The sequence below is a fragment of the Scyliorhinus canicula genome, chromosome 19 (genome assembly GCF_902713615.1).
Source record: "Scyliorhinus canicula chromosome 19, sScyCan1.1, whole genome shotgun sequence".
NCBI classification, from domain to species: domain Eukaryota; kingdom Metazoa; phylum Chordata; class Chondrichthyes; order Carcharhiniformes; family Scyliorhinidae; genus Scyliorhinus; species Scyliorhinus canicula.
In genome coordinates, this window is record NC_052164.1 from 84,544,422 (window position 1) to 84,688,600 (window position 144,179).

Here is a 144,179-nt window from a genome sequence, read left to right on the forward strand (position 1 = left end):
GCCACATTGAAGCACAGGTGCAGCTGTGTGCCAGCAACCTCCCAGCCACTGATGAACGAGTTATACAAATACGCGAAGAAACTGCCAAAGATCCCCTACTGCAGCGCATGATGAAGCACCTCGCCCATGGCTGGCAAAAGGGGCAGTGCCCCCAGTTCTTCAACGTTAAGGACGAGCTGACGGTTGTTGAGGGGATCCTTCTTAAACTAGATAGAATCGTCATTCCCCAAAGCATGCAAACCATGGTGCTCAGACAGATCCATGAGGGTCACCTTGGGGTCGAGAAATGTTGATGCAGAGCTCGGCTGGCAGTTTAATGGCCTAGCAACTGCCAGGACATTGCCAACACAGTCCTCAACTGCACAACATGCCAGAAGTTTCAACCAGCTCAGCCCAAGGAAACGCTGCAACAGCACGAGATCGTGACCTCTCCGTGGTCCAAGGTGGGGATAGACCTCTTTCGTGCCAATGGGCGTGATTACGTGCTCCTGGTCGACTACTTCTCCAGCTACCCAGAAGTGGTGAAACTGTCGGACCTCATGTCCAAGTCCATCATCAAAGCCTGCAAAGAGATGTTTGCCAGGCATGGGATACCACTCACGGTAATGAGTGACAATGGTCCATGTTTCTACAGCCAAGAGTGGTCCAACTTTGCACGATCCTACCACTTTAATCACATCACATCCAGTCCCCATTACCCGCAATCAAACGGGAAGGCCAAGAAAGTGGTCCGTATTGTCAAGCGGTTGCTGTGCAAGGCTGCAGACTCAGCCTCGGATTTCAACCTGGTGCTATTGGCACACAGGGCAAACCCTCTGTCGACTGGTTTGTCATAGAAGCCAAGCATTCATACTGGTTACAGCTGTCCCAATAAAATCTTCAAGCTACATTGCCTGAACTTGACACAAAAGAACGGTGTTCCAGTTCCATTTCGAGGCAGGGAGCTTGTTAATCAAGAGGGAGCTGCAACTGCTGAGATTTCTTTTAGTTTTCAAAAGGAGGATTTTTTTTTAACAAGAACTGTCAATCGATTTAAATCATAGCACAAAACAGGACAGCAGATGCTGAGAGGATGATTTTCCATTGTTAAATGCATTACTGCACTTGTTGTGATGAAAATGTACCACACTGTAATCCAACACTTACAAAATGGTGGTCAATGTAAAAGTCAACTTACATTTGCAGAACTGATTGCAAAGGTGAATCACTGCCTTAAAAACACAACTGACTATTATACAGTATCTAATGGTGACATCTGAAGCTGTAAAAACATGTTAAATGTACCTTTCAGGATGTTCTGGACTTCTCAGCTTTCCCCAGTGGACACAAACTTTCCTTGGAGTTGTATTTCCTCCGATGAATGATAAAGATAGAACATAGAACATACAGTGCAGAAGGAGGCCATTCGGCCCATCGAGTCTGCACCAACCCACTTAAGCCCTCACCCACCCTATCCCGGTAACCCACTAACCCCTCCTACACTTTTTTGGTCACTAAGGGCAATTTATCATGGCCAATCCACCTGATCTGCACAGTCTTTGGACTGAGAGGAAACCGGAGCACCCGGAGGAAACCCACACAGACACGGGGAGAACGTGCAGACTCTGCACAGACAGTGACCCAGCGGGGAAGAGAATCTGGGTCCCTGGCGCTGTGAAGCCACAGTGCTTATCACTTGTGCTACCATGCTGCCCAAATCAGCACACAAAAATAAATGTTCATGAGGATGGACAAATGTCCCTGTGGTCCTCACAAATGGGCCCCCGAACTCGAAAAATGTACGTCTGCGTTTTACACCTCAGGCCTTCCCGACCCGACAGAAGTCTACATGAGAATGGTTTGGGATCAGGCAGCGGAAAGTTGTTTTTCCAAAGCTCGGTGTTCAGCCACCTGATTCATGCCTCCTTTGAGAGGCAGAAATACAGTCCCTCGGAAAGTTTTTAAAGAGGATCTCAAAGGTGGAGAGAGAGGTAGAGGTTGGGGATGTTTCGTAAGGAAATTCCACAGCTTCGGGGCCCCAGGAGCTGCCAATGGGAGTGCGATGTCAATTAAGGATGGGTAAGAGGCCTGAAGGGAGAGGCGTAGAGGTCCAGTGGGATTGTGGAGCAGGAGTGGGTTACAGAGAAAGGGATGGGTGAGACTGTTAAGAGAGTGGAAATAAGTGTGCGAATTTTAAAGCTGAGATGTTGCCAGAACAGGAACCGGTGTAGGTCAGTGAGCACATGGGTGATGGGGGTGAACAGGAATTGGGACACGTTGCTCGGCTTGTTGACACAATCAGTTTATAAAAATAACACTCTTTTTATCCATCATGAAGGATGAAAAGGGAGGGAGGATCTAAGCAGATGGCAGCCATAATGCCCATCTGTGCTATTCAAAAACTGGCAAATGTGGCAGGTCTCAGATCTGGGAGGTAGGAAGGTTGGGACAATATCCTTTCTAAATGTGTTGATAAAGAGCAGCATTTACAAACTTGTGCTATCAGTGAATATATCCACTTTATGACAGTGGTTTGTGTGTGGAGCACAGGTCCAGAACATCTGATTATATGTTATTTTTTGTTTAAATAGACCAGTAAAAGAGGCCACAATTCTGAATTCTGAGTGCAATACTGGTCACTCTACTTTCTACAGGTGGTCAGAGAAGAGTAATGAGCACAATTTCAGAACTTTTCATTATGAGAAAGGACCCATGGAACTGAACTTGTTTTGATGAGAGGCAGAGGTGATGTCAGAAAAAGCAGCCGGTTCTGATTGCCTGAAATTAAATTGCTAGATTAAAACCAAAGGCCATGTGTTCAACATAATAAAAGGTATTAGAAAATAAGACCTACTAGAATGGCCAAAGTACAGAGTGAACTGCCAGATAGAACAGTAGAGCCAAAAATATCTGGATTGATTGATTGATATTTATTGTCACATGTACCGAAGTACAGTGAAAAGTATTTTTCTGCGGCCAAGGGATTGCACACAGTACATACATAGCAGACAAAAGAATAATCAATAGAGTACATTGACAATGGTACATCAACAAATAGAGATTGGTTACAGTGCAGAACAAGGGCCAAACAAGAGCAGGATAGGGCGCTGTGAATAGTGTTCTTACAGGGAACAGATCAGTCCAAGGGAGAGTTGTTGAGGACTTTGGTAGCTGTGGGGAAGAAGCTGTTCCTATGTCTGGATGTGCGGGTCTTCAAACTTCTGTATCTTCTGCTTGATGGAAGGGTATGGAAGATGGCAAAGCCTGGGTGTGAGAGGTCTCTGGCAATGCTGTCTGTCTTTCTGAAGCAGTGGGAGGTGTATACGGAATCCATGGGAGGGTGGCAAGCTTGTGTGATGCGTTGGCCTGAGTTCACCACACTTCAGTTTCTTGCAATCTTGGGCTGAGCAGTTGCCATACCAAGCTGTAATGCGGCCGGATAGGATACTCCCTATGGCACATCTGTAGAAGTTTATGAGAGTACATGCAGATATCCCAAATTTCTTTAGCTTCTGTCGGAAATAGAGACATTGTTGAGCTAAAAGACTCTCCTGTTTCTCATGGTTTTAACGCAATAAAAGCATAAAGAAGCTATAAACCTCCCAACTGGATTGTCAACAGTTTTGCGGGGGGGAAGTGAAAGCCTGGCTGATTAGATGGAATTCTCCCTTGCCCCTGCAGCAGATTCAATGGCAGCTGGGAGGAGAGAACTTGGCAGGAGGCCCAGAAATTGGTTTCAAGGCGGAATGAATTTCCTGTGGGAACTTCCGCTGGTGGCCCTCCCTCCCCCATAGCAGGTTGGGAAACCCGCTGGGGTCTGGCATGAATCGGATTTGTATCCTACTAATGGGATGCAGAATAAGGCCTGACCAGAATCTTAACCCCCATGCCTGATTCTCTGTGATGCTAACGAGAAAACACTTAAGTGCAAAACACATCTAGAACAACGTGGCATTCTGACGTCAGGGCTCACCTCAAGAATGCCTCCAGCATCCAAAATGGAGGCCGCCAGCTATCCTGGACCTCCGAACACCACAGCACTGGGTGAGGAGAAGCAGCTACAGGCAGAACTTCCAGCTTGGGTGTCATCAAGAAGGTCTATCTTCCAACCTCAGAATGTCTATCTTCATTTTCAGGAGGTTCGTCTTCTTTCTTCAATCGTGTGTCAGTGACGTTGTGTGCTTTTCAATATGGCAACCGGTCACAGTGGTGGACTGCGCACCATCAGACCTGCTCCGCCACGGAATATGGTGCACAACACCTGGTTGCATGAGCAATGAGGTTGGGTTTGAAGGATGTAGCATGTTTCCCGTCGGCCTCCTCGGGGGGGGGGGGGGGGGGGGGGGGGCTCCCACCCCTTAGAATCTTTGATAGGAGAATTCCACCTATTGTGACTGGTTAATTGATCTTTCCAAAGTTCTTCCTCCATTTACCCCCACTGCCCTGAAAAATTCTGTCAAGGCAAAGTGCAATTTATCTCCTCCCCGGGCCCCATGTCCAATGTTGGATAGACACTTACAGACAATTGGTGATATTTTCAGAATTATGTACTTACTCTGCTGTCTGTTAGGATTGAGACAACAGCACACCTTGAATGTTCTTCGAATAAATTGCCCGCGTGACCCATTCATGATTTGTTATTTCCACATAATACAAATTAGAAGAACATCAAAATCATGCTTGCAAAATGCTTTTTAATTTAAGTCACAGTTCAGATGCAATTGATCTGACACTAAAATGGTTTGCGGGAACAAGATTTTAAACAGACGATAATAAGGCCTTAACAAAATGTAAATTGAAATGGAACTAATCAGCATAGTTTCCTTTCGATTTTTGGTTAATGCTGCTCTTTATCTTGGAATGTTAGGCAAACAAATGAAGTAAATTAAAGAAAGGCACAGGGGACTCTTGAATTTATTGAAAAACAAGATATTTTCATTGAAGGTAGATCAAGCTTGACTTCTGTCAATAATACAGTGACAGGAAGCTCCACTCCAAAACCTCCACTTCTGAGTTCTTGTTAAGGATAGAATCACACCATCTGAAAATGTTGGAGTTGTTGGACCTCATTTAAAAGTAATTTGAACCACAAGTTACATGGTTTTCAGCAAACCAATTGATTGTATCATGTTCACATAAAAGCAAGTTTAGCATCTAGTTTAAAAAGTGATCTCCGGAAAGCTTCCTGGCATTGTGGTACAAGGAATTGATTTTTTTTCGCACATGCCTGCCCAGTGGTGCTTTCGTATCTGAGCAGAAAACATTTCATCTTTCAAAGAGCTGGTAGAATTAATTTGTTCCTCGGTGAATATGCACCCGCAACCAAATGTGTCAATGCCAATGAACGCCAAGGTGAACAAAAAGCTGGTGCAACCATCAGTGGTAACCCTAAATTAAATGTAGCCTCAAAGAAAATTGGTTACCCTAGGAAATTCCCCACAAACCTTGGTACAGAAATGTGATTCTCGATGGTAGGCATGAAGTCAGTGTATTAGCCCTTAACGTACAATATGACATCCAACTTCATTGAGAAGATTACCTCTGGGGTGTTATCCAATCAGATGCTGATGTGGGAGAATGATTCCTTGGAAAGACAATGTCAAAACAATGCCAAGATCATTTTCTCATTAAAACCAAGCAAAATTTGCTCAAAAGAATACTCTCCGTCTCTCTTATGTTACTCTTTTTCCATCACGGGCTTAGCAGATGTGTTGTTGGAACTATCATTGCTGTTTTTCTTGATGCCATCAGCAACAACAGGGTGGGTCAAGGCCTCATCCGATTACCAAGTAGTGACCAAATTATTCCAGGCAGATACAGCATAAACTGCACAAGCTGGTAAATCAAATATTATGTTCAGCTTTGAGAAAACCAGATGAATAAATCTGTCGAGAAAAAAAACAGGCAGAAGAAGAATCGCATGAATGATCAGTTTTGCCAGTTTCCATGAATAAAACACTCTGCAGATTTTGTATCTGCCCAGCAATGGAGCCTCGTAGGATGTTTTGTAGTGGCGCGAGAAAAAGAATGCCATCTTTATAATAAGATTTTGTGCAGGTTGATGCATGTCGACCAAAATATATCATGAGACCTGTCTGATTCATGCCAGATAGTGCATCTTCTTATAACATCAGAAACAGTTGATCACACTTCTGGTTCTCAACAAGACAGTGGCTGTTGCAGCATCAGAAGAGTTGTTGACATTTAAGACAGACTTTCTGTGTTTACTTAAGAAACATAGAATTAACTGTACCTATGCCTGAACCTTAATATCCTGATGTCAGTCAAAAGGATCGTCAGCACATACCAACAAGAAAGATGTACAAACCATTTCTCGTGTTTGTGGAACTCTCTTCTGGACAGTACAGTTATCTGGAGTTCAATCCTTTCATGCAGGAATTGAAATACAGAAGTAGCTATTATTTATTTAGTTAGCTTTGTTGCAGCATGTCGCATGTAGAAATCTGCAAGCAATTCTGTCCCCTCAACAACCACATGGGTCAAATTCAGAATATGCTGCGAATTTTCTTATGCCATATATTCACATTCACCTTCCCACCCCATCACACACACACACTCATACTTCTCAGATAATAGAATGGGTTGCTTTCTAAACTCTTCCCCATTATGGCTTTTAAAGCAATCCACAGCACAGCAAGCAAATGACTTCATGTCATATGCTTGCTTGAGTTTACAATGAAATCCTCTCAGTGTCACCACATGTTAGTGCCGCTTGCTGCTTCTCTGATGGTAGAGTGTGCGCTCTACGAATGGGTGAACTAAGATTCAATCAGTTTTTTTAATCCTCATAGCATCTTAGAATCCCTACAGTGCAGAAGGAGGACATTTGGCATATCGAGTCTGCACCAACCCACTGAAAAAGCACCCTCCCTCGACCCCCACCCTATCCCCACAATACAGTAACCCCACCTAACCTTTTGAAAACTATGGGGGAAATTTAGCATATCCAATCAACCTAACCTGCACATCTTTGGACTGTGGGAGGAAACCGGAGCACCCGGAGGAAACCACGCAGACACAGGGAGAACGGACAACCTCCACATAGACAGTGACCCAAGGTTGGAATTGAACCCAGGTCCCTGCACTGTGGGGCAGCAGTGCTGACCACTGTGCCACCGAGCCACCCGACGATAAGATGGAAGGAAAGTTGTATGAACCAGAGCGTATAATTCTCATACCTTCCAAAGTGCCGTTAGTTGCCCCAGTGTATAGGGGCAGAATTTCTACTTTGAGCATGTAATCAAAGAATCACGGAATGATTCCGGCACTGAAGGCAGGGCCGGCTCAAGGCACCGGCAACTCGGGCAGTCGCCCGGGGCGCCATGTGCTAGGGGGCGCCAGACTCGGGTCCCGCGCATGCGCAGTTGGGCCGGTGCCAACCAGCGCATGCGCGGTGGCCGCCCTCCCCCAGGGCGGGCCCCCCGCCCCCTCGGGTCCGCCCCCCCCTCGGGTCCGCCCCCCCCCACCCCCGCTCGGTCCGCCCCCCCCCCCGCCCCCCCCACCCCGCCCCGCCCCCCGCCCCCCGCCCCCCGCCCCCGCTCGGTCCGCCCCCCCCCGCTCGGTCCGCCCCTCCCCTCGGGTCCGCCCCCCCGGGTCCGCCCCCCTCTCGCCCCCCCCTCTTGGCCCCCCCCCCCCTCTCGGCCCCCCCCCCCCCAAGGGCGCCGAACTTCAGCTTGCCCGGGGCGCCAGCAACCCTAGGGCCGGCGCTGACTGAAGGAGCAATTCATCAACAGCCACTCCTCATTTTGCCCTGCAATCCTGCACATTCTTCTTTATCCGACAATGATTCCCTCTTGGATGCCTCAGTTAAATCTGCCTTCCCTGTCAGGCAGTACATTCTAGCCATTAGCTGTGTGAAAACGGATTTTCCTCATGTCGCCATTAATTCTTTTGCCATTACCCATAATTCTGTGCTCTTTGGTTCACAAATCCTCGAGCCCAAAGCGGTTCCAATTTTGAGAATGGCTGATTTGCATAAATCTGAATCTCATAAAATTGGACATTTTACAGTGTATTTTTAGAAGTTGTGCTTCAAAGGATATTCCTTTAAAACCTGTGCAATTTGATTAATGGAGCTGAAAATGGACTTCTCACAATTAATAATAATTTTTCATCACAGTACAACCTGTGAGTCCAAACTTAAATGGCTGGAAATGAACCCTGAGGAAACTCTCTTCCAACAGGAAACAATTCCTTAATGCATGGGTGCAAATTCCATTTACATGAAAGCTAAACTTAATACAGTATTCAATTTGGAAAAGCTTCAGGAGATGCCGATAGGCTTATGGGGATGGATTTTGTGAGGCTTTGTTCCCATCATGGAACATTGCTGAACGAGGGAATCAGAGATAAGGATATTTAATTCCCAATACTCCTGATCTCCGATGATTAAATTGAAGCTGCACGTTGCTCAAGCAGAGCCACACAATTCATTCTGCAGGCCATAATGACCAGGGAATCACAACTTGCTGGACAGGCCTACCATGAACTTGTCTTGGGGGTGGTAGTGGCTGGAACATCGGCCAAAGACTATTTTGAATTTTACCAATAGCAACATCTCACAAAATCAAAAATGACCCTTAAACCACCTGTCAAATCCATCATCTGTTCTTCCCAATTAAGTTTTTCTTTTAACTTTTGCCTTGGTTTAGTTTAGGAAATCAGGAAGAGAAATCACTATTTTGATGTATGTTTAGTAATATTAATTGAAGAAAGTTAGATTTTCAATCATAGAGTGCCTAATTTAGCACAAGATGCATCAATGTGCAGACTGGGCATCCTTTATCCATATCCTTCATTGTGGATTATATTACAGATTTCAGATCATTTTTGATTTTTGGAGGTTATACAGGTTGAAAATCCCTTTTCCGAAATACTTGAGGCTGAGTGTGTATCAGATTTTGGAATTTTTCAGATTTTGGAATATACTGAACATCTGAGGTGCATGCTGGGAACTGCACATGTACTGTGTGCATTCGGAACTTCACACGTGTGGTGCATGTTGGCAACTACGCATGTGGGGTGTGCATTGGGAACTGCACATGTGCGTGCATGTTGGGACCTGCACATGTGCGTGCATGTTGGGACCTGCACATGTGCTGTGTGCATTGGGAACTGCACACGTGCGGTGTGCATTGGGGACTGCACACGTGCGGTGCGCATTGGGGACTGCACATGCACAGTTCCCATTCGGAACTGCACATGTGCCATGCATGTTGGCAACTGCACATGCGCTGTGCATGTTGGGAACTGCACATGTGTGGTGCTTATTGAGAACTGCACATGTGCGGTGCGCATTTGGAACTGCACATGTGCCGTGCATGTTGGGAACTGTGCATGTGCAATGCGCATTGGGAACGGCACATGTGTGGTGCATTTTGGGAACTGCGCATGTGCTCTGCACATTGTTAACTGCACATGTGCAGTGTGTGTTGGGAACTGCGCATGTGCAGTGCGAGTTGGGAACTGCACATTGGGAACTGCACATGTGTGGTGCACATTGGGAACTGCACATGTGCAGTGCTTGCTGGGAACTGCACAAGTGTGACACATGTTGGGAACTGTGCATGTGCGGTGCACGTTGGGAACTGCACGTGCAGTGCGCATTGAGAATTGCACATATGCGATGCGCATTGGGAACTACGCATGTGCAGTGCGTGCTGGGAACTGCACAAGTGTGGCATGTATTGGGAACTGAGAATGTGCGGTGCGCATTGGGAACTGCGCATCGCCTGGGAACCTTGTGGGATTTCCCATAGAGTAACGTCACATTGACGCTTGAAAAAAAGTGCGGACTTTGCAATTTTTCAATTTTCGGAATTCCGGTTAAGGGATGCTCCAGCTGTATATAAATCTACGACACAATAGCCCAAGCCGAGTCTAAAGTCAATAAAATGGCTGGAAAGGTAAAATGCATGACTGAATAAGCAATACAAGGCACCTTTAATAGGTTTATTTTTGACACATACACCACAAAAATCACAAGATTAACAGTGCAGACGATCAACCAGAATTCTCGCAATAAAGGTTGATGAGGTTCAAAAGAAATTGCAGTTTTTGGATGTGTTCAGATGTTGGATTTACAGACGAAGGAGAGTCAACCTCCATTTCATTTATATGTTCCATTAAGTTTTAAAATATTTAATAGCACATATATCCAAAATAGCAACTAGCTCACTTGAAATATTTAGAATGGCACCTTTTAAGTTTTTCAATCAGAAATGTTGGTCCACCCAAATCACCTTTAAATATCAACCATCATGGAGTTTAAAAAGCAAAAGTTGTTTTATTTTTATGTTAAATAAAATCATTGCGTAATAAAAACATTAAAGTAGTTTGAATAGATTGCTATGCAAACAATTTCAAGTTATTTTGAACTGTTTGTCACTTTATTATCCTCATAACACTGATTTGCAAAACAACACCTTAGGCAGCAGGGTTTACTCATTGCACACTTACTAACACTCTGTAATTTTCCAATGTGGTTTAATGCACCGTAACACTGATTAGGATTAGAGAATAAAATCCCCAATTCAGGCCATTATTTGGGTAGATTACTTTAGGTTTAGTAGATAATTATGTTGCTAAGTGTATTTTATAGGCCATGAAGTAACAAGGTGATAGGGGAGCAGGTTTGCAAAGCACTTAGCTGGGAGATGCAGGAACTATTGACTTGCAGCAATGGGACAGTTTATTTGCCCAATACTGGGCTGGAATTTGTGGTTTGGATCAAGCCTTGCTGTGCAGGTCAAATACAAATCCCGTCCCCCACACTGTGCCAGGAACAATCACCCGACATGGATTTTGCCTTGATTGGCCAATTAGTGGCTGCCCAATAGTGCGCAGGTCGTCATAACTGGAAGGCAAATAGGAGGAGCTGCAGCACCGAAGGAACTGCAGGCCTGATGTTTGAGTGACGGAGAGAGAGAAAGAGTGCCTCCATCTTTGAGGAACCCTTTCAGCAATTTTAAAAGGTTTGACCAAAACTGAAATAGCCACAGCTGCTGGAAGACAATTGCAAATCCCTCCACAAGGTGTGGCTGCAACTGTGATCAGATAGGTGTTGCGATGGCCTCAAAGGCATCTTGGAGAACTGGCCCACTGGTCTGCCACAGGATGGCCACCTCAATGTAGCTGCTGTCTTACTGATGCTGAGGAGGGCCACAAGCTGACTAGAAAATCCCAGTTAGCTTCAGATCATTGGTTTAATTGTCCTGTTAATTAGTTACTTTCTAATGCTGAGTGGGGAGTGTGGTGTTCTTTGTGTTGCTTATTTAGGATGGTTGGCATAGTGTTCCACAAAGACCACAGTATAGCTTTTCCTGAAACAAAGCTATGATTTCATTTACACTACTAAACTGGGTTTCAATACTTAGTCCTTTTAGACTACAGAATTGATCAATAGCATCTAACTACACTCATCATGGCCTATAAAATACAGCAAATCTCACTAACTGGTATAAACTATAATCTAACCTTCTCACACTAACTGTTCTTATAACCTTTGCTAGCTGTCTCCTGTATACAGTCTTCCCCTCAGCATCACTGCTTCATAGAGTAGTATCTGCAGCTCCCTCTAGTGGCTATTTATGGTACTACATTAACCCGTGTAATGCTGATAGTTATGAAAATACCGCGATAGGGGGTGATGAGTGGGTTGGGATGGGATGGGGTGGGGTGGGGTGGGGAGGGGGTGGGGAGGGGGGGGAGGGGGGGTGGGGAGGGGGGTGTGGAGGGGGGGTGGGGAGGGGGGGGGTGGGGAGGGGGGGGTGGGGAGGGGGGTGGGGAGGGGGGAGGGGGGTGGAGGGGTTGACAGGGTAGGCTTTTCATCCCAAATCCGGCCTTCCGAAAATGGCTCGGAGGAGCTGGTGTCAGTAAATGGGCCCTCCTGCCCCCATTACCATAGACCCACAGTCTCCCACATCCGTCCACAAAAATTCTGCCCATTGAGTGAAGCAGTGAATGCGTTAAGGGCATGGTAGAGGAGCAATTTCTGCAGTGTGTTCAGAATAATTTTCTTTATCAATACGGCGCCTGCCCAAAGAGAAAAGAGGCATTGCTGAATCTAGTCCTGGGGAATGAAATGGGATCAATTGGAGACTGTCACAGTGAAGCATCACCTCCGGAACAGCGACCGTAATAATACTGTCGAGATTGGATTTGTGGAGAAAGGCACGGAGGAATATAAAATAAAAGACTTAATCGGAGGAGGCTAAATTCAGTGAATCGAGGATGGATCTGGTGAGGGTATGTTAGAGCTAAAACCTGAGAGGCAGAGTTATAATGGAGCATTGGCCAGCCTTTGAAGAAGCGATGGTTTGGACACAATCCAGATATATTCCCACGGAAGAAAAAGAGAGGGATGATCAAGGAGTTAGTGAGTCAGATGAAGCAGAAAAAGAGGGAATGTCATAGATGCAGCTTGATAATACAGGTGAGAATATAGCATGTACAGAGAAATTACATCAGCAAAGAGACCATTTGAGAATAGATTGGCAACTAACATCAAAAGGAATCTAAAACTGCTCTATAAACATAATTGTAGTAAAAGGGTTGCCAGAGGAGTGGTGGTGTCAATTATGGTTTAAAATGCAGATCTATTGGTGAAGGCAGGAGGCAAGGCTAAAGTATTAAATGAACACTTTGCATTGGTGCTTAGCAAGGATGATGACTTTGTCAAGGCTACGATAAAGGAGGAGGTTGTCTCGATACTGAATGGGATAAAAATAGAAAAAGAGGAGGTATTGTAAGGCTGGCAGTCACCCTGTCTGAATACAATGCAGCTTAGGTTGCAGATCTGAGTAAGGGTAAACATTTTCCACTTAAAATTAGTGGTTACACTAATTCCAAGTCATACACAATAAATGTTATTTTCTGTACATACGTTCCTGCATGTGTTGAACCATTAGCATGAAACCTGCTGACTGATTTCAGGCTGCAGATAAACTAATGGTGTGAATGTTATGAAACTGATCCATAAGACTGTAAACCTCCAATTTATCTTTTTATTTTATTTACAGCAAGTGTCTGTAGATCAAGACAGAGAGAGCTGCTCTGTGGGATACCAACATTTTTCTAACAGTGTAATGGTGTGCAGTAATTCCAAAACCGAACTACAGTTTAGCTCAGACTTAGAGGGCTGGATTCTCCGATTCTGCGGCTATGTCCGCAGGATCCATCCGATCCTTCGGTCAGTGGGGGGCTAGCAGCCGTGCCGTGTAAAGCCCCCGGAAAGGCTGGGTCTATGACCGTGCATGCGCATGCCGGCAGTCTGCGGTGGCCGTGCCGTACAGCGTGGCCCTGGCCACACTCGGACCCGGCCTACCAAACATCCCTATAACCCACCTCGCCACCCCCAGAACACTCCCCACTCCAGACCACTCCCCCCCCCCCCCCCCCCCAGCCCCGCCGAAGCCCCTCCTGCTAGCGGAATGGCTCATCCCCACTGTGGCAGCACTGGACATAGTCCACAGCCGACACGTGAGGTCCCTGAAAGTTGTGAGGACACATGCCCCATGCTGTCAGGGACTCGGCCCATCGGGGGCGGAGCATTAGGGGAGGGCCTCAGGTGACGTCCCGGCGGCATGCGGCGTACTTCCCAAGTATGCCGGTTTTTTTGGGGGGGGGGGGGCGGAGCATTGGAAAAACGGCACTGCCCCCGATTCCAGTGTAAAAGTGGATTCTCCGGCCGATCGCCGAATGTAATTTCAACATCGGCGATCGGAGAATCCAGTTGAGGGTCTTTGCTGCTGATATGAATAATACAGAAGCATCAAACATTGTGACTATTGGTTCTTGCTCACTGTAAACATTGGTAAAGTATAACAGTTTAGGAGTAATGTGTGTTACCTACAAGTAAGGTTCAGGGGGGCGGGGGGGTTGTTGGGTTACGGGTATAGGGTGGATACGTGGGTTTGAGTAGGGTGATCATTGCTCGGCACAACATCAAGGGCCGAAGGGCCTGTTCTGTGCTGTACTGTTCTATGTTCTATGTTCTATGTCTGTCCAAATTACAAATTGGACGTTTGGGAATATACGGCCGACAATTGTCGAACCATTATTTACAGATGTGTAATTATCTCCGACATTTTAACCACTTATCAGAAACTAAGGGCTTATAGGGAAGAATTTGTGCAGGCCAGTAACTGTTTATCTACAATCTGCTCAATGTTCCTGTACTCCGGCATCAAATTGAGGAACATGTAGTCCTACTGCCCACTTCAATACAAGTTACTTTCGAAAGTTTCTTTCCTTTCTTGACTCTAATAGCTTGGGTCTTTAGGTAACCCACTGTTCTGTCATAAAAGTGCATGTTTTAGCTGAATGGGTTTCTTCAGCAGAATATATAATTACATCCTTCAGAATGATTGCATCATAACTTGGAGTGGATTACTCTTTTCTGTCTTTTGCTGCCACAATGGAATAAGTCTTGCTTAGCTGCGCAGCTTAACCGGCTCAGTTCCAGTTGTAGGAACTGGAAGTTGAATAATTTTAACCACCTTTCCAGTTGGGGTTTTAAATACCATCAGCAGTAAATTAATATTCAGTGGTTGAGAAAAGTGGTGATTATTTGACACTAACTGGACTGGGTTAACTACTGTTTAAAGGCCAAGGCAAAAAACAATGATCCTTGATTAAGTGAATTTGTTTAAAATGTTGCCTTCACGTTAAGGACACCAATGTTACACCACTGCATCTTCCATAATCATGTCAATGTCAGGCACTTCTTAAACAGAAATAGTAGTGGATGAGTACATGGTAAAGCATCCTCTATATTTCCCTAACAATATGTGTTAATCCCAACTTTAATGACATGAGCCGGGATTCTCCCCTACCCGGCGGGGCGGGGGGGTACCGGCGTGTCGGAGTGGCATGAACCATTCCGGTATCGGGCCGCCCCCAAAGGTGCAGAATTCTCCGCGCCTTTAGGGGCCAAGCCCTCACATTGAGGGGCTAGGCCTGCGCCGGAGTGGTTCCCACTCCGCCGGCTGGAGTGAACGGTCTTTGGCGCCACGCCAGCCGGGGCCGAAAGGATTTCGTCGGCCGGCATAAGTCTGTGCATGCGCCAGAGCGTCAGCGGCTGCTGACGTCATACCGCCACATGCGCAGGGGAGGGGATCTCTTCCGCCTCCGCCATGGTAAAGACCATGGCGAAGGCGGAAGAAAAAGAGTGCCCCCACGGCAAAGGCCCGCCCGCCGATCGATGGGCCCCGATCCCGGGCCAGATTACCGTGGGGGCATCCCCTGGGGTCAGATCGCCCCGCGCCCCACCCAGGACCCCGGAGCCCACCCGCGCCATCAATCCCGCTGGTCAGGTAGGTGGTTTAAACCATGCCGGCGGGAGAGGCCTGTCAGTGGTGGAACTTTGGCCCATCGGGGGCCAGAGAATCGCCGCGGGGGGGCCTACCGATCGACGTGGGGGGCGCGCCGACCGGCGCAATTCCTGCCCCCGCCGAATCTCAGGGGGTGGAGAATTCACGACATGGCAGGGGTGGGACTGATGCCGGCCCCGGGCGATTGGTGGACCGGTGTCGGGGCGGTGTCGCGCGATTTTCCGGCCCGGCGTGGGCTGAGAGAATCCCACCCCAGGTGTCCTGGAGGGGACCCACTCTCCAGCCTCAGAATGTCCCAGGAGATCCATCTTCATTCTCTTGGTGTCACGTCTGCCCACCATTAAATACAGCGTGGAACATCTGGATGCATAATTAATGAGGCCAGCACTAGAAGATTTGGTGTGCTTTCCCACCGGCTGCTGTAATGGGAAGCAGTCCACGTTCCTGCTCCTGCCATGACACTTCGTCCCAAATTGGCAGTACTCAGCCAAAAGTTTAAGGTCATGTGTGGGTTGTGAATAAAGTGTATTACATTTTTCTGGATGGCGATTACCTTCCTGTGTGTTGCTAGGGCTACACTCAAACTGAGTATTCCATCATTTAGCTCCGATTTCCAGCATCTGCAGTATTTTGTTTTTTATTACTATATTCCATCTCACACTAGTCTTGTGCCTTGTAGATAGTGAAAAGACTTTGGGCTGTCATTAGGTAAGTTACTAGCCATGGAATGTCAATCGTCTGATCTGTCTTTGTAAACACAGGATTGATATCGCTGCTCCAAATAAGTCTCTAATCAGTGGTGAGCACCAGGAGATTGGTGATGAGGGACTCGGCAATGATGATGCCATTGAATGTCAAGGGGAAATAGTTAACTTCTTTCTTATTGGAGTTGGTCATTACCCAACATTTGTGTGGTGCAAATGTTACTTTCCATTTAAGGGCCCAAGCCTGAATGTTGTCTAGATATTCTTGCATGCAGACGTGAGCTGCTTTGTTATCTGAGGAGTTGCAAATGGAACTGAACACTTGCAATCATCAGTGAACTTTTCACTTTATAATGGAAGGAAGAACATTGATGAAGATGATTGGGTCATGACGATTCCCTGATGAACCCCTGCAGTAATGTTCTGGGGCCTCAAAAGTGAGTTTCCTCCAACAAGGGCAGCACGGTGGCATAGTGGTTAGCACAATTGCTTCCCAGCTCCAGGGTCCCAGATTCGATTCCCGGCTTCGGTCACTGTCTGTACGGAGTCTGCACGTCCTCCCGTGTGTGCGTGGGTTTCCTCCGGGTGCTCTGCTTCCCTCCCACGGTCCAAAGATGTGCAGGTTCGGTGGATTGGTCATGCTACAGTGCCCTTAGTGTCCAAAATTGCCCTTAGTGTTGGGTGGGGTTACTGGGTTATGGGGCTAAGGTGGCGGTGTGGACTTGGGTAGGGTGCTCTTTCCAAAAGCTGGTGCAGACTCGATGGGCCGAATGGCCTCCTTCTACACTGTAAATTCTATGAACCACAACCCTCTTATTTTATGCTAGGCATGATGCTAACCATTCTTTGGTTAAAATATTTTCTTCTTAAGTCCCCACTGGATTTCATGGTGACTATCTTATATCCATGGCCTCTAGTTATGCTCTTCCCTGTCACCCTGAATTCTCTCTGCATTCACACAATATGTGACTGTGAGAGGGTTCAAACCTAGGTGGCTGAATTTGATAGGGGCTGTCCTGCCCACCAGCATACCGAGAAGAAATGCCAGTCCCGAACAGACCAAGGCCACCCTACAGACACAATGCATTCTGGGACGTCATTAGGCAGCAAGGGAGGGACTTTGACCCCTCAGATTGGCCAGCTGCTCTGGCAGTCCCTGCAGTGCCAGAACTCAGGAGTGGGGCACTACTGGGACTGCAAAAAGATCCCAGGACAAAGACAACATAAATTCTAGACGATAAGTTTGGGCTATGATGCACGATCAATTGCACAAAGACTGGAGTTGGATACAACTGAGGCTTTATTGCTCTAAGATGTGTGGCCTCCCACAGCAGCTGGCGAAATGGCTGCAGCATGGAGGACACACATATTTATACTCCGCCTACTGGGCAGAGCCAGCAGGCAGGGACTACCAACGTACCTGTAGTACAGGTCCTACCATACATCCTCTAATAGAGGTGCAACAGTGGTTTACCACAGGCTATTAGTAGTAGTGAGATTGGGGAATTTAGAGAACGGAATGAGGAAGGAAATGAGGGACAGACCTTGGTGGCCAGGTTGATAGTGACAAGTGGGTGCATGTTACAGCTTGGTGGTGTGCCCCAATGTGCATATGGAGCGACCCAAAGGATGTACCTCCTTCCTTCCTGCCTTTTAACCAATTGGTTAATTGCCCGCTTGGCCATGCTAGCCATGATGTGAGCAGTGTAATATTCAGATGAATTGGCTTGTTAACATGTTCAAATACCCATTAACTATTACATTTAACATGGCGGGCCAGCTGCTGATTTAATTGCCTGCCTGCCTAACATTTTGGAATAATAGAATCCCAACAGTGCAGAAAGAGGCCACTTGGCCCATTGAGTCTGCGTCGACCCTCTGAAAGAGCACCCGACCTAGGCCCCATCCCCGCACTATCCCCAAAACCCTACCTAACGTTTGGACACTAAGGGGCAATTTTAGCGTGGCCAGTCCACCTCACCTTCACATCTTTGGATTGTGGGAGGAAATAGGAGCACCCGGAGGAAACCCACGCAGACAGTGGGAGAAAGCGCAAACTCCACACAGACAGTCACCCGAGGCTGGAATTGAACCCGTGTCCCTGGCACTGTGAGGTAGCAGTGCTAAACACTGTGCCACTGTGCTGCCTTTTATGGGGAACTGGTTGGGTGAGCGGGAAGCTGGTGGGCGAGCTACCTATCATATTTTACATGCCTCCCCTGCCAAAAACATGCATGGTGCCTAGAGGTCTATAAAATCCACCCCACAATTTTCTGATCCAAAGTGAAATGCCTTGTTCAGTAGGCCATGCAGTCAACTAAATCCATTTGCGGACTTCTTAGGAACTCACTTGCAATATTTGTTACGCCCTTAACCAATAACGGGTTCACTTAAATGTTCGAGCCATTCACCATGGAGGATTTTGGATCGAACACCTGAAGGTAAATAGCCCCAGTAATACGCACAGGCTGACAGCTGTCAGTACAGTTTTGGTGATAATGTAGAACAAAGTGTTGTTGTCTGCTGAGTGCCTGAGGGGTAAATAACAGGCTAACATGAATTCAAAGAAGTTGGAATAATGGCAAAAAAAATTCCCATTTCCATATTGAGAATTCTTAGCATGGAACATACACTTTCCTCACCTTTCAAATGAAGTTTGCGATTGTTACAGGATAGAATTGTTCGAGGCTACACATTGCGTTTTCACAGGGTCTAACTAAGCAGATTGATGGGAAAATGAAATTCACAAAAACATTCAAATAAAAATATCGAGGGGGTTCTCCATTGGCCGACGCTGGAATCGGGAAACCCGATTGGGCGGAGAATTCGGCGTCAGCCAAAAATCGAGGTTGCCACCGGATGCCGAGAGAATGCCATGCTCTGGTCCCTCGACAGTGGCGTGAATGTGTTCTAAGCCGTACGCAGACGTGGGCATGTAAATTGTGCAGTAAAGGTTGTTGGCATAATCATTAACGGTCCTTCCTCGGTGCTCCACCTCTGCCAGGAGGAATTACCAACGGCGAAATTCACTTGCGGTATATCAAATCGGGACACAGGCTGCCGAGGGTGAGGGAGGGGGTACAAACAGAATCCAACATCGCTATAGTGTGCTGACAGTTGTGCCGCTGTCTGGGGGGGTGTCTGCCAGGATCAGGCGGAGTAGTGGGGGCAGCTAGGAAGTGGGCCATGGGTTGTGGTGGCTGGGCGCAGACCACTATTGCTGCAGCCTGTAAGGCAGCTATGCGGCTGCACACACTGCTAACTGCCCACTGGGAACTTATGGGTCGTACAATCCATCAACGGGATGGGCATGCTCCAGCACAACCAGTGTCACCATCTTGACTGCATGAGGATCAGCATTTATTGGAATTTTACATGTTCTACGTGGTGCTAGCCCATTCATGGAACCTGGGACTGACACCGCTTTCGTCCATGTAGCACACTCACGGTTCAGTCCTGGCGTCAGCACTCCTATCTCTCAAATGGAGAATTCGCCCCATGGAACGTCATTGTTCATGTTGAGCAGCTGAGTGGAAGCCCGATGTGTGGAAAGTATGGTGAGAGTGATCTCTTCTCCTCATGAATTTCACTGGACAATGGAGGGCAGTAAAAGACAGAGGGAAAATAGGAAATTCATTCCAACTCTTACTTCACTGTTATTCATTGCATTTATGTATACATTTTGAAGAAATTAGCATTCAAACTAAGTTAATCCTCTGATTTAGAAGTCCACTGATGTTATAGTGAATGGATTTTAAATGAGACGCAGGCAAATTCCCCCAGAGTTATTTTGACCTGTGTCGGGAAGATGTTTCCTATTAATTTCTTTATTAAATTACATTTTTGAAAAATGCACGTTATTTTACACATAACCATGATTTACATTCACTTCCAATGATAGTGTCTCTCGTGCTTGATCCATAAATGTTTTATCTCTTAATAAAAGGCTAGCAATATGTTAAAAAAAAAGGAGAATAAAATGGTGAGCTATCTTAAACATTATTACATTTTTCTCTGCTGTGTAACAAAATGTTATGACTTCCGACAAACACTTGATTTATGTGCATAGTATGTGCGTCTGCGGGAATATTAAAGGGCAAACACCTAGTGTTCACTTGTTCATGCCTGTGTCCTTTCACAATTAATGAAAAGTTCATTTTGAGAGTGCCTGACCATCTGCCAGACAGCGGGTCTGTGAGAAGAAGCTCTATGTCACTGAGAGGAGGATTAATTAAAGTGAGACCTTAAGGTCATGAAGGCCAATAGAACTGTGGGAGCATGGCCCCTTTCGGGGAAGCCCTCGGGGTCCACATGCCTGGCTCATGGCCTATCGAGCGGGAGTGCGCAAGCCCTGACCAATGGGGAAAAAGTACGGGACTCTGGGAGCGGGGTCCCAGGCAGAGTGGACCCTGGAGCCAGAGAGTGAAGTTCTGTTTAGTGATTCTGTTCCCATATATAATTTATCTTTACTTGCTATGAATAAATCTTTGTTCTACTGGTCGTCTCCTTAGTATTGCCTCAAGCCACTACAGGAATTTAATAAAGTGACACGGGCAAATGTTACAAGTGATAAAGAACCCCGCAACTATCTGTGCCTAAATTCACCCATCCCTCTGCTGTATCTTTATAACTTCCTACATTGCGAGCACTCCCACTATATCTAGATGTATTCCTAGGATGCAGATCAGAGGTAGAGAAGGCCTGCTGCCTATCAACCCAGTTGCCGGAGATGCCTTTGGCAGGCGTCCCCCATGACCTGGGGCAAGGACCCAGAGAGTCCGAGCTTATTTTCAGGTGGCACTGATGTTGCCCCATCTCCCTGTTTTGCCTGCTGCCCTGAGTTGCGCCAGTATCAGGAAGAAAGGTTTCAGACGGGCTGGTCACTCCCAGGGCCACGTGATGTCCCTCCACCCTCCAAGTGCTCATGGGCTCCTGGGTTACTCCATGGGACGGAGGGTCAGTTGGAGTGAGCTCCAGAAGGCTCAACATCATCTGACATGGTCCTCAGAGATTGAGCCACGCTTCGCAGTTCTGTCATGGACCTGACTCCTTTCCTCAGGCTGTCCACTGCCGATGTCAGCCATACAGTTTTGGCAAGGATGCCACACATTTCCGGCAACATCTACAGCGACAGAAGGCTTTGGGTCTCTTCCATTCAGCCTTGCAGTCACAGGAATGTCGCTGACAACCCTTACTGGTATCCCTTTGCCTTTGCATTTCCAGCAGCTGATGAAATATGTCCAGAGGTTCGGCACATGACCAGGGCATAGCTGAGTCCTGGGTTCCAACAGACCTCTGACTGTCCGATCCCTGTGATGCTCCTGCCTCTACCTGGTGTGCATCAGAAGCTGTGCGGTGTTCACCAGAAAGTGATCCAGAAGCCTGCCTGCTAAGTTAGCACACTGAGGTTGTGCCTCTGCAAGGGTGGATGATGCAGGTGGTAGCTGTAAACCTTCATCCGTGTCCTCCATCGAGGTCCCTTCACGATGGTTTCAAGTGTGGATGATGTGGGTGGGTGGACACTGCTGGTACATGATACAGGATCTTGGGTTGCTGTTCCTGCAAGACAAGGGAAATGGTTTTCGTACATGGTCTCGTCAATGATCTGGACTGCAAATAACTCACTTGAGACTGGTCATTTGGATGAAGGTGCATTGGTTTCTCACTTTTCTGTTGCAGACTAACCTCGCTCTCAGCGGAGGCCTGCTCCTGCTCCTCCTCTGCGTGCTTCACGGCCCTCTCCTCATACAGTGTAAGATCTTCAGCTCGGGCTCCCACTGCCCGTTTTCTCTCGCCCGCAGTGGTTGTGGGTGATCTTCTGCAGGAACGCTAATGGGGATTATGTGAGCTGGATGCCTGTCATGTGTGGACACTGAATTTAAGCAGGAAAGAATCTGAAGATGCTGGTTGGAGGTCAAGTGCTGGGGCTTTGCGAGGTGGCGGCATGTGGGACCCAGCTGACTTTCCAGCGGGTGATGAGAGGGTGGAGTACCAAGAAAGACCAGGACCACTTGTTCTTACTGATCATGGAGGTCATTCATCTTTTTCCTACATTGCACACCTGTCCCCTTGGTCGGACTGCTGGTACTGACCAGTGCTGCTAACTTGTCCCAGGCGAGATTCATCACCTTGCAGACGGCTTTCTGACAGACCAAGAGTATATTGAGGACCACCTCTCCTCTCCAGCATCCAGCAAGTGGCTGAGGGTCCCCTCTGTAAATTGAGGAGCTGCTTTCCTGGCTGCCATCCCCCTGGCTTGAATGGGAGCAAGTGCTGTGGAGCCATTTCAATGAATCAAAATGGTCAGGTGAACCCAGGGCTGGTGAATCAGACGCTTCACGCCTCAAGTGTGGCATTTTTCACATGATGTCATAGATGTTTACAGCATGGAAACAGGCCCTTCGGCCCAGCTTCTCCATGAGGAAAATAATTATTTCCAAGTGCCTGACAACTGGGATCTGGATTGCGCCGCCAGGGCCGACGAACCACACAAATTTTCTCGTTGAAAATGACACCGCCCAATGTTTTGTCGATATATTACCTTATTCAAGTGCGATTAAGTTCCTGGCAGCATGGGGAAGATAATGACTTGATTGTATAAATGCCATGAACAGAATAAATGTTCTGAATTGGAGGCCATAAATTCGCCGACATTAGAGGTGAGTTGTTTTCAGTGTGGCGCCCATCTCCAAAATGGATCTTGTATTTTTATGTTCTTTAGAACAACTAATGGCCAAGTATTAAAACTGGGAAGTAGAGCTTAGCTAAGCGAGGGGATTCCGCCGGGTTTCTTAAAAGTTGTTCCGTTCAGCAAACACCAGTGCCTCACCAGGTCCTCTCTCCTTTCTGCTCAGCCCCACACTGGCTGAACTTTTCTATCCGTGCTAATAAGCTACCTCGCCCATTGTGGGAGAGCTTGTAGCACCCATGAGCACTTCCCCAGCTGGATGTGTCCCATGCAAGTTACAACATCTGCATCCCCCCCCACCCCCACCACCAAAGTTCGAAGACCCTCGAAAAGGAAAACAACAAAAGGAAGAAGGTTGAAGAAACAGAAGGGGGCAAACCAGCAGTGGCTGGACGACAAAATTAAAAAGAACACAACTTTTCAGTTCCAACAAGACGCTACCGAATGCGGGAGCAGGACAGGCCAGCGAACAGGCCATCAAATCATTATGTCTGGGCCGACCCCACCCCACTAGTCACACAGGGGGCAAAGTCGCCAGCAGCTGAACCCGGGGGCAGCACGCAACACAGCGTCTGGCCAATCAGCCCAAGGCCTAACTGACACGGTAGTTCTTCCGGCCACAGAGGAACCTGGTGGGAGGGAGGCAACAGACAGCATCGAGCTCTGCAGCCCATGGCAGCCGAACATCCTGCATCACGCCAGTGCGGGAAAAGAGGACCTGCAGCGCTTTCCAAAACTCCAGGGGAGCTGTTGACCCGAAGTTTGACCTGTACATGCCAGACAGATACATAAATCCACCAGATGAAACAAAACAGCAGGGTCCCTCATGTGCCACCACAGGACAAGCATTCCCATGCGGAACTCCCAGCCAACAGAATTCGTCAACATGTGCAGCCTCACACCACCCCCTGCATCTGCAGCGCACAACCCGCCAGTGTCACTCATCATCAACTATCAGCCGTAAGCAGTCAGCTCTCAGGTAGAATCACTGCAGTACCACCCTCCAACCAACCGGTCACGGAACAGTGCAGGCAACGCAACGGCGCCCACAAAACCCAAACAAAGTTTCAACAGGGCGGCTCAAACTTGAGAATGGACTCACCGGTGGACCATTTTGCAGTAGCAAATCACATTGCAAAATTACGTGAGATGGAAATGGACAGAAACGTTGGGCAACCTCCAGCGGAAGTCGGTCAGACGATCAGGCCCCGGACAAGCGCATGACAAAACGATCAATTTTAAATTTTGCTGTCCTGTTGCATGGTTGCAGCTGACAAAATGGAGGAATCACAATCGCGCCCAGAGCACATCACATCAGCGTTTGAGGCATGTGATGTGCTCTCTGCCATTGCTTCAGACAGGAAGGCTCCATTGAATTTTTAAAAATTCTTCTACTGTGTCAGCGGGCTGACCTTAGGAGGAGGCACTGTTTCTTGCTGGACTCTGGGCATGTGCCCTGATGAGCGGGCACGTATGCGCTGCGAGTCCGCATTCTGAAAGCCGATTGCAGTTGTTAGTTTTAAAGCCTTCCGCAGCCTGTATTTTTAATAGCCGGCTGCTGCAGCCATGTGCATTAATTCCGGCGATCGGGAACGCCGCGATGGATGGCTCCGCAACCCTCCCGACACACGCCCGCGACCCACCTGCAGGTCGTGACCCCGACTTTGAAAATGACTGCCATTGATATTAGCCAGGCCTTCTTTTTTGATTTGGGAGTATCCTCTTTCCGCATCTGTTAGGATTCTTAGTACACACCCAATGGGTCCCTCAGACCCATTGTATGGGATAGCTGAGCCCTTATCCTATATGTAAGTACTGAAGTGCCAGGTTTTAAAAAAAGTTTTTGAGTACCAAATAAATTTTTTCCAATGAAGGGGTAATTTAGCATGACCTATCCACCTACCCTGCATATCTTTGGGTTGTGGGTCGAAACCCACACAAACATGGGGAGAATGTGCAAACTCCACATGGAAAGTGACCCAGAGCCGGGTCGAACCTGGGTCCTGTGGTGAATGTATTATGGCAGCCATTCACCACTATATTGCACTATACTATGTTGTTGCCCTTGTGGGCTCCACCTATGGACCATTGTATTGTATTACACCGCATTGTATCATGCTGGTACCCTTGTGGGCTCCGCCCCCTTGAGTGGAGGTATATAGAGCTGCTGCCCTGCAGGCGGCTCTCAGTACAGAGCAGTCGCAGGCAGGCACTGTTCTAGTTGATTAAAGCCACGGTTCACTTCAACTCTCCGCCTCGTGTAACTTGATGGTCGCATCAGGTCCTCAGCGCCATGAGACAGCAATGCTAACCACTGCACCACCGTGCTGCCGAGAAGTGCCAGCTTAACTTGGCTCAAAGCTTCTTCCCATGCTGTTCTCCAAAACCACCTCTGGTGCTTTCATACTCCCTGAAGGGGGTCCAGCGATGAGATCTCTTAAAACTGAACAGCTAGGGTGCCACTAGAGTAGTTTTACATAAATTAGTTTATTAAGAATTGAGATTAGTTATAGAAAGTATACCCAGTAAGCATTATTAACCATTAAACCTGTATTTTAGGACATTGCAGTAATAATCATGCAAACTCCAGTTACAAGTAGTGGCCACAATGCATGATGGGATTTATGCTAGCTAACTTGCCCATGGCTTTGAGATACAGGAGATGTGGTCAGCAGATTACATAGTGGACGTAAACAAGTTTTATCTCTGGTCCCAATTGCCTCTGAAACAATCCATGAAGTGAAGAGGAAGCCACTTCTGATATCCTGTCCCTCTGAAACAAACCATGGGTTAAAAAGAATGCCAGTTCTGCCATCCTGTCCTTAGCTGGACAATGGGTGAACAGGATGTTAGGGTGGGGAAAACAATTTAAAATGGACATAAAACTTTGGGAAACAACAGATGACAGGATGAGGTTAAATCATGGGTTGATCGCAAATTTATTGGATAGTTTAAACATGACAGCTTCAGGGATTGGATCGAGTCCGACTGGTGTGGGCTACTGATTTTTAGAATTTGTATAATGGATGTGTTTTTATCAGTGCTCAGCAGATCGATCTTGGCATTATCCAGGTCCATCTCTGATGTACACGAAACCAAGCTTGGGATAACGGCGACGCTGGTCCGACGCCCTCCCGCTATTCTCCCCCCCCCCCCCCCCCCCCACGCCCGCCCCCCTACAAGAATCGCTGCTCGCCGTTTTTTTACGGCGAGCAGCAATTCTCCCCTGGCCGATGGGCCGATTTCCAAGGCCTTTACGGGTGTTTTCACGAATTTGAATACACCTGCTATACAAGTTCGTGAAAACGGCGCCAAAGTGCCGTTCTGCACAACCATGCCACCGATTGGCACGGCCGCACCACGGCCGTGCCAAGGGTGGCATGGGCCCGCGATCGGTGCCCACCGATCGCGGGTAGTGTGTACTTACTCCGCGCACTCTTTCTCCCTCCGCCGCCCCGCAGGATCAGTCCGCGGGGCGGCTGAGGGGCATTACGGACCGCGCATGTGTGGGTCTGACGCAAATGCGCGATGATGTCATCCACGCATGCGTGGGTTGAAGCCGTCCAACCCGCGCATGTGCGGCTGACGTCATCGTGCGCGTCAGCCGCCGTGAGTCTTGGCGGCCGGGTTTAGCGAACGTTCACTAAGCCCGCGCTGCCGTTCTTCCCGGGGCTGCGATGCTAGCCCCGACCGGGGGGGTGAATCGGGTCCCGGGAACGTGCGTTAAGGCTGCCGTGAAACACGGCCGGTTTCACGGCAGTCTTTACGACTCTCCGCATTTGCGGAGAATCGCGCCTCAGAATTGGGAAATGCCGACGTGTTGAAAATAGGGGGGCTGGAGAAGGCGATGCAGATCGGATGGGGTAAGGGCAGGGAGGGATTCGAATAATAAGATGAGAACTTTAAAATTGAGGCATTGCCAGTTACCTATTAATTCAAAGATGTGAATGGATTTCAGCAGTTATTTGATGACATGCATTCTGAAAACTTAGCTGATCCAGCAAAAGTGAGATGTCTTCAGGCGAAGGAATAATACATAAAAAATGGCAAGAATATCATTACTCTGTGCTTTCCAATTTGAGAGACAATTCTTCACAGTTCTACAGAAACCCAAGTAGATAGTGCAATATCAGACATTCCCTGATTTACCTACTATTCAACGTGGAAGGTCTGTCACTCAAGTGGGAGATACTCCAGAGGACGCAACCTTCAAACCTACTAATATTGGAAATGACAATGAAAGCCTTGCATTTAAAGAGCAGTTTGCAAAACCGCTGGCTATCTCAAAGTATTTTTCAGAGGACATTTGCGAGGTGCAGTCACTGTTGTAACGTGGAAAATACAACAACCAGTTTTGCACACAGTTATTTCCCACAACAGCAATGTGGTAATGACCCAACCTGTTTTTGTGATATTGACTGAGGGGTAAATATTAACCAGGACACTGGGGATAACTCCCACTCGCTGCTCTTCTTGGAAATAGTGCAATGAGACATTTCTAGGTCCACCCAAGCAGGCAGGTGGGGGTCTCACACCAATAGGACAGCACCTGCAACTGTGCAGCACAACCTCATCGCTGCAAGATGGGAGTGTGGACCTTGACCGTCTTTTCTCCAGTCATGAGCTTAAAAGCTTGGGGTTGAACAGCAAGAGTGCTACTACCAACTGCATCACTGCTGACACACTGAGCGGGCTTACTTCCCATGGTAATCTGAACATGGACACCCCCACTGATGGTCAGGGTTGTATAAAACTGTTGCTGATTAAGAATGCAACAATCCTATCTGAGTCGCTCAACTACTTTAAATTTCAGCTGGTCCTCTCTTGACCCATTACTCTCAGTTATGAACTTTGACCGCAATGCCAAGTCAATACCAGATATGAAAGGTAGGGACTGGTGTAGAATCCTCCAAAGTAGCACACATGACCCAGCAGGTAGAAAACAATAACAAGGTTTATTCGATATACAATAAGTTTCCATTCCCTGAAGGGTCTCCCTCGTCGACCCGCACCCCGGCTGGAGTTTAAATACAAGTGACGAGTGAATCAGGTGACGCCGCACCCCCATTTACCCGGGAAGTTCATATTCCGTCGAGGTCCCGAGAATCAGATTGTGCTTATACTGTGACCTCCGTGAGGTAAAAACTAGGGTAATGACATTTGTTTGTTGCTGAAGACTATGATGGCCATTTGCGGTTTGCTGATTGATTGCAACCAGCAGTTTGACTGATCCAATGAGCATCAGTGATCACAGAGTTTTAAATAAGGACGAGGAGTCCAAAAAAGCAAAATATGAGAAAACAATGTTTATTTGGAACAATTGTATACAGGAGCACCAGTAGAACCTCACCAGGTAATCTCTCTAGTCAGTTGGATCCAGACTACCCAACCTTTTATACAAGTCCTCCTCAAGACGCACAGGGAAAACAAACATCCCCACACCATCAGCAGGATTCTCCGACCCCCCGCCGGGTCGGAGAATCCACAGTGGGGAGGCTTGAATCCCGCCCGGACACCGGCTGCCGTATTCTCCGGCACCAGTTTTCGGGCCGGGGCGGGGTTCACTCCATGCCGGTCGGGGGCCGTTGGTAGCGCCCCCCCCCCCCACCCCGGCAATTCTCCGGGCCCCAGAGGGGCCATGCGGCTGTCAGTTTTTGGCCAGTCCTGCTGCCGTGGATTAGACATGGTCCCACACGGCGGGACCTGGCAGGTAAGTCGGCTGATGCGGTCTTCAGGGGTGCGCAGGGGGATCCGTCCCCGGGGGTCCCCACGGTGGCCTGGCCCGCAATCGGGGCCCACCGATCTGTGGGCGGGCCTGTGCTGTGGGGGCACTCCTTCCTCCTGCGCCGGCCTCTGTAGGGTTCCACCATGACCGGCACGGAGAAGACAACTCCCTGCGCATGCACCAGAATATGCCAATGGTTCCGCACATGCGCGGAACCACGTCGGCCCTGCAGCGCATGCCCGAACTCGCGCAGTCCCTTCGGTGCCGGTTGGAGTGCCGGCAACCCCTCCCGCATCCACCTAGCCCCTGGAAGTGCGGAGAATTCTGCATTTCGGGGGCTGTTGATGCCGGAGTGGTTCGCGTCTGTTTTCCTGCCCACGTGGGAACATAGGAGAATCCCTCCCACCACTTATGTCCCATGCAGGTCATTACAGAGATCTTCAAGATATTAAGAGGGAAAGATATAGTAGATGAAGATAAACTATTTCCACTGGTTGGAGATTCTAAAACTAGGGGTATAGTCTAAAAATTAGGGCCTATTCAAGAGAGCTGTTAGGAAACATTTCAACACATCTTTACGCAAAGGTTGGTTGAGATTTGAAACTCTCTCCCACAAACACCAGTTGAAGCTCAAACAGCTGTTAAATTTAAACCTGAGGTATATTTAAGTTGAGCAAAAATATTAAGGGACATGGGCTAAAGTGATATGGAGTTAAACCACAGGTCAACCATGATCTCATTGAATGGTGGGACAAGCTCGATGGGCTGAATGGCCTACCCCTGCTCGTATGTTCTTATGTTCCTACATGCAAGTGCTTCCGTAATTACATTGGCATAATGTGGGCAAAATGACTGCTCCATTGCTGAGCTGATGTAATTAATGCAATTATTCCGGGAGTGTGGTTGTAGCTGTGATGTTTTGACAGGGGCTGATTATTTTCATCATGCGGTATCAGAGCGCTCCACGAGGGCGTGTCTGATACATCTCGAGTATCCTCCAACTGCCAAAGAGGATAAGTACACTGAAATGGTTGTTTGTGAGCTCATCATTGTTCCGCTGTTCATTTGTCAGGAATGAGGTTCAGATTCCGAAGTGTTTCTCAACTGATTTTAGTGTTCTAACTGACATTCCTATTTTCTAATTAAGGTTCCACAATTTGTAGAGTAACAAAATTGAATGGAAATTACTTATCTTTTCAAAGTACTGCAAGATCCTGCGCAGGATAGATCCTCAGCCACTGTAATTATGATGAATGACACCTTCTGAACAGATATTTTTAAATCATTGTACCAATCATACGGAATATAAATGGAATTTATCCCAATTAGGTTCAGAGGAGTTTCAGGAGTCATGGACCACGTGATTCTGTCCCTCATGCTGCCACCCAGTTAATAAAGATTCATCGAATTACTGCCAGCCTACACGCCGTCATTTCTTTTCCAAATCCCTAATCGCTAAACACCACATCACTGTTCTCAGCTCACTGATGTTAACAGGTGGAGTAAATCCATTGTAACAGACACACATTAGGGCATATAGTCACAAAACACTCAGAAAGAAAGGTGAAACAAATAGAAATACACGCCTCTTAAGGCATTACATCCTCCCATGAATGTGCTAAATTATTTGGGAGAGAAGACAATTGTACTGAATAGCTCATATAGGTCATGCCTCTTAAGTCTTCGGTCTCTTTTAATTTAGATCTATGACTCGACATGCGCTGTGCCCTGGCAACCAGATGAAGGTGATAAATGCACGTTGCTCTATTAGAGCTGGGTGCAGTCATGAATATTCATGAACGGTCGTTTGAAAGACTGAAGTGACTTCTGTACCCCCGTTGGGAATTGCCGCTGATGTTGGTTCTTTAAAGTTTATTTTTCTCGCCCAAGTGTTAGAGTTCGCTTACTACATGTGTTGTGCAATTTGACTTCTCAGACAAATATTCTAGTCTATGGTCAGATTTTCCCTCTCTCAAAGCTGGGTCAAAATCCTGGAACTCCCTTCCTAACAGCACAGTGGGTCCACCTACACCTCTCGGACTGTAGCGGTTCAATAAGGCAACTCACCACCACCTTCTGAAGGGCAACTAGGGATGGGCAATAAATGCTGGCCTGACCAGCAAAGCCCACATCCCGCAAATTAATTCTAAAAAAGAAAAACTTACGCTTTAATGGGAGAAGGTGCCCAACAAAATGGGGGTATTGAAGACCTAGGGCGGGATTCTCCACAAACCGGTGGCGCGGGCCACTCTGGCACCAAGGAGTGGCGTGTACCACTCCGGTGTCGGGCCGCCCCGAAGGTGCGGAATCCTCCGCACCTTCAGGGGCTACGCCGGCGCCGGAGTGTTTGGCGCCGCGCCAGGCGCCGTGGAAGGTCTTGGCGCCATGCCAACCGGCGCCACAGGGCCTCTGCCGGCTGCCGTGAGTTGGCACGTGTGCGGGAGCCAGCGTGTGGTAGCGTCACCCCAGCGCATGCGCAGGGGGGTTCTTCTCCGCACCGGCCATCGCGGAGATTGACAGCAGCCGGTGCGGAGGGAAAGAGTGCCCCAAAGGCACAGGGCCGCCCACGGATTGGTGGGCCCCAATCATAGGCCAGGCCACCGTGGGGACTCACCCCCCTGGAGCCAGATCCCCCCCCCCCCCCCACCCCACCGAGGACTCTGCAGGCCGCCCGTGGAGCCAGGTCCCGCCGGTAAGGACCTGTTGTGATTTACGCCGGCGGGATCCGCCAAATACGGGCGCCCACTCGGCCCATTGCGGGCCGGAGAATTGCTGGTGGGGCGCTGCCAGCAGCCGCCGACCGGCGCGCCGCAATTCCCGCCCCCGCCAAAACCCTAGTGCCGGAGAATTCGGCGGCCGGCGGGGTGGGATTCACACCGCCCCCCGGCGATTGTCCGACCCGGCGGGGGGTCGGAGAATCCTGCCCAGATGTCTATTCTTGCTGACAGCATGCCAGTCACTATCTTATCGTGATTTGTATTCATTTAAAGGATGTGGGTGCCGCTGTCTGGAGCATTTATTGCCCATCCCGAATTCCCCTTGAGAAGGTGGTGGTGAGCTGCCATCTTGAACCGCTGCAGTGCATGAGTGTCGGTACACGCACAGTGCGGTCAGGGAGGGGATTCGAGGATTTTGACCCAGCGATGGTAAAGGAACGGCGATATCTTTCCAAGTCAGGATGGTGAGTGACTTGGAGGGGAACCTCCAGGTGGTGGTGTTCCCAGCTATCTGCTGCTCTTTTCCTTCTAGATGGGAGCGATCGTGGATTTGAAATGTGCTGCTAAGGAGCCATGGTGAGTTCCTCTCATAGATGGTATACACTGCTACCAATTTTTGTCGGTGGTGGAGGAATTCAATGTTTGTGGAAGGGGTACTAATTTAAGTGGATTGCTTTGTCCTGGATTGTGTTGAGCATCTTGAGTGTTGGAGGTGCACTCGTCCAGGAAAGGGGTAAGTATTCCATCACACTCCTGACTTGTGCCTTGTAGCTAGGCTTAGCGGTTAGAGTATCAACAACATTACGGAGGTAGGTCCTTTCAATATATAAATTATGGGTCCTATGATGTACATAGGACTCCGATTGTCACATGAGCACAGTATATGGTAAAGCTTGCACTGGGTACTGTCTTCATCCAGTATCAAATGATGATCCAGCCAACAAAACCCACAAGATAAATTTATTTCTGTGTGACCAGGAAGGGCAGGATTCTTCCTCTGGTCTCCTCAAAGTTAGTTTGTGCTGCTGTTGCAGCGAGCCGATCACCTCTTTGGCCAAGAACAAACCCCATCTTGCCAGGGGTTTCACTCTCCACCAGCCCAAAGCTGGGAACTGTTTCTTTAATGCTCATTCCCTGCCAATAGCGTAACTGTCCATTTTGCTCATCAATGCCGGACTCACAATTGGCTGGTCCTCTTATTGGGGCTATGGGATAGCTGAGGAACAGGTGAATGCTACATACGGAGGTATATTTATCCCATTTTCTGGGATATGTTTTCACTGTTGTATTTTGTTTCTTTCCCATGATAATATTTCCAGGAGACTGGACCATTAAACATACACAATGGGCGGGATTGCCCAGTCCCCCAGCCGCATGTTTGTTGGCGGTGCGCCGTTCGCTGGCGGTGGGAGTCTCTCTCCTTGCCGCTTGTCAATGGGATTTCACATTGAAGCCACCCCACACCTTCGAGTGGGGTGCGTGCCAGTGGGAAAAGAGAATCCCAACGGCCGGGGAATTCCAGGCAATGTTTCACATACTGAACAAAGTTGATTGCCTTTGCTGAGCAGCTCAGTCTCAGTAAGAACTTGTGGTCCATCACTGTAGCAAATGTACCAGAATGGATGTTGCTTTTATGTTTCAGTTGACAGATATTTCAATCTGCAACCTACGCTCATAATAAGAATTGACAGTTCTTGGAGGGCTACTAATGCAAAGATTCACTCCCAACAATAAGAACACTTCCTTTCTACTGAATGCAGAGCAGTGTCGTACATTTAAGTTATGGGGACAATTCTGGCTTATGGAGCTGAAAGAAGAATCATTTGGAATAAACTCTAATGTAAGGGAGGAATGTGAGCAAATAAAAACTAATGCAAATGTACAATTGATTTAGATGCCGCGAGACAGAATGCATCATTTAGAATGATCAAAGATAATGGGCGGGATTCGCCGTTAACCGACGCCAGAATCAGGAAAGGCGATTGGGCGGAGAATTGCGCACGAAGCTAAAATCGTGGCCGGCACCAGGCTCCTGACAGAATGCCATGTTCTGGTACCTCTACAGTGGCATCAGTTTTACTCCGCATGTACAGTAAACACTGTCCGCACATCATTAGCGGGCCCGACACAGCTGCTTTTGGTGATGCTCCGTTTCCGCTAGGAGGAATTACCAATGGCAAGTTTCACTTGTGGTTTTTAAAAATCGGGAAACAGGCGGCGTGGCTGCTGAGGGAGAGAGAGGGGGTGCGAAAAGTGTCCAACATCACTATAGTGTGCCAATAATTGTGCCACTAGCCAGGGGGTTTCTGCCAGGGCGAGTGGGAACAGCAGAGGGGGTGGCTGGGAGGGGAGCCATGGAATCGAGGTGGACGGGCACGGAACACTATTGCCACAGCCTGTAAGGCAGCCATGCAGCTGCGCATGCCGCTGACTGCACACTGTGAACTTAGTGCCACGGGTCGTATGGGTGTCCTCCCAGGCCACCGCCCCTAGGTATCCTCTGGCCCCAGCCAACCCATCAATTGGATGGGTACACTCCAGCACAACTGTGCCATCTTGTTGGCTGGGATGAGTGTGTGTGTGTGGGGAGTGAAGTGCTGCAGCTTGTCAGTCTCTCAAGTGCCAATCCCGACCCCAGCGAATCAGACACCATTTTTCATTGGAATCGCTTGTGTTCCATATGACACCAGTGCAATCGCATTAACGGTTCCGTAATTGCTCAGGGAACGATGCCAATTTTGCTGTGGTAGAAATCCATTAATTCTGTTCCGGTGCCAGCACACAGGGTGGGATTCACCGGACATAGCCGATTTTGTAATTTGTGATCAGACAGAGAATCCATTTTTACGACTGAATCGGGTGTGGCGCCTGTTTTACGCAGGTTGCGCATGGTCCGCCCCCTCCAAAACGGCATCACCGCAGCACGTGCTGCACGCCATTGGGACGGCCTCGGGACGTCACCTAAAGGCCCTCCCTAGGTGCTCCGCCCCTGATGAGCTGAGTTCCCGACCACGCGGTTGACATGTGGTCTCAGCGGTTAGGAACACGGCGTGGCGACTGCGGACTATGCCCAACGCCGCCAGAGTCAGGCGGGAGCTGTGCTCCTGGCCGGGTGAGCTTCGGCAAGGGCTGGGGGGAGATTGGTGGGGGTTGGCCAGGGGTTGGCAAGGGGATGGCAAGGGGATGTCCATTCGGGCACTATCTGACAGGTTGGGTCCGTGCAAGGCCGGTGCAATGTTGTACGACTAGACCGCTGCAGATGGTCGACATGCGCATGCGCGGCCACGAACCTGGTAATTCTCTAGCCGTTTAATTCATGCAGGATGGGTGTTTTACATGGCATGGCGCTAGCCCGTCACCCATCGGATGTTCAGTGCTGCGTCGCCACATATTTTTCCCAAGTAAAACGCCACGGATCTTCCGGAAATACCTTCAAAATCGGAGAATCCAGCCCTTAGTCTCTGAAATGGAAAACCCCGCACTTTTACGTTTCCTTGCAAATCAACGAACAGAGGGTGGGATTCTCCGTTCTCCCTGCCACGTGTTTTGCAGCCGTGCGCTGTTCGCTGGCAGCATAACATAACATAATGCAGTTAACATATTGAGTCGAATGTTACTCTCTTTCCCAGAAGTTTTTTGTCGATTTTTGATTGCACCAAACATGCTGGGACTGTTTTGTGACCCAACACAATCTGCCAGCTGTATTATTTTCCATCTGATTTGGCGTAAAGGAGAAACAGTTTCATTCCTATTTCTATAGTTGTAAAGTGTGATGAGTGTAAAGTGTAAATGAATCATGACCAAAAGTATATAAAAAATATATTGCCTCCACTGTTATAACACCTACTAAAACTCCAGTTTCCACAATAGAGGCCAGTGAATGTTTCTGAAATGTTAGCCAAAATGAAAAGGTAGGAAATTGAAATGAAATGCTTAAACATAAACAAAGTGCTTTGGATGTGCAAAGGGAATCATGATGGATTCAAATGGCAAAGTCTGATTCATAAATTACATAACTAGCGACAAGCACCGCATTGTTGCAAACAATCGACAGAGCAACTTGTCATTCACAGGAGCAATTGACAAAATCAGTACCAGCATAATATGCGACTGCAAGGAACAAAACTTGAGAAAATCAGTTGTGTTTGGACCAGGCAACAAAATCAACTGGTTGATCTATCCAGAAGTTTGAGAATGAGTGCACGCGAGAGCCTTGGAATTCTGCAGCGAGAACTCACCAAAGGCTGCCCACTGTCTACAAGGCACACGTCAGGAGTGTTTTGGAATATTTTCCACTTACCTGGAACAATACAGCACCGACAACACTCAGGAACCGCAAAACAATCTGGGACATAGCAGCCCGCTTGAACAGCCTCTCATTTACCATGTTAAACATTCACTCCCTCCACTGCCGGTGAACACTGTGGACCATCTACAAGATGCACTGCAGTAATGCACCATGCCTCCTCCAACAGCACCTTTCAAAAACATGGATCTCTACAACCTGGAAGGAGAAGGTTCACAGATGCAGGGGAATATCGCCATCTGCGTGTCCCCTCCAAGGCACACCAGGGTAACCAATCTCAGGGAAAAATATAAGGACACTTGGGCATGAAGGATGGGGGATGTACTGGTGAAGTTATGGGATCCGGGTGCTGGGGGCTGCTGACAACCCTTTGGGAGTGGGGAGGGGGTGTTCTGGTGGAATCTTAGGTGAAGGTGGGAGTGGGACACTGGGGTAGGAGCATAGTTGATGTGCGCAGGTACATACTGCGCATGTGCGAAAATCACAGATCTGAGATGCAGGATATCCCAGCAGTAAACCACCTAGGACACAGGACAACCGGAAAAGTCCCATAAAATCCTGGATGGCCACCATCTTGACTTGGCGCTATATCACCATTCTAACTGCCACATGGTCAAAACTTTGGAGATCCCTCCCTAACAGCACTGTATCTACACAACGTGAACTGCAGTAGTTCAATCGTAGAATCATCCAATCCCTCCAGTGCAGAAGGAAGCCACTCAGCCCATCAAGTCTGCACTGACCCTCCGAAAGAACACCCCACACAGACCCAATCCCCCACCCTATCCCCATAAACCCATCTAACGTTTGGACACTAAGGGGCAATTTTATCATTGCCATTCACCTAATCTGCATAGCTGCGGACCATGGGAGGAAACTGGACATCCAGAGGAAACCCACGCAGACACGGGGAGAATGTGCAAACTCCACACAATCACCCAAGGCTGGAATTGAACCCAGTTCCTTGCTGCTGTGAGACAGCCGTGCTAACCACTGTGCTTTCAAGCTGCCACTCAAGAAGGGGCTTCACTACCACCTTCTTAAAGGCAAGTAAGGATGGGTAACAATTGCTAGCCTCGCCAGTGATGCCACAAACCTTGAAAGAATAAAAAAAAGAATGAGCCTTCAGGAGTAATAAGCTAAACTGTACAGATGCAAATTGTTGGTTTTAGAGCACTTCAGAGCCTCGGGAGATCCTTCTGTGATGTTCGGCAGAAGAACGCACATATATAAATATTTGGGAAAGAAAGTTTGAAGCCCCAGAGATTGTTACAGGCAAACCTCTGAATCTTCTCAAACAGCTTTGCAATTATTATCTCCAGAAATAAAAAAATAGCAAGTTGACTGCACACTTGTTTTATCTGAATTACGATACAACTAGAAGATAGGATCAATACAGTACCCAAATAATTAATTTATTTTATTTAAGTTGAACGATTCAAAAAAATCATTTATTCATTTTTAATTTCATGTTTTGACAGAAAATAAGAGACATGGCAAAAACGTTCATTCAAAGTATAGTAGATTGTTTTTTTAAAAATTTAATTTCATTAGAGCCTCGAAATCAATAAGAGAATAACATACGTTGCAACTGTACTCACCATTCTCGCCCTCTTCCCCTTCTGCAGCAAACAGGCTGTACAGACAACACAGGCCTCAGCAAAGAACAAAGAAAAATTATAGCAGAGGAACAGGCCCTTCGGCCCTCCAAGCCTGTGCCGATCCAGATCCTCTATCTAAAACAGTCGCCTATTTTCTAAGGATCTGTATTCCTCTGCTCCCTGCCCATTCATGTATCCGTCTAGATACATCTTAAATTACGCTATCGTGCCCACCTCTACCACCTCCGTTGGCAATGCGTTCCAGGCACCCACCACCCTCTGCGTAAACAACTTTCCACGTATATCTCCCTTAAACTTTTCCCCTCTCACCTTGAACTCGTGACCCCTAGTAATTGAGTCCCCCTACTCTGGGAAAAAGCTTCTTGCTATCCACCCTGCCTATACCTCTCATGATATTGTATACCTCAATGAAGCACATGAAGAGATAAATCTCATCCTCTCAAACTAATAATCTCAAAAGACAGGATGGCCCCAATATTGACTTGGTGCAACTGGGGCGCAGTCCATGATAAACTGGGTTTTACATCAATCTATAAAATGATTAATTCAGGTTTTGTAGCTTTTTCCTATTCTTAACTAGGCCATACTCTCTGAAGTTTTTGCTACTTTACAGATTGTGAACTCTTTTTTTTCCACTGGGAACTGGAACAGAGGAGCTTTTCACCCCATTTGGGATAGATTTAATTCCAGAATTTTATGTAGAACACAGAAGAGACCATAGAACATAGAACAGTACAGCACAGAACAGGCCCTTCGGCCCTCAATGTTGTGCCGAGCCATGATCACCCTACTCAAACCCACGTATCCACCCTATACCGGTAACTGAACAACCTCCCCCTTAACCCTACTTTTAACACTACGGGCAATTTATCATGGCCAATCCACCTAACCCGCACATCTTTGGACTGTGGGAGGAAACCGGAGCACCACACAGACAGTGACCCAGCCGGGAATCGAACCTGGGACCCTGGAGCTGTGAAGCATTTATGCTAACCACCATGCTACCCTGCTGCCCCTGCTGACAAGGTGTTCTATTCATTCCCACTTCATGGGAATTCGTTCATGGGAACTGGGCATTTGTTGCCCTTGAACTGAATGGCTTGCTAGGCCATTTCAGGGGTAGTTAAGAGGCGACCACCTTGCTGTGCGTCTGGAGTCCGAACAGGTAAGGATGGCAGATTTCTTTCCCTAAAGGACATTAATGAACCAGACGGGTTTTACGACAATCGACAATGGTTTCATGGTCATTCTACATTTAATTCCAGATTTTTTAATTGAATTCAAAGTCCACCGTCTGCAGTGGCAGGATTTGAACCTGGGGTCCCTAGAGCATTACTCTGGGTCTCTGGTTTACTCGTCCAGTGAAAATACCACTATGATGCCACCTCCCCAATTCAAATGTTACCTTCTGCTACAGTGGGATTTGAACCCGGGTCTCCTGAGCCTTACTTGGATTTCTGGATTACTATTCCAGTGACAATACCACTAAGCTACTGCCTCCCCTTTATCACTGTGGTAGAAATAAATTAATGTCTGGTGAGCAGTGTAACTCCTGCATATCTGGGCTCCTGCGCCTGACAAGCCCCAAACATGCTAGTATTGTTGATGAGGCATTTGTTTGGCAGAGCCAATGCGTGTACATACATGACCTTGCATTGTTGCAGTCACAGCTAGCACACAGAACAGCAAAAAACAACTCATTAAAATTTTATTTTGAGGAAGGCCTCTGCAGCATTGTAATAATATAGTATTCCCAAGACATTAGATAGAGCCCTATGCAGTACAGCGACACTACCTGGAGACCTGTTATGTCCAGTAAGCTGAACATAACAGAGAAAGAATATACTACAGTCAGACTAGGTTATAAGAGGTCTAGCTAACTATAGATTATAATAAAGAAAACAAGACTTGGAAGAATAAGCATACAATGGGGAATTACACACAAGTAATCTATAATGCAACTGTAACTAGATATTTAACCAGACCCTGTATGAAGAATGTATGTATTTCTTATGTCAAATGGAGGTCAATTATGATTGTTTTTTGATTCTTGGTGATACTGACCATCCATTCCTATTTCTGTCCTTTTTCATCATTGAAGTCTTTTTAAATAATGTAGTATATCAACATCATAAACAACCAGTACAAACTGCGTTGACACAGGGAATTATTCAAATGCTGGTTTCCCCTTTGTTTAATGATTACAAATGATATACCTGGTGCATGAACAGGCAGCACACAACAGCAGCAAAAGTTAAAAGAACTGGATAACAAACACTGTCTCTGAATGGTGACAGGTTTACGCATGGGTCGTTTAGCAAATAGGTTTTGCAACGTGTCTGCAATCTACCCCTAAACGGTCGGAAACTGGTTATGCACTGGCATGAATGGAAGCGAAATATTTGCATTCAATTTTCTGATATCATCTTACTGACATAATTATGCAAAGAAGTACAGAAACATTACTAAAAGTATGAGATTGAAACTTGACAGGTTGGGCAATTAAATGGATGCGTTACAATAGACTGAGAAAATGATAAAAAAAAAGTTGAGTAAGTGTTGTTCTGCTGGTTCTAAGGAAGGTTGCTCTCTGTACTACTCCTTGACACCAGACTGGATTCTCCGGTTCCCCAGCTGTGTGTTTCTACGCTGGTTCGTTGGTGGCTGGATTCTATCTTCCCGCCGCTTGTCAATGGGATTTCCCATTGAAGCCAACCCACAGCACTGAGAAATCCCCAAAGGTCAATATGCCAGCATATTCTCAATGAAGTCCCGCCCTATTTCAGACCACAGCTGCTGTTTAGTTTCAATGATAGGACCAGCCTTACGTTGTACATGAGCAGAATATGTTTTTAAATATAAACTTAGAGTACCCAATTCCTTTTTTCCAATTAAGGGGTAATTAAGCGTGGCCAATCCACCTACCTTGCACATCTTTGGGTTGTGGGGGCGAAACCCACGCAAACACGGGGAGAATGTGCAAACGCCACTCGGACAGTGACCCAGAGCCGGGATTGAACCTGGGACCTCAGCGCCGTGAGACTGCAGTGCTAACCACTGCGTCACCGTGCTGCCCGGTACATGAGCAGAATATTAGTCTTTGTATCCAAATTGGTTGATGCTAAACAGAGGGCTTCTGTGTCTCTGTCATTTCAAAGCTTTTCCTTCTTTTATGACACTCAGATCTGTATTATCCTCTGAAAAACAGATCATTTTCTGTTGAAGCGGGGTAACAATTAAATTACAGGGATTTAGCTATTTGCTACAATCCAAACATTAAAAACAATGACCTCCAAGATTTCCACCAATAAAATCACCAGTCGACAATTCCGCCTGCGGGGATTCAGCCAATAGCACATAGGTGCAGGCAGGTGGGAGTGGCTGATATTCCTGTCTCATCTCTGCCAACTTCTATCCTTAACCCAATTCTCCAAAGAACTACTTCTATTTGCATAGCTGTAGGACCAGTATTGCAGAGGCTTTTATGGATTGCCAACTGACACTTGAAGGAACTTTGCCTTCACAATGCTTAATGGTTCTTTCAGGATGTCTCCTGACAGATTTTGTGAGTGCTGGATGAAGTAAGGGCAGCAGGGTAGCATGGTGGTTAGCATAAATGCTTCACAGCTCCAGGGTCCCAGGTTCGATTCCCGGCTGGGTCACTGTCTGTGCGGAGTCTGCAAGTCCTCCCCGTGTGTGCGTGGGTTTCCTCCGGGTGCTCCGGTTTCCTCCCACAGTCCAAAGATGTGCGGGTTAGGTGGATTGGCCATGCTAAATTGCCCGTAGTGTCCTAAAAAGTAAGGTTAAGGGGGGGTTGTTGGGTTACGGGTGTAGGGTGGATACGTGGGTTTGAGTAGGGTGATCATGGCTCGGCACAACATCGAGGGCCGAAGGGCCTGTTCTGTGCTGTACTGTTCTATGTTCTATGTAAGTTTCTGGAATGGGTAAATGGATTTTGAAAACATGAATCTCCCTCATCCTGTGCAATGAAGAAAAGGAGGGAGAGGATGTGGGAGAGGATACTTTGATGGCTCCCAGTGAGATTCCCGTATTTTCTTCAACATTCTACAAAACAAAAGAAAGAAATTAATTTCTATAAATTACAACTGTTCTCATAGGTGTACCTAACCATCAAAAACAAGGCTTAAAAATATCTATGGACTGCTCTATTAATGCTCTTGTCGTCACATTGGTTTTATCATATTTTTATTCACGTGTCGACAGAACTCTTACTCAAATCAAATGACTGCTGGGGATATTCCTGATCAGCACTTAACTCTTCTGATATGAGGACAGCACGGTGGCACAGTGGTTAGCATTGCTGCCTCACGGCACTGAAGTCCCAGGTTCAATCCCGGTTCTGGGTCACTGTCTTTTGGAGTTTGCACATTCTCCCCGTGTTTGCGTGGGTCTCACACCCGCAACCCAAAGATGTGCAGGGTTGGGTCAATTGGCCATGCTAAATTGCCCCTTAATTGGAAAAATGAATTGGGTGCTCTAAATTAAAAAAAAACTATTCTGATATGTAGTTTTTACTTATCAAGCTGATGTTGTGCATTGTCCTATGACAGAATTGTCATGACAGCTTCTTGGGCTCGGAGATAGCTGACAGCTGATGTCCTTGACCAATTGACTAACTGTTAATTGACAGGCCAATTGGTTTGGGCATGCATTGTGCTCACAGGCTAAGTTTAGACTGAAAATAGGCCAGTATTGTAGGTTGTGCATAGATGACAATGTCTCCACATACCTTGGCTACACTTGAGAGATCATTGAACCTCTTCCTACATGAACCTCTTCTTTGGCAAATGCAGGGTGCACTGACTGTTTCATCACCCCCCCTCTGCAGTGTTAACATCACTCATCTCTGCGGCTACATTCCCCAGGAATTTCATCCTTCTGGCACCAATGGCTGCTGATAAGAAAGATGAATTAGGAAGCCTGCGAACTCTTCCTGAGGCTTCTTCACAAATCCAAATCCACTCTCCGTTCTCATGTTGCTCTCGTCAGCCATTTCATGTACACAGAAACATTAGCTGCAGCATTTTAAATATTCTGGTCCAATGCCTCACTGCAACCGAAAAACAACTCGCCGCGGCATAGCACGGCAGATAAAAGCTGGAGTCTACCTGGTTCACAACACTTCAGCAGACCCAATACGATCTCGCAAGATGTTGCGATGTAAATGGGTGTCCACAATGGGCAGGATCACTTATTGGCAAATCTACACATTAGCGCGAGACAGCTTGGACGGGATTCTCAGCGAACTGGCGGGGCGGGCCACTCCGACGCTGAGGAGTGGCGTGAACCACTCCGGTGTCGGGCCGCCCCGAAGGTGCGGAATCTTCCGCACCTTCAGGGGCTAGGCCGGCGCCGGAGTCTTTGGTACTGCGCGAGTTGGCGCATGCGCGGGAGAGCCAGCATGTGCTGGCATCATCCCAGCGCATGCGCAGGGGGGTTTTTCTCTGCACCGGCCATGATGGAGGTTAACAGCAGCCATTGGGGAGGGAAAGAGTGCCCCCACGGCACAGGCCCGCCCGCGGATCGGTGGGCCCCAATCGCGGGCCAGGCCACCCTGGGGACATCCACCGAGACAGATCCCCCCGCACTCCCCCCCCCCCCCCCCCCCCCCCGCGGACTCTGCAGGCCGCCCGTGGAGCCAGGTCCCACCGGTAAGGACCTGTTGTGGATTACGCCGGTGGGACCCGCCGAAAATGGGCAGCCACTTGGCCCATCACGGGCCCGAGAATCGCCGGGAGGTCCGCTGCCAGCAGCCACCAACCGGCGAGCCGCGATTCCCGCCCCCACCAAAACCCCGGCGATTCTCCAATCTGGCAGGAGGTCAGAGATCCCACCCTTAGTTGCACTTTAAGGTGCAGATTCCCAAGGTACCTGAGGCTTTGGAATACATCCCCTTTGCCTCGGATGAGTGCCATTCAGCACGGGTTCCCCCAAATGGGGACTGGATGGAATAGAACTCATGGGGGTTTTCCAGGGGATCGGAGGTCCCCAGCTACACACCCTTTGGGCAGGGTGGTGCTGTGCCACTGCTGGTGCCACTTGAGCACCTTGGCAGTGCCAGCCAGGCACCTTGGCGTTTCCATATGGGTCCCATCCTGGTGCTGCCAATGTTCCCAAGTGGCATTTCCAGCTGGCCAGATGGCCAGGTGGCCTACTCCTGCTCCTAGTTCTTATGTTCTTATGTTCTTATGCCAGGTTGGCACTGCCAAGGGGCCAAGCTGGCATTTTGTGTGTGCGATCTGGCTGGGGGTACACACCGTAGGTTCAGTGGGGACCAGTGATCCTCCCATTGTGCGTTTGGGCTGGGGCCTCGGCTGAGGTCCACACTGAGGTCCCTTATACAATGCAAATCGTGTTGTATAACCATGTGATTCTCGGCACTGTGAGCTCCGGGAAACACACAGCTAAATGCGTTAGCTATGAGACTTTGTTCCCATATAGTTGAATCGAGCCTTAGGGTCTGGGTTTTATGCACTACAGCAGTTTTCAAATCCTTCATTCTCAATATAAGTGAGCCAATGACAAACTTTAGGAGTAAATTAAGTCCCTCATCATGTACTTTAAGCAATTATCTGAATCTATATATTAAATTAAAGGGTATTCTGCCTACAAACCTGCCCTCGGACTAACCTGCCAAAAGGAGAGGAATGTAGCCTAAAAATAGTATTAAAAGTTAATGATTAATTCAGTTAACTAATATTTCTGGGAAAGATTATTTGATCTGAATAACAATTTTGCCCTTCTACATTGCAAAGGGTGGGGCAATTGTGCTTCACTATTTTAATATTCATGTTGTATAATGCCATGTTTCAAGCTCAATGACATTTCAGTTATTACTGATCAGCCCCAGTTAGTGCTTGAGCTACCATGAACGAACCTGTTGTCACTGGTAAACAAAATTAGATTACATAGGATGGGGTAGTATACTAGCATGGATTGAGGATTGGTTTGCAGACAGAAAATAGAGAGTAGGAATAAAAAATTCTCAGGCCGGCAGGCTGTGACTAATGGAGTACCGCAAAGATCAGTAATTGGGGTTCCAGCTGTTCACCATCTATATCGATGATTTGGATGTGAGGACGAAACTTAACATTTCCCAGTTTGCTGATTACGTAACATTAGGTGGGAATGTGAGTTGTGAGTGTAATGTTCTTTTAAGATGGCCTGATTTATTACAAGAACACTTGTATTTAATGTTCTAAATGATTTATTAACATTAACTGGGGGTAAACTACATGCGAGACAACAGCAAACATCGTGCACATACAAGCTCTCTCTTTTACCTCCTCCAGCCAGTGTCTGGTCAGCTGACTTTGCATTCACTCATATACTAGCGAGACTCCTAATGGTCAGACGCTGACTTACAACACAACCATGATATCACTACAGTGAGAGGGATGCAAGGAGGCTTCAAGGAGATTTAGACAGGCTTCATGAGAGGGAACGACATGGCAGATGGAATATGATACGTATAAGTGTGAGTTATCCACTTTGTTAGGAGAAAAGGAGGCAAAGAGACGAGAAACTGCAGAATTAATGTCTGAAGGGATATCATTGACATAGCAGGAATACAACGGAGATTCACCAGACTAATTCTTGGAATGTGAAACTGTGCTGTGCGGAAAGATTGAGGAGATTGGTATTCTCCAAAGTTTAGAAGAACGACAAGTGATCGAATTGAAAATTGCTAAATTCTTGAAGTGTTGGTTAGGGTAGATGTAGAAAGGAAGTTTCTCCTGGCTGTGCGGAGAATCTACAACTGGGAGTCACAGGACGGGATTTTCAGTCCCGCCAGCCCTGTTTTCTGCCGGCAGTGGGATTCTCCGTTCCATCAGCTGGCAAATGGAGTTCCCCATTGTGGCCACTGCATGGTGTTGGGGAATCCGCTGGCATGGGTTCATTGTCGGCAAAGGGGAGGATCCCGCTAACGGAAAATCCCGCAGATAGTCTCAGAATAAGGCGCAAGCCATTTAGAACTGGCATGAGGAGGAATCTCTTCACCATGAGGGTAGTGAATCTTCAGAATACCTTCGAGGGCTGTGGAAGATCAGCCATTGAGTATGTTGACGGTAAGGCAATCAATAGTTTTTATATACCAATGACATTGAGGGGATAGGGTGAGAAAATGACGTTAAGATAGGTGATCAAACATGATCCAGTTTAATGGTGGAGATGCTTCGAGGACCTAATCATGTTCCTATGTCCCTATGAAATCCACATAATTTGTGCTGATTAAAGAACGAAAAACAAATAGAACATAGAACAGTACAGCACAGAACAGGCCCTTCGGCCCTCAATGTTGTGCCGTGCCATGATCACCCTACTCAACACACGTATCCACCCGATACCCGTAACCCAACAACTCCCCCCTTAACCTTACTTTTTTATTAGGACACTACGGGCAATTGAGCATGGCCAATCCACCTAACCCGCACATCTTTGGACTGTGGGAGGAAACCGGAGCACCCGGAGGAAACCCACGCACACAGGGGGAGGACGTGCAGACTCCACACAGACAGTGACCCAGCCGGGAATCGAACCTGGGACCCTGGAGCTGTGAAGCATTTATGCTAACCACCATGCTACCCTGCTGCCCCTAAGAATCTATATTTTTAAATGCAGTCCCCATTATAATTTTGAAAACAAAACAGTTTGAACACAGCAAACTCACACATACAGCAATGCGATAATAGCCAGATCATTTACTAGGTTTAGGATTACTGATTAAGGGCTCGGACACGAAGGAGGACACCTTTATTTTCTTCTAAAGTATACCATGGGATCTTTCACATCCATTGAAGAGAACTTAGTGGCCTAGGTTTAACATCTCATCCAAAAGATGGCACTCTGATAGTGATACTACACCAGAGTATTTGTGATCAAATCTCTAGTGTTCTACTTTTCACGTTAGCTGATTGGACAGGACTGAAGAGACATAGATGTACAGTTTGGGGCAAGTGACACAGAGAAACTGTGAGGAAGATCACAGCAAGTAATAATAATCTTCAACATGTTGCCCACATGGGTGTTTGGAGTGGAGACAATCATTAACTTTTCCATCTCTGAAATTGCGAACGTAGACGGTACCTCCCGGTCTGATGATCCTGCTGGGTTTTCGGGTGTCTTCTTCCTGGGCCCCTTGTTTTGACTCCACTTTCCCACCGAGGTTGCAATTAATGGACTAATGGACTGGTCTAGTCTGGAGGCATCGGCCCATCTACAATTCTGCTGGCACATCCTCCTTTCTGGTAGGTGGTGTGGTCCTGTAATTGAATAGGAACGTGTAGGTTTGGTGTCGAGCAAGCCGGTGGCATGTTTCTGCATGTCGCTTTTAAACGTTTGGACCACTTGTTCGGCCAATCCATTAGAAGATGAGTGGTATGGCGCTAGTCGTATGTGTTTCATCCCACTGGACTTCGCAAACACCAGGAATTCTCCACTGTTGAATGGGGTCCCGTTATCGGAGACAAGGACCTTCTGTATCCCATGGGTATAAAACGACTGCTGGACTTTCTCGATCATGGCACTGGAAGTCGTGGAGGACATCCGATGCATGTTCATTAATTTAGAATGGGCGTCGACCAAGATTAAAAACATTGATGCCATGAACGGCCCAGCAAAATCCATGTTCACCTATACCAAATATCTCCCTTGCCATTCCCGCAGGTATAGCGAGGCCAATGGCAGGAGCTTCTGATTTTCCTGACACAATAGGCACTGTTTAATGTCAGAGTCAAACCCAGGCCACCAGACATTGCCCTTGCGAGCATCTTCATTTTGGAAACTCCGGGAAGGTCCCAGGGGCTTCACACAGGATGATGCTGTCTTCCATGCTCATTTCTTGACTTTAGACAGGAAGGACTTTAGATTCTCTGTGGGATATCATTGAATTCCACTACTTAGGATCATGTTGGTAGTTTGTCCAGCGTGGGGTCCTATTGGAACCATGTCTGGATTTGGTTGGGAGATGCGGACCAGTTGTCCGTAAAGTTTAAAGTTATGATAACTTTGTCCATTACTGTGGGGGAGGGGTGGGGGGAGGGGGGGGGGGGGGGCAGCCGAGGTTGTGGGCAGCGGTAGGCGACTCAGGGCATCAGAATTGACTTTGTGCGTTCAAATAACAAAGAACAAAGAAAAGTACAGCACAGAAACAGGCCCTTCGGCCCTCCAAGCCTGTGCCGACCATGCTGCCCGTCTAAACTAAAATCTTCTGCACTTCCTGGGTCCGTATCCCTCTATTCCCATCCTATTCATGAATTTATCAAGATGCCCCTTAAATGTCACTAACCCCCCTGCTTCCACCACCTCCTCCGGCAGCGAGTTCCAGGCACCCACTACCCTCTGTGTAAAAACTTGCCTCGTACATCTACCCTAAACCTTGCCCTTCGCACCTTAAACCTATACCCCCTAGTAATTGACCCCTCTACCCTGGAGAAAAGCCTCTGATGATCCACTCTGTCTATGCCCCTCATAATTTTGTAGACCTCTATCAGGTTGCCCCTCAACCTCCGTCGTTCCAGTGAGAACAAACTGAGTTTATTCAATCGCTCCTCCTAGCTAATACCCTCCATACCAGGCAACATCCTGGTAAATCTCTTCTGCACCCTCTCTAAATCCTCCACATCCTTCTGATAGTGTGGCAACCAGAATTGAACACTAACTCCAAGTGTGGCCTAATTAAGGTTCTGTACAGCTGCAACATGACTTGCCAATTCTTATACTCAATGCCCCGGCCAATGAAGACAAGCATGCCGTATGCCTTCTTGATTACCTTCTTCACCTGTGTTGCCCCTTTCAGTGACCTGTGGACCTGTACACCTAGACCTCTCTGACTTCAATACTCTTGAGGGTTCTACCATTCACTGTATATTCCCTACCTGCATTAGACCTTCCAAAATGCATTACCTCACATTTGTCCAGATTAAACTCCATCTGCCATCTCTCCGTCCATGTCTCCAAACGATCTAAATCCTGCTGTATCCTCTGACAGTCCTCCTCGCTATCCGCAATTCCACCAACCTTACTAATCAGACCAGTTACATTTTCTTCCAAATCATTGATATATACTGTGAACAGCAAAGGTCCCAGCACTGATCCCTGCAGAACACCACTAGTCACAGCCCTCCAATTAGAAAAGCACCCTTCCATTGCTACTCTTTGCCTTCTATGACCTAGCCAGTTCTGTATCCACCTTGCCAGCTCACCCCTGATCCCGTGTGACTTCACCTTTTTAACCAGTCTACCATGAGGGACCTTGTCAAAGGCCTTACTAAAGTCCATATAGACAACATCCACTGCCCTATCTGCATCAATCATCTTTGTGACCTCCTCGAAAAACTCTATCAAGTTAGTGAGACACGACCTCCCCTTCACAAAACCATGCTGCCTCTCACTAATACGTCCATTTGCTTCCAAATGAGAGTAGATCCTGTCTCGAAGAATTCTCTCCAGTAATATCCCTACCACTGACGTAAGGCTGACCAGCCTGTAGTTCCCTGGATTATCTTTGCTACCCTTCTTGAACCATGGGCGAAATTCTCCGACCCCCACGACGGGTCGGAGAATAGCGGGAGGGCCTTCCCGACATTTTTCCCGCCCTCCCGCTATTCTCCCCCACCCCCCGCCCAACTCCCAACCCGAATCGCTGCCGCCGTTTTTTTACAGCCGGCAGCGATTCACAGCTGTTCGATGGGCCGAAGTCCCAGCCCTTTACGCCGTTTTTACGAACGGCAAACACACCTGGTCTGGCCGTTCGTAAAAACGGCGTCACAAACTCGCTTTTCATAACCATGGCACCGATTGGCACGGCAGTACCACGGCCGTGCCAAGGGTGCCATGGGCCCGCGATCGGTGCCCACCGATCGCGGGCAGCGGGCCCGATGCCCGCGCACTCTTTCTCCTTCCGCCGCCCCGCAGTATCCATTCGCGGGGCGGCTGAGGGGCAACCCGGCCCGCGCATGCGCGGGTTTCGCGCAAATACGCGATGACGTCATCCGCGCATGCGCGGGTTGGAGTCTTCCAATCCGCGCATGCGCGGCTGATGTCATATGACGCGTCAGCCGGCGCTAACTCCGGCAAGCGGGCTTAACGATATTCGTTAAGCCCGTCATGCCGGAGCCTACGGCGTCGGGCTGCTAGCCCCGACCAGAATCAATTCCCGGTCGGGAAGGGGCGCGCTGGCGTCAAACCCGCCCGGGTTTGACGCCAGCTTTACGATTTCTCCCGTTTTGGGAGAATCGCGCCCAAAGGAACAACATTGGCAATTCTCCAGTCCTCCAGGACATCACCTGAAGACAGTGAGGATCCAAAGATTTTTGTCAAGGCCTCAGCAATTTCCTCTCTAGCCTCCTTCAGTATTCTGGGGTAGATTACATCAGGCCTTGAGGACTTATCTTCCTTAATATTTTTCAAGATGCCGAACACCTCGCCTTTTTGGATCTCAACGTGACCCAGGCTATCTACACACCCTTCTCCAGACTCAACATCCACCAATTCCTTCTCTTTGATGAATACTGATTCAAAGTATTAACTTCGTACCTTGCCCATTTCCTCTGGCTCCACACATAGATTCCCTTGCCTATCCTTCAGTGGGCCAACCCTTTCCCTGGCTACCCTCTTGCTTTTTATGTGTGTGTAAAAAGCCTTGGGATTTTCCTTAACCCTATTTGCCAATGACTTTTCGTGACCCCTTCAAGCCCTCCTGACTCCTTGCTTAAGTTCCTTCCAACTTTCCTTATATTCCATACAGGCTTGAATGGGCACTTGTAAGCCACCAGCAATAGTGCCCAGTGTTGGATCGGAGCTGAGGCAATGGGCTGGATCTCATTGTCCCCCTTAAAAAGGGGTTTATGGTCCGTGATTATAAAGTGTCGGCCGTTGATGTATGGATAGAATTTCTCACTCCAGCCAGACCCTCATTTTTGATCCGCATTTTCCATGGCTCATGATGCATATGCAATAGGTCGCTTGGTGCCATTGTCCCATTGATGGGAGAGGTCTGCCCCAAATCCGTGAGGAGAGGCATCGGATGTTAGTACCAGCGGTCCTGTGGGATTGTTGTGCGCCAAGATGTTGGGTGCCAGCAGCTGTTGCTTCATTTTCATGAATGCTGTTCTGGTGCCTACCAGGACCACTTCTTCTTCAACAATGCGTGCAGGGATGCCAGTAATAGTTGGTGAGGCCTAGGAATGACTTAAATTCTGTCATGTTTCATTGGGTGCGTGTCCCTTAATGGCCTTCACTTTGTCTTCTTTATCGATGCGATATCTGAGGTATATTACCTCGCCCGCCTGAAATACCCACTTTACCACTTGAAGCAGAGGCCCACATAGGAGAAACGCCATAATACTTTCTCCAAGTTTGCCAGGTGTCCTTTTTCTGTGGCTCCTGTGATTAATACATCGTCCAGGTACATTGACACCCTTGGCAGCCCTTGAAGGATATTTTCCATTACGCGCTGGAAAATGGTGTACGCCGATGAAACTCCGAAAAGCAAGTGAGAGTATTCATACAACACCTTCTGGGTGTTGATGGTGACATATTTTCTGGATGCCTTATCGAGCTCAGCTGCAGTTGCATTTGTAAACGTGTGGCCTCCAACCAGTTTTGCATACGGGGAATGGGATACCGGTCAAGACAGGAGGCTCTGCTGACAATTAATTTATAGTCTCCACAAAATCAGTCCTTTGTCGGACTTTAACATCGGGACTACTGGCGCAACCCTTTCTGCAAATTGTACTGGCCGATTAATGCCAAGGCTCTCCAACTGTCCAACTTCAGCCTCTACCTTGGTGAGAAGGACATCGGGGACTGTTCGAGCTCTGGTACGGGCTCCTGGTCTATAGATTTTTGCCATTGTTCCGTTGATTTTGCGGAGGCTCATCTGAAATATCTCAGCAAATCCCCCAATTATTTTGTATAGGCCACTGGTTCACATTTTGAAAATTTGAAAAAGTCTAATTGGATTTTTTGCAGCCTGTCTCTGCTCAGAAGACTGGGTCCTGGTCCTTGTACGACTATTAGGGAGAATCCGACCATGGGTGCCATGTCACTGTGGTTCCTATGATTCAAAAAGGCTTCTCAGTCTATGTAGCCAGCCTGGCCCTAGTATCTCACAGGCCCATAGGTATGATGCCCGCTCGGAAGCACCTGAAGATCTGTTCTCCTATAATGGAGACAGTGACTGCTGCGCCACTTCCATTTCCAGGGGAACCGTTCATCCGGAGTTTAATTTTGATTAGGGCAACGTTGGGGGAGGTAATGCAGTTCAGGGGCATCAGTTCATCCTGTATGGGCTGGTGGATTTGCAAAGCCCAGGCCTGAGGTGGCTTTGGAATTCAGCCTGGGCGATACCCACACTAACAAATTCTAGCAGTCTTGCCTTGGGCGTTACCTTCGGCCGCCAATACAATACTCTTCTGACTATTCCCTGAAGCCCTGTGGGGAAGCTTCCCTCACATCTTTGAGGCTTGCCGACCTTCGACCTATATCCTTGCGTTCTGTGGCTGAGTGGCGAACAGATGATGGGTGGGCCGTGGAGGAGTTCTCTATGGGAAGTCCAGCTTTTCTACATGGAGGCCATTCAACATTGAGCATGCTGCAGTCCTTATAACCTCGGAGATCCTGGGCCCCTTTCTCATCATTTTCTATGGACCGTGCCAATTCTGTGGCTTTTTTAAGGTCCAGCGCGGATTTCACGAGCTGTTTTCTCTTTGTCGTGATGTTATATATCTATCAGATCAGTTAGTCCCAACACATCTCCGGCAGGAATAACCCATATTCATAGCATTCTGCATGAGCCTGGTCAGGAATTCCATTACGAATTCTCCAGGGATTCATCCAGCCGTATTAAACCTGTAGCACTGGATAATTACCGATGGTCTTGGGTTGTAGTGATTTCCCACTAATTCTACCAGGTTATTCAAACTTTTAGAGTCAGGGCTGCTGGGTTAATCAAACTCTTAATAATGCTAGATGTCGGGATTTCACAAGCGGTCAGAACGATTACCTTTTGTCAGTTGTCACCTTCTATGCCATTTGCATGAAATAAATAGCACGTTCTATCCCTCAATGCCAGCAAAACTAAAGAGCTGGTCATTAGATTCAGGAAGCAAAGTCAGGAAGCAACACCCCTGTCAGCATCAACGGAGCCTAGATGGAGATGGTTAACAGCTTCAAATTCTGAGGAGCGCACATCACCAAAAGTCTGTCCTGGTCCATTCACGTCGACGCTACCACCAAGAAAGCAACAGCACCTATACTTCCTCAGGAAACTAAGGAAATTCAGCAGGTCCACACTGACTCTGATCAACTTTTACAAATGCACCATAGAAAGCATCCTATCTGGCAGCATCACAACCTGGTGTGGCAACTGCTCGGCCCAAGACCGCAAGAAACTTCAGAGAGTCACAAACACAGCCCAGTACATCACACAAACCCGCCTCCCATCCATTGACTCCATCTACATCTCCTGCTGCCTGGTGAAAGTGGGCAGCATAACCAAAGACCCCTCCCACCCGGCTTACTCACTCTTCCAACTCCTTCCATCAGGCGGGAGATATTAAAGTCTGAGAACACCCACGAACAGATTCAAACACAGCTTCTTTCCCACTGTCACCAGATTTCGAAACGATCCTCTTATGGACTGACCTGATTAATGCTACACTACTGTATGCTTCACCTGATGCTGGTGTCTATGTATTTGCATTGCGGACCTTGTGTTGCCCTTTTATGTATTTTCGTATTCTTTTCTTTTCATGTACTAAATGATATGTTTGAGCTGCTCGCAGAAAAATACTTTACACTGTACCTCGGTACACGTGACAATAAACAAATCCAATCCAATCCAATCCCTATAAGAATTATATGAAACATCCCAGCAAAACATTGGCCAATTCACCACAGCATGCTGGGAACTGTCTAATACCAGAGTTATGAGACACAGAATCAATCCTCCCCCCAATAACCCGTGTAGCGATTTGATTAACAGCAGAAGTCTATTTAGAACACAAATACTTCCCAGATCTTGATTTCACGTCGAATTGCTGATTCCAATTGTTTGATTCCTGCAGCCGCTCACTGTCGACCTCCCTCTGTTTCTGCTCTTTGGTCTCGGTCTCTCCCTCTCTCGTCGTATAAGGCGAACCACTTGTGTGTTCTCCTTGTCAAGCCGTGGCTCAGGATGGGCGGAGAGGGGGGTCGGTACCTTTCTGGCTACCTTCCAGAATTTCCTGGTGTTTTCACAGGTGCCGTCCTGTGAAACCCCTCTAAAGTCCCTCTACACTATTCCCTTATTGTCCATATGCCTATCCAATGATCATTTGAATGCGTTTAGAGTTGGCGAGTCCACTACTGTTGCAGGCAGGGCATTCCACGCCCTTACTACTCTCTGAGTAAAAAACCTACCTCTGACATCTGTCCTATATCTATCTCCCCTCAATTTAAAGCTATGTCCCCTCGTGCTGGACATCACCATCCAAGGAAAAAGGCTCTCAATGTCCACCCTATCTAATCCTCTGATCATCTTGTATGCCTCAATTAAGTCACCTCTTAACCTTCTTCTCTCTAACGAAAACAGCCTCAAGTCCTTCAGCCTTTCCTCGTAAGATCTTCCCTCCATACCAGGCAACATCCTTGTAAATCTCCTCTATACCCTTTCCAATGCTTCCACATCCTTCCTATAATGCGGCGACCAGAACTGCACACAATACTCCAAATGCGGCCGCACCAGAGTTTTGTACAACTGCAACATGGAACAGGAACTTGTTCAGCCCAGCACGGACTCACAACACGTGCTGAGAGAATCAACTGCTTCGGACAAGGCTTAGGTCTCTAGTTCAAGTTAGCGTTATTTAGACCCACAGTCATCGTGTGTTAGTTAGTTAGAAGTAGTTAATAAAATTGAGTTGAACCTTCATCTGTGTTGGAAGTGTCTGTTCATCTCCCAAGCCTACAGAAGCCAACACAACACAGGTTAGGTGGATTGGCCATGTTAAATTGCCCCTTAGTGTCCAGGGATGTGCAGGTTAGGTGGGGTCACAGAGATAGGGTAGGGAAGTGGGCCTGAGGAGGATGCTCTTTCAGAGGGTCAGGAGACTTGATGGGCCAAATGGCCTTCTTCTGCACTGTCGGGATTCTATGTCAACACAAGTGTCCAGCCTGGGACGAACAAAACTCTTGGTGTGATTTTGGGACAACATTTGAAAGGCCCATCTGGGTGGGCCTCCACCTGCTACCATGGGAACTAGTACTCAGCGAGCCCCCTGGGGAGATGGATAAGTGATTCCCTGTTATCCTTATGAAGTTATCTCAATAATAGAAACAGGAAATAATAGCGGGCTGTAATTGAATTTCGCGTTTGACTGGCTTGCTTCATCTTGTAGTTCATAAAATAATTTGAATCCATTAATGAAACTAAGCATTATTATTCGCACCTCACCTTTTCATAACAATTTATTGATTGGGAATTATCTGCCATTAAAATACTAGAACAAAGCTTATATGTGCTGACCAAATGACATTTAACTGTAAATGGCCATCAACACTACAAACCTTTCACTTATGCTCAAGAAACAAATAAAAATTAATTGAAATATAGGCTGACAATTATTTGCAATTGAGTTTAAAACCAATTCAATCTTATGGCTCAATGAATTCCTTAACATCATTAAAACACTCTGCTGCTTTGCAGTTTTATAACTCATCTGTTCTGAATCCTGTACGTACCAAATGCTGTCTGGTAAATAATCTGTGTATCCTTCTAAATGAAAGGCAGATGTTGATGGCCTTCACTGTCCTGCGATAATGTGACAGCAGTAGCACTAACTGAGCTTAATCCATCACCTAAGACAGCGTTTCCTCAGTCTAATTCCTATCTCTTGCATATAGGCACACTGGATTCATTTGAGAAATCAGGCTGACTGCACAAATGTCAAAACCACACTCTTCAAATGGCCACGAGCAAGTTATTTTCCAACCGTGATGAGCTGAAATGTTTTGCTAGTTTATGAGAGGCATTGGTGTGTTTTAATGTTTCATTTCGCAACAAATTATTTCATGCTATGTTTGATCTTCTGGGGCAGCACGGTGGCCTAGTGGGTAGCACAACCGCCTCACGGCGCTGAGGTCCCAGGTTCGATCCCGGCTCTGGGTCACTGTCCGTGTGGAGTTTGCACATTCTCCCCGTGTTTGCGTGGGTTTCGCCCCCACAACCCAAAAATGTGCAGAATAGGTGGATTGGCCACGCTAAATTGTCCCTTAATTGGAAAAAATAATTGGCTAATCTATGTTTGATCTTCTGTGGTCACTCACAGTTCATTCTTCACTTACTTTAGTAAGTGAAACAGGACAGCATGGCGGCGGTGTGAGGCGCAGTGCTGCCTCACAGCACCGAGGACCCGGGTTCGATCCCGCCCCCGGGCCACTGTTCGTGTGGAGTTTGCACCTTCTCCCCTGTGTCTGTGTGGGTTTCCTCCAGGGGGTGCGGTTTCCTCCCACAGTCCAAAGATGTGCAGGTTAGGTGGATTGGCCATGATAAATTTTCCCCTTGGTGAACAAACGTTGGGTGATGTTACAGGTATCGGGCGGGGAGTGGACCTAGATAGGGTGTTCTTTCAGAGGGTTGGCATAGAGTCGATGGGCCAAATGGCCTCCACCTGCACAGTTGTGATTTTATGATTAGGCAAAGTTAATAAGTGTCTTGCCAACTAAGCTGCAAATAGTCATTTTTCATTGTTAAACATCCTGCATAGCCTGGATACTTTAGGGTTTATTTTCCTGTTGCTGGGACCAATGTTGCAAGAGCAGAAAAGGAATAAAGCCAAATGCATGCCACTTTGGTACCCATCATGAATTTCCATGGTTCTGGGCACAGAATAGTTAAAAGCCCTTTTCTAGATTCCTGAGAGAGGTAGATTACCTCCTAAAATTAGCTTGGATTTGAACACAAGTCCCAGAGGTTAAAAGAAAGGCATAGTAAATCATTGATCTGCTCAATTTTCCTTATTCAGATTACATGATAGAATAATAGTTTACTGGTGCAATATCTAAATGACTTCCTGGGAATACCTTTGCCTTCCAGTTGAGAACTATGTGGAAACTCAACTGTTATCAGAGGACTCCAGAAGATTATAGAACATAGAACATACATACAGTGCAGAAGGAGGCCATTTGGCCCATCGAGTCTGCGCCAACCCACTGAAGCCCTCACTTCCACCCTATCCCCGTAACCCAATAACCCCTCCTAAACCTTTTTAGGTCACTAAGGGCAATTTGTCATGGCCAATCCACCTAACATGCACGTCTTTGGACTGTGGGAGGAAACCGGAGCACCCGGAGGAAACCCATGCAGACACGGGGAGAATGTGCAGACTCCGCACAGACAGTGACCCAGCCAGGAATCGAACCTGGGACCCTGGCGCTGTGAAGCCACAGTGCTAATCACTTGTGCTACCGTGCTGCCCTTAATTACCCCTGTATTTGCTTTTACACTCAGTCTCCGGTAACCAATTCATTATGTTCCGACTACACACTGGAACACGCTGGTTTTGCAAGAACCATAGTAATACCCGAAAGCAGATAAAATACTCTTCCACCGACGTACTTTAAATTAGAGCCAAAAAAGCATCAGTGGATATAATATTCTTTGGACCTTTTGTGACAGTGAGGGGTTTGACTGTTCTCTCCAACATGATTTCTTTAATAATTATATAAAATATTTATTGATGTAAATGTATAATCCATAGCTCAAGATAAACCATCTCAGGGAAAATGAAGGTTTTGAATTTTGTTTTAAGTATTGCACAAAATTGCACAACAATTCTCAGATGAGCAGAAAGAAATCTGGACTTTGACATCCCAATATGGGATTCAAGCAGATGAACACCTCGGCATTGAAGATCCCAATTTTCCGGCATAGTTTTATTGGGGGATTTATGTAAGCCCCAGAGAACTAGCAGTAAAAGTACTGCAGTAATCCTGGGATCTCCACAGTTCGTTTGGCAAAGTTAAGGCGGATGAGTGGGATAAACCCTGTAGAAAGTCAACCTATTAGTGTTCGATTAAACTTTTCTTCCTGCTATTTTACATGGGTTGTCCTGGCAGCAGAGAAAGCAGAAAGGGCAATTGGAGAAAAATGCATTAAATGTTCATCCCTGAGTAACCTAAGAGTGTAATCTGGCACCTCCGAATTTACCCTGAGGTGAAGCTGTCAGTAGCTGTTTATCACTCAATCTATTCGTGTGCTAAAAGCAAACACAGAATTCGTAGCACCATGATGATAGATTTGTCATGGTGTTTTTTGGGTGCTTCTTCGAGAAGAGATCTTTCAGAAGGCAATCTTGTTTGTTCAAAACAACATTTATATACATGCCAGCTATTTACACAGGCTAAATGAGTCTAACACATGGCGAGAGCTGCTCTCTAACATGTCTCTCAGTGGCCTCATTGTGCCATAAGCAAGGACTTCACAGCGCTTCCCATCCAGTCCTGCCAAAGGTGAAAACGCCAATAGGATCATAGAATCCCTACAGTGCGGATGGAGGCCATTCGGTCCATCAAATCTGCACCGAGCCTCTGAAAGAGCACCCTACCTAGACCAATCCCTATCACCCTAACCCCACATAACCTGCACATCCCTTGACACTAAGATAGTCACTGCTGTGGGGTAGCAGTGCTACCCTTCTATACGGTAGCACAATGGTTAGCACTGTTGCTGCACAGCGCCTGAGGCCCAGGTTCGATTCCCGGCTTGCGTCACTGATTGTGTGGAGTCTGCACTTTCTCTCTGTGTCTGCGTGCGTTTTCTCCAGGTGCTCCGCTTTCCTCCCACATGTCCCGAAAGATGTGCTGTGAGGTAATTTGGAGACTCTGTATTCTCCCTCCGTGTCCCCGAATAGGTGCCGGAATTTGGTGACTTGGGGCTTTTCACGGTAACTTCGCTGCAGTGTTAATATAAGCCCACTTGTTACAATAAAGATTTTCATTATCAATTTAGCATGGTTAATCCACCCATCCTGCACATCTTGGTCTGTGAGTGGAGATTGGAGCACCTGGAGGAAACCCACGCAAACACGGGGAGAACGTGCAGACTCCACACAGACAGTCAGCCAAGGCTGGAATTGAACCCGGGTCGCCGGCGTTGTGGGGCAGCAATGTTAACCGCTGTGCTCCATGACGGATTCACCAGCAACGGGATAGGCGAGCCATGCAAAACATTGTCGGCTTCAGTGGTGAGCTGCTTCAACTGTTGGAGGGGGGAATTCTGCTCCTAGCCTCTTTTGCACAGGCTGAGCATGCTCTTGTTGGAGTTGACTCTTTACTCTCCAGCACTGGATTCACCTTTCTGTACCCACTGATGCACAGATTAAGTAACCTCTTCTAGCCATCCAAGCCTTTGAGATCTCTGCACCCCTCCAGTCCTGGACCTTTGCCAATCTGTATCTCTGTCATTGACCATTGTCTCAGGCTCTAAGTTCTGGAATTCCTCCAGATCCCTGTCCTTTCCCCTTCCTTTCAGACCCTGCTTAAAACCTACCACTTTGGCCAGCTTGTCCCAATGCCTCTTTATCAGTCCTGGTGTCAAATTGTATTTGATATTTGCTCCAGTGAAGCGTCTCAGAACGTTTTACTATTGTTAAATGTGTTCTGTAACTGTACATTGTTGAAGGTGGAAATGGGCTGGAGGTGGTGTTAGTGGCATGTTTGACAGGGGCTGGGGGAGGAAACGCCCTGGCTAATTTTGGGATGTGTAACGGTTGGCCAATCTTTTATGGCCTGCTTTCAATCTCCACTCAAAGCGAGAATATGTCCTTAACCAAACAATTACTGAGGATTTAAATATATATATTATCAATGTAATATTAAGAAAAACAGTGAACACTGAAAATTGGGAATACAAAAGTGCAATACAGAGCTCCAGGAAGAGGCTAAGATTTATACTAGAGCTGGGACACACTGAACATGTTGATGTCACTTTGTGCATTTCCACCAATTTTTTGAATTTTGTGTGAACTATTAAAAAAGGCTGGTGTTTATATGGCGATTTTCACACACACTAACCATGTCTCAAAGCACATTACAGCCATTTATCAAATCAGAAACTTCGACCTCCGCCTTTAATTTGCAGAAAATGTATCTTTCTCAACAATTTGCCTCTCGCCTCTCTTTCTTTGATGATAGGCTGCAATGCATTCAGAACAATTATAACTTGTACCAATGCTATGTCAGGGATGTTGTCCAGCTAATCTTTAGGCTTCGGATTGCTGACCCGGGTTTCACTGTGTTCTCTGATGTGTTGGGTATGCTGGGTCTACGTGGACTGCATTTGATGCAGTGTAGAGAGAGACAGGCTTCCAACACTTGAAGAAATGCAACACAATTTTATTGATCAACTAACTATAATACATGCTTAACTGTGGGTTGACACTATGCTGACTTGACTGGAGGCCTGAAGCTAACCTGACCAAACTATCTGACTCCACATGGTGATTGTACTAGTTGCTGCTCACAAGCTCTGACTGGCTCAGAGGCTGGATCCCGAGAGAGCGGGAAAACTGGTGCCCTCTGGCTTTATAGTGGTCGTGCCCTGTCTGGTGATTGGCTGCTGTGTTCTGTGTGCTTACTGGTCATCCTGTGTGTTAATCACTGCCTGTCTGCACTCCATCATATACCTGGATGTATATTGTGACATTCTCGATGGTTGGAGTGTTGATTTGCTGTCCCATCATCAGAGCGGAAAGTTGAAGCTCATCAGTCTGCTGGTCGCTCTTTTTTCCATCCTCCACTGGAAGGGTCATGGTAACCTATGGGGTGACGAGCTGGTCTGAACATTGAAGGTTTTCCAGTACCTGTAATAAGAATGGACAAACCATAGACATCCGAATTGAAGTCCCAGCCTGCACATATTTTTAATTTAAGTTCTGTTTGACTAACAACTGTGGCTGCCTTGACATCGTCTGCAGTTTTGAAGAGATAATATAGTAATAATATAATGTATAATATAATAATCTTTATTGTCACAAGTAGGCTTACATCAACACTGCGATGAAGTTACTGAGAAAAGCCCCTAATCACCACATTCCGGCACCTGTTCGGGTACACGGAGGGAGAATTCAGAAAGTCCAATTCACCTAACAGCAGGTCTTTCAGGACTTGTGGGAGGAAATTGTCTTGTTATGCTCTTGTCGTAGCATAAGTGGCTTCCTTGATGTGCACTCTGACAAAGGAAGGTTCAGACATGGAGATAACTTCAACACGTTTATTAAACTATTTACAATTCTCCTACTTAGGTTCGCCACTACTGTTAATCCTTCTATAGCTACTCAGACTGACAAACCAGTCTGCTACAATCCACGTGGTAGGTGTGACGTTGAATCAATCCTGTGTCTGTACTCACTGAGTGTCTCCACTGGAAAGAGGAAGATCATGTGTGCTGTGTCCTTTATATATGGGTTGGTGTAATGCCCCCCTGTGGTAGTGTCACCTCTGTGTGTATCGTGAATGCCCATTGGTCGTGTCCTATCTTACTGACCTATTGGTTGATTGTCCGTGTGTCATGTCTCTGGTGCTCCCTTTAGTGTTTGGCTGGTCAACGTGTACTTACATTAACCCCTTGTGTATCTACAGTGATGCATATCACCACAGAAATCAGAGCACCCGGAGGAAATCCACACAGACACGGGGAGAACGTGTAGACTTCACATAGACAGTGACCCAAGCCTGGAATTGAACCTGGGACCCTGGAGCTGCAAAGCAACAGTGCTACCCACTGTGCTACAGTGCCATCCAAGGCTATACAGGCACCTCTCCTCAAGTGAGAGAAAGGCTGGGGACGGATGACGTACATCAGCTCAAAGATTTGTTTGCCCCAATACCTTAGTTGTTCCAGAACCATACGAATGTCTGGAAGTCAAATTCCTCCGGGTCCTTAGGGTTGTTCAAAGCCAGAGGTCTTTAACATGGTTTTTGTTCAACAGTTACTTGACAGTTCCACTGGCTCCAGTGTCTCATTTAAAATTGTTTCAATGGCCATTGACTGAAATGTCCACATTGCAAAATGGGAAACCAATTGATCTCTTCTGGGCTTGTAGTCTCGACCTTATGGATAATTCCTGACCCTTCTATATGTTTCAGATATTTTACCCTGCCAATCCTGTTACACTGAAAGGATTGGACTGAAATTAGACAACATTGATCTCACTTGTGGGTGTGATGTTCTCAACAAGGTTGGCATGGCCACTTTACTGGCCTGCTTGGGTCTTGTTTTCCTGGACTTAGGGGGCGGAATTCTCCGCAAGGCCCGACGCCATCGTGAAACCCGGAGGCCGCTCCTTGCCCCCTATTCCCCCCCCCCCCCCGGGGGGGGGCTAGGAGGGCAGTGCCATAAATCTCGGCCGTGGTGCCTTGTCGTTGGCGTCAAGGCCCGGCGTGCCGAGAATGATGCGGCCGGAGTTCCTAATGACGTCAGCCGCGCATGTGCAGGTTGGCCGGCTCCACCCCGTGCATGCGCAGCTGACATCACGATGTCTGACGTCTCAAACCCGCGCATGGGCGGTTTCCGTCTTCTCCTCCACTGCCCCGCAAGATATGGCGGCTTGATCTTGCGGGGCGGCAGAGGGGAAAGAGTGTGGCCCTTTGAGACGCCGGCCCGCGATCGGTGCCCACAGATCGCGGGCCAGACCCTCCCGAGCACGGTCCTGGTGCTCACTCCCCTCTCCGCCCCCCACAAGCCACGAACCAGCTTCTGGCGTCATGTTCACGCCGGCAGCGACCAGGTGTGGTTGCCGCCAGCGTGAACCGGTCGGGAACGGCAGACTGCTCGGCCCATCCGGGTCGGAGAATTGCGGAGAGGTTCACGACAGCGTCGGAGGCCGCTCCTTGCCCCCTATTCCCCCCCCCCCCCCCCCCCCGGGGGGGCTAGGAGATGATGACTAATAGGCATCTTTTATGTTAAAACATATACTTGATTTATACATAAACGTAACCACATTAACAACAAAGAAATTGATTTACAATTATTAGTTAAGCAATTCTTAATATAAGACCATAAGACATCGGAGCAGAATTAGGTCATTCGGCCCATCGAGTCTGCTTCACCATTCAATCATGGCTGATATTTTTCTCATCCCCATTCTCCTGCCGTCTCCCCATAGCCCCTAATTCTCTTATTAATCAAGAACCTATCTATCTGTCTTAAAGACACTCAATGATTTGGCCTCCACAGCCTTCTGCAGCAAAGAGTTCCACAGATTCACCACCCTCTGGCTGAAGAAATTCCTTCTCATTTTGTCCCTTTTGTCGTGTTTTTCACCCTGGGGTAACACGGACAGCAACTGGGTGCAGTTGTACTGGAAAGTAGACACCGAACTAAGACGTTAGTTCAATACGTTTTATTGAACTTCTAGAGCAGTGCACACAGCTTGCTGTGGGTTGACACTCTACTTATCTAGGTGTGCTAACTATAACTAACTAGACCAGCTCTGAGCCACGTGTAAAAGGTGCTAACTGATATATACACCCTGACTGTCACTACAGTTGTCACCAGTGGAAAGAGGCAGCGTGCTGATGCCTCGTGTGTTTTATAGTGGGAAACCCCCCTCTAGTGTTCTGCCTGGTGATTGGTTGTGTTCTGTCCTGTGTGTTGATTGGCTGTACTGGGTGTCTGTCACTGCCTGTCTGTATCTCATTATGTGCATGAGTGCATATCATGACACCTTTAGTCTGAGATGGTGTCCTCTGGTTCTAATTTTTCCTACAAATGGAAACATCCTCTCCACGTCCACTCTATCTAGGCCTCTCACTATTCTGTAAGTTTCAATACGATCCCCCCCCCCTCATCTTTCTAAGCTCCAGCGAGTACAGACCCAGAGTCCTCAACCGCTCTTCATTCCAGGAATCATTCTTGTGAGCCTCCTCTGGATAATTTCCAAGGCCAGCACATCCTTCCTTAGATACGGGACTGTGTGCAATTGATTGAGCGACTCCACAGAGATTACCCACAGGCCCTGGAAGGGCCAGGAGGCATAAATATTTAGTGCCAGCTTGACCTTCAGAGCCACAGCACTTGGTGTCCTCTCAGACAATTGGAGGCTCTCTCAGACATCTGGCAGATGCTCGTTGCGGCCTCCCTTGAAAGCTGGAGCCTCCTACAGCACAGAACCTCGGTCATATTAAGGTTGTGTGATCGCTGCCAGTATGTCCAGACAGCTGGGTACCGGATCTTCTGTGGGGGCGGTCTCCTTGCCCTCTCGTCTGGCTTTGATCATCCTGTGCCTGCACCTCTGTCCAAGGGGATGCCTGCGACCACCAGACCGACTCAAACTTTGTTCCCACATCTCCCCCTCAGAGGAGGGGCTCCCTGACAAGTAGACAATCCCCATCAGCAGGTTGGCTCATGCGACTCACGTGATGTTGAAGTGGGGAGCCAGACTTTGTTGAATAAATGAGAGGAATGTCCGCTGATGCCTGTGAGCTGCTGCTTGCTGATGGCTCAGTTCTGAATTCTAGCAATGTTTAAACTGTCTCAGCTTCATAGGGTGGAATCTTGAGGCCGCCCTCACTGCCTGCGGGATCAGTGGCAAAGGTGGAAAATCTCACGAGAATCGGCGTGGTGGGGGTCGGAGTGGAAAGGGGACACTGAAAGGGGTTGTATTGCTGCCGATGAATGTGGTTGTGGGGGGGGTGGGAACAATCACTGGAACCTTATGTGGGCTGCGGGCTGTTACGTTGCAGCACTGATTGGTGCTCCATTTAATGATGGCGGCCCGATCTCTTCCAAGCCAGTTCCCGCCTCTATGACTCCCCGTCTCACCAGGGAGACGGCATAAACCATCCCCACTCACTTTCGGCGCAATTCTTCGGAACAAGTTCGAAGTGTGGTAGCGAGCGGGAAATGCTGCGAGTTTCCCGGCGCTTGGCCCAGCACGGCCAGCAATGCAATTAAACGTTAATTGGTCCAATTAGCGAGTCCTTACGGGCTTCTCGTCGCAAATTAAGGCTCACCAGCTGAATCGCCGGGACCGCACTCACCAGCCCCACATTAACAATGCCAAGCAACACTTCAGTTGCTCTTGCTCAGCCAACCCCAGCCAGCTCATAATAATGGCGCCGAGGAAATCAGCCCCAAGATTCAGGGATGCTCATCTGGGAAGTCTCCTAGACATGGGATGTCCTGGTCCCCCGAGGGCCCTAGAAACTCAACAACAGGGCAGCTAGCGCTTCCTGGGATGAGGTGGCAGCATCTGTCAGCTTGGAGAGTGTGACCAGGAGTACTGGCCTACAGTACCGTAAGAAGGTCAATGATTTACACCGGGCAGCATGAATGGGTAAATACCAACGCCCCTCACTGCCCGCCACCACCCCAAGGAAGCATCCATCCCCCAACTCACCGTGTGACCCCTTCCTCTACTCCCTTCCACTTTCAACCCTCCCAACCCCTCCTTCACACTCCCCCCTTTCACCACTGTGAACCATGCGTGTGGCTAACAACACCCTCCCTGTGTATTCTCCCTGTGTATGGAGTGGCCCCAGACTGGCAGAGGGCTGACGGACTTAAAAACCCTCACCTCCTTCAAGGAGCACACCCAGGAAGTGACTGGGATGGCCGAGGATAGATCGATCACCAACGTGGAGGCTGTCAGACGTCGCAGAGGTAAGGAGCCATCGGGCTCCTCCCGGAGGACCGGTCCAACAAGAGTTGTTTTTGCCTTACTGACTGATCCATCCCTCCCACTGCCCCCATGTCTATTCTCCCACAGGTCCACCAGCCAACGGCGTCGGCCCATTCCGGGGGGGGCACCTCTCCTGACTCAGAAGAGAATGCCTTGGAGGCGAGCTCCGAGGATGCAACTGTTATAGTCGCAGCATAGTTGTCATCCCCACCCTCCACCAGAGAATCTAAATGCATCTTGGTGGGACATGCTAGTGGACAGGCTTCTGCCGTGCAATCTGGTGAGTACCACACCGCTGATGATGCACATCAGGTGGAGTCAGGAACCCCCAGGCGAGACAGCAGTCGGAGGTCCACTGGCTCCCAGGACCCAGCTGGGTCCAATCCTGAGACCAAGCCTGTGGTACAGAGGGAGTGGCCGGGAGATTCAGAGGGAGATATCAGCCTCACTTCAGCAGATCTATAGCCAATTGAGGGAGTCCCAGAGGCTAGGGGCACAGGAAATGGCACCGGCATTGAGGAACACCGTCGGGAGTGGGGTATTGCACAACACATTAAACACCTTTTTGCACAAGCATTATGATGCCTCTGTCACTTTCTTCCGCAATGCGGGCTGACCTCTGGACCCTTTTTTAATCACTCCAGGCATCCACCCACCCTCCAGCCGTGGACATGTCCCTGGAGCCGTGTCTCATTCCCTGCATGTTCGGATTTTACTTGTGCGATGTTGACCTGCATTGCTCTCAAGCGCAGTGTTCAGAAATCAGGGTGGTCAGTGGGACAGGCAAGCAGGGACAAGGGTTTCCCCCAGGATGGGTAATTGATCCAGGGTTTGGCATGGTGGTGCCATGAGCAGTTGTCCCCCAGTTACCCCCCAACACTCCCCCCCCCCCCCACCTTCCCCTGACGGCCCATCACAGCAGAGGGTCTCCCATCCCCAGCCGAGGGTCCCTCACCACCCACCAAGCACTGGGTTGACAATCCCAGTGCCCCCAGGCTCATTGCCTGTGAGCAAAGATGGCTACTCACCTTCTCGGCTCTTCTACAGAAGCCCTTCTACCAGGTTCATGTTTCTCAGTAGGAGCACTAATCGGCGCCAGCGTGAGCACTTGCTGGGGGAGCCACTGAATGACAGGAGGCCGTTTGATATGGGGTGGCTCTCGTTCATTGTATGGAAATGGGGCTTAAGTGGTGATAATTGATTTCTTGCCACGCTATGTCATGATCCCGATTTCACCTACGGGAGCAGGCTGGTTGCATCACAAACTGTTTGCCGCCTGGTGTGAATCTTGTTTTTGGCCTCTCCCGCTATTCACTGGCCTCGCCTCACTTAAGTGAGAGCGTAACGAGGCGAGAGAATCGAGCCCTTTGTTTTTCCATAGCCCCTCAAGATTCCGAGAGAAAACTGTGCAGGATTCGGGGGCAGAGAATGGCTGAGCGGGCCTCTGGCAATGGTCCAGGTGGGTCCCAGGCGGCACGGAGTACGCCACTTTTCAGGCCCGCACATGGTGAAATGGCGCCGGTCCTGATTTCTTGCCGGAAAATGGATTCTTCGCCCCCGCGCCGGCTGCGATTTTGGCATGAGGGGGCGGAGAACCCAGCCCCTGATGCGGCACGCCCCCAGGATTCTCCATCTCGCCAGCCGGCCAATGGGATTTCCCACTATGGGCAGCCCCACACCGTCGGTAAATCTCCGGGCTGCCGGTGCAATGGAGAATCCCGATTGCGGAGAATCCAGTCCCTGGTCTGTGGAGCTGGGGAGTTCCTCACCATATTTCTGTGAGATCTGGATACTTTGCCGTTTTCTGCTAAGACTTCTCCCATCATAGCTAATTCATTGCCTTCCAATTATTGAAGCATAAAAAATAAATTAGATTGTGTGGTAAGCATGTCTGTTTTCTTAACCTGCACGGGTCCATTTCATATACTCTTGCATATACAAAAGCACAGAGAAATATACTGTCATCCACAGCAGTTTCTCCAAATCTGATACAAAATGGTAAATTAATTTAGCTATTAAAACCCATGAAAGGGAACCGTGAAGGAGGAAAAGCAATTAACTGCGGTATGTGGAAAATGAGAATGTATCATACGATCGTCAGACAGCTCAGGAAGCAGTCACATATTTTGCATAATTTGTTGAAAAAATGGGTAAAGCCCTCAGTTGTCACATGTAGACAACTAGAAGCCATTATTTGAAATCAAATTAGGGAGCATTTAGAGAAGCACGGTGCAATCAAGGGTTGACAGCATGGATTTGTTAAACGCAAATTCTGTTTGACAAATTTAATGGAATTTTTGAAGAAATTACAGATTGTATTGATAAAGGGCGGGCGGTCGATGTGGTAATTTTCAGAAGGCATTTAATAGGGCCTCAGAGGAGGATTGTCACAAAACATCAGGAATATGGTATGAGTAAAAATGTAGTAACATGATAGAAAGTTGATTAATAGATTAAAAAAATGCTAGGAGACTAATTCATATTGCTTGGAGAAGGACTGGAAATGTTCTACTCCAAGTGCCATAAATTGCACAGTAAACGTCGATCCAGTGTATAAGTCGACCCAGTGTATAAGTTGACCCCGTGTAGAAGGCGGCCCTTTTCTTCCAACTCCAAAAGTCAAGTTTCTGTATACACTTGACATATAAGTTGACCTCCCTTTCAGTCCTGACATGCTACACTCTCATTAGTAGTCAGCGTCAATTTCGTACATCCTGGTATCTTATATTTCGGCACAAGGGATTAAGCAGGCAACATGCGCTGTGTGGCGAAGATGAGTAATTGTTTAAGACATGCTCACTCTTTGCATTGGATACTGACGGCATTTCAAAACGGAGACCACCTACACCCACGTCAGTCGTTCACTTTTTTATTCGGCGTGTAAGTTAACCCTGTTTTTGTAGGGATTTAGTTGTTCATTTATACATTGCGTCAGTTTATGGTGGATATCCATTCAAATACATAATTGGAACTTGGGTATAGGAAGCACAATATTGAACTTTACTGACAGCAAAAGACAGTTCTGTCAGACAGCGGTGAACTGGAGTATAATAAACTTCAAGAAGACATAAATGGATGAGCAGAATGGTCAGACAGCAGGCAGGCACATCTTAGTGCGAAGGAGCATGAGGTGATGCATTTTGAGGATGGGGGAAAACAAGGAACAGGAATCGACATCCAGTGGCAAGATGATGAAGGGTGTGGAGGAACAGACATCAAGGGGTGTGAATACAAAAGGATAAATTCTCATCTTCACTGAATGGGTGTGAATCAGCTCTCCATAGTAGAACCCATCCAACCATCGTTCCATTCACATCTCAACTTCAGTCTGTTACGCCATGTTTCATATCATACCAGACTCACTGAAATCTGTTAATCCCTACACAAATGGTAATAATATGACCCATCAATGTCATGCATATCTACTTATGCATCCTGGGGAGATCAACACTTAAGCATTGTACGACTAGCTTCATAAGTACTACCATAGCTTGCCATTATTATTGAGGGACTCTACAGTGACCAATTGTTCAATTGCTGTGTATTCTGTCCAGTAGAAGCAATGATTTGACAAGAACGTTATTCACTGGAACATTAAGATTGTTAATATTTCACAGTATTTGTTGCTAATGATATTTTCTGTAATTTGCACTTTGCAATTACTTCCTCTGATGTGCCAACTGAGATGCAGCACTGGGAAAATGAGAATATCGAGAGGGAAAAAAGTGCAAACATGTAAGATTCTAACAGCTGCTAATATCTAGGACATAGAACATTACAGCGCAATACAGGCCCTTCGGCCCACGATGTTGCACCGTCCTGTGATACCCTTCTAAAGTCCCTCTACACTATTCCCTTATTGTCCATATGCCTATCCAATGACCATTTGAATGCGTTCAGTGTTGGCGAGTCCACTACTGTTGCAGGCAGGGCATTCCACGTCCTTACTACTCTCTGAGTAAAGGACCTACCTCTGACATCTGTCCTATATCTATCTCCCCTCAATTTAAAGCTATGTCCCCTCGTGCTGGACATCACCATCCGAGGAAAAAGGCTCTCGATGTCCACCCTATTTAATCCTCTGATCATCTTGTATGCCTCAATTAAGTCACCTCTTAACCTTCTTCTCTCTAACGAAAACAGCCTCAAGTCCTTCAGCCTTTCCTCATATGATCCTCCCTCCATACCAGGCAACATTCTTGTAAATCGCCTCTGTACCCTTTCCAATGCTTCCACATCCTTCCTATAATGTGGCGACCAGAACTGCACACAATACTCCAAATGCGGCCGCACCAGAGTTTTGTACAACTTCAACATGACCTCATGGCTCCGAAACTCAATTCCTCTACCAATGAAAGCTAACACACCGTACGCCTTCTTAACAACCCTCTCAATCTGGTGAAGAATAACAGCACAGAGTGATGGAGTAACAATATTGGGTGTTCATGTCAGCACATTATGGCCTGTTGCAGATGCAGTATATAACAGACCGTAAACACCACTTTCTCCTACTCCTTTACATCTTGGCACTTGGCCCTGTTAAATGTGAATTCCTTCATCATGCAGATGGGTCCCTTTGTTATTCATCTCACACCGTAATTGTCAGCCATCTTAGGAAACCACAACTCACATTTATATGACACCATTCACATGGAAAAATGTTCTAAAGTGCATCATAAAATTGTTATTTATCAGGCAAAAGCAAATATGTTTCAAAACAATTAATTTAATTATTCCTACTCCTGCCCCCTGAAGATGGTGGCTCTGGCTGGAATAGTTAGAAAGATGGTCGCTGTTTGCTGACAATTTGTTCAAGTGACCATCCCAGTGGACATGACTTGGATTGCCAGTGCTGATGGACTACTTGACTCTGCCAGTCACCGCAGTTAAGAAAAATGCTGTCATAATTCAACATTCCCATGTTGACTATTTTTAAGAGAAAAATGGACTGGCAACTAAAATATTTCATATGTTCCCATTTAGCTCTGCTTGGAGGTTTACAGGTTTCCAAATGCAAACAAGTTATAGTCAGATGAGATCTCGGGCGGGATTCTTCGAGCCTCCACGCCACAAATTCCGCTCAGTGCAGGGGCGAAGAATGGGCGTCAAACCCGAGATCGGGTCCAACGGCGGTCCCGTGATTCTACGCTCTCCGCCGCAATCACGCGTGCGTGATCGACGCGGCACTGGTCGGGGGCCAATGAAAGAGACCCCCGCGGCGATTTATCGCGTGCAGCTGGCCGTGTTCCCGACGGCATGTTTCTCTCATGGTTCCACCCAGCGGGAACTCATCATGGCGGCTGCGGACTCAGTCCGCGGCTGTTCTGGAGGGAGGGATCATTCACCGGGGGGCTGACACTGGCCCTAGCACTGCCCCCTACCCTCTTTAAAAAAGGTGCCCCAATCTCTGGATTCCTGGAATTAGTTTTTTTCCAGCCCTGCCCCGCCTGACGATGTGGGCCCCGTCTCCATTTCTCTGCATGATGCAGTGGGAAAAGCCAACTGTGCAGGTGGCAAGCAGTCCACTGCTTTTCTTGCCTCAGCCAGCTCTCTGCAAAAAAGGAAAATATTCCTCGCTTGACCCTGAGAGCCCTGCTGATGCCCTCCCTCTCCTCATGGAACCTATGGTATTATCTGCAGCGCGTGAGAATTCCCTTCTCGATGTTCAATGGCATTCCTTCTCTTCCCTACTTATACCGCTGAGTTTCCTCCCACAAACGCAGCTATGTCCCTACTCATTCATACTGAAACACTATTCCCTTCCTGGACCATAACCATGATCCCTCTATCTGCCAAAGTAACAATGATGCTTTCTCCCAAGTCACTTAAAAATGAGAAGTTAAACAGAGAAAAGGAGAAAAGAGAAGAAAACAGAGAATAAACAATGAGACAGGATACTTGGGGATCTTAAAGGTATGAGATGAGTATCTCTGATTATTTCCGTGTGTATAGAAATACGCTAATATGGATCACAGCTGCAATCACAAGATCCTGGTTTTCTTATCCTTGTATTCAAACCCCTGGCTCTGTTCCTCCCTATCACTGTAATCTCCTCCAGGCCCACAGTCCTCAAAGATACTGACAGCCCTCCCATTCTGGCATCCTGAACATCCCTGATTTTAATTGTGCCACCACTGGTAGCCGTGTCTTCAGCTGCTGAGGGTCCTGTAGTAATCCACGGGAGGCAGGAGTTCCGTCACCACACCAATATTTATTTACAATAACGATATTACAGGAGCAGCTACAAACAGTGCTGCTAGCAGTCCAGTCAACTTAAGACTGGCTCACAAAGCCTACGCAGGTGCTTATATGGGCCCCCTCAATGAGCTATCATTGAAGGAGCTCATACTCCAATTGGCCAACCAATAAAGCCAATTGGAGTTCATTACAGGTCCTCAGCTGTGGAATTTCCTCCCTGAACATACATAGAACAGTACAGCACAGAACAGGCCCTTCGGCCCTCGATGTTGTGCCGAGCAATGATCACCCCACTTAAACCCACGTAACCTGCATACCCGTAACCCAACAATCCCCCCATTAACCTTACACTACGGGCAATTTAGCATGGCCAATCCACCTAACCCGCACATCTTTGGACTGTGGGAGGAAACCGGAGCACCCGGAGGAAACCCACGCACACACGGGGAGGACGTGCAGACTCCACACAGACAGTGACCCAGCCGGGAATCGAACCTGGGACCCTGGAGCTGTGAAGCATTGATGCTAACCACCATGCTACCGTGAGGCCCAGAACCTTTCCACTTCTGCACATTTCTTTTCTCCTTTAAAACGCTTTTTGAAACTTCCCACTTTGGCCATGTGCGGCAACATCTCCTCATTTGGCCCAGTGTCTGCATTACTCTCTTGTTAAGGGTCTTGGGAAGTAGCTTTATACTAAAGACACTATAGAAATACAAACTCTCATTATTTACCGTTTCTTTACCCAAGCATTATCATTCGGTTGAAAGAGAGTCAGACAATAAATCTGTAAACTGATAGAGCAGACTTTACAACATGTGTTGTTTTGACCTTCTGCGATGGGTCAATTTAACTGAGTCATCTCCCTGAGCAACAGTTGTCACAGCTAATGCCACATGCATACCACATGTTAGCACAGTGGTTAGCCTTGTTGCTTTACAGCCCCAGAGTCCCAGGTTCGATTCCTGGCTTGGGCCACTGTCTGTGCGGAGTCTGCATACTCTCCCTGTGTCTGCGTAGGTTTCCTCTGGGTGTTCGGTAATTTGGACATTCTGAATTCTCCCTCTGGGTACGCTTAAAAACAACACTTGGATAATTTCATAGATGTGGATGATGCACTCCTATGACCTTATACTCGTTGCAGGAACTCTCAGTCATCTGCTCACACCCACACAGAAATAGAGAAATAGAAACATGTGCTTTTCTGCTTCTAATTCATTAGTATTTTGAAATCATATTTTTTTATGTAAAATTTTTTGGTTTTCTACAAACTGAATAATTGCTTGAGGCAGGGAAGTGACTATTGAATTCCACTGATGTGAGCTTGGGCTATTATTTTAATATGCGCGCATTGCCTCAGTGTTTTGTGTGAATTAATTTCATTTTTTTGGGAAATTAGCAAGTGCCTGCAGGAAACAGAACCTTGGAGTGAAAGCAGAATCTTGACCAAAGCACGCTTACCACGATAACATTATAATCAAGATTATTATTCTCGACGTAAAAGAATGAAATTAATCTGTGACAGATTAATCCCAGGAGAACGATGTCAGAATGGAATGCATTCTCTTGAATGAAATGTTTTCTTGTGATACACAGAAGCAAAGGACATTTTTGAAATTGGATAAATTATAACCTCGAGCTCTGTAATGCCGAAGAAAACGATTATTTGCATTTTAATAGGATTTGATAGGATAACTAAGGAGAAGCCACTTCCTCTGGTGTGGAAATCAAGAACAATGAGTCAGAACCTTACAATTACAGCTCAGCTATGAAGGTGTGAAATTATGAGATTTTACAGAGTGGGGGGGGGGGGGGGGGGGGGAGGAGGGGGCGGCATACTCCATGCCCAACCCACTCCACCCCCACTGCTCCCTGCTGAAGACTCTCCTGGTGCCAAGTCCGTGCAACCCAGCCCCATGAAGCAGTTGCTTATATAATGGCAATCTGAAAACAGAATGGGATTTAATCAGCACTTCCCCAGGATTCCGAACCTGGGCAGAGGAAGCCCTCCACCAAGAGCTGCTGGCCCATCGAAGGCTGGCAGATTCTCATTGCCATTAGTGCCACCCGGGACAGTGGCAGCTGCCAGGAATGCACCCAGTCGAATCCCACAATCAACGTGGGACCAAACGGCAAAAGGGAAGTGAGAGCAGGATGGTGATTGCGATTTGGGAGTCACAGGCAATATGGGGGCATAGGTGACTGAGGCAAAGGAGGGGCTGTGGCTTTCAGTGCCTGTCCCCGTTCCCCAATGCTGAGACCCTCAATTAGGCACAGAGTTGGCCACTGACAAACTCAAGAGAGTTTGCTGGATGGCCTTCAGGAAGTGTGAGAAAGCCATGTACCCCCCAGTTAATCCCTGAGCCACCTTTGAATTGCGGTGGGAAAATGGGTGTCAATTGGCTCATTAATAAGTCTAATTGACATATGACCAATGTCAGCTGGGATTCCTGCATCAGTCTCTTTCACCTTCTGACTGAATGGGGGCAGGTTTTACCACCATCGAGAGATTGGCTCTCCTGTGATTAAGTGGGCCCATCTCCCAGGTTCCGAACATGATGGACTACATTAAATTCTGCCGTCCGTCACCTAAACGTTGTTGATAGGGCAATTAGACAGAGATTTTGATAAGTAAGGGTATCAATGGGAAAGAGAAGTGGAGGTGCACATCAACCATGATTTATTGGAATGACAGACCCAATTGGCTGAATGGTCTACTCTGGCTCCTAATATTCCGACAATTTTACTAATGTCCTTATATGTATTATTGAAAAAGTGAAAGTCTGCTGTTACGCAAACCCCTGCTGCCATAGTTTACTGTCACAAGTAGAGCTGAATTTGCCAGTCAAATCAAATATAGCTCTGAGAAAAAGTACATTTTACATCCTATTAGAAGATGTCAAGATGCTGAGAAAAATAACTTGTTGGTATTTGCGTCACCGGAGCCCAAAACATTATGGGTACTTTTCAATCTTGATGATTACAATCGCGGGGAACTGAGATGGCATATCCTTCCTATAGGAAAAGTGACAGCTATCACTTAATTCAGTTCCCAAGATTACATGAATGCCAACAGGAGAGATGGACAGAGTGTGAGGATGGAAGGATACAGATAAAAACATAGGATGAACACAAGGTTAAGATCAGCTTTTAAAATAGGCTTGTGGTGCTGAACACTATTCCTGTTATGTTTTCTAATAACTGCAATGGTTAAATAACCAGTGGCTTGCTCTGATTGGAACTACCTGTGCCAGTGACAGTGAACATTGGAATCAGAAATTACAGTAAAAGCAGATTTTTACTTTTTAAAGAACATATTTAAGGCCAGTAGTAGAATAGTTAACTTTCATTTTCGAGGCACTTATATGAATACATTTTCATTCCAGTTAAACACGCAACTTTGAAATATCAAAAGATAATTTCAGAAAACAACATGTTTAACACATGTAAGACAACTTTTCACAATATACATTAACAACGTGGAAGAAGGAACTGAGGGCACTGTTGCTAAGTTTGCAAGGGGTACAAAGGTATGCAGAGGGGCACAAAGTATTGAGGAAGCAGGGGGACTGCAGAAGGACTTGGACAGGCGAGGAGAGTGGGCAAAGAAGTGACAGATGGAATAAAATGTGGAAAAGTGTGAGGTTATGCACTTTGTCCGACGAATCAACTATTTACTAAATGGGAAAAGGCTTTGGAAATAAGAAGCACAAAGAGACTTGGGAGTCCAAGTTCAGGATTCTCTTAAGGTTAACGTGCAGGTTCAATCGGCAGTTAGGAAGCCAAATGCAATGTTAGTACTCATGTCGAGAGGGCTAGAATACAAGAGCAGGATGTATTTCTGAGGCTGTGTCAGGCTCTGGTTAGGCCCCATTTGGAGTATTGTGAGCAGTTTTGGGCCCGATACCAAGGAAGGATATACTGGCCTTGGAAAGGGTCCAGAGGAGGTTCACAAGAATGGTCCCTGGAATAAAGAACTTGTCAAATGAGGAGCGGTTGAGGATTCAAGGTACTCATTGGAGTTCAGAAGGATGAGGAGGGGTCTTATTGAAACTTACAGGATACTGAGAGGCCTAGATAGTGTGGACATGGAGAGAATGTTTCCAATTTTCGGAAAAACTAGAATCCGAGGGCACAGCCTCAGACTGAAGGGATGATCCTTTAAAACAGAGATGAGCAGGAACTTCTTCAGCCAGAGGGTGGGGAATCCGTGGAACTCTTTGCCACAGAAGGCTGTGGAGGCCAAGTCACTGAGTGTCTTTAAGACAGAGATAGATAGGTTCTTGATTAATAAGGAGATCAGCGGTTATGGGAGAAGGCAAGAGAATGGGGATAAAAAACATGTCAGCCATGATAGAATGGCGGAATAGACACGATGGGCCAAATAGCCTAATTCTGCTCCTATGTCTTTTGGGCTTAACAGTTAAGAAACGTGGGAATATTAGGAGCAGGAGTGGCCACTTGGGTATGCCATTCAATTCAACAATGGCTGGTATGCACCTTCCACTTCATTTAACTGCATAAGTTCCTTATCCCTGATACCTTTAAAAAGCCTGTTTATCTTCATATTGTAGCCATGTAAAATGGGCACCTGCAAAGGACCATGGGAATTGTGGTCAATTTAGGACACAGACAGGTACACAGCCTCTGTGTATTGTGCAAAGAAACCAGACTTGACTGAATCTTGCATCCATTAAGAATCAATCACCATTTTCCCCAAGAAAATAGCATTCCCATTAAGGACCATCAACGATAGAAGACTAACAGGTGGTAATCCCCCCGCTTATTTGGAAAGGCCGACGTGCCTGGGACAATGATAGCTAGGACCCGACCAGCTATCAAGCTATCCGTCCCCTAATTGGCTAAGATGAGGGTGATCGAAACCCTATCGATCCATTGGACCGGGAGTAACGACCGCCCAAAAGGGCGTGAAAGAGATGAAGGATAAAAAGCCCTGCACACTAGAGATCAATCTCTTTTGGGACTGGTCTGTGCGCGACCAAATGTAGCAGAACAACCAAGTTCAAGGACCCACGACCATTCGTGAAGGACAAGCCCAGCTGAGATGAACCCAACAATTTAAAACCAACCACGTGGACCCAGATAAAGGCCTTATCTCGCACAGTGCCTGTCACTCGAAGTTAAGTAAAGGTCATCTTAGTTATTAAGTGTAGTTTAGAACGGAGCTGCATGTATTATTGCATAGAGATACCAGTCTTGTGTTATTAATAAACTGTGTTTTTGAACTAACATACTGGTTGTGTAGTCATTTGATCAATTTAAGAAACAGCTTGTGGTTCACATAAAGGGTAAAAAGGCAACAAAATATCCTAGCATCTAGAATCGTTTGGAGATGGAGGGTAGAACTTAATGCAGCTTATCGTGATGAGATAGTTGCGATACCTAAATGTCAAGTATTTGGGTCTCAGTACTGATGTGTTATCTGTGTTGGTCTAACATCGACTGCAACTGGATGCAATGAAACGAGAAACAGGCTTCCGACACAGGAGATGGTCCAAAACTGTTTTATTGAACCTGCTGATTGCTGTACATAATCTGCTGTGGGTTGACACCCTATTAACCTAACTGATAATCTCCTACTGGCTTGACCAGACTAGCTCTCTACCACATGGCGATGATGTTCACTGGCGTGTGCATTATGAGTTTCTCCCTAGCCGTGAGAGAGGGAGAGTCTTAATGCCCTCTGGGCTTTATAGTGGTGGTGTCCTGTCTGGTGATTGGTTGTTCTGTGTCGTGTGTGTTTATTGGTTATCCTGTGTGTCAATCACTGCCTGTCTGCATCTCATGATATACATGAATGGATATTATGACAAGTACTGGTGAAGGTGAAAATTGTGAAACCCCTTGCCATTGTCACTCCTCAACTTGAGGAGCTTAAAATTAACCCAAAAATATTTCTGTGTCATGGCGAGGAGCTGATATTATTGGTTTTGACAAAGAATCATCGGACTCGAAACGTTAGCTCTTTTCTCTCCCTACAGATGCTGCCAGACTTTCTGAGATTTTCCAGCATTTTCCCTGATCTTATTGGTGTTTCTGAGCACAAGGCACTGTGATCAGCCAAGATCATACGTTGGGTGTCTCAATTTTAAGATTGCATGTCAATCATGTCTCCACATTCTCATAATTCTACAGATGGTGTTGAATTCAGCAGTTCTGAAAGCTCCGTAAAGCAGATATTATTAATAATGGATGAAGAAATAAGGACATAAAAATAGGAGCTGTTCCTGACAGAACCTGTTCAGTCAGGTCATGGATGAGCTAACCGTCATCTCACCCTACTTTCTTACCTTATGTTCCCCATAACCCTTGATTCCCTCGTTCAAGAATCTGTCTTGATTCAGCCTTGAATATATTCAATGGCTCACCCTCCACAGCTCTCTGTGGTAGAGAATTCCAAAGATTAATTACCCCCCATGAGAACAAATTCTCCTCGAAGTTTTCTTATTTTGGTTTTGGGTGTGAGTTATTTCAATGATTTTTTTTTCACTGGGTGATTAAAGAACATTCACAGTTATTCATTCAATTTGTAACACAGTTGAAGAGGATTCATAGAATCATAGAATTTTCTGTGCAGAGGGCGCCATTCATCTGCACCGGCCCTTGGAAAGAGCACCTTACCCAAGCCTACACCTCCACCCTATCCCTGTAACTCAACCCGAACCTTTTGGACACTAGGAGCAATTTAGCATGGCCAATCCACCTACCCTGCACATCTTTGGGTTGTAGGAGGCAACCGGAGGACTCGGGGGGGAAACCCACGCAGTCATGGGGAGAAGGTACATCCTCCACACAGACAGTGCCCAAGCTGGGAATCGAACCTGGGATCTTGGAGCCCTGAAGCCACTGTGCCCATTGTGGGTGGGATCCCTTTCTGCTACCATGAGGATTGAATATAACTCACTCGCACCACAAACATGAGTGAGGTTATCTCAGCGTCACTCACAAACACAATCTCCTCCAGGTGAGATAACTTACGATATTTCTGCTTATCCTGAAAGTTGTGTGCGGCTGTGTTTGGGGCAAAGGGTTATTTGAATTTATTTTCTCCATAGAGTACTAATGTGCATGCCACGCAGAATTGCCAGTGGATGGATGAATGTTTATTGATTTTAGTGAAGAGGAATTACTGCAGTACTGAGCAGCAGAATATCAATAACATTTGTGTGTTGTGGAAAATTGAATATGGCTTCAGGACTGTGTATTGAAGTTAAATAAGCTTTTGTGTGACAGAGAACGGAACTATCAGCGAGATCTACCAGTCGCATTGCAGCCTAAAAGCTGTGCGTCACAGCCGGTATATGCCGAGAAATCCTTTTTCCACGATCAATCCGGCTCGGCGTGCCTCACACAATCTAACGCGATCTCGCGAGAAGTCGCAAAGTGAATTGTGGGTGGGATCCCTTTCTGGCAAATCAGCATTTAGAGTGAGACAGCTAGTCTCACTCTAATATGCGTTCCCAAGATCTAATCAAGGCGTGGGATCTAACTCCCTCACCATGGAGACCGCGGGCGAGCACTGTTCAGCGTTGGTTTCTGCATGCTAACATCTCTATTAATCATAATAGATTGTGACCTGAAAGAATGGCACATGTGGGGGTCTCCCAAGGGATCGGAGGCTCCAGGTGCTTATCCTCTGGGCAGGGTGGCAACCTGGCACTGCTAGTGCTGCCTGGGCACCGTGGCACTGCCAGCTTGGCTCCCTGGCAGTGCAACCTGGTTGATAGCCTGGCACTGCCCAGGTGGCACTGCTAAGCGCAATGCCAGGCTGGCATTTTTTGTGAGAATGGGATCGGATTCGGGGGGGGGGCCATGCGAGAGGGTTTTGGGGGGAGGGCAAGGACCTCCTTATCGGTGAGTTGGGGTTTGGGGCATTTTGGGTGTGCCGTCGGGAGGGGTCAAGAGAAGAGGTCGGGACGCATTTTTAAACGGCGTCCCCATGTTTTCCTGCACTGAGGTGCTCCACTTGCTGGATTATGGGGGACTCCGTGTGACCTCGGTTACGTGTTCCCTATTGGGGCTCCCGATCTACCCGAATGGCCGTTCGATGGCGCGGTGTTTCTTGGCTCTCCAAGCATCGGAAAACATTCAGCTAATCGCACTGTCCGACTCTGTCCCCATTTGGGTAGATCGCACTCTATATGTGTGTTTGATGTGAAGCATTGACAGGTTTCTTGAATGTATTACTGGAGGGGATTGTTAGAGTGACTGTTATGATTAATAGAGATGTTAGCGTGAAAGGCTGCAATCGCAGCTGACCCCAATCCAGTGCAGCGGTTTCCCTGCCATTCGGAGGCTGGCCTAAAATTGAAGACGTTAACTGCGTATTGAGGTGCGCTGGTGGCCTCCCACCTGCCTCAGCAGTGTTTACCTCTCCCTCCATGGGGTCAACGAGGCTCCACAGCTGCCAGCCTTTTCAGAGGTCAGGTAGCATCGGGAGTCCACCCATCATTCTTAACAGATGGCGAATACTTGGCCGACCAATGAGGAGGGCGCCTCCAGGAAGATTGCTGAACTGGACTGACTGCTGACAAGTGCTGGTTTGGGACCCCATTTGGTCCTGATGGCAGCGTCCCAAATACCACAGGAAAATCTAGCTCGAGGCATGCCTCTAAAACCCCTTTCTAGTTTTTTGTAATCCTGCTTTAAATCTAAGTATTAAAGAGGAGGAAACATTGGTCCAAGAATATTATGCCTGTGTATATTTAACACGTATTAGCAATATGATAGGATACAAGACTTTACTTTTTATTTTGGATGCCAGTGGGCCTGTGCAGAATGAACAAGTACAAACTGCTAAGTATGCATTTTCATACAATCACAGATTCTGTGCGGAGTTTGCACGTTCTCCCCGTGTCTGCGTGGGTTTCCTCCAGGTACTCCGGTTTCCTTCCACAGTCCAAAGATGTGCAGGTTAGGTGGATTGGCCATGCTAAATTGCCCTGAGTGTTCAAAATTGCCCTTACTGTTGGGTGCGGTTACTGGGTTATGGGGATAGGGTGGGTATGTGGGCTTGGATAGGGTGCTCTTTCAAAGAGCCGGTGCAGACTCGACAGGCCGAATGGCCTCCTTCTGCACTGTAAATTCTATAATCTATGATTCATAGAATCCCTATGGTGCAGAAGGAGGCCATTCATCCCGTCGAGTCTGCATTGACCCTCTGAAAGAGCACCCTACCTAGGTCCTCACCCCACACTATCCCCATAACCCACCTAAACTTTGGATACTAAAGGGCAATTTATCTTGGCCAATTCATCTAACCTGCACATCTTGGGGCTGTGGGAGGAAACCGGGGCACCCGGACGAAACCCACGCAAACAGTCACCTGAGGCCGGAATTGAATCTGAGTACCTGGCGCTGTGAGGCAGCAGTGCTAACCCCTTGCCTGATTCTCATATATTTTGCACAGAGTGGAACCTATTACACCAGTCTGAAGTGATAGATAGATAGAACAGTACAGCACAGAACAGGCCCTTCGGCCCTCAATGTTGTGCCGAGCAATGATCACCCTACTCAAACCCACGTATCCACCCTATACCCGTAACCCAACAACCCCCCCCCCCCCAACCTTACTTTTTAGGACACTACGGGCAATTTAGCATGGCCAATCCACCTAACCCGCACATCTTTGGACTGTGGGAGGAAACCGGAGCACCCGGAGGAAACCCACGCACACACGGGGAGAACGTGCAGACTCCACACAGACAGTGACCCAGCCGGGAATCGAACCTGGGACCCTGGAGCTGTGAAGCATTTATGCTAACCACCATGCTACCGTGCTGCCCTGATCTTGCCTGGAATGTGCAGGAACTAACCTATAACTGTATGCGTGGAATTCTCCAGCCCTTCCCACCAGTAGGATCATCTGGTCCTACCCAAGACAACTCCCCACCAAAGTTCCCCATGGTGGTATCACCATGCAGCACCCGATGATCCCCCAGCAGCCGATGATGAACTGCCTCCACTGTGGGAAAACCCACGGTGAGGGGCTGGTGGAGGTCTGGAGAATTCCTCACATGATACTATCAGAATGAGGAGCTCTGGAGAGATTCCTTAACGTTATGCCAGTGAAAATTATCGTATCTGCAGATGAATATTTCTTTGAAAATAGGCGACAGTTTTAGATAGAGGATCTGGATCGGCGTAGGCTTGGAGGGCTGAAGGGCCTGTTCCTGTGCTGTAATTCCCTGTGCTGTAATTTTCCTTTGTTCTTTGTTCTTTGAATGATCAGCATCTGACTTGGTTCAGTTCAGGTAGCAAATGATTGATTAAAGGGGTGCCAGATGGATTTCTCCACCCTGATCATTCCCAATAGCAATCTATATTCTCGATTCCTCACAACTGCATTTTTAACTTTGGTCTGGATCTTAACATTGGGGTGCGCCCTAAGTTGGCATGGGCGAAAGTGAATATGAAACACACTCTGCCCGAGATTGCACCATGATATCACACCAGGTGGCCAATTAAGGCCCGTTCAATGTGTAATGCATCTGCCAGTTGGGCTCACACTGAGCAGGGATGAGAACACGTTGGGTGATGGGTTCAATGAGGACCTGGTGGGGTGGAGTGGGGGGTTAAAACCCATGGAGGCAGTTCTTTGTTGGCTCTCAGGAGTTATGGGGAAGCTGAGGGAGCTTAATTCATCAATTGGGACGAATATCATGAACCGTAATGGCATCAGTGCCAGGCGATCATGGAAGCCGATCATGGAAAGCTGGATGGGTTAGGTACCCCCTGTTTCACAGATAGTCCCTCGGTACCTTAGATGGTCAGATCCAGGTGGCGCATTCCGATGCCCAGGGACTGCAAGAGAAGGCCACCCTGCCTGACAAAGAAGGATTGGTTAGAGGTCGCCACGCAGGTCAATGGACGTAATATTGTGCTGTGCCGCAAAAGGTTCAACAATCTTCCATGGACAGCAAGAGAAAGTGCAGCAGTAACATGCAAATAGTGTTGCTGGGTGTCCATTCCTCTCTGCATTCAGGGGTATAAGTGTGTATTCCGAGTGACACTGAAGCCAACCAGGACAAGGCTAGATCATTAACACAATAGACTCAGTGGATTGGAGAGGGTGGTGTGCCATAGTAAAATGGCCCACTAAATGTCTGGGTGGGGGCACCTGGAATGGATCTTAAGGAATATGGAACACTAATGAGGCATTCTATTATTCCCTGTCAGTCGAAGACAAGTCACAATGCAGCAGAGTTCTGCCGAATGGGTTGGGTGAATCACAAATCTGCTGCTCCTCACAAAGAATGAAAGCAATGTCCTCAAGCTGGAGTTTTAAAAAAGTTCAGTCAAGGGATGTGGGTTTCGCTGTCTGGGACAGCATTCATTGCCAAGCGATCTACTTCCAAGTCAGGATGCTGAGTGGCTTGGAGAGCATCGCAACTAGTCAGCTCACTCCTTCAATGTCGGTGAGGCATGGGTCTGGAATAAAGGTAAGAGCACAGGTCCCAGATGCAACATTGCAGGTATGGAAAACATCACGTGCTCCTGTCATCAGGATGTGAGCTGTCACATCCAGAGTGACCATTGAAGCTCCAATGCTGATGGGCTATGCAACATTTCTCCAGAATTTACTAGGTAACTGAAAACTCTGTACTCACACAGTGATGAACTCGCAATGACAGGGAAAGTGCCGCTGATCCTTTTATCCCGTGTTTGGATGAAAAATGCAAGAAAACATGATTAGTGCCCACCCTTTTTGCCTGTGCGACAAGCTTAAAATTGCACAAGCAGCATAAAATTGCTGCCTATTAGTTTGTTAATAGCCGAATTGGCCCTTTAATTGTTGGCGGATGCACATCAGATTCATGCACCCGCCTGCCAGCCTCAAAATCGCGTGTGTGCACGATGATATCGAAAAGTGCGCCTGATGTAATTTGATGAGATTTAATGTTTGACCAGGTCGAACGTGCGCCTGAACCCCGAACCTAAAATTCTAGCCATTGTCTCTGAATCATGCAGTTGATTTGTCCAGGTTTTTGATAGTCAGATTTTCTAGATGCTGTGCCCCATCTGCTGGGCACGGCCTCAGCAAAATCCAGTAACGCTCCTGGAAATGGACCTCGAGACATCAGTACTCCTTCCTCCTGACTATGAAGCCAGAAAGGACAACCGCTTAGAGTTTTGACCGTTCTGTGGTCCCTTTCACGCCTGTGGGTCGTCCCAAAGCATTTCACAATCTGAAGAATATTTGATGTGGTGTTAATATTGACATGTAGGAAATGAGGCAGCCAATTTGCACCCATTTAACTCTCACAAGAGGCCAGGTGATAATAACTGGACAACCTGCTTTAGTGACAGTCATTGAGAGATAATTGTTGACCAGGACATAAGGGCTAACTCCCCTCTTCTTCCACAAAATAGTAGCTTGGGTTTCTAACTCCTAAATGTTGGTGGGATCTTCTGGTTTTACCAAAGTCAATGGACGTTTGACTGGCTGGCATCCGCAGTGACGGGATCCATCATGGTGGGGCTGGAAAACCCCAGCTGGTGGCATGGGATATTCCATGTCCACCAGAGAAAGAAACAAGACTGTGGCTTAATGTCTCATCTGAGTGACAGTGAGCATGATCTAGAGAAAAAAAAGTTTGTTCCTGGCAGGATTAGTGGGATAAGTGCTGGGAACGACCTCACTATATAACAGCATATAACTGGCGAGTAAAGCTCCTCCTTGCAGGAAGAGATCTGGGCATCATTGTTAAATAACGTCCCAATCTCTCAATTATCCTACACAACACTACGACCCACTCCAATGCCCCATCTCACCTATAGGGCCCAAACAGCTCACATAGTCAGGGCACCTGCAGGCTCGATTCCAGTGCAGGCAAAATTCCAGCCTGGCACCTTGGAACTATCAGCCTCCCACCCTGGCAGTGCCCTTGTTAGCCTGGCAGTGTCACCTGGGCACCCTGGAAATGCCAGGCTGGAACCCACCAGAGTGCCAGGCTGGCAGTGCCAAGGTACCCTGGTGGCACCAGGCCGGGGCCTCCGATCACCTGGAAGTCCGCCCAGGTATCATTCCGCCTTCTCCCCATTTGTGGGGACCAGTTACTGAACAGCGCCGAGCTGGGGTCTCCTCAGTGAAGGCAATAGATGCCGGGTGGGCATTAGATCCGGCGGGAGCACAGCTAAGTGGGTTCTTAAGCTTACTTAGCCATGTGTGACTGGATGTCACCCATTATGGTTAGATCCCGTGAGGCATAACGGCCATCGGGAATGCCGGGGAAGGCCTCTCTATCGGCCGTGTATGGGCCCAGTTCCAACGAAGTGCAGCCCGCAGATTGTGCCCAGTATCTCCAACTATGTAGCACTCTGCCGGTAAACTGATATGGCAGTTGCCTTCCAGCCACATCTCACAGATTGACATTCATGATGATTCATCTATGACAGCTTCCAGGTCTCCAGGTACTGAATCAGAAAGCTTCTCTGTTATTTGCAGGCAATTTACAAACTGCATTTTTGCAATTCTCAGCCTGCTGGTTATTGGAATGTGTTCAACAAGCTTTGTTCAGTTCTAACCTATGGCTGCACTCAGCTTAGAAATAAGAGGATGAAAGCCTTTTCTTATAGCTTTCTCAGCACAGGACAACATGGATGAAAGGCTGCCAAGGACAGATAAATCTATGAGTATTGAAAAACTATGAATAGCTGTGATTTTGGAGGCATTTCACATTTATTTGACCTCAATTTCACTCAATGCAATATCTAAGAGCCCAGTGTGTTGTCGACCGGACATAATAAAGAGGTTTTAACAAAAGCTTTCAACCTCTGCAAAGGAGCTTCTTACCCTATTTATTAACATTTATTTCCAAGATCAACACCTTCTGCCTTTAGGCCTACTCGACTAGTTCAGTAATCACATCTGGCACTGGAGTTAAACAGAACAAGACGTTCCCAGATTCATTCCTCCTCTAAATTGACTTCATTCTGTTTTGTTCAGGATTGGATTGACAATGGAAGGGAAATATTAACCAGAGTTGCTTATCCAAACACTCTCTGTGGCAATGTGTGAATATTCATTGAGAACAAAATCAGGCTCGGTTGTGACGCTTTCTACAATGGAATCATTTGCTGTCCAGGCTCCCACTGCAGAATGAGTGAACTACTCCTATTTTGGACAAATGAAACAAAGTGGTTAGCATTGCTACCTTACAGCACCAGGGGGCAGCGTTCAATTCCGGCCTTGGGTGACTGTGTGGAGTTTGTACATTCTCCCCATGTCTGCGTAGATTTCCTCCGGGTGCTCCGGTTTCCTCCCACAGTCCAAAGATGTGCAGGTTAGATGGATTGGCCAGGATAAAAAATTGCCCCTTAGTGTCCAGGGATGTTCAGGTTAAATTGCAGGACTACAGGTATGTGGTGGAGTGAATTGGTGCAGACTCAATGGGCTGAATGGCCTCCTTCTGCACTGTCGGGATTCTATAAGATCCTATGAGGAAATTAAACTTGAAACAGTAAACCAAAATGGGTGAGTTGCTGGTGGTAGTATGCAATCAGAGAACCAAGCCCTTCGGACAATGCCTTTCGGATTGAAGGAATGCAAACAGGAATAATAACGAAAATGTCCTGAGAAAATAAGTTGTAGCTGAAGAAAACTGCTCCTGCGTGTCTTAACCCTGTGATGTGTATTGAGTTTTGCCCAAGCACATTACTGTATATTTGTCAGCCGTCAGAAAAGAGAGGCTTTCACCCTGCCACTGCTGCGATTAATTCAGGCCATGACTTTGAGTTGAAAGAACCCTGGTGAACACACTTTGAGAATTCCAGTCGAGAAAATCCCAATTGTAAAATGTCGACGTGGTGGACAGTTCCTGAAAGCAGTGTTTGTGAATAAGGGACCTGAAAACCAGAGGCAATTTTCAGACAGTGATTACACAGCACTCGTCATGAGACAAATTTACTTCAGTATCAGGTTGTGGTGGTTCACTGTTGACTGACGTCTCACTTGGTGAGCTGTGGAATCCTCAGCATCCCTCGAAACAGTATCGTCGAACAGTATCAAACCTTCTTCTGGTGGTCACATCCAAAGTGACACAGGTTCAGCTACAAATTGGGATTATGCAAACACTACTTCTACCAACCAGTGCCTCAGGGTCTCAGGCAATGTGCATTAAACAAAATCTATACGCACTGTAAATATTATAGCAACAATCTCTGAAACTCAAAGTGCCACTGAGCAGGTGTGCCAACACATGCATTATAGGGATTAAGGGAACCGGACTGTTGTCTATGGTTTGTTTCAGTTGGCAGAATAGTAATGTAACATTGTTTTGCTCGGTAGCTCAATTTGCTATTTCAATCTTCGCCAGCTTAAGTGTTACCCTGAGGTTCCTGCTATTGGAATGGCTGAGTGGGCTGACCAGAGGTGATTTGCAAATTGTGGCGATTGATTTGAATGGGCCCGTGTGTGAGCTTTTTTATTCTTTCATGGGATATGGGCATTTCGGGTGAGGTTGCATCGGTTGTCCATTCCTAACTGCCCTTGAACTGAGTGCCTCACTCGTCCACTTTAGAGTCAACCACATTGCTGTGGGTCTGCAGTCACATGTAGACCAGACCAGATAAGGATGGCAGATTTCCTTCTCTAAAGGACATCAGCGAGCCAATTTTTTAACTTTATATCAATTGATGATAGTCTAATAGTTTTACCATTACTGAAACAACTTTCAATTCCATATTTAATTAATTAATTAAACCAAAATTCCACCAGCTGCCGTGCAGGGATTTGAACCTATATCACCAGAGCATTAGCCTGTGAGCTCATTGATTAGATGATTGGTCCAATGACATTGCCACTACGCCATCATCTCCACTGTTTGGTCTTTGAAATGTAATCAGTCTGATTGACACCTCAGTCTTTCTGTAGTCATGTGACCATGGATTGAGTCTCTCACTGGAGGCAGACATCTTAAAATCAATTCAATAAAAGCCTCTCACAGACACACACTGAAGAAGTAAGCTGTCCTTACACTGTGATCGTAGATGAGGCAGTCACACATGCATTGGTAAGTAGGAGGATCAGTATTAATGTATCAATCCTCACTCTTTGTCTCCCTTTTTCAGTTCTTGCGCAGATAGTGGGCAGAATTCTCCGGTCATTGGGATTCTCTTTTCCCGCTGGCGGTGGACCCCTGTCCGTGCGTTTCTCAGAGGCGTAGGGTGGCTTCAATGGGACATCTCATTGACAAGTGGCGGGAAGAGAGAATCGTGCCAGCACATGGCACGCTGTTGAGAAACATATGGCTGGGAGATCAGACACTTCTGTCCAGTATGGCTATTGGCACGTGACCCTTAATTTCAGTTAAATTTTAAACAATTTGCTTATTGTTCGAGTGAGTTGTTACATTACAGAGCTGTTTGCAAGCCTGTTCCTGGTGCCAGTGAAATAAAAAAACAAAAGTTGTTGGAAATGCACAGCAGATCAGTCAGTATCTAATAAGAAGAACAGATCAGGGAGTTTTGGCCGACATTATTCCATCATTCCCAGTATTTGCTTCTTGCTTTCCTGGTGTGGAAAGCAGAGTCTCCTCTATAGTGAACCATCACCATACCATGTGTTTACTTTCTGTGACTATTAGAGTAAACAACTTATTGGAGAATATATCGTACATCCTCTATATCACCAATCACCTCGGGGAGAATCAAAACTATCACATCACTAAGGCACTCTATACAGACTGAAGTACAGTTCTGTATTTACTCGAAATCAAAGGATATCTCAAAACAATACACAGAGATAATCTATAAAACAGCACAATATTTGGAATTGCTAGGGGCAACACGGTAGCATGGTGGTTAGCATAAATGCTTCACAGCTCCAGGGTCCCAGGTTCGATTCCCGGCTGGGTCACTGTCTGTGCGGAGTCTGCACGTCCTCCCCGTGTGTGCGTGGGTTTCCTCCGGGTGCTCCGGTTTCCTCCCACAGTCCAAAGATGTGCGGGTTAGGTGGATTGGCCAGGATAAATTGCCCGTAGTGTCCTAAAAAGTAAAGGTTAAGGGGGGGGGGGTTGTTGGGTTACGGGTATAGGGTGGATACGTGGGTTTGAGTGGGGTGATCATTGTTCGGCACAACATTGAGGGCTGAAGGGCCTGTTCTGTGCTGTACTGTTCTATGTGTTCTTTATAGTTGTTTGACATATAACAGTTTGTTTAGATAAATCAGCTTTGTTTTCTCTTTCCTTGATGCATAAAATGTTACAAATACAAAAAATAAGTGCCACCTGCTCAAAGAACCTGACTATCTGGACCAGAAGTGAAGACTTGAAAACTACACCATGAACGATTCCTTCCCATGAAACCATTTCTCCTTTCTGAGTTTAGTGCGATCACTCAAATGCGGTTAAAGGGAGAGGGTTTCGCAAATAGACGAGAAATTGAAATGGTAATACTTTTTACATCATAGTGTGTGAAAGTATAATGGCCTGCACCTACCAGTCTCTCCCAGATTGGTTTCAGGCATAGACTCATGGGGCAACCTCCACCTCTGCCCATCAGGAAATAAATTTTTATTTTCAAAAATATAATTGTTCACACCAATGTCTTTTACCTCAGTTTACTCACCTCAAAGCAAAGGGGGTCACCTTCATTTATGTGACACATGAGGGAAGAATTTTGAAAAGAGGTCTGCATCTGGATTCAAGGTGATGGGTGCCTTGCTGCTATTTAGCACAGTGGGCTAAATAACTGGCTTGTAACGCAGAGCAAGGCAGCAGCGCGGGTTCAATTCCCGTACCAGCCTCTCCGAACAGGCGCTGGAATGTGGCGACTCGGGGCTTTTCACAGTAACTTCATTGAAGCCAATTGTGACAATAAGCGATTATTATTTCTGTGAGACATCTATCTCCAGGATAATTGTCTTTCTAGGATTGATGGTCTTCATACAACAGGAAAGGCAAATCCTTTGTCAACAATTCTCTTAGCGTGGACAATATTTGAACAAAATTGGGAATGTGTGGAGACAAGAATGTAAGGAGGCCTAGACACCTTCAAAGATTGTCCTTATCTTGAGGAGTTAGCTTGGCTTTAATATCCTCCAGTATACGTGGATAGGGATATATGCCAGCACAGGAGTAAAAGAAAACTGGGCAATTTGATCTGCTGTACTTTGATGACACATCCCAGACTGTTGTCCCCAATCCTTCATTCTGCATCATTTGCATTAATAAGTGCAGGTTATGGTCATGTTCTTCTTTGTTCTTCCTGTAACAGCAACATCATTGGTGATACAGATGCATTCTCGCATGAATAAGGTTTGTGTGAGCTTGAAAGAGATGCTGGCTAACAACCCAAAAAGATGTAACTGAAAACCTTACTGTCAAAACGAGCTGCGAAATGTACTAGCCCCATGGGATTTCTCTAAAGGTGTACTGACCAGAAACCATGGCGGTATTCTCCCATTCGGCGGCAGAGTGTCCACACCGTCGGAAACGCCGTCGCGTTTCACAATGGCGTGAACAGGCCGCTGGGAGTACCGATTCTGGCCCCTACAGGGTGCCAGCATGGCGCTGGAGTGGTTCACGCTGCTCCAGCCTCCCATCCCGGTGCGAACTATGCGCCGCGGGATCCGTGCATGCGCAGTGGCCTCCCTCAACGTGCCAGCCCCAACGCAACATGGCGTGGGAGTTCAGGGGCAGCGTGTAAGAAAATAGGCCCGGGGAACAAGAGGCCTGCCCACCAATCGGTGGGCCCTGATTGCGGGCCAGGCCCCATCAAAGGTATCCCCCCCCCGGGGACAAACCCCCCCCCCCCCCCCCCCCAACAGGCCGGCCCCGACCCTGCACGCAAAGATCCTGCCGGTTGCAACCAGGTGTGGACAGCGCCGGTGGGACTCTGCCTTTTTAGAACGCCTGCCCGGGACCGGCGCCGCGCCAAAAGCGCCAGCTTTGCGGAGAATCGCGTGCCGGCTTCGGGACGGTGTGGCCCAGTTACGGGGATTCTCCGGCCCGGCCCCGAGCTGGGAAAATCCCGCCCCATGCTTGGTATCAAGCTTCAAGAAGAACCTTGCAACTTCAAAATTCAGATATAGCTTTTCTAATGTGGGTATTTTGCCGGGTTGCATTTAAATGTCATGCATCAAAGTATACTGTCAATGAACTGTCCTTATTTATGATATAGTTAATTGAGCTGCACCAATATGTGAGTACTTGTACTCTTCTAATGATTACGTTTTTGTCCACTTTGTCCAGTTTGACCTTTCGCTTGTCTTGTGTGTGAATGTTGCAGGGATGCTGCTGGATCAATCGAGAGACATGCATTTCCTTTAATTCTGTGTAACTTCCTTCAAACTGCCAATTTCATTGAACATTCTGGATATTTTGATATTAAGTCGTGAACTGAGGCAATAGGAGCAGTTTCAGAGGTTGATATGCCTTGTGAGGTCTGAATAATTCCATGGCTCATCACTAGTGCAAGATCTCAGCATGTCTGTAGACCTGCAATCACTGGGCCTTTAGTCTGCACAATGTAGAACATCTGTGCCACCCAAGAGAATTGATTATACTTACACTCCAGTTTGATAGATCATGCACATGGAATTATTGAACCATTGTATGCCAGAAGTTTCTCATTATAGGTTTTTTCATGGCCTTCCATGTCTGTGGATACAGTTATTTTAGAATCTGCAGGTGTAGTATGTTAGCACTTGCCCTGTGTCAATTTTAGTCAATAACGAACAGTTGCCAACTTTCTTAGGATAAATCATTTGAATCTTGGCCAACAATTGAGATGGTGTTGATGTTGTCCACAAAGTTGATGATGTGAAATACCACACTTCGTCTTGTCCTGCACATCATCATCACTTTCTGGTTTGTCAGTCATCTCATATATTTCTTGAGTATACCCATTGTGTATAGTCTGTTTGGATTAGTACACAGTTATTTTCAGTTATAGCAACCTTTGCTCTCGTGAACCGTTCCTGCCATGGCCCTTTTGGCCACATGCTTTGGAAGGGTCCTTCCTGTTTATTCTCTTATTTCCTCTTTTTTTGAGTTTGCCATTCTTATTTTGCGTTCACAGATGATTAATGGCTTTAAGGCAAGCAGCAGAATTTGAAGGTTACAGGGGAGAACCCTTCTGCTGGTTGCTGCTGGTATAAACTGGAGTTCCAGACTTGTTGGCACCAGGGGGAGAGATGTGGTGGTACTCAATTTGATTGTTTGGCTGGTGGTCAATGAAGTGGCCCAAAGGGCCGTGCTGTACCCGATAACAGGTAGTGATTGGATCTTGTCCTGGTGGAATGACTTTCAGAGTCCCAAGGAGTTTCAGTTTGATTCCTGAAGGCACAGGGAGAAGACCTTTCTCTCTCTCCACTGTATCTTTCTCCAAAAAAGCTTTTGAGCACAGTACTTTTGATCTGGCAGAGAACCTGAATGAGCCTATCTACAGGAGGGCCATTGCAGGCCACAAAATAAGACCTGGATCTGTTTTCTCTCTGCAGAAAGGAATTTTCTGGAATGATTGATTCTACAGAGAAAGCCAGAACAGGCTGCAAACAGAAACCTTCACCTACAAGCTTGCTGTGAATGAAGGTGTATTAAAAATCACTATCTGAAACAAACAGTCTTTTTCCTTTTATTTATGATCCCCCCCCCCTCTCCATCCCATCTCTGTTTGCTTGTCTTGTATGTAGAAGGTGGGGAGGAAGTTAAAGTGTGAATTAGAACTTAGATAATCGTTAACCAATTGTATTTGCTACATATTTCATTATAATTCCTGTTGTAGATACAGTAATTGTGTTTACATTTACAAACCTAGTGACTGTAATTGCGGGGCTGCCAAATGCCAAAGATCTTGGGTATTTTTCTAAGAACTATTTGTTAATGCACTTGTGCTGTGATTCCGGGCCAAGTGGGGCTAGAATTTGGCACACACTAGCCCAGGATGGGTGTTACAAAACTTGGGGTCTCGTCTGGGATCTTTGAAATGGTAGATGGTGCCGTTTGGGCTACAGTATCAATTAAACTGAGATACAAGATCATAGTGGTGTCACAGGATGTCTCTGGAAGCCGCTAAGGATTTTCTTCAGGTCGATGACTTCTCTCTGGTTCATTTAAAAGAGCTTTGAACAGCCAAGCTAGTCAAATTGGCTGGGGGAATAGAAATAGATGTAACTGCTAGATCTAGAAAGGTAGTGATAACTGACACAATTGCTCAGTATTTAAATCTGAAAGAGATTTTAGGAACACAGGTGAGCCCTCTAAGTAGTGTGGTATCGAGGATATTTTCTGGTGCAGCATTGAGCTGGAGAGGGTTTGGTTGCATTTCGATCATGGAAGGGAATTAGAAAGAATAGAAAAATAAATGAGGATGCAGCAAAATGAAATGGTGCTGAGGCAAAAAGAAAGGGACATGAAGCACAAAGAAAAGGAAACATTTTAATAAACGGTGATGGAAATAGAGAGAGAGGAAAAAGCAAAAGAGAGAATTCCAGCTGGCACTAGAAATTATTGGGAAGCTGCCAGGAATTACACGGGAGCTCAATCTTAGAACAGTACCCAGTGGCGATGAGTTTAAAATTTATACAGGCCGCCAAAATTCAAAGTGAAGGAGGTAGAAACCTTTTTGGGGCTTTTGATAAAATAGCTACTCAAATGGAGTGGCCAAGATAAAAGTGGACATTACTCAGTCAGAGTAAATTGATATGGCGGGCACAGGACGTTTATGCGGTCAATGCAAGGGATGTGATCAACCAACTGTGCAAACACATTTTCCATTAATTTATTGAGATGAGTTACGTATGAACATTTATACATAGGAAGAAACCTTGACAACACCAGCAGCAGAGCTGTGCGTGTGTGCTCTGCTCAAAAGGAAAACTGAAACTAAGACTGGATCACATGACACAGTTCTCTTTGAGTGATTTCATACTGATATCCCTTAAAGACATATTACAACATCCATAATTCTGGGGAGTCTCTTACTCTTACTCATGGGGAGCCCATGGAAGTCCAATTTGGTGCAAGGGGAGTCTAGTTTTGTACTCATGTTTAGCTTAAGTACATTGAATGCAGAAGTCCACTTTAGCTTGTGGACTCCTTGATTTTGTTCTCGGCGGCTTCTGCTCTTTTTAATGTTCTCTCATGGTTTCTTGGTGGGTTTTGTCATTGACATTGAGTTTTGTTTTGAAAAGAGATGGAAGACTTGGATTTATACAGCATCTTTCATGACGAGTGGTTATCGCAAAGCACTTCACAGCCGAAGATGCACTTTTGACGTGTAGTCGCTGTGGCATGGTAGCAAAGGCAGCAGCCAATTTGCACACAGCAAGCTCCCACTAAAGCAATGTGATAATAAGCAGATGATCTGTTTTTTGTTGATGAAGATTGAGGGATACATTTTGACCTGGACACCAGCAATAACATCCGTCCTTCTTCAAAATAGTGCAGTGGGATATTTACATCCACCTGTTTTCATATTTGCTTTGATATTGTTCCTGTCAAGGACTTTTGGGTCCTCCACTTCACTTGGTTTATCGTAGACAAGAACTTCTTTTCTGTAGAACTCTAATTCTAATTAGTTGAATACTGTATGAATGCTTTCTCTTATAACCATGGTTTTGAGGAGGTCTCCCTTCCTGCTTGTATGACTGGTGATTTAAACTAATAATATGACACGACTCTAGACAATGCTGTTGATATTTATTTATGAAGATTCTATTGCTTTCTGTTCAAATGACACTGTCCAAATTAATATTAATAACCTCTTGTGATGAGACAGCAAATTTCAAACGTTCGTGTACAGATTGATGCTCAGCGTGTAACTTTGAAAAGTAGCTATTTGTAAATCTGAGCGGCTGCCAAGAACATTTGGGATATCAATTTTTGCATTTTTGGACACTTAACGTTAGTGCTGATTTTAAACAAAAAAATAAAACTTTAACAGTCTGTTACCAGTGTCCAGTCACATATCAGTCTCACATCACCTCGGGGTGTGCGGCATCTGTCATGCACCAATCTGAAGTGGTACAATATGGAAGTCATAGATTATCATAGATTATCATAGAGTCTGCACTGGCTCTTGGAAAGAGCACCCTACCCAAGGTCAACACCTCCACCCTATCCCCATAACCCAGTAACCCCACCCAACACTAAGGGCAATTTTGGACACTATGGGCAATTTATCATGACCAATCCACTTACCCTACACATCTTTGGACTGTGAGAGGAAACCGGAGCACCCAGAGGAAACTCACGCACACACGAGGAGGATGTGCAGATTCCGCACAGTTTTTTTTATAGAATTACATAGTCGAGTCATCAATCACTTTTTGTCAGGCACTTTCGTGTCTTCCCAGGACTCTTTCCAAGGTGTCTCAGGATTAAATGAGGCTCCTTTAAGAGCTTTGTTCAAATTGCAAAAATGCTGGAGGTCAGTGTGAATTGTTAAGTTTAGGCTCGCCATACTTCCATTGTTCTCATGAGCTGTCTGTCTGTCTCTAAATTTTAACCACTGTGCTTCAGTGAAGAACCTCTAGATCGATAATAGTCACTGCGTTGCAGTTTTGATTCTCATTGGCACTTCAAGATTTGTAAAGTGAGCTGCACCCCCCCACCCCAGTGGTGTGCAACATTCAACAGTCAAATATTCAAAAACTTGAGTCATTCTTTGAATTTTGTGCTTCTTTGGCAACACATTTTGTGGTTGTAAAGTTTCAAACCGGGCTAGTTCTTGCTTTTGCCATTTCACATGCCTCTTCCAGGTGAGCTTCAGAGGTCAGATTTCTCTCCATCTTTGTACTAAGAGTACTTACTGTGAAAAAGTCTCTGCAGACTTAAACAGGGATGTACCTAACCAATTTCCAAGATAGATAATTTAAATCTCCAAAGTTTAATTTAATTATTAGAGGCATCTTGGCTATTCATTTTTGAAACATTCTTTCCCTCTACAACATTTCAGCAAACTGAGGTTTGGGTTTTTCACACTCTGTGCTGATCTCATTCCTGAGAAGACCTCAGTTTAACATCTCCTCCAGAAGAGACCCACCTCCAGCAATGCAGCATCCCCTCAGCACCACATTAGCCAGTTTCAATTATGTACGCAAGTTCTAAAGAGGGACTAGAAGCCACCACCTTCTGTCTCAGAATCAAAAGTATTATCTCCGAAATAAGCTGATGGAGCTGTTAATTAGATCACGTCAGCATATTATGCGAACTTTTCAATATTTTATTTCCTGTACCTAAGTTCTGCCGGTTGCTATTACGCCATCATCTCAGAGGCATTCATCTCCCATCTTTAAAATAATGCACTGAAGTAAAAATTTCAGGAGACAAAACATTAATTGCAATAATTCATCAACTATAATGCAGTGTATTACATCGATTCATCTCAGACACTAAGTGGGAGTTACATTCTAGTTCGAACATCTTTGGTCAGATTAGTAGGCTGTCAATTTAATTCATTCCGTAGAACACATGACCTGAGTAGTTGGTGCCGTTGCTGGTTTTAATCACTTTCACCCTCAGGCTATTAACTTGTAGGAATTAGTGTTACTTTGCAAATACTTTATGTTAATATGAACACAGATGTTCTCACTACTTGCAATTCAAATAAAAAAGCTCTGGGCCGGGATTCTCCCCTACCCGGTGAGGCCGGGGGGGGGGGGGGGGTGGTCCTGGCGTACCGGAGTGGCAAGAACCACTCCGGCGTCAGGCCACCCCAAAGGTGCTGAATTCTCTGCGCCTTTAGGGGCTAGGCCCGTGGCGGAATGGTTGGCGCCCTGCCGACCGGCGCAAACGGCCTTTGGCGCCCCGCCAGCTGGCGTGAATGGCTGGCCGAAAGGCCTTCGTGGCCAGCGTGAGTCCACGCATGCGCCGGAGCGTCAGCGGCCGCTGACGTCACCCCGGGGCATGTGCGGTGGAGGGGGTCTCTTCCTCCTCTGCCATGGTGGAGGCCGTGGCGGCGGCAGAAGAAAAAGAGTGCCCGCACGGCACAGGCCCGCCTAACGATTGGCGGGCCCCTATTGTGGGCCAGGCCACCGTGGGGTCACCCCCCAGGGTCAGATCGCAACGCGCCCCCCTCCAGGACCCCGGGGCCCGCATGCGCCGCCTGCTCCCATCGGCACCAGAGGTGCTCTGATTCCCGCCGGAGAATACCGCCCCTGGATTCTGGACACTTGCGCTGGGCTACTGAGTTGTGATTTGAACAGAACACAGATCATAGTCAATCCACTACAGCTAAACTTTCGATTAGTCTGGATATGAACTATACTACAATGTGCGATTTCTAAGGGTGTGTATAATCCCCAGCTGGTACATATATGAGATTGAATTTTCGGAAGCGGGGGCTGCGAGCAGTGTTCAGATTTTCAGATTGCCCATAATTTTCTTGCGTTTCAGGAAAGTTGCCAGAAAGCAAACGGCAGATTTTCCAAAAGATCGTCGCGGTAGCAAAGTGGTTAGCATTGTCGCCTCACAGCGCCAGGGACCTGGGTTTGATTCCCGGCTTGGATCACTCTGTGTGCAGAGTCTGCATGTTCTCCCCGTGTCTGCATAGGTTTCATCCCACAGTTCAAGATGTGCAGGTTAGATGGATTAACCATGCTAAATTGTCCAAAAATAAAAGGTTAGATGGGATTACTGGTTTATGGCGTTAGGGTGGAGGTGTGGGTTTAAGTGGGGTGCTCTTTCCAAGAGCCAGTGCAGACTCGATGTGCCGAAAGGCCTCCTTCTGCATTGTAAATTCTATGAAATGGGTGCCCACAGAGTATGCCACAGCCCACCAGTGAAATGAGGTGTCAGAAACCTTTGACATTAATTTTTAAAATAAATTTAGAGTACCCAATTAATTTTTCCAATTAAGTGGCAATTTAGCATGGCCAATCCACCTACTCTGCACATCTTTTTGGGTTGTGGGGGCAAAACCCACGCAAACACAGGGAGAATGTGCAAACTCCACACGGACAGTGACCCAGAGCTGGGATCGAACCTGGGACCTCGGCGCTGTGAGGCAGCAGTGCTAACCCACTGTGCCACCATGCTGCCCCTACCTTTGGCATTAATAATAAAGGGCATACTCTCAAAACATTCAGATAAAACTCAGCTTGATGTTATAAACTGCCTGCGAGATCCAACTGCCACTTCATGATAGAATCAAACATCACTGCATGCAAGAGTTATATCAAAACTTGACTCCAGAGCTCCTGCATTGCTTCCAAGTGAAAACTGCTTGACAGAACTTACAGCCGAAAACCAAACTTAATCAATTGAACTGGGACAGCAACAAACTGCGAGCTACAACTGAGCTTGCGGAAGGGAATGGTGTCAATTTCAAGTAGAAAAAACAAATTACCCAAACGCAGATTTTGTATTTTACAACATTTAAAAGATCAGTCATTTATTTTTCAGTGTTAATTAGTACCTGCAGTCAGTAACTTTCTGTCAACTGTGTGTGGTTATCTTGCAACTTGCAGTTTAATGGGGCCCTAATTTCATGCTGCTGTTAAATTCAACTTCTGCCATAAACGATATCTCATAGAATCCATACACTGCAGAAGGAGGCCATTCGGCCCATCAACCCTGCAATGACCTTCCAAAGGAGCAGCCAGGCCTACTCCCCCACAATATCCCCGTAACCTCAGCTAACCTTTGGACAATAAGGCGCAATTTAGCCTGGTCAATCCACCTACCCTGCACGTCTTTGGACTGTGGGAGGAAACCGGAGCACCCGGAGAAAACTCACAAAGACACAACGTGAATGTACAAACTCCACACAATCACCCAAGGCCGCGATTCAACTTGGGTCTCTGACTTTGTGAGGCAGCAGTGCTAACCACTATGCCACCCCCTAATGTACAATCTAATATATTGGATCTAATATATTGGGTCCAATATATAAGGAAACTTGAGAACCCAAATTAAACCACAGTACTTGATGTGTCACATACAAATCCCAGGAACTCCTTCCTCCGATCAGAAAGTTTGACAGGATGATAGTGAAAACTGTCCAGTACCTTTGCTCTCTCAAGCTCCCCCTGCCAACCCCCCCCCCCCCCCCCCCCCCCCCCCCCCCCACACCCCTGGCTGTATTGGGCAGTAATGACACGACTGATCAGGCATCTCCAAAATATATGTAAAAGGTCAGCCAGGACTAGGAGACAATTTCAATGGTTCATTGGCAGGAGTAACTAGCAGAGTTTGGATAGGCACATGGAGCACACCAGAATGACATGGAGTGGGATAGCTTGATCCTGGTTTCGGACAAAGCTCGGCAGAACATCGAGGGCCGAAGGGCCTGTTCTGTGCTGTACTGTTCTGTGTGCTATGTATGTTCTATGTACCCCGAATGGCAAGTGCAAAACTAAACTTTGTGGAGCCAGGAGGAGTATGAGTGCTTGGCTGGGACATTTCTAGCACCTACTTCACAGGTGTACACTATTCAATTGGAAAATAGTTCAGAAATCCACCCAAACACCTCACTCCATAACTTAGCAGCCTAATCTTTGCGGGGCGTCAGTCAGTCAGCTGCCTCTTTATGCCCATTATGGGCAGGCAGCTGGTCAGCAAAATGTTAAGGCAGCCTAGCCATGGCAGGGTGGTACAGGCAAGTTGCCTCACACCCTTTACAAAGTACCTGGATGAGCACTTGGCATGTCTTAACATTAGAGGCTATGGGCCAAGTGCTGGCAAATTAATTGCTCTTGATTAATAAGGGGATCAGGGGTTATGGGGAGAAGGCAGGAGAATGGGGATGAGAAAATATCAGGCATGATTGAATGGCGGAGCAGACTCAATGGGCCGAGTGGCCTAATACTGCTCCTATGTCTTATGGTCTTATTAAACGGGATTGGGATTGGCAGATCAGGTGCCTTTCATGCAGTGGTGCTGACTCAATGGGCCGAAGGGCCTTTTCTGCACTGTATTTTTCTGTGATTCTGTGATATTGTGATTAAAATCAATGAGATCTCCATGGAAACTACTCTTCCCTGCTTTCCATTCAGGAGTTAAAATCCCTCTTCAAGTGTGGGTAAAGTAAATTTGTAACCAGAATGAAAGATGTGCCAGCTGAACAGTCTTTCAAGTGGTCAAGAAGAAAACTGGACCTGAATTTATTTCTGTGTCTAGAATTTTATGTACAATTCCTATCTTATATGAAACTGTCCTGTATAAAATAATTGAAGTATTGATTAGAGCTAGTCTTTCACAGACAACAGTATAACACTTATGAAGTCTAAGCTGTCAATGGTGTCAAAGTCTAAGTGACACATAGAGATGTATTGCCCGTCCTAACTTATTTGTCTTTATCTACTATACTCCAGTGAGGTTTGCTATTAGTGATTACAGGAAAGGAAATTAATACTTAAATATAAACTGACAATGCAAATTCTCACAAGAATGATAGACTTAATTAGTAGTATCCCAATGTCATCGCACCCCTTCTGTTTTTATTTTAAAAAGTCATTTTGAAAGAAGGGCCTTTATTTTGTTTAGTTTTGAAGCTTTTGCTTTGAGCCAAGTGGTCAGAATCCAGAGGATTTGTCTCCTCAAACCTTTCTCCCCCGCACTGCTGACCCCTGCTCAACCGTCCGTACTCCACCCCGATCCACCTGCTCCCAATATTTTATCTTTCTTTCTAAACATAAGGCACTTATGGATTTCTTTCAATACAGATCTGCACAGTGGTTGTTGAATCTTTTCAATTTTCTGTACTTTTCAACTTCCATTTTACCCTCCTACTCACCAACCAAACCTCTGTTTCAACTTATGCCCCACACCCACCTTCAAAGGTCCCTCACACACCTATGCCACCAAATGCTACTCTACCAATACCCCATTGCACCATACTCAAAGAACAAAGAACAAAGAAAAGTACAACACAGGCCCTCCAAGCCTTTGCCGACCACGCTGCCTGTCACATTGATAACTTAATTCCCCATACCAATCCTCCATTGCCCTATAGCCCAATGCCAATAGTGTCAACTCATACCATCTTCCTTTTTTCCTCTGACCCATCCATGGCAATTTAGCCTGTATCCTTGAACAGTTCTTTGACAGCTTTGACACTTCCTGCACAACAATTTAATAGTTCTTTGACAGTTGGATAATGCTCAATAGTTCCTGGACAGCTCTTTGACGATTTCTTGACAGCTATACTGTTCTTTGAAATCTGGGCAGCTCCTTAACAACTCCTTGACAGCTGGACAGCTCCTTGACAGCTGCATGGCTCCTTAACAGTTCCTCAACAGCTATACATCTCTTGGACAGTTCCTTGACAGCTGTACTGTTCTTTGTCAGCTGTCAGCTGGACAGCTCTAAAACAGCTTGACAGTTCCAATAAGTTTTTGTGAAAAGAGTGCATAATATTGTTCACTTTTAACAATCGCAAAGGGGGATACCGCTCCGAAAGGTATCCTCGGACCAAATCCAAAGGGTACGTTACCACCCCAAAGGGCCTGGCTATCCAAATGCATCCACCAAGGGATCTTGTCTTACCTGTTCTAAACAAGATACTCTGGGTTTCTCACTCCTGGCCTTCCAAGGCCTACTTCAGTGAAGGCAGTTGTTGACTTAAATGGTCAGCTACCTCTGTGAATTGTGTATGCATGAAACCTGGACCACTCCAGTCCTGCCCCCGTAAAGATGGGAAATACTGAATGCATGGAACGGACTTTAAAATTTTGACCTTTTCCAGGTTTTCCGTCACCACATAATGGCAAAAATCCAGGCCTGTGGCAACAAATGGATATCTGCCCGAATATACAATGCATTAAACCAAATCTGAAAGCCCTTGAAGGGAGGAAGAAAAGCCAGCCGTCTTTCCACTGAAATAACTGAAGCAGAATGTGGTGTTATATATTGCAGTACCATAAGACTGGACCTGTTGGGAGTTGCTCAGCAATCATAGTTCAATTCAATTGGATTTAAACTATTTAATCCAGATCAATTTTCTGCATTACACTTGTCACTATTATTTTTGCTAACTTGGCTCCAAGGGGTGGGAAATGCATGTTATTTTCAATTCAATCTTTCTGCCAACGATATGAGGGTAACAATTGTACGAAGCACATGAGGTTCCATCAAGCTTTATTTGAATTGTTGGTTGTTTCGAACCTTGTCCAAATTGAGTCAGGGGTCCATGGATCAGCAAAATGAGCAGTTGGAGCAATACGCTTATCATTCTGCCTGACTCCCAAGTTATTGACTAATGTTGGGCGGATTTCGCCCGGGCCCGGCGTCAATCCAGCCCCAGCCGTGTCCCGAATTCTCTGCCCTCTGAGATTCGGCGGGGGCGGGAATCGCACAGCGCCGGTTGCCGGGCCCCCCGCGGCGATTCTCCGGCCCGCAATGGGCTGAAGTCCCGCCACTGACAGGCCTTTCCCGCTGGCGTGGTTTAAACCACCTACCTGACCAGCGGGATTGGTGGCACGGGTGGGCTCCGTGGCCCTGGGGGGGAGGCACGGGGCAATCTGACCCTGGCGGGTGCCCCCACGGTGGCCTGGCCCGCGATCAGGACCCACCGATCGGCGGGCGGGCCTGTGCCGTGGGGGCACTCTTTATCATCCCCCAGGGAACTCCCTCCCCTGCGCATGCACCGGTATGACGTCAGCAGCCGCTGACGCTCCGGCGCATGTGTGGACTTACGCCGGCCGGCGAAGTCCTTTCGGCCCCAGCTGGCATGGCGCCAAAGGTCATTCACGCCAGCCAGCAGAGTGGGAACCACTCCGGCGCGGGCCTAGCCCCTCAATGTGAGGGCTTGGCCCCTAAAGGTGCGGAGAATTCCGGGACCCCCCGCCCCGCCGGGTAGGGGAGAATCCCGGCCGTTTTTGATGGACAGGGTTCACCAATTAGCTCTTGCTCAGCTTTGCAGTGGAATTCTGATTGACTTTGTTCGCATTTCCAGATGTTATTTCACCAGAAGCATTTTCTTTCAAATTTTTCAGCTGTTTCTGTTTGTATAATTGTCAGCTTGTGGACCCCATTTTCAGATGTTTGTGATTTTCCAAACCATTTACACTGTGCAATCTTTAATATATAATTTAATTAATTTCCGCACTCAAGGGTCTGTAGTTTTACCCTCTCTATTCTGTGCCATGTAGCAAGATAAGAAATACATTTGAAGTAATTGATGCTAATTGCATCTTACCTTTGAATCATATTATAGTTCAGCTGCCAATGGATAATGGGATTTGATCAATTAAGAAAAGGTCGGATTTCCAAATGCTTAAACACCACAACTAAACCTCAAATTAAAATGCAGATGTGGTGTGAATCAGCAAAGCCTGTCAAAAATGTTGTAAAAGATTTGTTTCTTGAAGAGAAAATAACAGTGCTTTTATGTAATAAGTTTCCTTAACGTAGGCTATGCCCCAAGATGCTTCATGAGCCATGTTGGCATGCCAGGAGAGATGACAAAGTTTTGGACAAAAGGATGTTTAAAAGAAAACATTTTCAAAGCAGGGGTTTAGGTTTAATGGAGTTATGGGGTTAGAATTGGTGGAGTTCAGGGAAGAAGTTCCAAAGAAAAAGGCTAAGAAAGCTGAAGGCTCCAACACGGAATGAAGGAAAGGACATATTGGGCAGAGTTAGAAGGCCAGAGTAAAGAGGGAGGTGAAAGACTGGAGAAGGTTGTGGAGGCAAGGGTGTACTAAAGCCATGAATTAAATTCGAGATGAGGGGAGAGAGCCAGTGTGTGTGAGGATGATGACTGGAAAACTGGCAAGGAAGGCATTGGAGATACCAGGCGTAAAGGTGGCAAAGGTGTGAATTCTAAGTATGAACAGATGCTGTAGATCTGAAATAAAAATAGGGAGTGATGGAAATAATCATCAGGTCTGGCAGCATCTGCGGAAAGAGAAGCAGAGTTATTTTTTTTACTGAGTCAGGATGACTTGGAAGCCATTTAAAATAGTAAGAGTGTCCCAATTCTAGGATTCCCATTACCATTCCTAATGTATCCAATTTTCATGAGCACCTTTTAAGGGTGAAGACTGATTTGTGTCACTCTCTGCGCTCCTCACCCAGACATCCATTAGAGTCTTGAAACATCTAAGCCCCAGACATAACAAATTGCATGATCGACAATGCTCGCTCTCTGACCTCTTCTGCCAATTTCACAATGTTTATTTAGACAAGGTAAAGAGGTTTCAAGTGCACACAGTCCGATTGAAACTTGAAAGTTTCTGCATGATTGGCCGTTTTATTGGGCTGTCGTACAAGCTATTTTTATGAATGAATGATGTGTCCTTAAAGATTTGTTGTCATACCTACTACAGTCACTGTCGGGTTCATTACTTCCAGGCAGCGTATAGTGGGTGAATGGGCATGCAGGTGCATAGCTTGGTGCTCTCCCAAGGCTAGTGAGCCAATTCGGGAATTTCCCTGACTCCCGCTACCATCTCAAGAATGAAAATCCAGGATAATTTTTCAAATTGAACATGACTCTTCTCCAGAACTGCAGATCATTAATGCCTCCATGTGTCCATAGTGTCACGTGCAGCATATTATCCCCAAACTCCTCCTCAACCATAAAATCAAGGCCATCACGTGAGCACCAACTCTGAAGTTACAAAATGTTCCCAAATATAAAACCAAGTGTGAGTGGGCAAAGCTGCCAAAAATAAATAAAAACTGTAGCTTTTAAATGTCAGAAGAATCAAAATTTAGCATATGCAATACTTGTGTTTTATGTGATTGGTCCTTCCTATAACTGACCCTGCCCTTATTCAGCATCTTGTACATTGGCAGCTATTGAGGGCCGAGTCAAGTGAAATATTCTGGACACAGCACATAAGATAACAATGAGTTAAATCCCAGAGCTGAAACATAATGAAACACACACCTCCGTGACCAATTTCCAGCTGACGCAGAGCAGTGCAACACCAGCCTATATGTAATTCCTAATACCAGTTCTTGGTATATTGCCTTCTTGCTTAATTTGACAGGAAACATGTTCGGTGTGACTCATCCCGGTCTCCCACTTTCCCTTCCCCACTGCCATGCAGTACACGAAGAACAAACAGTGTTTATCACAACTGTTCCTGCAAGATAAGACAAATAATATGAATTGAGCATTGTACATGCTACTTTGCTGGGCCTCAGAGTTTTGATACATGTTAACTTGTTAAATTTACCTGAAGGTGTTTGATATTACAAATGGAAAGTCCAAACAGTGAAAGTAGAATCCGTTTAGCAGAGAAGGAACGTTAAAATGGCAATGGATTTAATAAAAATTGAGTTAGTGAGCAATTTTTCTAATTGCGGTGTGAGATTTCGGCTGGTAATATTTAACAGCTTACTCATGAGTTTGTTCAGCTTTTTACTAATGCAGTAAAAATGGTTATTTCTCCTCGGAAATCCAGTGCCATTGTGAATTGGTATATTAACAAACTTGGAGATCAAATGATAGCACAACATTCCCTTGCATTTGAAGCTCCAATAAATAAGTAATTAAAAGACCCACTCACAGGGGGAGCAGAGATGAACTAAAAAGGAAATGATTTGGCTTACATTTGGCCAAGAGAAAGTATTGCCTCGACAGGTAAGGTGTGATCATCCAGCCAAAACAACAATGACAATTTTCTTCAGGCTCGACTCAAATACAAAAGAAAGAAAATCCTGTTCTTGGACTCTTTGAGACAAAAGCTAAGGTCCAGTGTAATTTTCAGACAGATTTCAAAAACTGGTGGCAGAAATGTTAAAATCTTATTTTAGCATTGAGTCTCATAGGAGAACTGAGTCCCATTGGACATCTGTGAATAAATCAGGTTTGTCAACCATTGTGAGTGACATGTGAGAGTGCCTTTAAGAATTGGATGTTTAAGAAATGTACCTTTAAGAAATAAAGCTGATCATATTACTGAAGTGATGTCACAGGGGATGGAGCTGAGCTCACTTCTGCTTTTTGGGAGTTTTAGTTTCAGTTTGAAGTAAGCTTGGGTGTGGCTGTGGGCTGCATTGCTGCCGACCTGTGCCATGAAGGACTATCTCTTAATCCTTTGGTGAAATCGGAATTGTAAAAAGGTCTCAGTATTGAATATAAATCTAATGTGCTTCTCTTTGAAAGATTTGTGAAGTCTTTTGGATGTGTAAAGGAAGAGTTTGCAGGATTGGGTAGTGTTGTATTATTTCCGGGGTTATCTTTCAAGTAAGGGGTGTTAAGAGATCCAATGTTTATTTAAAAGGTTAATTTGAGTTCGTGGAATAAACATCGTTTATAAAAAAACTACACCTGGGGAACAAGCCGTGTGCTTCAAAAGCAACAATCCATTAAAGGTGTGGGTTGGTTGAACTCCATTATAAATTTGGGGTTCTGAAAACTCCTCTCCCATAACAATTGGGGGCTCGAGGGGGATAAAAGTCTATCTATTGGATTGGCTTTTGTGAACTTAAAGACAGTGAAGGATTGTTGCTTTTCCAGTGTGGTATTTTAGTTTAAGTATGTTGTGGACAATGGCTCTTTCAGAGGCTCAGACGTTTTTGGGGGTGGAGACTGTCACACGCAGTACCTTACGGACAGAGACTAAAAGCTGATTTGGCAAAACCATTGCAGTTGACAAAATGAGAAAAGGTGAGGTAATTATGGCGGTGGCTAAGCATTTAAAGTTGCCTGAGATACAGTTTGACTCATTGGAAATGGCAAAAAATTCAGTTGCAAATTAAACAAATGAAACATGAGAAAGAATTAAAGCGGCTTGAATACAAAAGAGAGAGGGCGGAAAAAGAAAGAGGGAGAGAGAGGAAAAAGAAAAGTAGAGAGAAGAAAGGAGGAAAGAAAGAATAGCGCTAGCAGAACAAAAAGAAAGAGAAAGGGAGATACAGATCAGGAAAAAAGATAAAGAGAGAGAATTTGAACTTCAGAAAATGGCCATGAAACAAGAAAGTCAGTTAAAAATGGCAGATGTAAAGGGAAACGTACAGTTGGACGATAGTGATGAGGATAGTGAGAAAGAGCGTCAAAGTCGAAGGCGTGTCAGGGATCTATTTAAATATGTTCAAGCATTGCCAAGTTTTGACGAGAAGGGAGTGGAAGCATTTTTAATTTCATTTGAGAAGGTAGCTAAACAAATGAAATGGCCACAGGACATGTGGGTGTTACTAATTCAAACAAAGCTGGTAGGTAGTGCTTGTGAAGTGTTTGCATCACTACCGGAGGAGGTGTCTGGAACGTATGAGGGGGTGAAGAAATCCATCTTAAGTGCATATGAGCTAGTGCCTGAAGCTTACAGACAAAGGTTTAGAAATTTATGGAAAGAATTTGGTCAAACATACATGGAATTTGAAAGGCTCAAACAGAGTAATTTTGATTGGTGGATAAGGGCTTTGAAAATAGACCAAATGCATGAAGCTCTCAGAGAAATTATACTTTAGGAGGAGTTAAAAAATTCAATTCCTGATGTAGTGAGAACTCATGTGGAAGAACAGAGGGTTAAAACTGCGAGAGTAGCAGCAGAAATGGCAGACGATTACGAATTAGTTCATAAATCAAAGATTGGCTTCCGACATCGGTTTCAACCGGTGAGGGATGGAAACTGGGGACATGAGAAATACTCAAGTGGTGAAGGTAAAGGTGATCTGATGGGAGACAATAAAAACTGTCTACCTCAGATTAAAAAAGAAATCCAGGAGGGTGGAAAAGAAATGAAAAGTTTCAAATGTTTTCACTGTAATAAACTAGGCCATGTAAAGTTACAGTGTAGGTGGTTGAAGAAAAGCACTGGAAAGGCTGATGTGGTAAAACAGGATAAGACAGTGGGATTTGTTAGAGTGGTAAAGGAAAGCGAAGGAGGTGCAAACGATTGTACAGCCTGTTCAAGAAGTAATTGTTAAGAAGGTGCCAGATGTCTTTAAAGAATTTACTTGTGTGGGTAAAGTTTACTCATGTGTATCAGGAGGGACAGGTAAAGAAGTCACAATTTTAAGAGATACAGGGGCTAGTCAATCTTTAATGGTAAGAGATGAGGAATTATGTAGTTTGGGAAGAATGTTGCCAGAAAAGGTGGTGATATGTGGAATTCAGGGTGAAAGGAGTAGCGTTCCATTATATAAGGTAAGGTTGGAAAGTCCAGTGAAGAGTGGTGAAGTGGTAGTAGGAGTAACAGATAAACTATCTTGTCCAGGAATACAGTTTATCTTGGGTAATGATATCACTGGATCGCAGGTGGGAGTGATACCTACTGTGGTTGATAAGCCAGTGGAAAATCAGACAACTGAAGTGTTGAAGGACAAATATCCTGGGATTCTTCCAGATTGTGTAGTAACAAGGTCGCAAAGTCACAAGTTAAGACAAGAGGAGAAATCAAAGAGTGAAGATTAAGTTGAAGTGCAATTATCAGAAACGATTTTTGATCAGATGGTCGAAAAAGAACAAGAACAGGTGGAGGATGAGGCGGACATTTTTAGTTCAAGAAAATTGGCGGAGTTACAACAGAAAGATGTAGAAATAAAACGGATGTATCAGAAAGCATATACGGAAGTGGAATCTGAGAGTATACCAGAGTGTTATTAGCGTAAAAGTGATGTCTTGATGAGAAAATGGAGACCTGCACATATGCAGGCGGATGAAAAGTGGGCAGAAGTTCATCATGTAGTATTGCCTGTAGGGTATAGAAAGGAGGTGTTGCAAGTTGCACATGAGGTACCAGTGGGAGGTCATTTGGGATTAAGGAAAACACAAGCTAAAATCCAGAAACATTTTTATTGGCCTGGACTACATAAAGATGTAGTTAAATTTTGTCAATCATGTCACACATGTCAAGTGATAGGGAAACCTCAAGCAGTGATAAAACCAGCACCCTTAATACCCATTCCAGCATTTGAGGAACCTTTTACGACGGTCCTAATCGATTGTGTAGGACCGCTTCCTAAAACCAAAAGTGTGAATCAATATCTTTTGACTATAATGGATGTGTCTACTAGGTCTCCAGAGGCCATTCCAGTACGTAATATTACAGCTAAAAAGATTGTGGAGGAGTTACTTAAATTCTTTACTAGACTACCCACAGAAATACAATCGATCAAGGATCAAATTTTACCTTAAAGTTATTCAGAGAAGTTATGAATAACTTAGGAATAAAAAAAATTAAATCAACTGCGTACCACCCAGAATCGCAGGGAGCATTAGAAAGGTGCCATCGGACATTAAAGACAATGTTGAGGGCTTATTGTCAAGATTATCCAGAGGATTGGGATAAAGGAATTCCATTTGTACTGTTTGCAATTAGGGATGCACCTAATGAGTCAACCAAATTTAGTCCTTTTGAACTAATTTTTGGTCATGAGGTAAGAGAACCACTTAAATTGATCAAAGTAAAATTGGTGGGTGAGAAATTGGTAATTGCACTATTGGATTACGTGTCAAATTTTAGGGAACGATTAAATAGAGCAGGTGTATTGGCTAGACAACATTTGAAAGTTGCACAAAATGTGATGAAATGGGTAGCGGACAAGAAATCCAGAGTTCGTAGTTTTGCAAGTGGAAATAAAGTTTTAGTGTGTTACCAGTGGTAGGGGAGCCTTTAAAAGCTAGGTTTTGTGGACCATATCAGATTGAAAGGAAATTAAGTGAGGTGAATTATGTGGTAAAAACACCAGACAGAAGGAAGACTCACCGAGTGTGCCATGTGAATATGCTTAAAAGGCACTTTGAAAGGGAAGGAGAGAAAAAGAACGTTTTAATGATTCTAACTCAAAGTGACAAAGCAAATCCAGATGACTGTGACTTTGACATAGCTCAAATTAAATTGGAAATTAGGATGTCCTTAAAAATTGGGATGAATTGTTAAGTTACCTTCCAGAGGAAAAACGAGCTGACCTGAAAGAGTTATTGATATCACATGGGCAAGTTTGTAGAGATAAATTGGGAAGTACTAAAATGGCTATACATGATATAGATGTGAGAAATGCTGTTCCTATCAAACAACATCCATATAGACTTAATCCTTTAAAATTGGCAAAGGCTAACAGAGAGATTGAGAGTATGCTTGAAAATGGCTCAATTGAAGTGGTTTGCAGCCAATGGAGCTCATCTATAGTGATGGTACCTAAACCAGACGGTACCCAACGTTTGTGTGTGGACTATCGAAAGGTGAATGCAGTTACAAGATCGGACTCTTACCCTATCCCATGTTTAAAGGATTGTATTGAGAAAGTGGGACAATCTGCTTTTATTTCCAACTTCCAGACATGGAAAGAACATTTAAAACATCGTATGGAGTTCTTCGATCGACGTCAGGGGGCGGGTTTGCTGATGAGCCTAGCCGAAAGTGAATTTGTAGAAGCCGAATCACTTTCCTTGAGGAGTTTCCGATACCCTCAAGACGAAGGGAAATAATGCAATTTCTTAGCATGAATGAATTTGATCGAATCTTTGTGCAAAAGATTTGTAGTGTGGTTACTCCACTGATGGAATTGCTGAAGAAACGTAAAAAAATTCAATGTACAGGGGACTTTCAGCACGCATTTGACTGCCTGAAAGCTGTGATCACAAATGCTCCTGTATTGGAGAATTGCAAGGGACTCTGTGGTCAGATTGAATTAAAGTATCTGATTCTAAAGAGAAATGCCGAGGAGTAGAGGAATGGATGGTTCGTGCAGAGACTTTCTTGTTCAAAGAGACTGTCAATCAAGAAGGTTTTTGGTTGGAGGAAGAAGAACTGGAAAAATGGACTATATTATTATGCCTGTTTGCGTATGTTGTTTGTTTTTAAACGAAAACATATATTTACTGTGTGCATTTCTTATTGGATGGTGCAAAAGTGAAAAATGAAACCATCTTGAAGTTGATGGGTTTTTTTTTCTTGGGGGGAGGTGTCATGTGAGAGTGCCTTTAAGAATTGGATGTTTCAGAAATGTACCTTTAGGAAATGAGTCTGATCATAATACTGAATTGATGTCACACGGGGGAGCTGAGCTCACTTCTGCTTTTTGGGAGTTTTAGTTTCAGTTTGAAGAAAGCTTGGGTGTGGCTGTGAGCTGCATTGCTGGTGATCTCTGCCATGAAGGACTATCTCTTAATCCTTTGGTGAAATCGGAATTGTAAAAAAGGTCTCAATATTGAACATAAATCTAATGTGCTCCTGTTTGAAGGATTTGTTAAGCCTTTTGGATGTTTAAAGGAATAGTTTGCAGGATTGGGTAGTGTATTCTTTTTGGTGTTATCTTTCAAGTAAGGGGTGTTAAGAGATCTAATGTTTATTTAAAAGGTTAATTTGAGTTTGTGGAATAAACAGCGTTTTGTTTTAAAAACCACGTCTCCAACAATCCATTAAAGGTGGGTTTGGTTGAATTCCATGATACATTTTGGCATTCTGAAAACACCTCTCCCATAACATGAGGCAATAACTGAGGACCCGCAGCTTTCCAGCGTGGTATTGATATTTCAGATTATTAGATGGCTTTTGTTTCTTCCATTTTTCACATTTAATTGTTTCATGAGATGGGTTCCTGAATATTTCCATGCAACCTCTTCTCATCTTCCAGCTATCTGAGAGCAAGAGGAATTTCCAGGAATAATCCTGGGATATCAATTTGAGTTTGGTTCATGGTGCCAGACTGAAACTCATGAAATACGGCTTAAATCAAGTATTGTGAGCCACACACTTTTACATGAATAAAATAGAGCATAATACAGCAAATATTCCATGGCCTGTACATCTGTGGTGGGCATGTGATGTTACTGCTCAGTGATCAGAGGAACCAGGGGCAGAACAGGTCCAAGAAAGACCCACATGGAATCACAAAATTCCACTGACACTTTTTGGGGCTTCCCTTGTCCCAGACTTCCCTACCTCCTTCCCTCCAAGGGTTCCTACCAGTGGCGTCCTGCTGCCCAACAACAATATCTGCAACAACAATAACTTGCATTTATTGAATACTTTTGAAGTGGCATATTTTCCGATAAGGTGCTCCATAGGAATGTCAGTGGATGAAATTCAACATTCCTGCATGGGACTTGGTTTTGAGACAGCAAAAATCTGATAAAAGTAGGTTCCGTGGAATCTCTGAAGTAAGAAAGAGAGATAGAGCAGTGGAAAGATTATTCAAGGCTTAGAGCTGAGGCAGCTCAAGGTGTAGTGATTAAAATCAGGTACCTTACCTTTCAAGGAGTCAGAATTGAAGGACCTAAGTTCTGAGAGGATTGAAAGGTTGGAGGAAGTTAGAGTGAAGTAGAGGGGGTACAACAATGGAGTGGTTTTGAAATCAAGAATGGTAACTCTGAAATCAAAGCTCTGCTAGATCAGGGTCTGCAAGTGCAGGAGAGATGAGTCAAATGAACATGGTGTGAGTTCGCTAAAAGGTAGAAGATTTTTGGAAAGTTTACAGATGGTGCAGATAGGAATGTAACTAGGAACAGTTGAATCTCGAGGTATCAAAGGCATGGATGATGATTTCAGCAGCAAATTAGTCAAAATGGTTTGGTTTCAGACATTGTTACAGAGGTGCAGGCAGCCATGGTTATATAGAGAATATGGGCGGGTTGAAAGTTCAGGTCAGGATTAAATAGGATTCTGAGGTTAAGAACAGCCTTGTATTCAATAACTAATTGCCATTTTACATTCATTAGCAAGTCAGGTAATTCAAGTTCCATTTCAATTATCCAGATAGGATTCCCGCTTCAGTTATTGCCAGGTGTAAAACAACAAATTGCTTACTATTATTAGAATATGATGTGGTGATGCCGGCGTTGGACTGGGGTGAGCGCAGTAAGAAGTCCTACAACACCAGGTTAAAGTCCAACAGGTTTGTTTCAAATCACTAGCTTTCGGAGCACGGCTCCTTCCTCAGCTGAACGAAGAGGTATGTTCCAGAAACATATGTATAGGCAAAATCAAAGATGCAAGATGTTCCCTTAAGCAGTCAAGGGCATTCAGCCTCTGATCTCCGGGTAAGCGTTATCCAAGGCGGCCTTCAGGACGAGCGACAATGCAAAATCGCTGAGCAGAAACTTATAGCCAAGTTCCGCACACATGAGCACGGCCTCAACCGGGACCTTGGATTCATGTCGCATTACATTCATCCCCCACCATCTGGCCTGGGCTTGCGAAATCCCACCAACTGTCCTGCCTTGAGATAATTCACACCTCTTTAACCTGGGGTTACCCCTCTCTCTGGGTTTGTTAAGACTTAATTACCTGCAAATACTTGCATTCAAAGTATCATCTTGCATCTTTGACTTTGTCTATATATATGTTTCTGGAACCTACCTCTTCATTCACCTGAGGAAGGAGCAGTGCTCAGAAAGCGAGTGATGTGAAACAAACCTGTTGGACTTTAACCTGGTGTTGTCAGATTTCTTACTATTATTAGAATAAGTAAAGTAAATTTGCCACAGTCCCAGGTGACTGCTCTCCCCTTTGAGTGTGAGAGCTGAATCGTGGTGATTTAATCTGAGGATCAACACAACTCAGGTGAGGGACAACGTTGAGAAGACAGGACTTCATGAATGACCTCAGCTGGTATGGGGAATTGAACCCATACTGTTGGCCTCACTCTGCATCAGGAACTAACTGTCCAGCCAACTGAGCTATGCGTACATGGGAGTTGAACTGACTGGTGCCAGTAGCTTACAGGCATTGCTTTGTTGTTCCTAGACTCCTTAAAGCTTCACCAGTGTATATGGCTAGCCTGACCATCCTGCTTCTTAACCTCAGGACCTTGTAAATAATGATGTGTTTGTTCTCCTACAATTGTCGCGGAGGCCCGGGGACCAACTCCATCCTGTTGTGAATTTACATCTCACCTGGGCGTGATCTCCCCCACACCAATAGCATTGCCCCTGGCCTGTCGACCAAATTTCCATACTTCCTGTTACGACACTAGGGCACAGTCAGTTCCAGCCCCCATTGACCCAAAGTTGCAACACAATTCAATTAACCAGGGCAGCACAGTGGTTAGCACAGTTGTTTCACAGCTTCAGGGTCTCAGGTTCGATTCCCGGCTTGGGTCACTGTCTGTGTGGCGTCTGCACGTTCTCCCCACGTCTGTGTGGGTTTCCTCTGGGTGGTCTGGTTTCCTCCCACAGTCCCACAGTGCAGGGTAGGTGGACTGGCCATGATAAATTGCCCTTCGTGTCCAAAAAAAAAGATTAGATGGGGTTACTGGGATATGGCATAGGGTGGAGGCATGGGCTTGGGTAGGGTCCACTTTCCAAGGAGCCGGTGCAAACTCGATGGGCCGAATGGCCCCCTTCTGCACTGTAAATTCTGTGATAATCATTGCACTCCCTTTGGGCGACATGGTGCCTCACAGTTCCGAGGATCCAGGTTCAATTCCGGCCTAAGATAACTGTGTGGAGTTTGCACTTTCTCCCTGTGTCTGTGCGACTGTGTCTCCCACAGTCCAAAGATGTGCAGGTCAAGTGGATGAGCCCTTCGTGTCCAAAAGGTTAGGTAGGGTTACGGGGAGGCATGAGCTTAAGTAGGGTGCAGACTCGATGGGCCGAATGGCATCCTTCAACACTGTAGGAATTTTATGCCAACCAATAATTCTGAGGAAAATACCTTAAGTCTTTGGCCCTTGGCTGTCCCATAATTAGTCACCAGTTTTGTAAATTTAAACACAATTTATTTTTATTTATAACAAGTACTATAATGAAATATGCAGCAAAAACTGGTTTACTATTATCAAATTCATAATCCCCCACTTTAACTTGCCCCACCCTTTACAAACACACACACAAACACACACACACACACACACACACACTCATACCAAACAAACACAGAGGTGAATAGAGGGGTGAAAATAATAAGTAAAAGGAGAAAGATCTTTGTTTCAGATGATTGACTTTAAGCACACTTTCCTTCAAAGCAGGCCACAGGATCGAGGGCCGGGATTCCCCCCTACCCGGCGGGGCGGGAGGTCCCGGCGGGACGGAGTGGCGTGAACCACTCTGGCATCGGGCCTCCCCAAAGGTGCGGAATTCTCCACACCTTTAGGGGCCAAGCCCTCACATTGAGGGGCTAGGCCCGCGCCGGAGTGGCTCCCGCTCCGCCGGCCGGCACGAACGGCCTTTGGTGCCCCGCCAGCTGGGGCCGAAAGGCCTTCACCAGCCGGTGGATGTCCGCGCTTGCGCCGGTGCGTCAGCGACTGCTGGCGTCATACCGGCGCATGTGCAAGGGAGGGGTCTCTTCCGGAAGAAAAAGAGTGCCCCCCCTACGGCACAAGCCCGCCCTCCAATCGGTGGGCCCCAATCGCGGGCCGGGCCACCATGGGGCACCCCCCAGGGTCAGATCGCCCTGCCCCCCCCCCCCCCCCCCCCAGGACCCCGGAGCCCGCCCGCACTGCCAATTCCGCTGGCACCAGAGGTGGTTTAAACCACGGCGCAGGAAAGGCCATTCAGCGGGCCGGAGAATCGCCACAGGGGGCCACCGACCGGTGCGGCGCAATTTCCGCCCCCGCCGGGTCTCGCGGGGGGGGGGGGGGCGGAGAATTCGGGACACGGCGAGGGCGGGATTGACTCCGGCCCCGGGCGATTCTCCAACCCTCCCGGGTTATCCAGCTTCTTTGGAGAAAACACGAGGGAGAGAGAAAAAGAGAAAGAGAGAGAGAGCGTATGTCCTTATCTATAGGCGTCCAAGTCTCCAACTCTCCTTTCTTTGGGTCTCTGGAAATCATGCCACTCAGTCAATATCCAATCCCTGTATGGGTCTTTGATTATGCTGCCCTCTTTCCCAAGGCAGCTGGAGGTGTTGATAGAGTCAATGGATGGGAGGTGGATTTGTCTGATGGACTGGGCAGTTGGATTGGATTTTGTGTATTATCGTGTGTACCGAGGCACAAGGAAAAGTATTTTTCTGCGAGCAGCTCAACAGATCATTAAGTACATGAAAATAAAATAAAATACATAAGAGGGCAACACAAGGTACACAATGTAACTACATAACACTGGAATCAGGTGAAGTGGGTGTAGTGTTAATCAGGGCAGTCCATAAGAGGGTCGTTTAGGGGTCTGGTAACAGCAGGGCAGAAGCTGTTTTTGAGTCTGTTCGTGCATTTTCTCAGACTTTTGTACCTCCTGCTGATGGAAGAACTTGGAAGAGTGTGTAAGCCGGAGGGGTCTTTGATTATGCTGCCAGTTTTCCCCAGAAAGCAGGAGGTGCAGACAGGGTCAATTGACGGGAGGTGGGTCCATGTGTTGGACTGGGCGGTGTTCATGACTCTCTGAAGTTTCTTACGGTCTTGGGCCGAGCAGTTGCCGTACCAGGCTGTGATGCAGCCAGAGAGGATGCTTTCTATGGTGCATCTGCAAAAGTAGGTAAGAGTCAATGTGGACATGCCGAATTTCCTTAGTTTCCTGAGGAAGTATAGGCGCTGTTGATGTGAGCATTGACCAGTTAAACATATCAGAAAATGTGACCAATATGTCCAGAATTATCGGTTCTGTTGGGCAGCTGAGGTACATTTGCAAACATATTTTATCTGAATTTCACAGAGATAATGGGATTTTGTCTCAACAAAATGCAACACAGGATCAGAAAAAATCAAAAATCATAATGTTTTTCCAGGTGTATTGGAAACATATTCAAAAAGAACAATTAATCCCTTGATACTTTAGCTGTCATAAACAGTTATAACATTAAATGCGTTTGAATTTTTTTAATACCTTCTACTTCATGTAGAAGTGAATCTGTAACTTAGTTTTAGCCTGACAGTGAGGAGAGTATGGAATCTGTCCTACATGATGTCTGCCACAATATATAAGCTAATTAGTGGATAATTGTTAATTCTGAGGTAGAAAGCTCGCTCTGCTCATGACAAAGCCCTTTTCCTATGAACACACGATTAAAATATTGGGTGAAGGCCCAAACCATAAATCATTTTTAGCTTATAAACTAAGACAAATGTCGCTGTTTAAATTTTCAACAACAGTAAATTACAAAAATCAAACAACAATTTTGATGAACTCGAAAGCCTGGGAAGACATAATTTTACCTCAGGGAGAAGGTTCAGAAAGGTTGCGTATGAATCCTGCTTTTTATAAAATATTCATTCATGGTATGTGAGCATTGATCGTGAGGCCAGCATTTGTTGCCCATTCCTAATTGCCCTTGAACTGAATGGCTTGCTGGGCCATCTATGGGTCACCCACATTGCTATGTGCCTGTCATAGAGTTACAGAGGTTTACAGTGTGAAATAGGCCCTACGACACATCGGGCTGGATTCTCCGCCCCGCCACGCCACATTTTTGTTTCTCCACGCTGGCGGGAAGCTGCGTTAAGTCGGCTGGTCAATGGGGTTTCCCATTGTGGGGCAGCCCCAAGCACTCGGGAAACCAAAAACGGAGCATCCCGCTGCCGGAGAATCCAGCCCATCGTGTCCGCGCTGACTATCAAGCACCTAACTATTCTAATCCCATTTTCTAGCACTTTGCCCATGGCCTTGTATGCAATGACATTTCAAGTACTGATCTAAATATACTTCTTAAAAGTTGTGAGTATTCCTGCCTCTACCACTCTTTCAGGCGATGAGTTCTAGATTCCAACCACCCTCTGAGTGAAAATAGTTTTCCTCACATCTCCTCTAAACTCCTGCCCATTACCTTAAATCGGTGCCCCCTGGTTATTGACCCCTCCACTAAGGGAAAATGTAGCTCCCTCTCCACCCTGTCTATATCCCTCATGATTTTATGCACTTCAATCTGGTACCCCCCCTCAGCCTTCTCTGCTCCAGGGAAAACAACCCCCGCCTGTCCAGTCTCTCTTGATAGCTGAAAATATGCAGCCCAGGATTCATGGTGAATCTCCTGTTGTGTTATGCTTCTTCGTGTCGCATAAGCTGCCTCCTTGATGTATGCTTCGACACCTCTGGGTGTCTTGACTGCTCATAGGTTGTGTCCTATTCTAAGTGTTCATTGGCTGCATGTTTGCATATCATGACATCTCCGGTGCTCCCTCTAGTGTTTACTTAGTTGTAGTGTATTTACATTAACCCCTTGTGTATATACGGTGATGCATTTCACCACATCTCCTCTGCACCTTCTCCAGTGCAATCACTTCCTTTCTACAGTGTGGTGACCAGAACTGCATGCGGTATTCCATCTGGGGACGAACCAGCATTTTATACAGCTCCAGCATAACCTCCCTGCTCTATTCAATGCCTAGGTTAATAAAGGCAAGAATCCCATGGGCTTTCTGAACCACCTTATCAACCTCCTGCTGTCCTGCGCAGTGCATGGAGGCCAGATCAGGTAAGGTCAGCACATTTCTTTCCCTAAAGGACATTAGTAAATCAGATGGGTTTTTACAACATGGTCATCACTGGCCTTTTAATTCTACCTTTCACTGGATTGGGATTTCACCATCTACCGTGGTGGGATTTGAACCCTGGTCCCCTTGGACCTCTGAATTACTAGTTTGGTGAAAACACCGCTGACCCACCACCTCCTCATATCATTGTTACTGACCATGTTCCATCCCATGTCTGAGTTCCATCTTATTGGTGGATCCTCTGCCTGATTCCGGCAGGAATTAATTCCTTGCAGGCAGCAATCTGGGATATCAGGAGGCAGGAAGATGGTTGCTGGTGACCCAGAGGAATGGTCCACTGCAGTCAGACGGAGGCATTGAAGTGATAGGGAAGTGATGGCAGACGGGGAGAACGAGAGGAAACTCAAGTAAACAGGCTCAAATCCTTCCACAAAGAATTATTACTTTAAAAAAAAATACCATCTCCGCTTTCTCTGGGTTTGTTTGTTCATATCGTCAGATTTGCCGAGTGAAGTTAACACCAAGTTCTGAAAATGTGACTGCAGATTAAACTTTAAAAATTCAACCTGGAACTTTAACTTCTGCATTATATATGAGACCCTCTTATGCCTGTGACAAGGTTCTCAAAGGCTGCCTAAACCTACCTCTCAAAATGACTCCAAGCTTAAGATCAGCATAAATAGAATTAATCACAATGCTCAAATTATAGTCCCTGCCATGCCCTGTTTCTGCATTGGGTATGGCAGGTTGAAAACTGAATGTTAGCATCAGCTTGTCTAGCAGCGAAAGGAAAGGAAGCCAATGGATAATTTTAAATTGGCATTATAGGGGGAAAAGGAATGGAGCAAATACAAGAAGCATGCGGAGACAGAAAAGGGACAAAGTGCGAGTCGGAGACAGAAGAATCCAGCATCACTGTTCTCTCACAATGCCAACAGCTTTGCACTGATTTCCCCCATCTTTCCCTAATGAGTGCCAAAGACTATTTAGAGCTCTCTACCTTCACTCCTCGGGTATCTCCCAACATTATACAGAAACCCTACAATTCAGAAGGAGGCCATTCGGCCCAATGGAATCTGCACCGACCCTCCGAAAGAGTACCCCAACCGGTCTCACTCCCTTGTGCCAGCCCTGTAACACTGTAACGCCACCTGACCTGCACATCTTTGGAATGTGGGAGGAAGCCGAAACACTCAGAGGGAAACCATGCAGACACGAGGAGAACATGCAAACTCCACACATACAGTCACCCAATGCTGGAACTGAACCCGGGTCCCTGGCTCTGTCAGGCCTTTAATAATTTCTACTTGTTACCAGCTTTTCACTCAATGGTGTTCCGATGATGTGTCATGCACATTGTGGAATATTAATCGATAATTTTCATCGGCTGGTCAGAAATATATCAAACATCTTAAAGAGGCCTTTTGCAAGCAAAGACAACGACCTTTTATTAAAAAAAGTTACATTTCATCGAGATGGAGATGAAAGGCAAATACAAGCAATAGATTTTGAGATGTGTTGATGAGTTATCATATCACAGGTTCCATCATGGAAGAATGACTCACGCAAGGGTTAATTAACTGAGGTATTAATATCCAATCACTTTATGACTGTTCCTTTGACAAACAGGATGAAGGAGATTAATGAGTCCTGTGGAAGCCATCCCTTGAGATTTGGAACTTAATCATTGCCCGATGAGTAAACCCTATTACCTTTCACCCCCAGGGGGGTGAATATGAGAGGAATGTAGGCCAAAATTCTCTGGATGGTACGATTCTCTTCTCCTGCCGGCAGCGCACCCCTGCCCGAGAGTTTCCTGGTTGCATGGGGTGGCTTCAATGGGAAATCCCACTGACAAACAGCGGGAGTAGAGAATCCCACCATCAACGAACGGTGCGCTGCCGAGTAACACACGGCTGAGGGACCGGAGAATCCCACCCATATTCAACTCCAGCTTTGGTCGTAACAATGATCAGAACAACATTTGAACTTGGCGAGTATCTTAATGATTCACTTTGGAATTTTCTCAGCTCTTAGTGAATTCGGTTGCGGCAATTACAATTGATAGCAAGAGTGAGTGGGCAAAATCTGGACATGAAATTTGTGAAGGGAATCAACACTAATAAAACTACTTGAATTGAAACAGAGGGCTCAACTGAAATAAATGGTTAAAGATTATAAAGCAAGAAAGGGAGTGAACAAGATTATGAAAATATTGTTGATGAAGGGACAAAGGGAGATTCACCAATTAAATGAGAGTACCAAGAAATAGATTCAGGTTAGTGATCCAAACATTGGAGTCAGGAGAGGCCATTGCAATTTTAAGGGAAATTGGATAAATATTTGAAGCAGACGATGAAGGTACAAGTGTACGAGGAGAGCATAAAACAGTGAGATTAACTTTGGATTGATTAGGCAAAAAGCCAGCACAGGTGCAATTGCCTCATTCTGTGCTGTGAACCTGAATCTTTCTGTGCACTTTTTCTCCTCCGATCTCCAGGTAATACTGAAATCATCAGGAACTTCAGTGCTGCATTTTCCCAGTACCTGATTTACTTTGAGATAGGGACTTGGGACAATTCACACCACTTTAACCTGGAGTTACCTCTCTCTCTGCATCTTTGATGATTTGATTGCCTGCAGGTGCTCGCATTCCGGGGCATCTCTGACTGTGTCTATATAAACATTTCTGGAACAAGCCTTTCCATTCACCTGAAGAAGGAGCCGGGCTCCGAAAGCTCGTGTTTGAAACAAACCTGTTGGACTTTAACCTGGTGTTGTAAGACTTCTTACTGTGCTCACCCCAGTCCAACGCCGGCATCTCCACATCATGACTTTGAGATAGAACATAGAACATACAGTGCAGAAGGAGGCCATTCAGCCCATTGAGTCTGCACAGACCCACTTAAGCCCTCATTTCCACCCTATCCCCGTAACTCAAAAACCCCTCCTAACCTTTTTGGTCACTAAGGGCAATTTAGCCTGGCCAATCCACCTAATCTGCACGTCTTTGGACTGTGGGAGGAAACCGGAGCTCCCGGAGGAAACCCACGCAGACATGGGGAAAACGTCCAGACTCCACATAGACAGTGACCCAGTGGGGAAATCGAACATGGGACCCTGGCGCTGTGAAGCCACAGTGCTATCCACTTGTGCTACCGTGCTGCCCAAGGTGAGATGTCACCATTGTTACCTCCTGAGCTGTACCACTGCAAATGTAATGAAGTTCAGCCGATTGGCTTGTCTGAACAAATAGTTACATCATTTTCTGAATAAAAATAAAACGGATTGTACTGCTGAATTATCTTTCCTTGGTTGAATTTCATGTTGGTGCTATTTCTTGCAAAAATATATATTTGTTAATTCTTTCATGGGATGTGGGTGTCACCGGCTGGGTCAGCCGCGCCAGTCCGACTGCCGTATTCTCCGGCGCCAGTTTTCGGGCAGGGGTTTACACCACGCTGGCCGTGGCCTGTTGGCAGCGGCCTCCCCCCCCCCCTCCGCAATTCTCCGGGCCCCGATGGGCCGAGCGGCCGTCAGTTCCTGGCCAGTCCCGGCAGCGTGAAATGAACATGGTCCCACACGGTGGGACCTGTCTGGTAGACCGTCGAGTTCAGTCCTCGGGCGGCACGGGGGATCCGGCTCCGGGGGGGGGGGGGGGGGGGAGGGGGGCCCACAGTGGCCAGTCCTGCGATTGGGACCCACAGATCTGTGGGCTGGCGTGTACCATGAGGGCACTCCTTCCTTCCGCGCCAGCCTCTGTAGGGCTCTGCCATGGCCGCGCTGAGAAGAACCCCATTGCGCAGGAACACGCCGGCTGGTCTGCGCATGCGCGGCCCTTCACCGCTGGTTGGCGCGATGCCAAACCCTCCGGTGCCGGCCTAGCCCCTGGAAGTGCGGAGGATTCTGCAACTTCCGGTTGGCCCGACGCCGGAGTGGTTCGCGCTGTTCTTGGCGCCGACGTCGGGCCATCCCGCCAATTGGGGGAGAATCCTGCCCATGTAGTCCAGACCAGGTAAGAACGGCAGATTTCTTTCCCGAATGGAGATTAGCGAACCAGACAGGTTTTTATGACAATTGACTATGATTTCGTGGTTATCATTGGGCATTTAATTCCAGATTATTATTGAATTCAAATTTCACCATCTGCCATGGTGGTATTTGAACCCAGGACACCAGAGAATTACCCTGGGCCTCTGGATTACTAGTCCAGTGACAATACCACCATGCCACCACCTCCCCACACACATGCATTTGGTTGTAGATACATCATTGTGTTGGAGATGCACAGAATGTTTGTTGTATATGATCAGGGTACTTTGAAGTTTGATTTTATTTCAAACGTTATTGAGTTCAGCACAGCAGCCCGTAAAAGCTTCCAGTTAAAGATTTCAACTGTATCATTAAGAAGAATGCCTGCTGAGGTGGGCTGCTCTTCAGAAGACATTTAGGTTGCACTTTCAACCCACCAGTTCAGAACTTAAGTTCAATGATAAAAGCGTGTCAGCCTCCACCAACAGAAGTAATGAAGTCACTGCAGAACCCAGCAGAAAAGTCTATTGTAAATCTTGTGCTCATAACCTTCAGAGACCTATGAACAAAGCTTTGCTTGGGTCCAGAGTTTCAAGGTTGTAAAACCTTCAACTGTTTAATGACTTTAATATGGATAGCAGATAGTAATTGGAGTCAGTGGCTTAGTTATTCAGAATATCCTTAATTAATGCAGATAGCAGTATTGAGAAGCTATGACAGTGAAAGAATATTCTGGAAATGGTATAAATACTGCATTAAAGTTTCTAATATTTTGGTGTCAAAATGCACAAGCAAATTGTGAAGTTTCTGAGTTATCTGTATTTCGCCGATAAGCTTCCAGGTACTACAGTTATCTGTAAAAATGAACCTGAATTCCACCCCAAGTGTTGTTTTTATTTTGCTTTGAGCTTGTTGGAATTGATATCAAAGTCTTTAATTTGTAGCCATCTGGGATGGCCACTTCCAGAATACAAAATGGATGATCGCAATGACTGGAGGGAAATATGGACAATGTTAGGAAAGCAAGCAGGCACAGAGCCTGTATGCGTATTGAGAAGGCAACTCCCAGACGAGACTGAAACTGTAGGTCAATTAACATCTCCGGGAACAAAGGAATGACACTCAAGTAACTGATACTATTACAGACATCACGGTGCCAGAAAGACACAAACAAAGCAAGGCCAACGACCACGTAGGACACGCCCAGCCATCAGGGCACCCACCCCTTTATTGGTCAAGATCAATACGAGTGATCAAGATACGGCCCAATTAATCGGAGCCAAGTTCAAGGCCCGTCCAAAAGTGCGCAAAGCTCCTTCAGGTATAAGACGAAGCCCCTGAGAGAGAATCGCTCTCTTGGACTCGGCTCTCAAAGCGGAGAGACTCGACCACCAGCTGCACCAGAAGCAAGTAAGTCCAAGGTCAACGCTCGCTACCAGACGGACAGAACCTTAGCTGTTCTTCTGTTACCTCTTCGAACCCAACAGCCTCAGATCCGAACAACGGCCATTGTTCCTCTGACTGAGTGGGCACCCAAAGTTAAGTATAGGCGTTGACGTTAGAGATTGTTTAGTTTGTGGTATTTTGTGCATGGGTAGATATCACTGTGTGTGTAAATAAATAGTATTGACTTTGAACTAACTAACTGGTGCATTGGTTCTTTGATCAGTATTCGGGTTTGAACCTTGTGGTGGTATCGAAAGATACCTGGCGACGCTAGAGCAAACATAATTAGGATTAAGGAAGGTGACCATATTGACTGTCATATTTATAACCAGATAAATATAGCAACAAATTTTAGCAACAAAGTCTTATCAGTGGAATGGACATAAGGCACTGTGCCAAGGATTCACAATGTCAAAAATGGATTGACAAACATTAACAAAAAGTGAGTAGAAGGTCAAATATTTTCAAGACATGGGTGGGGATTTTTCAGTCCTTCCAGCTGGTGGGTTGCCTGGCAGCACAGCCAGTGAGCAACGCAAATGGGCATTGATTATGGCAGGACCGGAAGATTGCCCCACCACCTCCGCCGCCACAAAACATACCGCCGCGCGGGATGGGAGGGCTGGACAATTCCAACCATTGCCGCAGCTCATTCTGATGCTGCAGAGGTAAATTGAAAAAAACATGAGGGTAATTTCCCACCCCCTTCTTCAATTGGATTGAGCAGCAGGTTAAGTAAGATCTACCTCATATATTGTGGTTCCAAACTTGTCCACACGATTGAGTTTAGGTCATTGTTATAATTCAGATGTTCCCTATGAAAGGAGCTCATACCCAGAAGTGAGTGGAGGGAGGTTTGCAGCTATGGTATGGTTTGTTATGCTCTTGACGTAGCATAAGCTGCTTCCTTGTTGTACACTCTGACAAAGGAAGGTTCAGACTCGGAGATAGCTTTAACACATTTATTAAACTATTAACAATTCTCCTACTTGGATTGGACTCTCCTGTTAATCCTGCTATAATTACTCAGACTAACTAACCAGTCTGCTATAATCCACGTGGTGGGTGTGATGTGTTTCAATCAACCCTGTCTGTACTTACTAAGTGTCTCCACTGGAAAGAGGAAGATTATGTGTGCTGTGTCCTTATATATATGCGTTGGTGTAATGCCCCCCTGTGGTAGTGTCACCTCTGTGTGTGTCTTGCCTGCCCATTGGCCATGTCCTGTCTTACTGAACTATTGGTTGAATGTCTGTGTGTCATAATGTCTCTGATGCTCCCTCTAGTGTCTAGCTAGGTGTAGTGTACATACATTAACCCCTTGTGTATTTACAGTGATGCATATCACCATATGGTAGGCCTCTCTTAGCCTGCAACGATGGGAATACCCACAGGCTTTGCAACTTCCTGGCTTTCATCAAGCAGACACCATCTAGAATGTCTCAAGTGCGTTCATCCTCCAGCCAACCTTGCCAAGTGGAAGGTTCCGGGAGGTTGCTAAGCAGGCTTCTTTACTTCCATTACTCAAATCTAAGGATGCCAGGTAAGTTCTTCAGTGTCAACATTCAAATCTTCCAACCTACATCGAAGCAAATGGTGTTCTTTACCAGGAGCACCCACTCAAAGAATTAAGGCTAAAATCTCCCCTTAAGGAGATTTTTGTGGCATGTTGTCAAAAACAAATCCAGGAACGTTTGGAATGGGGGAGGGCGGGGGCGGTAGGGAGGTGATTGGAATTCACATTGCACTTGCAGAAAATATTAGTGAGATGTAAAATTTCACTATTAATAATCTAAATAATGACAAATTAATCCCAGAAACAATTACCCTGCGAAGGTTTGCTCACTATCAGCGGAACCATCTACTTCCCAAGGATTTATTTCAATGTTAATAGATCAAATTAAATAACTATATAAAAAAGGTAAATGTGCTTATTAAATAATTAACAAATCTTTTCAATAATGGGGCACAATGAAACTATAGATTGTATTTTAAATGCAGAAATATTTCAAATGTCATTCATATAATGGTAGGAACGTGACTGGTTGCTCAGAACCTGATCTTGCACGTGTTTCATATTTTCTTAGTAATGACATGAAGAAAAATGAGACTTGGGTTACTTCCTTATTAGTCAATTAATCATGTTATCTATCATTAACATCATGGCTTTATTATTGTTCATTATTACATTTTCACATTACAAATATCATAATTGTATGAAATAAGGCACATTGCATGTCAAATTACGTTTTTATATTATCATAGACGAGTTTAATATTCTAGCAGTTTGATTTTATTTCCATTATAAATATTTGTAAGATGTGAGTCATGATTTCAGATTAGTCATTAGGAGATGTCCTCTGAAGTATAGCTTTCTTTAGCAACCTTATTCAAAGGATAGACACATTGTTACAAACTTGCAGTACCCATACCTTCATCTCCAGTTTGGGCAGTTCAAACATTGTGCATGATGTGAAATGCAACTTCAACCCTGGCCAATCCAGAATTCTCACCCTCCAGCACACTTCTTATGTTACATATTGTGGAATAGATGCATGGATTGAAATTTAGAGAAGGGCAGTACAGATACAGGCAGGTCAGAGCTAGAATGGAATTGAAAGTCATTCCCACTCAAATTGTTCCCCTTGCTACATTAATGATTTAGCAGTCTCTCAAATCCCATAATGTAACTTTGGCTTAATGTACTTCAATGCCTTTCTCCTGAATACCTCCAGGTTATATTGAGAATTTCTCAACAGCCCTGAAGTCAATCGCTACAGAACAGCCCCACTGTACAGCTAGACTAACAAACCCTTTTGTATTTTTTAGAGATTATCTAGGTAGCATTAGAGTTAAAGTATTATACTTATGATTGAGACATATTTATTTACAGTTTTCAAAATCAAATTCTCGAGAATTGCAAAGGCACACATTCCCTCAATTCCATTAGCTGGTTGTCAGTTAAAATGAAAAACACTGTACCCTTTTTTTGATAGAAAAAATATGATTAGGCCTGATTCTCAATTGAGTTCCATGACATTTTGAGAGTTGAACTTGCCTTGAATATATAATTTGTTCATGATTCACTTGCTTGGGGGTACTCCTGCTCTTCCTATGAACTTTCATTCTACATTATAGTTCACAGCTATGGGGATGCTGAACTCCTTCGCTAGTGTAAACTGACATGCAGGATTGTGAAAAATTATTCATGACAACATGAAGTAAGAACGGGTTCAAGTAGAGGCCAGAAATTAAAATCCATCTAAATTCCATTGGGTCAGGACGGATACAAGTTGAGCTCTGTTCAAGCTAAAAGAAATGTGGAAACCTTTCACCATCAATGAATTTATGCTTTTCATTGGTGAACGCTCACTGTTTCTCGTGGAGAAAAAAAAGTATGGGTCACATGCTAACGGTGACATGAGAACCATTCTACATTCATTTTACTGCAGCTAATTAAACAGGTAATGCCACCTCAGTGGAACAATATACAAGGGCAGAAATTACTCGTCGCCAATTATGTTGCAAGTGGATAATTCGCTCGAACCAAATTCATTTTTCAGCTATTTTGACAGACATTCACCAGTTGAAATAGCATAAATGGGTTAGCTCTGTCACAACTCGATCAGTAAGGCAGTGACAAGTAGAAGTTCAATTTTGCCTTTACTTACTGACAAGCTTTTGTTTACGCGACACACAACACATATCGTATCTGTCAGTGGACAGCATGTTGAGAGCACTCTTTGCCTCTGAGCCACAACGTTCTGGGTTCAGGTTCCTCTCCAGGCTTTACTGTAAAAATCAAGGCTGACATCCAAGTGAAGTACTGCGGGAGCATTGCATTGACGGAGGCACCGTCTTTCAGCTGAGATATTAAACTGAAGCTTCATCTGCCTGTTTGGGTGGATGTTAAAGATTTCACAGCACTATTTTGAAGGAGAATAGGGGAATTATCCATGGTGTGCTGGATCTGTCGATCCATATCACAACATCAAATTATCTGGTCATTATCACATTGCTGTTGAATGGGAGTTTGCTCTGTTGCAAATTGGCTGCCCTGTTTCCCACATTGGTGACCCCACTTCATACGTATGTCATTGGCTGTAAATCACTGAGATTTTTTTCAAATCCCTCCAATGCAGAAGGAGGCCATTCGGCCCATCGGGTTTGCACTGACCCAGGGCAGCACGGTGGTGCAGTGGTAGCACTGCAATCTCACGGCGCTGAGATCCCAGGTTCGATCCCGGCTCTGCGTCACTGTTCGTGTGGAGTTTGCACATTCTGCCCGTGTTTGTGTGGGTTTCTCCCCCACAACCCAAAGATGTACAAGGTAGGTGGATTGAACATGCTAAATTGTCTCTTAATTGGAAAAAATGAATTGGGTACTCTAAATTTATAAAAGAAAAGAGTTTGCACTGACCCTCCTAAAGGGCACCCCCACCTAGGCTGATTACACAGCCCTATCCCCATAACCACATAAACCCCTCTAATCTGCACACCTTTAGACGCTAATCTTGCGCAAGTCGAAAAGACACAGCCGGAGTGATGCACATCCAGAGTGGGAATTGCAACTTGGTAATTTGGTGCAGTGAGGTAATTCGGTGCAGAGTGGGAGAAGGTGCTTTTTCTCTACTGTTTTGTTCTCTCTCTTTCTTCTGGCCTTTAACTTTTTATCTGCAGGGAGAGAACCAGGGAACATCTGAGACCCTGGGTGAGTTCTCCCAGTGAGCCAGAGAAGCCACAACCAAGAGTGAGTTTGGGAATTTGAAGCTAGGTGGGGAGGAGGTGCTTTTAACCCTGGTAAGTGACTGGTAAGTAGTTTTTCTTTTCATTGTCTAATTTATTTATTTTTCTTTCGTTTTTTTGAAATTGTGGTTGTATAGGTTTACCTAAGGTTTAAGACATGGCAGGAGATCCCAGACCCGTGTCATGCTCCACGTGTGTGATGTGGGAGCTCAAGGACACGTCCACTGTCCCTGGCTCTTTCACGTGCAAGAAGTGTGTTCAGTTGCAGCTCCTGGTAGACCGCTTGACGGCTCTGGAGCTGCGGATGGACTCACTTTGGAGCATCCGCGATGCTGAGGAGGTCGTGGATAGCACGTTTAGCGAGTTGGTCACACCACAGGTGAAAGTTACTGAGGGAGATAGAAAATGGGTGACCAAAAGACTGAGCAAGAGTAGGAAGGCAGTGCAGGTGTCCCCGGCGGTCATCTCCCTGAAAAACAGAAATACCACTTTGGATACTGTTGAGGGAGATGGCTCACCAGGGGAAGGCAGCAGCAGCAAGTTTCATGGCACCGTGGCTGGCTCTGCTGCACAGCAGGGCAGGAAGAAAAATGATAGTGCTATAGTGATAGGAGACTCGATCGTAAGGGGAATAGACAGGCGGTTCTGTGGACGCAATCGAGACTCCAGGATGGTATGTTGCCTCCCTGGTGCAAGGGTCAAGGATGTCTCGGAGCGGCTGCAGGACATTCTGGGGGGGGGAGGGTGAACAGCCAGCTGCCATGGTGCACATAGGCACCAACAATATAGGTAAAAGATGGGATTAGGTCCTACAAGCTGAATTCAGGGAGTTAGGAGTTAAACTAAAAAGTAGGACATCAAAGGTAGTAATCTCAGGGTTGCTACCAGTGCCACGAGCTAGTCAGAGTAGGAATGTCAGGATAGATAGGATGAATGTGTGGCTCGAGAGATGGTGCAAGAAGAAGGGATTCAAATTTCTGGGGCATTGGGACCGGTTCTGGGGGAGGTGGGACCAGTACAAACCGGACGGTCTGCACCTGGGCAGGACTGGAACTGATGTCCTAGATGTTTGCTAGAGCTGTTGAGGAGGGTATAAACTAAGGTGGCAGGGGAATGGGATCCGATGCAAGAAGTTGGAAGGTAGTAAAACAGGGATAGAAGCAAAAGGAAGTAAGGGGGAAAGTGCAAGGCAGAGAATACTTAGTCAAAAATCAAAAGGGATGACAGTACAAGGTACAGTGACTGAGGGGAGCTCAGTGAATAGGCCCAGTAATACTAAAAGGAATAAAACTGGAGATGTTAAGATTCAAAACAGAGGTAAAAAAACCAACATAAGTGTACTTTACTTGAATGCTCATAGTATTCGGAATAAAGTAAATGAGTTGATGGCGCAAATAATCGTGAATGACTATGATTTAGTGGCCATTACTGAAACACGGTTAAAGGATGGTCACAACTGGGAGTTAAATATCCGAGGGTATCAAACTAATCGGAAGGACAGAGTGGTTGGTAAGGGAGATGGTGTAGCTCTGTTATTTAAGGATGACATCGGGCAATAGTAAGGGATGACATCAGTGCTATGGAGGATAAGGTTGAATCCATTTGGGTGGAAATCAGGAATAGAAAAAGTCACTGATAGGAGTAGTCTATCGACCACCAAATAGTCACGTTATGGTGGGGCAGGCAATAAACAAAGAAATAACTGATGTATGTAGAAATGGTACAGCAGTTATCATGGGGGATTTTAATCTACATGTCGATTGGTTTAACCAGGTCGGTCAAGGCAGCCTTGAGGAGGAGTTTATAGAATGTATCCGCGATAGTTTCCTAGAACAGTATGTAATGGAACCTACGAGGGAACAAGCGGTCGTAGATCTTGTCCTTTGTAATGAGACAGGATTGATTCATGATCTCATAGTTAGGGATCCTCTCGGAAGGAGCAATCACAATATAGTGGAGTTTAAAATACAGATGGAGGGTGAGAAGGTAAAATCAAATACTGGTGTTTTGTGTTTAAACAAAGGAGATTTCAATGGGATGAGAGAAGAACTAGCTAAGGTAGACTGGGAGCAAAGACTTTATGGTGTAACAGTTGAGGAACAGTGGAGAACCTTCCAAGTGATTTTTCACTGTGCTCAGCAAAGGTTTATACCAACAAAAAGGAAGGACGGTAGAAAGAGGGAAAATTGACCATGGATATCTAAGGAAATAAGGGAGAGTATCAAATTGAAGGAAAAAGCATACAAAGTGGCAAAGATTGGTGGGAGACTAGAGGACTGGGAAATCTTTAGGGGGCAACAGAAAGCTACTAAAAAAGCTATAAAGAAGAGTAAGATAGAGTATGAGAGTAAACTTGCTCAGAATATAAAAACAGACAGTAAAAGTTTTTACAAATATATAAAACAAAAAAGAGTGCCAAGGTAAATATTGGTCCTTTAGAGGATGAGAAGGGAGTTTTAATAATGGGAGATGAGGAAATGGCTGAGGAACTGAACAGGGTTTTTGGGTCGGTCTTCACAGTGGAAGACACAAATAACATGCCAGTGACTGATAGAAATGAGGCGATGACAGGTGAGGCCCTTGAGAGGATTGTTATCACTAAGGAGGTAGTGATGGGAAAGCTAATGGGGTAAAGGTAGACAAGTCTCCTGGCCCTGATGGAATGCACCCCAGAGTGCTAAAAGAGATGGCTAGGGAAATTGCAGATGCACTAGTGATGATTTACCAAAATTCACTAGACTCTGGGGTGGTCCCGGTGGATTGGAAATTAGCAAACGTGACACCACTGTTTAAAAAAGGAGGTAGGCAGAGAGCGGGAAATTATAGGCCAGTGAGCTTAACTTCGGTAGTAGGGAAGATGCTGGAATCTATCATCAAGGAAGAAATAGCGAGGAATCTGGATAAAAATTGTCCCATTGGGCAGACGTAGCCTGGGTTCATAAAGGGCAGGTCGTGCCTAACTAATTTAGTGGAATTTTTTGAGGACATTACCAGTGCAGTAGATAATGGGGAGCCAATGCATGTGGTCTATCTGGATTTCCAGAAAGCCTTTCACAAGGTGCCACACAAAATGTTGCTGCATAAGATAAAGATGCATGGCATTAAGGGTAAAGTAGTAGCATGGATAGAGGATTGGTTAATTAATAGAAAGCAAAGAGTGGGGAATAATGGGTGTTTCTCTGGTTGGAAATCAGTAGCTAGTGGTGTCCCTCAGGGATCCGTGTTGGGCCCACAATTGTTCACAATTTACATAGATGATTTGGAGTTGGGGACCAAGGGCAATGTGTCCAAGTTTGCAGATGACACTAAGATGAGTGTTAAAGCAAAAAGTGCAGAGGATACGTGAAGTCTGCAGAGGGATTTGGATAGGTTAACTGAATGGGCTACGGTCTGGCAGATGGAATACAATGTTGACAAATGTGAGGTTATCCATTTTGGTAGGAATAATAGCAAAAGGGATTATTATTTAAACGATAAAATATAAAAGCATGCTGCTGTGCAGAGAGACCTGGGTGTGCTAGTGCATGTGTCACAGAAAATTGGTTTACAGGTGCAACAGGTGATTAAGAAGGCAAATGGAATTTTGTCCTTCATTGCTAGAGGGATAGAGTTTAAGACTAGGGAGGTTATGCTGCAATTGTATAAGGTGTTAGTGAGGCCACACCTGGAGTATTGTGTTCAGTTTTGGTCTCCTTACTTGGGAAAGGACGTACTGGCACTGGAGGGTGTGCAGAGGAGATTCACTAGGTTAATCCCAGAGCTGAAGGGGTTGGATTATGAGGAGAGGTTGAGTAGACTGGGACTGTACTCGTTGGAATTTAGAAGGATGAGGGGGGATCTTATAGAAACATATAAAATTATGAAGGGAATAGATAGGATAGATGCGGGCAGGTTGTTTCCACTGGCGGGTGAAAGCAGAACTAAGGGGCATAGCCTCAAAATAAGGGGAAGTAGATTTAGGACTGAGTTTAGGAGGAACTTCTTCACCCAAAGGGTTGTGAATCTATGGAATTCCTTGCCCAGTGAAGCAGTTGAGGCTCCTTCATTAAATGTTTTTAAGGTAAAGATAGATAGTTTTTTGAAGAATAAAGGGATTAAGAGTTATGATGTTCGGACCAGAAAGTGGAGCTGAGTCGACAAAAGATCAGCCATGATCTCATTGAATGGTGGAGCAGGCTCGAGGGGCCAGATGGCCTACTCCTGCTCCTAGTTCTTATGTTCTTATGTTCTAACATACATATTCCTGGACTGCGGGAGGGAACCGGAGCACTCGGAGGAAACCCACACAGACATGGGGAGAACAAGCAAACTCCACACAGACAGTCGCCCAAGGCTGAAATCGAACCTGTGTCCCTGGCGCTGTGAGGTAGCAGGGCTAACCACTGTGCCACCATGCTGCCGTGAGATGTTCAATGGTCATGAAAAGTTCATGCATGTGATTCTTTCTTACACCTCAAGCTACGCAGCACTGTATCACAGTCATGGATTAGACACTCCAACAGTGGCTAGGATTCTGGACAGAAGCCCCTATATTTTGTTTTAATTTTGTAAGACTGTGAGAACAAAAAACCTCGCTCCAGGAGTGATTTCACACAAAATAGGGATATGGTATATGAAACAAACTTTATTACTGACACAAGATTAAAGTATCTTTAACATCGCTTACAATTACTCCTTAAACAATTCTAATCAATACAGTGAATCAATAACCCTTAACTGATATCTTTATTTCCACTGAAACAACCAAATCATCTCAGATCCCAATCCACTTTTACATACAGTTAGCAGACTGAGGAATACTGGCTGTAAAGAGATGTCTTGGACATTGCACTTTGAGACTTCTTAAAGAAAAATACCTGACCCCCCCCCCCCCCCCAGCCCCCCAGCCCCCCTGTCAGAAAAATACAGAATCTCTGGCTGCATTTCTTCAGAAACCTTCTCAGCTGATCTTCCAGCCAAAAACTAAAACTGAACCTCAGAACCTGTCTGTTTCAACCCTGGCTCCTCCCATTATCTATGTCATCTCACTAAACTGAACAATAATGTCTCTAATTAACTATTCCACAGGGAATCCTCTTAATATAAATAAAAGTCCATTAGCCCAAACTTTTACAACGCTTTAACTACACTTCTGGCTCCAAAGAAAACCTAACTGCCTTGCAAACCAGGATTTTTAAAAAACACTACCGCAGCAGTCAAACACATTCCAACCCAGGCTTTAACCCTTACTGCACCAACGACCTCTAGTACAGTATACCTAAAATTCCTACATTCATCACCACTCTCAACTGCTCTTCTATTTAACATCCACTACTTGAATACAATTAATTAACATACAACTAACGAATGCCTGCAGTAAAACAATAAATAAAGGAATTTGATGTAAAGGTCTGTGCTTCAAACTATAGCTTCACATTGGTAGCAGTCATTGCTATCAACAGGCCAGTCAGCAAATGAAATGTTTAGTGTCTCTGGATTCCCATGAGATAGGAACATAGTGGGACATCAGTGTTGGAGTTTTGTGGAGGCAGATGGATTAACAGCGTTCAAAAGGCATCTCGACAATTACATGGATAGGATGGGTATAGAGGGATATGGCACCAGGAAGTGCTGAGGGTTTTGGCCCAGAGTGGTATCATGACCAGTACAGGCTTGGAGGGCCGAAGGGCCTGTTCCTGTGCTGTGCTGTATTGTTCTTTGTTACTGCACTGGGCACCCAGGTTGTGTGGTGGAGTGGATGCAGGGAGGGGTGATATTTCTCCTACTTCGTGGCCTCCTCAATGCACACATGCAAAGTGGTGATGAAACAATGACGTGCCAAGTTGCATTGTTCCACAGGGCAACAATGTTGGAGGCGATGTAACTTTCCACCTGCATTGCAGCCAGTGTAACCTGGAACCGGGTTAAATATGTGTGATCCAAGCAGCAACATTTTATTTAAGCCGGCTTGCATCCCACGTAACTTCTGCTTACATTTTAACATTTACTACTCGATGTGGGTAATTGCTGCTGAGATGACTATTATCCTGATAGTGAAGCAGATTTTCACTCCCACCGAGTGTGAGGGATACCTTAGAACAGATGCAGCTTCCCTGTGGGGATCTTTGCGTGTGCAATCTTGGTGGCTGAGGAGGCGGACACAAGAAGGGGGAAAAAGAGAGTCTGGCAGCATCAACGAGAGATGCAGCCAAAGCTGATGTCATCCCACTCTCACTGTTGTTGATTTTTGTCACCCATTTTCCTCCACGATGATTCTGAGGACACCAGTCCTTTTAACATATATGTAAGCAGGAATTTGCCTGTAATGGCCGAACGTCTCGAAGGCAGCCTAATGCTGGGACATGGATTCATAACGAGATAAGAGATCATTATTAATATGCAATTCACAGTTATTTCTGTGAATCAAACAATAGCCAATTTACTGCAGTTCTTCAGAAAGACACCTTGCGCCTTGGTGTTTTATATCTTTATGAGCTCTCTGCAGGCTTCCGCAGAAACTTTTAGAGATCAGAATGCAGACACCACAGGGGGTGAAACAGCAGCATGCTGTGAATGCAAAGAGCTGCAATCTTGGATCGTAAAACGGAATGCGGAGAGATCAATCTTATCAGCATTTTTTAAAAAATTCATTAATGGGGAATGGGCACCATTGGCTAGACCAGAATTTATGGTGCATCCCTAATTGCCCTTGAGAAGGTGATTGTGAGCCGCCTTCTTGAACCACTGTTGCAATCCATCTGCTGTAGATACGCCCACAGTGCTGTTAGGGAGTTCAAGGATTTTCCAAAGCCACGGTGAGACCATTCCCCATGACTCCCATTAACTTCTTTGTAGGCGGTTGTGGTTGTTGGTATTAGAGGTATTATGGTACCTAGGTTGATGCTGTAAGATCATTGGTGTGGGAGGTACCTGAGACAGTAAGATCATTGGTGAAGTCTGCCTGCTGGTTCCGCCCAGTAAGGTGGAGTATAAGAGTCTGTGTTTCTCTAGCTGCTGCATTCTGTCCCTGCGCTGCTGGGGGAAACATCTAGTCCAATAAAGCCTTCAATTGTACTTCACTCTCCCTTCGAGAGTTATTGATCGTGCATCAATTTATTGCACTAGATTTTGAAGAATGGAGCTACGCATCAAGCCGGAGTGTCTGCAACTTAGCCCCCACGCGGCAAACTCAGGGGCAACCTTCAAACACTGGCTGGCATGCTTCAACGGGTACCTCAGGACGGCCACGACTACACCCACGGAGGACCAGAAACTGCAAGTTCTCCACTCGAGGGTGAGCCCAGAGATCTACACGCTCATCAAGGATGCGGACGATTTCGAGGCCGCAATGGCCCTGTTGAAAGGACACTACATTCGCCCAGTAAATCAGGTTTATGCCCGACATCTGCTAGCGACAAGGCGACAAATCCCAGGGGAATTCTACCGCGCACTTCTGGTACCAGGTAGGAACAGTGACTGTCCGCAAGTTTCAGCCAGCGACCACACAGAAATTTTAATCCGGGACGCATTCTTTGCAGGTATGCTGTCCTCCCAAATCCATCAGCGGCTCTCGCTAGCTCCCTAGATGTGGCCTCCCGCAACACCCGCGCATATGCCCCCAACTGCGCAGCAGCCCCTTGAGCAGCGTGGAACCCATCCGCGGCCGAACCCGATGCATCCCCCATCCCCCCACAAGCTTGTGCCGCGCGGCTGCCAGGCTACCCCGGTGGGCCCCGCTGCTATTTTTGTGGGCAAGCCAAGCACCCCGGAAACGCTGCCGGCCCGCTCCTCCATTTGCAAATGCTGTGGCAAAAGGGGGCATTTCGTGGCGGTATGCCAGGCCCGGGCGGTCGCCACTGTCTCCGGGGGCGAACCGTGGCCGCTGCCACAACTCTCTCCGCAGGCCACCTGCGGCCCGTGGGCTCCGCCATCTACAATTTCCCAAGCCACGTGTGGGCTCCGGGCGCCGCCACATTGTTCCCCAGGGACCACGTGTGATGCATGGGTGCCACCATCTTGCCCACCCCTAGCCATGTGCGACTCGTGGGCGCCGCCATCTTGGCTGAAGTCTCAGGACGCCCATTGGGATAACTGCATACTGCCCGACCCGAGGAAAATCTTCAGCTTCTACCACAACACGCCTCGGTGACCCTGACCATCTCGGCCCCGAACTCTCTCGACCGCGACGACGACCGTGCTCATCAGCGGACACAAAACATCCTGCCTGATCGACTCAGGGAGCACAGAGAGTTTCATACACCCCAACACGGTAAGGCGCTGTTCTCGTCCCATATACCCAGTTAATCAAAGAATCTCCCTAGCCTCCAGGTCTCACCCTGTAGAGATCAAGGGGTTCTGCGTAGCTGACTTCACGGTCCAGGGAAGAGAATTTAAGAATTGCCGACTCTATGTCCTCCCTCACCACTGCGCTGCCACGCTCCTGGGATTAGACTTCCAATGCAATCTCCAGAGTTTAAGCTTTAAATTCGGCGGTCCTATAACCCCCCTCACTGTCTGCAGCCTCACGACCCTCAAGATCGACCCGCCTTCCCTTTTTGTGAACCTCACCCCGGATTGCAAACCGTCGCCACCAGGAGCAGACGGTACAGTGCCCAGGACCGGACCTTCATGAGATCGGAAGTCCAACGGTTACTGAAAGAAAGTATTAACGAGGCGAGCAACAGCCCCTGGAGAGCTCAAGTAGTGGTTGTAAAGACCGGGGAGAACCACAGGATGGTCATTGATTATAGTCAGACCATCAACAGGTATACGCAGCTCGACGCGTACCCTCTCCCCCGCATATCTGATTTGGTCAATCAGATTGCATAATACAAGGTCTTTTCCACGGTGGACCTCAAATCCGCCTACCACCAGCTCGCCATTCGCCCAGCTGACCGCAAGTACACTGCATTCAAAGCAGATGGGCGGCTCTACCACTTCCTAAAGGTTCCTTTCGGTGTCACAAATGGAGTCTTGGTCTTTCAACAGGAGATGGACTGAATCGTTGACCGGTACGGTTTGAGGGCCACGTTTCCGTACCTCGACAACGTCACCATCTGCAGCCAAGACCAGCAGGACCACGACACCAACCTCTGAAAATTCCTCCATACTGCAAAAATCCTTAACTTAACCTAAAACAAGGACAAATGCGTGTTCAGCACCGACCGTCTAGCCATCCTCGGCTACATAGTGCATGATGGAGTCATAGGCTCAGATCCCGAACGCATGCGCTCCCTCATGGAGTTTCCCCTCCCCCACTGCTCCAAGGCCCTGAAACGCTGTCTGGGATTTTTTTCATATTACGCCCAGTGGGTCCCCAATTATGCGGACAAGGCCCATCCGCTAATCCAATCCACGGGTTTCCCCCTGTCAGTAGAGGCCCGCCAGGCCTTCAGCCGCATAAAGACTGACATCGCAAAGGCCATGATGCACGCAATCGATGAATCCCTTCCCCTCCAAGTCGAGAGCAATGCGTCCGACCTAGCTCTGGCGGCCACCCTCAACCAAGCGGGCAGGCCCGTGGCCTTCTTCTCACAAACCATCCATGCTTCCGTCATTCCTCCGTTGAAAAGGAGGCCGAGGCCATAGTGGAAGCTGTGCAGCACTTGAGGTATTACCTTGCCGGCAGGAGGTTCACGCTCCTCACTGAAAAACGGTAGGTAGCTTTCATGTTCGATGATGCACAGTGGGGCAAGATAAAGAATGATGATCTTACGGTGGAGGATTGAGCTCTCCACCTACAGCTACGAGATCTTGTATCGTCCCGGGAAGCTAAACGAGCCTCCTGATGCCCTATCCCGCGGCACATGTGCCAACATACAAGTGGACCGACTCAGCGCCCTCCATGAGGACCTCTGCCACCCAGGAATCTCTCAATTCTTCCATTTTATCAAGACTTGCAACCTGCCCTGCTCCACCGCGGAGGTCAGGACTGCCATCAGGAACTGCCAAATCTGCGCGGAGTGCAAGCCGCACTTCTACAGGCCAGAGGAAACGCACCTGATAAAGGCTTCCCATCCCTTTGAACGTCTCAGTATGGACTTCAAAGGGCCACTCCCCTCCATCGACCGCAACACGTACTTCCTGAACGTGATTAACGAGTACCCCCAGTTCCCATTCGCCATCCCCTGCCCCGCCATGACCACAAACACCGTCATTAAAGCCCTCCACAGTATCTTTACCCTGTTCAGTTCCCCCGCCTACAAACACAGCAATAGAGGGTCCTCCTTCATGAGCGATGAACTGCGTCAATTCCTGCTCAGCAAGGGCATTGCCTCAAGCAGGACGATCAGTTATAACCCCCGGGCAAACGGACAGGTAGAGAGGGAGAAAGGAATGGTCTGGAAGACCGTCCTACTGGCCCAATGGTCCAGGAATCTCCCAGTCTCCCGCTGGCAGGAGGACCTTCCCGATGCACTCCACTCCATCTGATCACTGCTGTGTACCACGACCAACGAAACACCTCAGGAACGTGTCCTTGTCTTCCCTAGGAAGTCCTCCTCCGGGACATCGCTCCCAACCTAGCCACCAACTCCTGGACCCATTCTGCTCCGCAACCACATGCGGGCGCACAAGTCGGATCCATTGGTCGAGAGGGTTCACCTCCTTCACGCTAACCCTCAGTATGCCTACATGGCGTACCCCGATGGCTGACAGGATACGGTCTCCCAAGGGACCTGGCGCCCGCTGGATCCCCCCCCCCACACACACCCCCCCCCCACACACCCCCCCCCCCCACACACCAACCCCACCCTCCTTCCGACCAGCGCACCCTACGGCTGCCCCCTTCCCAGGTGGATCGGTTCCTCCACTGGGCCCCCCCAGGGGTGATGATGCCACTGAAGAAGCCAAAGTCACACTCCTGGAGTCATGGATGCCCGAGCCGGCGCCTGCATCCACGCCAAAACTGCGAGGATCACAGAGGACGACCAGGGCCCACGATCGACTAATTGCTTTATTTTGATATGTGCACGTAAATGAATACTGTAAATAGTTTTGACATGTAATAAGGCAAAACACTGTACCACCGACGGGTACCACCATAACCTCTACCACTGTATAACGCAAAACCACCACCCCTGTCGGACTCTTTTTTAAACAGGGGGTGAATGGTAAAGCGAAAAGTGCAGAGGATACTGGAAGTCTGCAGAGTGATTTGGATAGGTTAAGTGAATCGGCTAGGGTCTGGCAGATGGGATACAATGTTGACAAATGTGAGGTTATCCATTTTGGTAGGAATAACAGCAAACGGGATTATTATTTAAATGATGAAATATTAAAACATGCTGCTGTACAGAGAGACCTGGGTGTGCTAGTGCATGAGTCGCAAAAAGTTGGTTTACAGGTGCAACAGGTGGTTAAGAAGGCAAATGGAATTTTGTCCTTCATTGCTAGAGGGATGGAGTTTAAGGCTAGGGAAGTTATGCTGCAATTGTATAAGGTGTTAGTGAGGCCACACCTGGAGTGTTGTGTTCAGTTTTGGTCTCCTTACTTGAGAAAGGACGTACTGGCACTGCTGGAGGGTGTGCAGAGGAGATTCACTAGGTTAATCGCTAAACTGTAGGGGTTGGATTACGAGGAGAGATTGAGTAGACTGGGACTGTACTCGTTGGAATTTAGAAGGATGAGGGGGGATCTTATAGAAACATGTAAAATTATGAAGGGAATAGATAGGCTAAATGCGGGCAGGTTGTTTCCACTGGCGGGTGAAAGCATAACTAGGGGGCATAGCCTCAAAATAAGTGGAAGTAGATTTAGGACTAAGTTTTGGAGGAACTTCTTCACCCAATGGGTTGTGAATCTGTGGCACTCCTTGCCCAGTGAAGCAGTTGAGGCTCCTTCATTAAATGTTTTTAAGATAAAGATAGATAGTTTTTGAAGAATAAAGGGATTAAGAGTTATGGTGTTCGGGCCAGAAAGTGGAGCTGAGTCCACTAAAGATCAGCCATGATCTCATTGAATGGCGGAGCAGGCTCGAGGGGCTAGATAGCCTACTCCTGCTCCTAGTTCTTATGTTCTTATGAATGTGGTAGTCGGTATTAGAGTTATTACGGTACCTAGGTTGATGCTGTGAGATCATTGGTGTGGGAGGTACCTGAGACAGTAAGATCATTGGTGAAGCTTGCCTGCTGGTTCCCCCCAGTAAGGCGGAGTATAAGAGTCAGTACCTGCGCTGCTGGGGGAAACATCTTGTCCAATAAAGCCTTCAATTGTACTCCAATCTTGCTTCGAGAGTTATTGATCATGCATCAGTGGCAATACAAGTGGACAAGCTAGTCAAGAAAGCATAAGGAATGCTTGCCTTCATTGGACGGGGCATCGAGTATAAAATCTGGCAAGTCATGTTGCAGTTTTGTACAACCTTGGTAAGGCCGCACTTGGAATATTGCACACAATTCTGGTTGCCGCACTACCAGAACGAGTAGTGTGGAGAGTTGGAGAGTGTGCAGAGGAGGTTTACCAGGATGTTGCCTGGACTGGAGGGTGCTAGCTATACAGATAGGCTGAATAGACTTGGACTGTTTTCATTAGAACGACGGAGGTTGAGGGGTGGAGGTCTGCAAGATTATGAGGGGCATGGATAGAGTGGATGGGCAGCCACTCTTTGCCAGGGTGGACGGGTCAGTCACCAGGAGTCATAGGTTTAAGGTCCATGGGGCAAAGTTTAGAGGAGGTGTGCGAGGCAAGATTTTTACACAGAGGGTGGTGAGTGCCTGGAACACGTTGGCAGGGGAGGTTGTGGAAGCAGATACATTAAAATGGCATACAAATGGCATCTTGACAAACACATCGATAGGATGGGTACAAAGAAGCGCTGAGGGTTTTGGCCAAGATTAGTATCATGACCGGTACAGACTTGGAGGGCAGAAGGGCCTGTTCCTGTGCTGTATTGTTCTTTGTTCAATATTGCTAGGGTTCCTCGATGCCACACTTGGTCAAATACTGCCTTGGTACCAAGAGTAGTCACTCTTACCCCACCTCTGGGACTCAACTGCTTTGTCTTGATCCAGGCTACAATGTCACCCAGAGCCAGTGGCTGTGGCAGAAGCCAAACTGAGCATCAGTGAGGAAGTTATTGGTGACTAAGTGCTGCTTGATAGTATCACTTTCCTGGTTACTGAGAATAATCCACTTGTACCTGATGTGTTGGGTAAGCTGGGTCTGCGAGGACTGTGTTTACTGTTGCAGTGAGAGAGACAGGTTTCCAACACTTGAAGAAATGCAACTCTATTTTATTAAACTCTTAACTATCATACATACTTCATACATACATATCACATCATACATAGGTGCTGGTTTAGCACACTGGGCTAAATCGCTGGCTTTTAAAGCAGACCAAGGCAGGCCAGTAGCGTGGGTTCAATTCCCATGCCAGCCTCCCCGAACAGGTGCCGGAATGTGGCGAGTAGGGGCTTTTCACAGTAACTTCATTTGAAGCCTACTCGTGACAATAAGCAAATTTCATTTCATACTTTTGTGGGTTGACACTATGCTGAGTTGACTGGAGACCTGAGGCTAACCTGACCAGACTATCTTACTACCACATGGTGGATGTTGTAGTTGTTGCTCACGGGCTCTGACTGTCTCAGAGGCTGGATCGCAAGAGAGCGGGAAAACTAGTGCCCTCTGGCTTTATAGTGGCTGTGCCCTGTCTGGTGATTGGCTGCTGTGTTCTGTGTGTTCACTGGTCATCCTGCGTGTCAATCAATGCCTGTCTGCACACCATCATGTACTTGTGTGTATATTGTGACATCTGCCCCATTAAAAAAAAATGCGTATATGTCAATAAATAGTGAGCGTGTGTAATAGCCTGACTATGTACAAAGTATGTGAACGTTTTTACATGAGTAGGAGCCTGACTATATACAAAATACGTGAACGTATTTACATGGGAAGGTGTCTAGTGCAGATAGAGGGCATACAACAAATTAGGAAGAAACAATATGTGCAGATGTGTAAATGGATCACAAGGCAATGCAACATTCAGTCTATAAGTTCAGCCTCTGTGGCGGGCGACGAATTCTGGTTGACCGAACGAGCATTTGGCTCTGTTGAGTCGGAGGCCATGCTTGTGGATTCTATGGAACATTCGTTTGTGGCGCTCGATATTCTCCTGAGGAGTTGTGGACCAGACAATGATGTCCTCGACGTACACTCGCACCCACTCAATGCCCTCCATCATTTGCTCCATTATTCGGCGGAACACCTTCGAGGCGGAGATGATGCCAAAGGGCATCCAGTTGTAACAGTAACGACCAAACAGGGTGCTAAATGTGCAGAGCTTTCGACTGGACGCGTCCAGCTGTATTTGCCAAAACCCCATGGAGGCATCCAGATTGTTGAAAAGTTTGGCGTGAGCCATTTTGCTGGTGAACTCTTTTCGCTTAGGGATAGGGTAGTGTTCCCTCATGATGTTCCGGTTCAAATCTTTGGGGTCGATACAAAAGCAAAGTTCCCCTGATGGTTTTTTGACACAAACCATGGAGATAACCCAGTCCGTGGGTTCCGTGACCTTAGAAATGACGCCCTGGTCCCAGAGGTCTTGCAGCTGCTGCTTGAGGTGGTCCTTAAGGTGTGCCGGCACCTGACGCAATGCATGAACCACAGGTGTGGCATTCGGTTTCAGAAGTATCTTGTATCTGTAGGGGAGTGTGCCCATACCTTCGAAGACACTGTGGTATTGTGCTATGATGTCATCTAATTGGGTTTGGAAGTTGGAATCTGGCAAGGCCGATGCCTCAGCGGGTGACATGGTGTGAACCCGCTGCACAAGATTCAGGATTTTGCAGGCCTGAGCACAGAGCAAGGAAGCTTTGTTGGACCCTACAATTTCAAAACGCAGGGTGGCTTTTGAAGAATGATGGGATACCACAAGCTGGCTTGAGCCACTGGCAGCAATGGTATTTCCATTGTAGTCGAGAAGCTGGCAGGCCGGTGGAAGAATGCTCGGCTTGACGTGGATGGTATCCAGGTCGGACTGCGAAATGAGGTTCGCTGAAGTGCCGGTGTCCAGCCTGAAGCGTATACGAGCCTTGTTGACCGTAAGGGTGGCACACCACTCATCGTCCAGATCAATGCTCATCACTGGGAGTTGTTTAACCTTTTTTGAGGAAAGCATCGTATGCTTGGTGATGATGCCCACCCCGAACGGGGATGTGAGGTCCTCGGTGTTGGGATCTGGAACCATGTCGGAGTCTGCAACAGGTTGCTGCACTGACCGGACGTTCCTGCGCTGCGGCTGGGATCGCTGTGTGTTGGACAGTTGAGAGCAGATCTGCACAGCGCTGCGTAGTGGCCAAGCTTGCCACACTGGAGACAGCGTCGAGATTGCGCGGGACACTGCCGCTTTAAGTGGGCGGAGCCACAGTTGTTGCACATCGTGGTGCCGCCGTCAGGATGCTCCGTGCGCCACCACGCATGCGCAGTGCGGTCGAACAATGTGCGGACGTGCGCAGTTCGGTCGTCAGCCGCGCCGTCCCCTTGGTCATTGTGCGCATGCGCAGGAGCCCTGGAAAGAGTGTGAAATGGCCACCCTCATCCAGACTCAGGCCCTGGAGCTGGTTTACGGCCTGCACCCGCTCCGCATCGTGGGGGCTTTGCCGCGCCGTCTCTGCCGCCTTGATATGGGAGTACCGGTTATAAGCGTGCTCTTGCAGGACGCAGGTCTCGATGGCGATGGTAAGGGTGAGCTGCTTAACTTTAAGGAGCTGCTGGCGAAGGGATCGGAGTGGACCCCGAAAACGATCTGGTCGCGGATCATAGAGTCGGAAGTGGAGCCGTAGTTGCAGGATTGCGCGAGGATATAGAGATGGGTTAAGAAGGACTGAAGCCTCTGCTGGAACACATACCATTCAAAACTCTCATTGACTTTGATGTCACAGTGGCTGTCGAACGTCAGCAGGACTGTTTTGAACTTTGTCTTGTCCTCACCTTCAGCAAAGGTGAGGGAGTTAAAGATGTGGATAGCGTGGTCCCCGGCTGTAGAGAGGAAGAGAGCAATCTTCCTGGCATCCGATGCAGCTTCGAGGTCGGTGGCTTCAAGATACAGCTGGAACTTTTGCATGAAAATCTTCCAGTTTGCACCGAGGTTGCCGGCGATGCGGAGCGGCAGGGGAGGGCGAATGCTGTCTATGTTACCGGATGGCTGATCGCTGGTCAAAGGCAGACTATCTCAAGGTAGGTCCGTCAAACTCTAACACGACTCACTGGTACCATGATGTGTTGGGTAAGCTGGGTCTGCGAGGACTGTGTTTACTGTAGCAGTGAGAGAGACAGGCTTCCAACACTTGAAGAAATGCAACTCTATTTTATTAAACTCTTAACAATCATACATACTTTAACTGTGGGTTGACACTTTGCTGAGTTGACTGGAGACCTGAGGCTAACCTGACCAGACTATTGTACTACCACATGGTGGATTTTGTAGTTGTTGCTCACAGGCTCTAACAGTCTCAGATGCTGGATCCCAAGAGAACAGGGAAACTAGTGCCCTCTGGCTTTATAGTGGTTGTGTCCTGTCTGGTGATTAGCTGCTGTGTTCTGTGTGTTCATTGGTCATCCTATGTGTCAATCAATGCCTGTCTGTGCACCATCATATACTTGTGTGTATATTATGACAGTCCCATATTCACATCATTGGATAGAATGATGAAAGTCCATTGTGTCCTGCACCTCAAAACTGGGCCACATCAACTCATCACCTACATCACCTACAACTCACTTCTTCCACCAGGCAGGAGATACAGAAGTCTGAGAACACACATGAACAGACTCAAAAACAGCCTCCTCCAAGCTGTTTCCAGACTCCTAAATGACCCTCTTAGGGACTGAGC